The following is a 121896-nucleotide window of genomic DNA, read 5'->3' on the forward strand; positions in this document are numbered from 1 at the left end:
TGCTGTATTTAATAAACCAAAAACTAATTATTTAACCAAACCAAACCAAAAACCCCTTATTTATCACAAAGTGCCCAGAGTTGTTGAGCTTTTGGGGGGGAGCTGCTGACCAAAGTTTTGGAGGTTTTTTGGGGGGTGCAAAAGTTGCTTCGCTATTTTGGGGGGGGGGTGTCCCGAAGCTGCTGCGCTTTTTTTTTGGGGGGGGGGAAGAGAACAGAAATAAATGACGAATAATACCTTCGCTGGAACTAACATGCAGCACCAACATAGTCTGCCAAAGCGCAAAAAAACCCAGCACAGAACGGATTAAAAAACGAATGCTGTTACACCCAATCATAGTCTGCCAAAGTGCCAGAAAAAAACAGCACTGATGGGAGCTAGAATCTAAAACATCTGTCAGTCCCTATTAGAAATAGCTGCTAGTGGGCAATCGTACTACAGTACTGAGGCTGCCTGGCGACACTGCAGCGCACCTATGTTCCATGCTTTCTGCAAATGCATAGAAGTAGGTTAAAGAGTGGAAGCAAAGGGTAGGTAAGGTAACTTGGCACCCAGCCTTGGGCAGTTGTAATCAGCACCTGAAATTTCACCCAAGAAACATGAGCTTGTCAGGCAGCAGAGTCCACCTATGTGGTGATAACCATTCTCCCCAAAGCTGTATCCTGGGATGGCCTCAAGAAGCTTGTGCTTTTGGTAACATTTGGGAGAATGGCCTAGTGTCCCACAGTACCTGTCTGTATCCTGTTGGTTTCAGTGTTCTGTAGCAGCCCTGCAGGTTCCTAAAGGTAAAGGTAAAGGGACCCCTGACCATTAGGACAGTTGGACGAATGGACGAATGGACAGTTTAACAGATTGTAGTAACACGGGGCCATTACATTAGCTGGCTTTGCAGTGGGCTGATAAAAGGCCTCTCATAAAATACTTAGGGACCCAGGTGGCGCTGTGGTTAAACCACTGAGCCTAGGGCTTGCTGATCAGAAGGTCGGCGGTTCGAATCCCTGTGACGGGGTGAGCTCCCGTTGCTTGGTCCCAGCTCCTGCCAACCTAGCAGTTCAAAAGCACGTCAAAATGCAAGTAGATAAATAGGAACTGCTACAGCGGGAAGGTAAACAGCGTTTCCATGTGCTGCTCTGGTTTGCCAGAAGCGGCTTTGTCATGCTGGCCACATGACCTGGAAGCTGTACGCCGGCTCCCTCGGCCAATAATGCGAGATGAGCGCGCAACCCCAGAGTCGGTCACGACTGGACCTAATGGTCAGGGGTCCCTTTACCTTTACCTATATATAGGTTTACATCTGGCAGGGCCTGTGCCCAGCCTGGCTTCTAGCTGTCTGCTCTGAAGGGAAAGAGATGTATAGAACTAGCAACAGTGTAAGGTAGATTTTGTCAACCTAGTGCCCTCCAAATGCTTTGGATTGCAAATGGTCTGATGGGAGTTGTAGTCCAAAACATCTGGTGAAAGCTGACTTATGACAACTGGGCTTGCTGGCAGGTACCTGCTGCTACCCTACAGGGTCTTGCTGTCAAATCTGTTTTGTGGCTAAGACTAAGTGCAGAGATCTCTGCACGTCCACTTTCCTCAGCTCATTTATTTATTCCCAGCTGGGTTTAGGTTAAGAAACACAGTTTTAGAATCACGTAAACATTAAAACAGACTTAACAACACAATATCCCATTATCCATGCTGCCCAAACATCCAAAAAAACAAAAAATGTATTTCTGAGGCAAAAATGCGGACAAGTTTGGTGCCAGGCTGACTTCCCTAAAGAGGGTATATATAAATTGGGATCTATTGCATACAAAGCCTGTTATCAACACCACCCTCCGAATTTCCCTCCCAGGTGGTGTAGAGAGACAGGTCTCATGATCTCAGGATAATCTCTGTTCTTCCACTAAAGATATCCCTAAAACATCACAAAATGTATCCAAGAAAATAAAGGTCTTGGTCAGGTCTGCTCTGAAGTCTTATCTTTCGTACGTTACAGCATGTACTTCTGCTGGTTTTAACATTCAAACTGTAATTTTGTTTTCCTTGTCACACTTTCTGAATCTCTCTTTGGGACCACTTTGGTGGTGAAAAGCTGTTTGTAGGTTTTATAAATAAATACAGGTGAAGTCAAGCAGAGACGAATTAGAATCGCCAAGCCATTGACAGATGATGTTCCAAGTCGGCAGAGAAATAGTCAGATGAAATAAATGGGCATTAAGTGCTCTGGGCAAAGCAAGCAGCGATGGTGAAAGCAAAGGTGCCTCAAGAAGGCATTCCACAGTCTGGGTGCCATCACATAAAAGACTCCACTTCTCATGGCTGGCCAGCAATAAACACAAGGCAGAGAACAAGGAAAGGCAGGGAGAAGAATGGAGGCAAGATTGCTGCAGCTTTAGCTTCATTGCTGTTCTTTTATTATCAGTTGCTTGTTATTTGGAGGTCTCCGTGGAACTTACAACGCATGTAACACACAAATATAAGCACATTATACCATAAAAACAGACCAAAACCAACTCCAAACTAGCCACAGGAAGTTTAGCAGCATGCTAGTAAGTAGCAAAGTAGCATAATCTTAGTTAGGTAAAATATATAGGTCATCCTGGCACTGAAGAGATGCCAACAGCTATGGGGACATAGGCATAGCTGTCAAGTTCTCCCTTTTTAAAGGGAAATTCCCTTACGCTGAATAGGCTTCCTCACGAGAAAAGGTAAAACTTGACAGCTATGGACATGGGACTTGAGATGTTTGATCTGAATGCTCTGACAAGTTTATATGGGAGAGGCCCCCTAATATGTCCCATTTCCATCATAGCAGCTTAGAAGAGAAGCAGGCCTTATAGCAGGCATCCCCAAACTTTGGCCCTCCAGATGTTTTGGACTACAATTCCCATCTTCCCCGACCACTGGTCCTGTTAGCTAGGGATCATGGGAGTTGTAGGCCAAAACATCTGGAGGGCCGCAGTTTGGGGATGCCTGCCTTATAGAATGGGGAGAGTGTGTGAGTGCTGCTCCTTTAATGCTCATCCCTTGACATGTTTCATGGGTACATTTTGGCAAAGTGGGTACTGCGATACAGTTGGTTTGATCCACCCTGTATTTCAGGAGCCAGCGAGTGATCTTGCCTGGGGTGGGGTGGCTCTTTGCAGGCGGTGTGGCATGCGTGGTGACCGGGCAGCCTTTTGACACCATCAAAGTGAAGATGCAGACCTTCCCAACAATGTACCGGGGCTTCTTTGACTGCTCAGTCAAGACCTACCAGAAGGAGGGCATGCACGGGCTCTACCAAGGCACCACTCCAGCCTTGCTGGCCAACATTGCGGAGAACGCCGTGTTTTTTGCCTGCTACGGGTTCTGCCAGCAGCTGGTGAGGCAGCTCTTTGGGTTGGGCAATGTCCAGGAGCTCAGGTACAGTCTTTTTCTCTTCCCCTCTCTTCTTCCAGAGGCTCTGAGACATTGACATAAACAGTGGTGCATTGTTGCTTACAGCCAAGCACAGGGTGGGTGGGATGGGTGAGGTGTGGGGCTCGCCTGCCATCTTCCTCCTCGGTCTCAGTTTGGGCCTCGTGAGAAGGCAGGGAGGTGGATGGGGGGCAAAGCTGGAATTAGTTGGCTCTGCCTGTCCTCAGTTCTGGCTCACCCTACTGTTTGCCTCCACATGAGTTTGCCTCCACATGAGTACTGTTTGACTCCCTATGAGTCCCAATGGACACCAGCCACCACTGGGCGCCCAGGGTGAGTCATAGCTTCAGGAAAGGATGTCATATGGAGGAGGGAGAAAGGTTGTTTTCTGCTGCTCCAGAGAAGCGGACACGGAGCAATGGATTCAAACTTCAAGAAAGAAGATTCCACCTCAACATTAGGAAGAACTTCCTGACAGTAAGAGCTGTTCGGCAGTGGAATTTGCTACCGGGGAGTGTGGTGGAGTCTCCTTCTTTGGAGGTCTTTAATCAAGAATGTTTTGATGGTGTTTCCTGCTTGGCAGGGGGTTGGACTGGATGGCCCTTGTGGTCTCTTCCAACTCTAGGATTCTATGATTCTATGACTGTGGGCCCAACTCTATGGAAATCCCCTCTGGAGGAAGTTAGAAAGGAACGGTCCCTTCTGAGTTTCAGGCACCTGGTCAGAACTGTTTGATTTCAGGAGGTCTTGTGCCCTGAATGCCTCTCAGATGTTTTGCTTTTTCTTTTAGGTTTTAAATCCTTGAGGTTTTAAATCCTGCAGCTTTAGTTTGTCTTTTAAATATTTGACATAGCATAGCATAGCATAGCATAGCATAGCATAGAATAGAATATTCTGGAGGAGACCAGGTTTGAGTGGGCTGATTGACTTAATCAGCTCATTTCTTCTGCTGGCGAAAGGCAAATGAATACATAGAGTATGGGAGGATTGGAGGCTGCTCCCTAGCTGTGGGCTCCCCCCCCCCCACCCTCTGGTCTTCGCTTTCCTCTGAGGATTCTTCTCTCGGGTTCTTCAGTGATTTGCACAGCGCGATTGCCGGGTCCTTCTCATCAGTCTTCTCCTCCATGGTTCTGTGCCCCACAGAGCTGGTGAAGTGCCGGATGCAAGCTCTCCATGAGATGAAGGTCACAGGGCAGACAGCTTTGTCGAGGCACAGGTACTCGGAGGTAGACTGCCTCGCAGCATGGAGGCTCTATTTCGTTATCCAGGCTAATGGGTGCCGAGACGTCTCTCCCATGTGATTTTTTTTCTCTCTCTCTTTTTAATTTTATTGAAAAGCAATCAAATCATACAAATCATACATAAACAATAATGAAAATAAATTACAATCAAATAAACCCAAATAAACATAAATAATAATAATAGGAAAAAAAGAAAACCCTGATTACCCTTCACCCCCAGTATTTCCCCCCCTCCCCCCTCAGACTTCCCTCCGCTGTTTCCTCGACTTTTGTTTCCAATTTTACTTCAGTTCTGCAAGTATAATTAATTACTTATTCCTCTGTATGTTCTTTGCATGCATTCTGTTTTTATATATTTTCCTATCCCCCTATCTTCCTTATCTCCAATTTTTATCTTTTATCAAACTTCATACCTTTTTATTCTAAGCATGAGAGCATATCTTCTCTTACATAATAATTCTTTATGTATTCATCAAAACATTCCCACTCACTTCTTAATTTTTGTTTCGACTGATTTCTCAAAGCTGCTGTCAATTTGGCCATTAATAAATACTTGCTGAATTTACTAATCCACTCCTCCTTTGTAGGTATTTTAGATGTCTTCCAATATGTAGCGATTAAAATCCTGTCTGCTGTGCACGCATATAAGCACACTTTCTTGTGTTTTTTTGGGAATCTCTTCATTTAATAATCCTAATAGGTACACCTCTGGTTTTTTCTTTATTGATTTTTTCATGATTTTCTTTAATTCTTCTTTTATTTCTTGGCACGTCCACCACATATGTATAAATGTGCCAGGTTCCTCACTGCATCTCCAGCACAAATTGTTTTTTAATTTGTAAATTTTGGCCGTCTTAAATGGTGTTAGGTACCACCTGTGGTACATTTTAATAAAATTTTCTTTTATGTTATAGGATGCCGTGAATTTAATATCCTGACTCCATAATCTCTCCCATTGATCAATTTGAATTGTTTGGCCGAGATCTTTAGACCATTTAATCATTGATTCAGTTGTTTCTTCTTCAATTAAATCCCACCCCAATAGGAGATTATATGTTCTAGAAAGTAATTATTTATTGTTTTGAATCACTTCCTTTTCAAAATTTGAATTTTCTCTTGCAAACCCTATTTTTTTATCTGCTCTAAAAATGCTAATCAATTGTATATACTGCCAATTACTAATGCCGAAACATTTTAGTTCTTCATATGTCTTTAATTTATAATCCTCTTCATGCTCTTCTACTAATTGTTTATATGTGGGCCATTTTCTCTCAGAATTTAATTTTTTAATTGCATGAGCCTCAATGGGTGAAATCCACCATGGCGTTTTCAATTCGATGTATCTTTTATATTTAATCCATACTTTATATAACACCCCTCTTAATATATGGTTAGCAAATTCTTTATTTATTTTAGCTTTTTCATAATTTAGATATGCGTGCCAACCGAAACTACAGTTATAACTCTCAAGATCTAATGTGAATTTAATCCTTTGAGAGGGGAAGCCATCTAAGGCCCCCTCTGCCCTACACATTCAAAGCAGTATTGTACCACTTTAAACAATCATGCCTCGCCCCACCAAAAAATAATAATTCATGGGAATTGTCATATTAGAATTGTTGGCTGGAACATCTGGAAGGTCCCAGATTGGGGAAGGATACCAAATGTGAATTATGTATTGAGAAAGAGAGAGAGGCTTCCTTGATTTCTCTGTCTGGTCCCAGGAGTTCTGCATAGGCCACGCCTCCTTCCTATGCCACACCCCTCCCAGCTTTTCCGCCTGGCTGCAATGTGTCCTTGAAATCCAAGAATGCCTCCTGCTTGCCTGAGTGGAGAAATGTACTGTTGTATGCCACTCCAGCCTCCACAGTGGTGTGAAATTCCAGGGGATCCAAGCACTCACCCAGGATTTCCTTTAGAGACACAGCGAAGACTGGGTGTCTTTAAGATATATGGTTTATCACATATATGCAGCCTGAGCCTATGAAGGAGGGGCTCACAACATTAACACCCTAAGAGGTTCTCATGTCTCCCATAGCTGCAGCCAGTGCTTTTTTTCTAAAAAAATGTTTAGGGGTACTCTCATTTTGACTCAAGAAAATCACCATTTAATAGTTCAAATTGGGAAGAATAAATACAGTAAATGGACAAAAGAACAAAGATTCACAAAATGTTTAGGAGTATGTGTACCCCTGCATTCCCCCCCCCCCTAGAAAAAAAGCACTGTCTGCAGCCTTGGGTTAAAACAGAAATCAGCCATGGGTCTCTGGCCCTCTGGTTGCTGCTTTCCTCAGCTTCTAGCTCACATCATAGTCAACCAAAAACATGTGCCTTTTGGCTTTCTAACTAACAGTTGGACTAGATGAATCCCAAGCCGGAATTAAGATTGCCGGAAGAAATATCAACAACCTCAGATATGCAGATGACACAACCTTCATGGCAGAAAGCGAGGAGGAATTAAAGAACCTTTTAATGAGGGTGAAAGAGGAGAGCGCAAAATATGGTCTGAAGCTCAACATCCAAAAAACCAAGATCATGGCCACTGGTCCCATCACCTCCTGGCAAATAGAAGGGGAAGAAATGGAGGCAGTGAGAGATTTCACCCTCTTGGGCTCCTTGATCACTGCAGATGGTGACAGCAGTCACGAAATTAAAAGACGCCTGCTTCTTGGGAGAAAAGCAATGACAAACCTAGACAGCATCTTAAAAAGCAGAGACATCACCTTGCCGACAAAGGTCCGTATAGTTAAAGCTATGGTTTTCCCAGTAGTGATGTATGGAAGTGAGAGCTGGACCATAAAGAAGGCTGGTCGCCGAAGAATTGATGCTTTTGAATTATGGTGCTGGAGGAGACCCTTGAGAGTCCCATGGACTGCAAGAAGATCAAACCTATCCATTCTTAAGGAAATCAGCCCTGAGTGCTCACTGGAAGGACAGATCGTGAAGCTGAGGCTCCAATACTTTGGCCACCTCATGAGAAGAGAAGAATCCTTGGAAAAGACCCTGATGTTGGGAAAGATGGAGGGCACTAGGAGAAGGGGACGACAGAGGACGAGATGGTTGGACAGTGTTCTCGAAGCTACGAACATGAGTTTGACCAAACTGCGGGAGGCAGTACAAGACAGGAGTGCCTGGCGTGCTCTGGTCCATGGGGTCACGAAGAGTCGGACACGACTAAACGACTAAACAACAACAACAAACTAACAGTTGAGGGAGGAGCTCCTTCTAATTTCCCCTCTCCTTGGCTTTCCTAATGGCTCATAACCTTCCTTTTGTTTTCTTAGTGGCTCATCTCAACAGTGTGCCTGGAAGCCTCTGGCTTTTGCAAGACTAGCCTGTTGCCTCCTGTACAAAGATGAATGTCAAATATGTTGTCCCAGCTACCCAGGCATGCAGTCCCAGGGAGGCTGCCCATTGGGAAATGAGGCCCTCAACCTATCCCTAATATGGATTCTCTGTGCCCTCCATGTGTCATGGGACTTTCTTCTCTCCCCTCTTATAGTTCCACCTGGGCTGTGGTGAAAGCCATCTTCCATTCAGAGGGCCCCCTGGGTTTCTTCCAGGGTCTGACCAGCACATGGCTACGGGAGGTGCCTGGCTATTTCTTCTTCTTTGGGGGTTATGAAGTCAGCCGAAGCTTCTTCCTCCAGGCTGGACAGTCAAAAGAGGAGCTGGGTAAGCAAAGCCTGGGAGCAGGGGGATTTCCCCACGCGGTCCTCAGCTTGATGCAATGATAGTGCATTAGTGGTGAACTAACTACAGATTGGGGAATGTGGGTGGCGCTGTGGGTTAAACCACAGAGCCTAGGGCTTGCCAATCAGAAGGTTGGTGGTTCAAATCCCCGCGACGGGGTGAGCTCCCGTTGCTCGGTCCCAGCTCCTGCCAACCTAGCAGTTCGAAAGCATGTCAAAGTGCAAGTAGATAAATAGGGACCGCTACAGCGGGAAGGTAAATGACAATTCCGTGTGCTGCTCTGGTCCGTCAGAAGCAGTTTTGTCATGCTTTCCACATGACCTGGAATCTGTACGCCGGCTCCCTTGGCCAATAACACGAGATGAGCACTGCAACCCCAGAGTCGGTCACGACTGGACCTAATGGTCAGGGATCTGCATTATTGCTTTTTGGACATATACCTTTGCGCTGCTGGGCAAGAAAAAGTTTACAAAATTTCAGTAGAAAGTTACAAGATAAGCACTGATTTGGAAATGAAACAGTATATCCATCCCAACATCTTTTGCAGCTGCAAACAGTACAGTACAGTATATGGAAAGCAAGACAGCAGATAACTGCCTAAATACCATCATGAACACAATTCTTCCTGAATGGACAATACAAAGGACACCTGGAGGAGGGGTCCCCTCTTGGGGGAGATCCCACAGTCAATAGCAAGGGTTCAGTTTAGTCCTATTTGGGTAGTCAGCAGAGCTTGCTGTTGGGCGTTTAATGGGAGGTCTTGAGAAGCCCCAATGTAAATACTGTACTCTGGCAAAGAAAATATATATTTGCTTAGAATGATCTTCTTCTTGGATGCTTCTGTGTATGGTGGCATGCCTCAGTTTGCCTTTCAGAGGTGCCCTGAAGAGTGATTCCATTAGAATTGGCTTTCTTGCTCTCACACCTGTGCCAGCTGCTCTGCCTGCCTGCCAGGAATGCAGGAAGGGGATTCTGGAAGAGCGTAGACTCTGCCAGCAGGTGCCAGACCCAAGCAGAATCTTGCATGTCCTAGAATGTACTGATGATTCCCCTGGGGAATGCCAGCCCCTTCCTTCTGGGAAGCTCTGACACAGTGATTGTGGTGGAAGGGCTCTGATCCAAAGAGGAAAGCAGTTGCCTGCTTCTGTGCCAGCCTCCTCACCATTTATTTTTGTTTGCTTATTTCTGAAATGCATAAACAGCTTGCTCAAAGAAAGTATCCAAGCAGCGTGCAGTCTGACTTTATATATAAAGCATGATTAGGATGTGCAAAGCAATTAAAAATAGATAGGCATAAAACCGTTTATGAAGGATGAAATCAATGAAACATCTGAAATGGCTGTAACTTAATTTATGTGTCTGGATAGATTTGTTGAACACAGAAAAGTTTTCAGCAGGTGTTTAAAAGAATATAGTGGATGTACTTGTCTAATGTTGATAGGCAGGAAGCTTGCTGTTCCAAGTTCCTTTTCTTGGTCATCACTTGGCCACTACTGAGGCTACAAAGTTTGCCTGACCCATGAAACAACATCATCATCATTATCCATCATCATCACCATCATTATTAGGTGGCTTCCAGCACATATAAAACATAATAAAATGTCAAACATTAAAAACTTTCCAATACAGAGCTGCCTTCAGATTATTGCCCATCTAGCCCAGTGTTATTATCCTCTGGGCTAGGGAGCACCTGCAGCCCTCGTAAAATTGTTGGACTCCAACACCCATCAGCCCCAGCCAGCATGGCCAATGGTTAGGTTGATGGGAGCTGGAGTCCAGCTAGATTCACAAGTTCCCCATCTCTGCTTCAGCAATTCATGGCCCTTAGGGCAGCCTTTTCCAACCTGGTGCCCTGAAACCATATTGTACTCCCGACTCCCATCATTGCAAAGTCCCTTTTATTAGAGTTAACCAAAAATATCACAAAATAACGAGAAGGCTGATGAGTCAATCGTAACTCTGTATCAGGATGGGTGCTAAGCAAAGTGGTGTGTAATAGCCCCAAATCATTTTTACCATATAGTCTTAGAAGGCAATGCTAATAGGAGTGTCTGCATTTCAGAACTTACCACCATTCTGCTCTGTTAGAGAGCCTGCGATTATGTAAACCATGGGCGTAGGCAGGGGGGGCAGGAGGGGGCAGCTGCCCCCCCCCCTAGAAGCAAAAAAATTAATGTATTTTACAGACCATAACCAGCACTTTTCCCCTCCAAAAACTGAAGTGGAAAAGGCTTTGCTTTAGCAAGAGCAGCTAAGTCTCCGCTTGCTGGGGGGGGGGGGCACAGCAGTAACAAAAACACATCAAATAAATAAAGCAAAGTGGCTACCAGTAGTTAAGCAGTTAAGACAATGGAGCATATATCCCCAGGCAAGATTTGATAGCTGACCATTTCACCCTATTGTTCTTAAGTGGGACTTGTTAATGAGCATTCAGGAGCATTAAGAGTTCTATTGGCGATTTAATGAGGGTGCAGACTCAGAGGATTCAATTTGACTAAGGTGGCTCTGCAAGGCTAAAAGGAAGTGAATAAGAAAGGGGGGGGGCTGTAGCTTTGACAGACACAGTGATGTTTATAAAAAGCATTGGTGTTCCAGTCTGCCCCTCCTCCTGCATCTGTATACTGTAAATCAGGGGTGGCCACCTCCCAAGAGACTCTGATCTACTCAGAGTTTAAAACTGGGGGTGATCTACCCCCTTTTGGGGGGTTCAGGTCAAAGCTGTTGAGTTTTTTTTAAAGGAAGGGAAGCCCTGTTTTTTGGGGTTTAGGTCAAACTTGTTGAGCTTCTTTTAGGAGGGAGGGAGGCCCATTTTTGTTTAGGGCTTCAGGTCATAGTTCAATTTTTTTGAGGGAGGAGGAAAATTTTGGGTGAGCTTTTTTTAGGGGTGCCAGTGACCTACCAGTGATCTACCACAGACATCCAGTGATCTACTGGTAGATCACAATCTACCTGTTGGACGTGCCTGCTGTAAATCAAGCAGAGAGAAAGCTGCTTACAAGGCTCCTGTACATGCAGAGTTCCAGCATCACAGCGTCACCCAGAGGCACCCACAAATATGAGTTACCAGTAATTGGGGGGGGGGGGGAGAGGCACCTAGGCCTCTAGGAGTTGGCTGCTATGCCTAGGAGTAGGACAATTCAAGAAAGCAGAACGATGCATATGGTATGGTAATATATCAATAGAATCGTAGAATTGTAGTCGGAAGGGACCACAAGGGTCATCTAGTCCAACCCCCTGCAATGCAGGATTTTTTTCCTAAGGTGGAGCTTGAACCATGGTTGAAATATTATGCTGATATGCAGCAACGCCTCGGAGCCGTCGTGGCTGCGGCCGTGTCTTGCCTCGCCCTCGCCTGCCCTGCCACCCCCTCTCGCCTGCCCGACCCTCCCGTCCTCTCCAGCCAAGCAGGGTAGCCGCCAACGCTACCAGCCCCAGAAGCACAAGGTGGCCGCTGCTGCCACCGCCACGATGTCATCAGGCCACTTTGTGGCCCCTCCCCTTCTGTGCCTTGGCCCCGCCCCTGAACGACCATGGCTTGCCCCCCCCCTAGTTTTGATCCTGGCTACGCCCCTGATGTAAACCCATCTTAAGCTTTCTGAAATGTTCCAGAAGTGGGTCTTGCCTAGATGCACTTGCACAAAATCTGCTTGAGCAACAACGGTGACCTTTAAGCTACACCTACTTTTTGCAGGTGCTCTCCCTGTGACTGTGAGTGGTGGAATTGGTGGTGCTGCTTTCTGGCTGGCTGTCTATCCCATTGATTCTGTGAAATCACGGATACAGGTGTTGTCCATGGCTGGGCGGCAAGATGGTTTCCTGCTCTCCTTCTTACACATTCTACGTACAGAAGGCAAGTACTTCCTATACATTTATTTATTTAACATTGGGCATAACAATTTAACATTATTATTATTATTATTATTATTATTATTATTATTATTATTATTATTAAAAAACTTTGTCCTTAAGCAGCTGGCAAGGTTCCCAGAGTGGCTTACAAAGAAGAGCAGTCAGACAATCCCTGCCCTCAGGGCTACAATGGAAAAGGCACAAGGAAAAAGGAGAGGAGGAGGAGGAGGGCTTAGGGAAGAAGAAGAAAAAAGCAAACTCTGAGCAGCAGTTCTTAATGGTATAGTTTGTCAAGCAACCAGCTGCAATGGAAACAATTCAGGCAGGCTGATGGCATGGCTGCTGCTAGGGAACTCTTAAAAAGGTAAAGGTAAAGGACCCCTGACCATTAGGTCCAGTCGCAGACGACTCTGGAGTTGCGTGCTCATCTCGCTCTATAGGCCGAGGGAGCCGGCGTTTGTCTGCAGACAGCTTCCGGGTCATGTGGTCAGCATGACTAAGCTGCTTCTGGCGAACCAGAGCAGCGCACAGAAACGCCGTTTACCTTCCCGCCGGAGCGGTACCTATTTATCTACTTGCATTTTGACGTGCTTTCGAACTGCTAGGTTGGCAGGAGCAGGGACCAAGCAATGGGAGCTCACCCTGTCACAGGGATTTGAACCACCGACCTTCCAATCATCAAGCCCTAGCTAACTGTCAGTGCTTGCAGAGTCTGGTACACAGGGGCTATGTCTGAAAAACCCCTTTCAGCTAAGCCCAATTGTTATGTGCCTGACCTGAGAACATAGGTGTCTGTGGTTGGCCAAAATGGCCTCACTGGATAAACAAGGGTGTCCTAGAGGTGCCCAATTCAGACTGTGGGTCAGAGGTTCCCCACTAGGCATCAAAAGACTGCCTTGTTATTGCCTCTTTCTATGGGTATGGACGATCAGAGCAGGTGCTATTAATGCAGAAGGCCTCAGGTTCAATCCCAGTCCTCCCTCCTGAAATACAAGAGGACCCATGAGCATGGGCATTCTGCCAGTTCGTGAAGACAGAATTGTTTAGGCAAGCATTCTCCTGAACTTGAATTTCTGGTTTTATTGCTTTTAATGGTTTTTATCGCACGTTTCTTAATTGTTTTTCTTTTATATTTTAATTGAGGATGTTTTAATTCCCTAATGGATTTGTTCATATGCATTTAATTATGTATTGATTTTTACAGTTGTAAACTACTTAGAAACCATTTTGGCATATAAGAAGTAACTAATAACAACAACAATTTAATAATAATAAGTGCTGAGAAAGACCCCTCGCTGTCTCAGCCCATGACATCAGCTGCCCTCCAAAGCAGACAATATTGGGATAGATTGACAAATAGTGTGGCCTGGTTGTTGTTTAGTCGTTTAGTCGTGTCCGACTCTTCGTGACCCCATGGACCATAGCACGCCAGGCACTCCTGTCTTGCACTGCCTCCCGCAGTTTGGTCAAACTCATGTTCGTAGCTTCGAGAACACTGTCCAACCATCTCGTCCTCTGTCGTCCCCTTCTCCTAGTGCCCTCAATCTTTCCCAACATCAGGGTCTTTTCCAAGGATTCTTCTCTTCTCATGAGGTGGCCAAAGTATTGGAGCCTCAGCTTCACGATCTGTCCTTCCAGGGAGCACTCAGGGCTGATTTCCTTAAGAATAGATAGGTTTGATCTTCTAGCAGTCCATGGGACTCTCAAGAGTCTCCTCCAGCACCATAATTCAAAAGCATCAATTCTTCGACGATCAGCCTTCTTTATGGTCCAGCTCTCACTTCCATACATCACTACTGGGAAAACCATAGCTTTAACTATACGGACCTTTGTCGGCAAAGTGATGTCTCTGCTTTTTAAGATGCTGTCTAGGTTTGTCATTGCTTTTCTCCCAAGAAGCAGGCGTCTTTTAATTTCGTGACTGCTGTCACCATCTGCAGTGATCAAGGAGCCCAAGAAAGTAAAATCTCTCACTGCCTCCATTTCTTCCCCTTCTATTTGCCAGGAGGTGATGGGACCAGTGGCCATGATCTTGGTTTTTTTGATGTTGAGCTTCAGACCATATTTTGCGCTCTCCTCTTTCACCCTCATTAAAAGGTTCTTTAATTCCTCCTCGCTTTCTGCCATCAAGGTTGTGTCATCTGCATATCTGAGGTTGTTGATATTTCTTCCGGCAATCTTAATTCCGGCTTGGGATTCATCTAGTCCAGCCTTTCGCATGATGAATTCTGCATATAAGTTAAATAAGCAGGGAGACAATATACAACCTTGTCGTACTCCTTTCCCAATTTTGAACCAATCAGTTGTTCCATATCCAGTTCTAACTGTAGCTTCTTGTCCCACATAGAGATTTCTCAGGAGACAGATGAGGTGATCAGGCACTCCCATTTCTTTAAGAACTTGCCATAGTTTGCTGTGGTCGACACAGTCAAAGGCTTTTGCATAGTCAATGAAGCAGAAGTAGACGTTTTTCTGGAACTCTCTAGCTTTCTCCATAATCCAGCGTATGTTTGCTATTTGGTCTCTGGTTCCTCTGCCCTTTCGAAATCCAGCTTGCACTTCTGGGAGTTCTCGGTCCACATACTGCCTAAGCCTGCCTTGTAGAATTTTAAGCATAACCTTGCTAGCGTGTGAAATGAGCGCAATTGTGCGGTAGTTGGAGCATTCTTTGGCACTGCCCTTCTTTGGAATTGGGATGTAGACTGATCTTCTCCAATCCTCTGGCCATTGCTGAGTTTTCCAAACTTGCTGGCATATTGGGTGTAGCACCTTAACAGCATCATCTTTTAAAATTTTAAATAGTTCAGCTGGTATAAGATGGTTTTATATATTCCTTTTTCTTGTAGGGTTTATGCCTCTTTACTGCGGGCTGATGCACACGGTGATCCGTGCCCTACCATCCAATGGTGCCCTCTTCCTTGCCTATGAACTGACTCAGAAAAAGCTGACCAGCCTAGCAGAGAGGACAACTTGAAGTCTGGACTCAGTCCCAGAGAAACAGGGACTTTGTTGATGGATGGAGAGAGCTGGGGATTTTCTTGGTTGAACAGAACTGCAATGGTCAGCCTCTCTCAAGGGGATCTTGGAGGGGACACCCTTGGCTCAAGGCAGGAAATGGGGGGTAGGGTAGGGTAGGGCTTTCTGGATTTCAGGGTATCTATCAGTGGGGTGGGATCGGGAGACAGCCCAAGATTGCTTTTTTCTCAACAGATGCTGCAAAGACCAGCAGAGCAGCCAGACAGCAGAGACATATTGGGGGAACTGTGAGATGGGAATGATTTGAAATCAGCCATCCTGTGGGGTGTGGGGAATGTGACAAGGCAGTCCAATTTCTTAGCGATCTTTATTGCAAGCTTCCCCAATTTGACCATCCTCCAGATCTTTTGGACTATAATAGCATGCTGGATGGGGCTGGTGACGAAGATTGCAGGTAATTACGGCATTTCTCCACTTTCCAGTTCACCTGAAGATGCAGGGCAACCGGCTGAATGAGGCCCCATGGAAGCAAGACCAACCATTGCATTTTGTTCTCTCCTTTTTTAGCCCACAACAGGCTTTGCTTTTTGTACATATATTGTCCTGCAAATCTCGAGATTTGTGTGGGATCTCGGGAAACAGAGAAATAAACACTGTTTCCCAGACCGTCCATGGGCTGGATTTGGAAGGCGATTGGGCCGGATCCGGCCCCCGGCCCTTAGTTTGCCTACCCATGTATCTGTAGCATTCGTATCTCACATTTCTTCTCCAAGTACAGAGTGGCCTATGCAGCTCTCTCTCCTCTTCATTTAAACTCCAAAACAATCTTGTGAGCAATGGAGCAATGGACACAGAGCAATGGATTCAAACTTCAAGAAAGAAGATTCCACCTAAACATTAGGAAGAACTTCCTGACAGTAAGAGCTGTTCGGCAGTGGAATTTGCTACCAAGGAGTGTGGTGGAGTCTCCTTCTTTGGAGGTCTTTAAGCAGAGGCTTGACAGGCATATGCCAAGAATGCTTTGATGGTGTTTCCTGCTTGGCAGGGGGTTGGACTGGATGGCCCCTGTGGTCTCTTCCAACTCTAGGATTCTATGATTCTATGAGGTAGGGTAGGTTGAGAGACAGTGGCTGGCCCAAGGTCACTCAGTGAGCTTTGAGGCTTAGAGGAGATTCAAACACTAGTCGACCAGGTCTTGCACTTTAATTGCTATACCACACAAGCTATGTGAACACCCCTGTTCTTCATGCGTGTGCTGGGCATCACATCTTCTAGGGACCTGCTTCTGCAATGCCTTCTGGGGAAGGTGGAATCTTCTTTCTTGAAGTTTGAATCCATTGCTCCGTGTCCGCTTCTCTGGAGCAGCAGAATCTGGAAACAGGGAATCTGGAAACAGATGCTCACAGGGAGCAGGGATGGAGGTGGGTGGACCCGATTGGTCACTTTCCATCCAACTGACCACAACAGACTTGTGTTAGCATTCTTTTAGGGACAAAGCCTTTGGGTCTTTTCACATGTGATCCCCACTGAGCAGATTAGTGTGGATGTAGGGCAGGAAATAGAAGAAGATTATAGAATTGTAGAGTTGGAAGAGGGTCACAAGGGTCATCTAGTCCAACCCCCTGCAATACAGGAATATTTTGCCCAATGTGAGACTTGAACCCACGACCCGGAGAGTAAGAGTCTCATGGTTTACTGATTGAGCTATCCAAATGCATGCACACAAGAACACCAGATCAGGCAAAAAGGCTCATCTTGTCACCTCGTATCCTGTTATTAGAGTGGCCAGAAGCCTATTATTTTATTGCTGCGCTTATGTTTGGTTTTATTTTATTTTTCTTGGTTCCTATTTTTATCCCATAAGTTGCTCTGAGACACTTCAGTGTGAAAAATGATAAAGTGGTAATAACAGAAGGGGTCAGCATAGTGTAATGGTAAGGGTGCCAGATTAGGACATGGGAGACGAGGGTTTGACTCCCTGCTCAGCCACAAAGCTCACTGAGTGCAACCTTGGAGGCTGGCCCGTGCCTCTCGGCCTAAACAACCTCACAGGGTGGTTGTGGGAATTAAATGAGGGGCAGAAACTGTATGTACACCACCTTGAGCTCCTTGGAGAAAAAAGGTGATGTAAAAGCAAGGAATAGATTTTTTTAAAAAGTATTATGGGAAGCTCTCAAGCACTCTCCCCACTTGTGATTCTCTAGCAGCTCCAGCAGTGGAAGTGGAACATAGCTATTTTGGTTGGAAGTCCTTGTCAGCCACAAAGCTGCCTATTTTTTTAAAGCCACCTAAATTGAGAGCTACCACCACTACATCTTGAGGAAGTGGATCCCACAGCAGCGGCAGACCTTGGATTCCCAAATTTCAGCAGTGATTTTTGTGACCAACATTTGGTGCCCCCCCGTGCTGCCCCCAGACATTGCCCCCAGTGCAACCAAACTGGTCATACACCCTGTAAATCTGCCTCTGCCCACAGCCCCCCCCCCCCACTTCTGGTAAGGACATTCATCCTCCCAACCAGTGTGGGTTTGTGTTCAAAGTATGAAATGCACTGTCTCCTAGAAAAACCCTAAGATGTCAAGATTGTGGGGTTTGGGGATTTGAGCACCACAGAGTGGGGTGGAGAAGCCAGGTCAAAGATGCAAGAGAAACAAAAGCTGCACACACACAATACATTTAAGGCAACTCCACTCTCCCCGAAAAATAAAAATTATGGGAACTGTAATTTAGCCCTCATAGAAGGCTGGCCCATGCACAGGGCAGAGTGAGGCAACCACCTCAGGTGTCAGGGTCCAGTGGGACAGCACATCCCAACATTGATCTTCCTTTCCCACCCCACTTGGAATGATAGAACTGTAGAGCTGGAAGGGACCCCAAGAGTCATCTAGTCCAACCCTCTGCCTTGCAGGGATGTTATGCCCAATGTGGGCCTGAGATTGAGTCTCATGCTCTATGGACTCAGCTATTGTTCCTGATGTAGATCTTTCCTGACCCCTTATTCCCTGCCTCAGGTGCCAAAATGTTTTTGGCCGGCCTTGCTACACTTCCCAGTACCCTTAACAAACTAACGTTCCTGGGAATGGTTACGAGTGTTGGACTAGAACCAGGCTGGGAGACCAGGGTTCAAATCCCCGCTCAACCATGAAAGCCCCCTGGGTGACCTTGAGCCAGTCACCATCTCTTGGTCTGATCTACCTCACAGGGTTGTTGTGAGGATGAAATGGGGTGGAGGAGAACCACGTGCAACACCTTGACATGGGTGTAGACAGGGGGGGCAGGAGGGGGCAGCTGCCCCCCCCCTAGAAGCAAAAAATTATTGTATTTTACAGACCATAACCAATACTTTGCCCCTCCAAAAACTGAAGTGGAAAGGGCTTTGCTTTAGCAAGAGCAGCTCTCCACTTGCTGGGGGCGGGAACACAGCTGTAACAAAAACACATCAAATAAATAAAGCAAAGTGGCTACCAGTACTTAAGCAGTTAAGACAATGGAGCAGAATATCCCTTCAGGCAAGGTCCACCCTATTCACCCTATTGTTATTCAGTGGGAGTTGTTAATGGGCATTCAGGGATCGCATTAACAGTTCTATTGGCGATTTAATGAGGGTGCAGAGGATTCAATTTGACTAAGGTGGCCCTGCAAGGCTAAAAGGAAGTGAATAAGAAGGGGGGGGGGCTGTAGCTTTGATAGACACAGTGATGTTTATAAAAAGCATTGGTGTTCCAGTCTGCCCCTCCTCCTGCATCTGTATACTGTAAATCAGGGGTGGCCACCTCCCAAGAGACTCTGATCTACTCACAGAGTTAAAAACTGGGAGTGATCTACCCCCTTTTGGGGGGTTCAGGTCAAAGCTGTTGAGTTTTTTTAAGGAAGGGAAGCCCTGTTTTGGGGGGTTTAGGTCAAACTTGTTGAGCTTCTTTTAGGAGGGAGGGAGGCCCATTTTTGTTTAGGGCTTCAGGTCATAGTTCAGCTTTTTTTAGGGAGGAGGAAAAATTTGGGTGAGCTTTTTTTAGGGGTGCCAGTGATCTAGCAGTGATCTACCACAGACATCCAGTGATCTACTGGTAGATCACAATCTACCTGTTGGACGTGCCTGCTGTAAATCAAGCAGAGAGAAAGCTGCTTGCAAGGCTCCTGTACAGGCGTACCAGTATCTTCCTCTTGCTGCAGAGTTCCAGCATCACAGCGTCACCCAGAGGCACCCACAAATGTGAGTTATCCCTCTCTCTATTTCTTCCTTCCTTTCCTCCCTCTTCCATCCTCAATAAAATACTGGGGGGGGGGGCAGATAAGCCCCACATAGAAAGCCCATCAACATGGGGGGGGGAGGACTCTTTAAAATACAGTATTTACCAGTAATTTCTTTTGGGGGGGGGAGGCACCTAGGCCTCTAGGAGTTGGCTGCTATGCTTAGGACAATTCAAGAAAGCAGAATCATGCATATGCTATGGTAATATATCAATAGAATCATGGAATTGTAGTCGGAAGGGACCACAAGGGTCATCTAGTCCAACCCCCTGCAATGCAGGAATTTTTCCCCAATGTGGGGCTTGAACCCACAACATGGTTGAAATATTATGCTGATATGCAGCAACGCCTCGGAGCCGTCGTGACTGCGGCCGTGCCTTGCCTTGCCCTCGCCCACCCTGTCACCCCCTCTTGCCTGCCCGACCCTCCCGTCCTCTCCAGCCAAGCAGGGTAGCCGCCGCCGTTGCCAGCCCCAGAAGCACAAGGTGGCCGCTGCCGCCGCCGCCGCCACCACGATGTCGTCAGGCCAGCTGGCCCTGTAGCCCCGTCCACGTTCCCACTTTGTGGCCCCGCCCCTGAATGATCATGGCTTGCCCCCCCCCCCCCTAGTTTTGATCCTGGCTACGCCCTTGCACCTTGAGATCCTTGGAAGATAAAGGTGGTATAGAAATGTAATAAATAAAAACAAACAGATAAGGTATTTGCGGGGGCAGGGGTACTTAAATGCAATACAGCCCAAACAACAGCTGATCTGAGCATCTTAAATATGGAGAAGACCAGCCCTTTATGCCTCAGGAGCATCTGCCTTGCGCTCCAGCTGCTGCTGCTGCTGCCGCCGCCCCATTGCGCTGTGCCCTCCCCACCGGGGCAACCCACGCCTGCTTGTTCAATGCTGCTTCTGGTAGGCCGAGCATGTTGCATGCCCATCTTTGGGCCGGGCTCCGGTTGCAGGGCCCTCCCCCTTGCCGCCTGCTAAAGATAGCCAGGGCTCGTTTTGCGCCCAGCCCCGAAAGTTGCGTCTCTGACTGACAGGGATGCGTGCTGGACAGTGACAGAGCCGGCCCGGCTGGCTTGCCTGCCTGCCTGCCTGCCTTTGTGGGGGTCTGGATCCCCGACCCAGGAGATGGCTTTGCTCTGCTACAACAAGGGATGCGGGCAGAAGTTTGACCCGGAGAAGAACACGCAAGGTAAGCCAGAGGTCCGGGAGGCGCGATGGGCGGCCTCTGATGTCCACGTGACTCCGTGCGAGTTCCCACGCCACTCAGGAGAACCGCAGGAAGCTTGTTTTCAAGGAAGTGTGCGTGTAAGTTAGGAGAGTTGCTTTCACAGTTGACATGTATGCATGTACGCGCGTGTAGTATTACCGCTTTCTTTCTTTCCTGTGCCTTTCCGGCTAGTGCAACAGGTGATGTGATCACCCCAGAGCTATGATAAGAGGCTAAATTTCTGCCTGATGTTCACAAGACAGGAATCTCTGTAAGGGGGAAACCCGAAGACAACAATATATGTTGTTATTACAGTATTGTTACTAATCTTTAAAGGTAAAAGTAAAGGGACCCCTGACCATTAGGTCCTGTCGTGACCGACTCTGGGGTTGTAGCGCTCATCTCGCGTTATTGGCCGAGGGAGCCGGTGTACAGCTTCCAGGTCATGTGGCCAGCATGACAAAGCTGCTTCTGGCGAACCAGAGCAGCGCAGGAAAACACTGTTTACCTTCCCACTGCAGCGGTACCTATTTATCTACTTGCACTTGATGTGCTTTCAAACTGCTAGGTTGGCAGGAGCAGGGACCGAGCAACGGGAGCTCACCCTGTCGAGGGGATTCGAACTGCTGACCTGATTGGCAAGCCCTAGGCTCAGTGGTTTAACCCACAGCGCCACCAGCGTCCCATTACTAATCTTTACCGTTGATTAACTAAACCAAAGTCTCAAGGCAATTTACAGGTAAGATGAGTAAAAACACTTAAAAACACAAAAGTAACAAATGCATTTAAAACGTGACCTTGCAGATCTGTCTCTGGTTGTGTACTCACCATACATTTGAAGCATATGCTGTACACGCTGGAACCCTGAGAACCGTAGTTTAGCCCTCAGCCACAATTCCCAGAACTCTTAACAAACCACAGCTCCCAAGGTTCTGGGGTGGGGGTACGGTGAGCCCTAGAACCAGCACATTCAAAAGCACATGTCAAGCAAGGAGAATGTCTCAAGTCATCTGCAGAGTTTGTAGTATCATTGCTATGCTTCCAGAGGGGAAAAGGCGGAGTCTCCAAGGCAGAGAGAATTACTTCAAAAGCACATAACTTCAACCTGGGAACTGTAGCTTATTATGGGTGCTGGGAACTATAGTTCTCTGTGGGGCAAAGTACTTTTCCTATGATCCTTAGGGGGAAAGCATGTATGGTGTATACACAGCCTTGGTTTACCTGCTCACTGCCCATATGCTACCAGGGCAAGCTCTATGCTTTTGTAATTTACAAGGCCCTTAGCCACCTGGGTCCAAGTTACCTTAGGGAGCACCTGATCCATTATATCCCTACCTGATCACAGAGGTCTTTGAGGGACTCACTGTTCGTGCCCCCCCCCCATGGCTCAGATGCACAGCGTGTTTAGTGTTGTGGGCACAATTTTGTGGAATTCCCTTCCTGTTGAGGCCAGAGTGGCCCCCCTGAACCTCTGGCACCTACTGACCCCATGGACCATAGCACGCCAGGCACTCCTGTCTTCCACTGCCTCCCGCAGTTTGGTCAAACTCATGTTGGTAGCTTCGAGAACACTGTCCAACCATCTCGTCCTCTGTCGTCCCCTTCTCCTAGTGCCCTCAATCTTTCCCAACATCAGGGTCTTTCCCAGGGAGTCTTCTCTTCTCATGAGGTGGCCAAAGTATTGGAGCCTCAGCTTCACGATCTGTCCTTCCAGTGAGCACTCAGGGCTGATTTCCTTCAGAATGGATATGTTTGATCTTCTTGCAGTCCATGAGACTCTCAAGAGTCTCCTCCAGCACCATTTTAATATTGTTATTGTTGTTGTTGTTGTTTATTCCCAGCTCATCTGACTGGGTTGCCCCAGCCACTTTTGGCAGCTTCCAACATAAATAAAATATGCATTACACATTAAAAGCCTTCCCTATTCAGGGCTGCCTTTAGATGTCTTCTAAAGATTATATAGGAAGAACTTCCTGACAGTAAGAGCTGTTCAGCAGTGGAATTTGCTGCCAAGGAGTGTGGTGGAGTCTCCTTCTTTGGAGGTCTTTAAGCAGAGGCTTGACAGGCACATGTCAAGAATGCTTTGATGGTGTTTCCTACTTGGCAGGGGGGTTGGACTGGATGGCCCTTGTGGTCTCTTCCAACTCTATGATTCTATGATTCTATATAGTTAATCATTTTCTTGACACCGGATGGGAGGGCATTCCATAGTGCGGGTGCCACCACCAAGAAGACCCTCTGCCTGGTTCTCTGTAGCATCATTTCTTGCTGTGAGGGAATTCCCAGAAGGCCCTTAGAGCTGGATCTCAGTGTCTCGACTGAACGATGAGGGTGGAGACGCTCCTTCAATGGATGTTTGATTTTCTAGTTTTAACTGGATTTTTTGTAGTGTACAATAGAGACTGTTGTAGTCAAGGGATATGTAATTTATTTAAATTAACACAATAACTAACATAGCACAATGAAAGTCAAACAAAACCCTAGACTTTTTGTGTTTTGAAAAGCTGCAGGATTTCAGCAGGGGGCTATGGGACATGCACAGATTGGAAATGCAGCAACATGTTCACCCTGAAACCTTTGGAAGTGTGAACAGTATCAAAAGTGAGATCATGTACAACCACTCCCTAATACTGCCCCAAGCACAAATTGTCCTGAAGGCACAGTGAGGAGGCTATCTGAGGGGCCAGGGGTGAGAAAAGTAATATCGCTTGCAGATTTCACAAAGGGATCCAGTTGCCCACTGGGATAATGGGATGCAGGGCTACATGAGCCTTTGGCCTGATTCAGTAAGATGAGAGCTTGGATAGAGTGTGATGCTGATAATGCCAAGGTTGTAGGTTTGATCCCCATATGGGAAATCAGTGTATTCCTGCATTGCAGCGGGTTGGAATAGATGATCCTCAGGGTCCCTTCCAGCTCTATGATTCCTCTGGCTGAACTGTTGACTTCCACCATTTTTGTTTCCCGCTCTCAGACTCCTGCCTCTACCACCCGGGTTTACCCATCTTCCACGATGCCTTGAAGGTGAGTGGGTGGGGCAGAGCAGGGCAATGGGTTGAAGATCACCACTGCAGTGCCACATCCTTGCATAGGATTGCGCAGGGTCTGACTGGGCAGTGGGGTCTGGAGAGGCTGGCATAAGGCATGAGAATAGCAGGTTGTTGATCAGGTATTTGTGTGTATGGCGGGTGGCGGCGTCCTGTTGCTTTACATTTTGGCTGGGCTTAGTAGCCCTTGAAATTCCTATTATATCACTTTAAACTGTCATGGCTCCCCACAAAGAACCCTGGGCACTGTAGTTTGTTAAGGGGCTGACCGTGAGTTGTTAGGAGAAAGGGAGGATTTAGGGCTGTGCAAGGGAAGGAGAGAAGGCAGAGGCACTGGGCTTTGGAAAGAAGGCGTGAGACTGATAGTGTCCTAGAGGCCTCCCTTCTCCTTCCCAACACCTAGTTAATGCATTCCCAATGTTGGGATGATATGGGAGCTTGGGAGGGCTCCAGGCCCTGCCAGAACCTCATGCCTCCTCCCCAAAGCAGAACTGCCTCCTCACCTACTTTTGTGAAAGCAGCATGAGGGCTGGGTGTGTGTGCAAATTTTGGCGCCACCCAAGTCTGCCAATGATAGGAGACCCCCTCCCTCCATAGCTGCCAAGTTTTCCCTTTTCTCGCGAGGAAGCCTATTCAGCATTAGGGAAAATCCCTTAAAAAAAGGGATAACTTGGCAGCTATGCCTCCCTCACAGAGCTGCAGTTCTCAGGAACCTTAACAAACTGCAGTTCCTGCAGTTCTCCAGGGCAGGGGTTCCCAACAAAATTTTCTCAAGGACCCCTCATCGAGCCGCTATTGTGACAAGGACCCCCATTAATTCCTAATCCTAAAATTAAAAAGTGAGAGCCAAATTAAGAGTCTTTTTATATTTTATATTTATACTTTTTTTTACAGTTACAACAGAGTACTCCATCAGTATACAGTTAGTTTTAATTTTCAGTTCTTAATGAGATGAACCACTTTTTAACCAACGGTCCATTTTTAACTACGCGAACTGTAGCTTCCGCGAAAAGCAACGCTTTGTTTACAAACACTACTGTTTTGCAAAGAGGCAGCGCGCGCCAGGGAGGAGGGAGGGGAATGGAGAAGACAGGGTACCTGCGCAGTAGCGCACAAATGAAGCCGATGCGCGCAAAGCATCTTGGGGAGGTGAGCGTTAGTAGAATGCGCACGCTGCCTCTTTGCAAAACAGTAGTGTTTGTAAAGCGCCACCTAACGGCATACAGCAGAACTACTGCCTCTATCTAATTCTAGTTTTGCGCTAGACTCTGCTCATGCAGGAAGCGGCCAAAACAAAAAATCTGTTATCATACGAAATATATTTAATATATTTTTTATTCTAATAGCATCTTGCGGACCCCTCTGGCATACCTCGCGGACCCCTGGGGGTCCGCGGACCACCTGTTGGGAACCACTGCTCCAGGGAACTGTTAAATGTACTGTATGCTGAGGATGTGAACTTGGCTTTCTCACTTCATGCTCCATGGCTGTGAATTAAGAGCATCTGTCCTGTGCCCACCGTTTACTGTGAGGACTGGGGAGCTGGTGGTATGAGTTTGCAAAAAAAAAAAAAGCCCCTGTCCTCCCAGCACCAATGCTGCATTCTGGGACTTGTTGCTCCCCCCCCCCTTGCTGTTACTAGTGGTTAAAAAAGAAAATATGCCACTCCTCTGGCTGTAAAAGAGCTCACAGGTTTTCCCGCCAGACACCAGCATTTAATTTCTAGTTGCCTCTGGCAACCATTGTTTGTGGGTTGCTGTATTTGTGAAATGGAGGACTTACCCCTCTGTTATTCCTCCCAGGGCTGGTCTTGCTGCAAGAAATGAACCACAGACTTCTCAGAATTCCTCTCCATAAAGGTGTGTTCTGTGCCCATTGGAACTTCTCAATCACCCCATAGTGCTGACTCCTGTGAGCCAAATGAGTTTTGACCGATCTCTGGTGTGCCGCTTTTTGGGGTGAATTTCTTTGAACTGTATGAGGTTCAGGCAGATGTTCTGATGACCATTGCTTTTATGTAAATGCCCAACCTGCTGACCCTTAGAGTAATAGGAAGCTGCCTTATACTCAGCCAGGCCATTGGTCCATCTAGCTCAATATTGTCTACACGGACTGGCAGTGGCTCTCCAGGGTTTACGGATCTCTTTCAGCCCTACTTGGAGACACCAAGGATGGAATCTGGGAACTTCTGCATGCAAAGCACTGAGCTATGGGCCCCATCCTATCTCAAAGGCTTAGAACAGGTAATTAACTACTGGAAAGCAGCCAAACAAGCACTAGCCAAACAGCTAAATTAAAATGGCTATTTCAGCAAAGGTAGCAGATGGTGAAATGTTATATTGACGTGCACTGGATCAACCTGTCATGTCTTGAACATATAAAGCTGAGCTTTCCTAAATCAGGCCAACTGGACCACCTAGCCTAATATTTTCTTTCCGCTTGGTAGTTTTGCTACTGAGATCCTTTTAGGGGGGAGATGTTGGGAACTGAATTGGGATGTTCTGCATGTAGAACAGGTGGTCTACCACAGAGCTATGGCCCCCACCTCCATTTCTTATCGCAGAAACTCACATGAATGTGCATGCAGACGTAAGCAGCTGGTGCGTGGAATAGGAGAGTGCTCACTTTCAAGGGCAGGAGGGGTCTTCCTCACAATATCAATGAGTGCTACTAACGTGCTGTGGCAATATGGCATAGGGGCATGCTCCTTTGCTTACAACTACATGGACACATCATGTGCCTTCTGCAGAGGTATTTTGTGACATGTGAAGGGGCCCTTAGTGGGCCACTGGTTCCTACAGCTTTGGGCACTTCCAGACACCTGTTTATTGAGCATTCCTCCCGATTCGTTTGTGGAGAGGTTCAAACTAGGGCTGGACACGATGCATTTTTGTCCCCAAAGGGCTGCACCAAAGGGTATCACAGCAATGAGAAGCCTCCAGAGCCAGAGGAGGCCTTGAGCGAGCCAAAGGTCAAGACAAGCACTGAGGTCGTCATCCAGTCAGCAGAGATGATGCGGCGTGAGAGGCCCAGGTGAGGTGGGGAGAAAGGGCAGGCCGTTTTCCTGGGAGTTAAAAAATGGCCTTTTACCATACCCTCCAACATTTCCCCAACGAAAATAGAGATATCCTATTCAATAATAATGATAATGATACCCCACCATCTGATTTGGTTAGCCAACACATATAAAAACATAAGAAAACTTTAAACATTAAGAAAAACTTCCCTATACAGGGAAGACATCTGCCTTCAGATGTCCTTTAAACATTGTATAGTTATCTCTGTTTCAGGGGTGGGTGGGTCGCATAACCGAGCCAAAACCTTCAACATTTCTCTGATGGAAATAGGGGTGTCTTAAGGAAAGGCAGTACATTCCAGGAACAAATCCGAAACCAGGACGGCTTCTGTAAATCTGGAACTGTGGCTAATTCCTGTTTAAAGCCCTGGGGCCTTGTGGCAGGGAATTCCACAGGTGAACTGCAAATTTTGCGAAGGGGGTGGCACATGGCGAAAATGGCAGGGTCCCCACCTTCTTGGAAGCCTGTTTCAGATGAAGCTTGGCAGTAACTCTGAATCTTAATATATCATCAAATCTCTTTTGTTTTTTTTATTTTGTGAATGTTCTCCAGTTCTGATGAGCCTAAGCAGCTGCTGCCAGTGAAAGTGTCTGGATCTCTGGCGCAGGCCCTGAGCAAGCTGGATTTGTCCCCCAAGGACCAGCCGCCAGTTCATGGCTCAGCAGATACTTGTAAGAGCCTTGCTGGTTTGGGAGGGTGAGGTGGGAAATAACTACAAAGGGGTACAGGAGTGGAGGACAGGTATTGGACTTGGGAAGGATTCCCTCAAGTTTTGGTGCCTGCAGGCATATTTGGAAATCTAAGAAACTGTTGAGGGCACCACAAAATACCCCTTTCACAGAATAAAAACCAACAATGTTCAGAACCCCCTCTCAAAAAAAGACAAAACTCAACCCCCCCCCCCAAACAAATAAGATTGCATCTGCAGCAAATGTTTAAAGCACATGGCTCTCTCCAGAGAATCTTTGGAATGGTAGGTTACCCTCCCCTCAAAGCTATAATTCCCAGCACCCTTAACAAACTGCAGTTCCTGGGATTCTTTGGGGAAAGCTATGCGCTTTAAATTGGATGGCGCTGTGGGTTAAACCACAGAGCCTAGGGCTTGCCAATCAGAAGGTCAGCAGTTGAAATCCCTGCAATGGGGTGAGCTCCTGTTGCTCGGTCTCTGCTCCTGCCAACCTAGCAGTTCGAAAGCATGCAGTGCAAGTAGATAAATAGGTATTGCTACAGTGGGGAAGGTAAACGGCATTTCCATGCGCTGCTCTGGTTTGCCAGAAGCGGCTTTGTCATGCTGGCCACATGACCTGGAAGCTGTACGCCGGCTCCCTCGGCTAATAAAGCGAGATGAGCACCGCAACCCCAGAGTCGGTCACGACTGGACCCAATGGTCAGGGGCCCTTTACCTTTACCTTTATGCACTTTAAATATATGATGGAGATGCGGCAGGGCCCCCCGCCATCTTGTTTAAGGCCCAAAGTCAAGAAGTCCAAGCAGTTTGGGCAACCACATGTTTTCATTTTAGAAAATGTTTTTATTTTAGAAAATCTGAGCTGGGTTCCCTTTCTGCTACAAGCGGGAGCCTGCGGTGGCTACCAGTTGCTCTGCTGGATAAAAATGTAAACTCTTGGTATCCAATAAGGCACTGAGCGATAGAACATGAGCTTTATTATAGGGGTGTTTGGGGTCGCTGCCTCCTTTTTATGGGTCTGATAGCAGCGCACAGCAAATCAGTCACCCAGATCTACGAGCTCAGGGATGTTAGTTAGCATAGGATCTCCCTGGACTTTAATCAACCGCAGTGGATTGCACTTTGCAGAGTCAACAGGGCTAAGCTGCTAGAAGGGGGTGGGGTAGCCTGTCATTTGGGGGTTTGCAAAGTGCCCTCAAGATGTTTGCCTGACTTTGCATTTGTGCCTCGCCATAACAGCTTCCCTGGAGGTGAGCGCTGCCACCACCTGCAAGAACTCTGGCTGCAAGGCGGTGAGTCCTGTGTTTGGGTTTTTGCCCCCCCCCCCTAAACTCCCGGCATGTATCCTCAAGCCTGTGCTCTCTTTCCATGAGAGTTTGCTCAGATTTCCAATACTGCCCCCCCCCCCCGCTGTTCATTTACGCCTTCTGCTTTAAGATTTTGCATCTCCGACGTGAACTTCTGAGTAAGCCTTAAGGCAACCGCACATTTTGGACTACTGCCCCCATGGTTCCCAGCTGTCATCGTCAGCTCATATGTTGGGAGCTGTAGTTCAACATTTGGAAGGGCACCGGTTGGGGGAGATTGCTTTCCCCTGCCTGATTGTGAAAGGATGGGGTTTCTGGGATATTTCTCTAGCGTGGAATTTAGAGCTGAAGACAAGCCAGTTCACAAACATTTCACAGAGCCAGGGAAAGGTGTGGCTGGCGCTCATGGGAGTTGTCCAACCACATCTGGAGGGCGCCAAGTTTATCTATTTATTTGCTGCATTCACATTCCACCTCTTTCTCCAAGTTGCTCAAAGCAGCTTATGTGCCCCCCCCATTTAATCCCAACAAAAACCCTGTGAGGTATGTTAGGCTGAGAGGCAAGGAGTGGCCCAGAGCCACTCGGTGAGCTTCATGGCAAAATTGGCCTTTGAACCCTGGTCCCCACCTAGTCCGGTGCTATAATTGCTATACCACACAGTCTCTCATGGGAGTTGCAGTCCAATGTTTGGAGGGTACAACATTGAGGAAGGTTGCCTCAAGCCTAGAGCCCAATCTGTGGAGGCTGCTCAGTTTCCTCTTCCTAAGTCTCAAATGCAGAAGGCCAGCAGCAGGAAGGATGGGGACAGAGGTGGAATTTATTGCCTCTGTCATTGGCTCTGGCGCCACCTACTGTTGGGCTCCGTGCCATCTGCCAATCCCAAAGGACACCAGCCACCGCTGGCCTTGATCCATGGTTTCTCCACTCCAAACAAGATTCCTGCTGGGAAATGGAGCCCGCGACTGTGGCTGGTGCATCAGGAAGCCAAGGGTGGGCCTGGGGCTTCTCTGGCCAGCAGAGAGATGGTTTGGCCTCAGCCTTCCGCAAGGCTGCTTGGATGACCTTTCTGCCCCGGCTTATCTTGCAGGTTTACCAGGGGGAAGAAAGCAATAGGGAGACCTGCACATTCCACCCTGGGGTGCCTGTCTTCCATGAAGGGTAAGGTGCAATTCCTCCAGCCCCGCCTGTGGGATCATGGGGTGCTTTGTCTCCCATGCTCAACCCATGCTGGCCAGCTGGAGGACGGTTTCTCTTTGTCAGCAACTGTGACAGGCTTTCTTCCTGGTGCTATTCTGTTCCTGCATTGTGCTCTGCAGGATGCAGTACCCTTGGAGCTCTTTTATCATACTCGAGCAGGTCGTTCCAGGATACGGAATCAAGCACATTGTTGTTGTTTAGTCGTTTAGTCGTGTCCGACTCTTCTTGACCCCATGGACCATAGCACGCCAGGCACTCCTGTCTTGCACTGCCTCCCGCAGTTTGGTCAAACTCATGTTCGTAGCTTTGAGAACACTGTCCAACCATCTCGTCCTCTGTCGTCCCCTTCTCCTAGTGCCCTCCATCTTTCCCAACATCAAGGTCTTTTCCAAGGATTCTTCTCTTCTCATGAGGTGGCCAAAGTATTGGAGCCTCAGCTTCACGATCTGTCCTTCCAGTGAGCACTCAGGGCTGATTTCCTTAAGAATGGATAGGTTTGATCTTCTTGCAGTCCATAGGACTCTCAAGAGTCTCCTCCAGCACCATAATTCAAAAGCATCAATTCTTCGGCGATCAGCCTTCTTTATGGTCCAGCTCTCACTTCCATACATCACTACTGGGAAAACCATAGCTTTAACATCAATAGGAGTATAGCATCTAGATCAAGGGAAGTAATAGTACCACTGTATTCTGCTCTGGTCAGACCTCACCTGGAGTACTGTGTCCAGTTCTGGGCACCACAGTTCAAGAAGGATACTGATAAGTTGGAACGTGTCCAGAAGAGGGCAACCAAAATGGTCAAAGGCCTGGAAACGATGCCTTATGAGGAACGGCTTAGGGAGCTGGGTATGTTTAGCCTGGAGAAGAGAAGGTTAAGGGGTGATATGATAACCATGTTCAAATATATAAAAGGATGTCATATAGAGGAGGGAGAAAGGTTGTTTTCTGCTGCTCCAGAGAAGCGGACACGGAGCAACGGATTCAAACTACAAGAAAGAAAATTCCACCTAAACATTAGGAAGAACTTCCTGACAGTAAGAGCTGTTCGGCAGTGGAATTTGCTGCCAAGGAGTGTGGTGGAGTCTCCTTCTTTGGAGGTCTTTAAGCAGAGGCTTGACAGCCATCTGTCAGGAATGCTTTGATGGTGTTTCCTGCTTGGCAGGGGGTTGGACTGGATGGCCTTGTGGTCTCTTCCAACTCTATGATTCTATGATTCTATGATTTAACTATACGGACCATTGTAGGCAAGGTGATGTCTCTGCTTTTTAAGATGCTGTCTAGGTTTGTCATTGCTTTTCTCCCAAGAAGCAGGCGTCTTTTAATTTTGTGACTGCTGTCACCATCTGCAGTGATCAAGGAGCCCAAGAAAGTAAAATCTCTCACTGCCTCCATTTCTTCCCCTTCTATTTGCCAGGAGGTGATGGGACCAGTGGCCATGATCTTGGTTTTTTTGATGTTGAGCTTCAGACCATATTTTGCGCTCTCCTCTTTCACCCTCATTAAAAGGTTCTTTAATTCCTCCTCACTTTCTGCCATCAAGGTTGTGTCATCTGCATATCTGAGGTTGTTGATATTTCTTCCGGCAATCTTAATTCCTGCTTGGGATTCATCTAGTCCAGCCTTTCGCATGATGAATTCTGCATATAAGTTAAATAAGCAGGGAGACAATATACAACCTTGTCGTACTCCTTTCCCAATTTTGAACCAATCAGTTGTTCCATATCCAGTTATAACTGTAGCTTCTTGTCCCACATAGAGATTTCTCAGGAGACAGATGAGGTGATCAGGCACTCCCATTTCTTTAAGAACTTGCCATAGTTTGTTGTGGTCGACACAGTCAAAGGCTTTTGCATAGTCAATGAAGCAGAAGTAGACGTTTTTCTGGAACTCTCTAGCTTTCTCCATAATCCAGCGCATGTTTGCTATTTGGTCTCTGGTTCCTCTGCCCCTTCGAAATCCAGCTTGCACTTCTGGGAGTTCTCGGTCCACATACTGCCTAAGCCTGCCTTGTAGAAATGAGGGCAATTGTGCGGTAGTTGGAGCATTCTTTGGCACTGCCCTTCTTTGGAATTGGGATGTAGACTGATCTTCTCCAATCCTCTGGCCATTGCTGAGTTTTCCAAACTTGCTGGCATATCAAGCACATTACATATCTGGCAAAATCCAGGACTCCTCCCCCAAATACTTCTGCTTAATAGAGCTCACCTCATGCACATGCTTCCCTTTTGCTCACTCTGGTCAGTCAATCTTCTGCATCCCCCCATCCTGTAGATTCTAGTGTAGAAGGTGCACTCCAAGGCGGCTTGTGACAAAAAGAAGCCTAAATGCCTATTAGAGATCATTGTTCCCCATCAGTAATCTGAGACAGAAGTAGAGAAAGTGCTGGGGTCTGGGAAGGCATAAGATAGGGTTGCCATGTTTCTAAAAAGTGAGAATTTGGACAAAAGTGTTGTTGAGCATTTTGGGGGTTTTGCCCAAAGTTGTTGAGCTTTTTCTCGCAAAATAATTGGACCTTTTTGAGCTATTTTTTGAGGGACATGGGCAAGAATGACACTGCTGACATCAATTGCCATACATGCAAATTTCCGCAAACATTTGCCGATTTCCACTCAGATTCTGCTTTTGGCTGCAGTATTCCAAGTATGACATAAGGCAACCGTAGCATAAGCCAGCATTCTGTTCTCACAGTAGCCAAGCAGATGCCCCTTTGGGAAACCTCCAAACACTCTTCCTTCCTGAAGTATTGATATTCAGAAGCATCACTACCTCCAGCTGTGGAGGTAGAGTAGAGCCTCCATCATGGCTAGAAGCACTTGATAGCTCCTCTTCCATGAATTTTTCCAATCCCTGCCTCCTGTGGGAATGAGTTCCTTAGTTTAACTAAGTGCTGTGTGAAGAAGGACGTTCTTTTATCTGTCCTTCCAGTCTTCCAATCTTTTGTTGGCAACCAGACAGCTTAGGAACAATTTGCTACACTCAAATAGCCAAAGTAGGATCAAGGCAAACATTCAGGGGTGGCTTAATTCTCAGCCTCTTTCCTGTGCTTCTCTCTCCTATCGGTTCATTTGATCCCCAACCCTCCCAGCATGAAATACTGGAGCTGCTGTGGAATGAAAACCACCGACTTCACAGCATTCCTGGAACAAAAGGGTTGCAGCCGAGGGAAGCACACCTGGGTGAAGAAGCAGGTGAGGAACACACACTCCTCTGGTCCCCTGTTAGGGATGAGCAAATCTCTCCATTTCAATTTTCTCAGTCTCTCTCCCCTCCCCTCCCTCCGTTTCTTAAATTCAGCTCCTCACATGTCCGCAGAAATTTCTGGATTTAAAAAAAATCTTCATCAAAATTAATCAGCGGCTTGGTGTGAATTTCTCCTAACAAACCTATTTTTGCATGTGGTTTTGAGCAATGCACACATTTCTGCAAGGTGGAATTTCACGCATTGTTCTCATGTATATACATGCATTTTGACACATACTTGCCCCTCTGACACACATTGCTTGGCTGGAGAACTGCTTTGCAAAATGTGATGTTCGCATTTGGAGAATAGCTGTGTTCCCCAGTTCAGGAATTGGGTTGAGAAGTGTGAATTAGGTTAGTTTCTCATTAAAATGCAAGAAAGAAGGAAGGAAGGAAGGAAGGAAGGAAGGAAGGAAGGAAGGAAGGAAGGAAGGAAGGAAGGAAGGAAGGAAGGAAGGAAGGAAGGAAGGAAGGAAGGAAGGAAGGAAATTATCCCCCTCCTCTGCTCGTCAACCACCTTAGTGTGCTCCTGTGCTTACTGGGCTTCCTATGAAAAAGGGCTCCTTGCCTGTCCTCACCCTAGCTTTGCAGCTAAGATACTGTACCCTCCTCCCACCAACCTTTCAATGCCCACTTGCCTTGAGGGAAGTGGCTGCTCCATGAATCAGAAGTGGGCAGGTGGGAATGTTAACTGGCTCTTTTTGGCAGCAGGACAAGAAGCTGGTCTCTTGCTGGCATGACTGGCACCAAACTGGCAGCCAAGTGGTGGTGACCATCTATGCCAAGACCCCTCGGCCAAATCTCAGCTCTGTGAAGGCTAACCGCACGACGGTAAGGAAGGGCAGGCTGGGGTGGGCTGTCTGCCCCTTGGAGCAACCTTGTATTCTCCAAAATGAGATGGGTGTGGTCAGTACTATTTTTCTAGAAAAAGAGGTGCTGGAACTCACCATTAATGCCTTCCTTTTTCCTCTTATAATGGCAATGGTGCCCACCTGAGAGGTGCCAGCTGGGGAAAAAAAGCCCTGAGAGTGGCAGCGGGGGGTCCTACAGCAGGCCAGAATTGTACTGATGTTGCCTCCTCTTTTTATCCCCCTTCCTGCAGCTAGACATTCATATTACTTTTGAAGGAGATAAGGTTTTCCAGGCAAAGTTGGATCTCTGGGGGGTAAGTTTTGGTAAAAAAACTATAATTTTTTTAAAAATGAAAAAAAAGTGGGGTGGGCCTGTATTGAGGGTGCAACTACAGCTAAAGCTATTGAATTCCTACTCCGTGAGCAGCTGTTAAACACACAGGAAAAAATACAGTTACCTTGCAGTTCCACAGTTTGGCTACAATGGGGAAGCCTGAACATGCCCGCCCCTCGCATAGCAGACCATGCCTTGGCTACTCCCTTTGCAAAAGATGACTTAGTACTTGGTGGCAAAACCCTTGTTGGCAATTACAGAGGTCAGACATTTCTTAGAATCATAGAATCATAGAGTTGGAAGAGACCACGAGGGCCATCCAGTCCAACCATAGCTGTCAAGTTTTCCCTTTTCTCGCGAGGAAGCCTATTCAGCGTAAGGGAAAATCCCTTTAAAAAAGGGATAACTTGGCAGCTATGAGTCCAACCCCCTGCCAAGCAGGAAACACCATCAAAGCATTCTTGACATATGGCTGTCAAGCCTCTGCTTAAAGACCTCCAAAGAAGGAGACTCCACCACACTCCTTGGTAGCAAATTCCACTGCCGAACAGCTCTTACTGTCAGGAAGTTCTTCCTAATGTTTAGGTGGAATCTTCTTTCTTGAAGTTTTAATCCATTGCTCTGTGTCCGCTTCTCTGGAGCAACAGAAAACAATCCTTCTCCTTCCTCCATATGACATCCTTTCATATATTTGAACATGGCTATCATATCACCCCTTAACCTTCTCTTCTCCAGGCTAAACATACCCAGCTCCCTAAGCCGTTCCTCATAAGGCATCGTTTCCAGGCCTTTGACCATTTTGGTTGCCCTCTTCTTGTAGGTGGCCACCAGGCTTGCACACATCTCAGGAGGTATTTTGTCCCACTTCTCTTTGCAGATCCTCTCCAAGTCAGTAAGATTTCAAGGCTGATGTGCAGCTACTCAAACCTTCAGCTCCCTCCACAGATTTTCGATAGGATTAAGGTCTGGAGACTGGCTAGGCCACTCCAGGACCTTAATGAGCTTCTTCTTGAGCCACTTCTTTGTTGCCTTGGCCCTGTGTTTTGGGTCACTGTCATGCTGGAAGACCCATTCTCAACCCATTTTCAATGCCCTGGCTGAGGGAAGGAGGTGCTCACCCAAGATTTGCCGATACATGGTCCTGTCCATCGTCCCTTCGATGCGATGAAGGTGTCCTGTCCCCTTAGCAGAAAAACACCCCCAAAGCATAATATGTCCCCCTCCGTGTTTGACAGTGGGGATGGTGTTCTTGGGGTTGTAGGCAGCATTCCTCCTCCTCCTCCAAACACGGCGAGTTGAGTTGATGCCAAAAAGCTCGATTTTGGTCTCATCTGACCACAACACTTTCACCCAGTTCTCCTCTGGGTCATTCAGATGTGCAAACTGCAGACAGGCCTGTACATGTGCTGTCTTGAGCAAGGGGACCTTGCGGGCTCTGCAAGATCTCAGTCCTTCATGGCATAGTGTGTTACCAACTGTTTTCATGGTGACTATGGTCCCAGCTGCCCTGAGATCATTGACAAGTTCTCCCCATGTAGTTCTGGGCTGCTTCATCATTGTTCTCCTGACCATTGCAACTCCACGAGATGAGATCTTGCATGGAGCCCCAGACCGAGGGAGGTTGACAGTTATTTTGTGTTTCTTCCATTTGCGAATTATTGCACCAACTGTTGTCACCTTCTCACCAAGCTGCCCAGTCCAGCCTTGTGCAGGTCTACAATCTTGTGTCTGACATCCTTGGACAGCTCTTTGGTCTTGGTCATGGTGGCTACTTTGGAATCTGCTGGATTGATTGCTTCTGTCGACAGGTGTCTTTTGTACAGGTACTGTAATGAGCTGGGATTACAGGTAAAACCACCTCTCCCTTGCAGCAGGTGCTTCTAATCTCAGCTCATTACATACAGTGAAGATACCAAGTAGCCTGACACCTGGCTGGTTGATAGGGGATCAAATACTTATTTCACTTAATATAATGCACATCAATCTCTGACTTTTGTCTTCTGGGTTTCTGGGGGTTTTCCCTGTTGTTATTCTGTCTCTCACAGCTACAATAAACCTACCATTAAAATTATGGCCTGGTCATTTCGTCAGAGGGCAAATGGGCAAATTTAGCAGGGGATCAAATACGTTCCCCCCTCACTCTAAATATGCTGCCTAGTGTGTCCGGTCATTGGATCCCTCCCTTCTTTCCCTCAGAAGTTCTCCTCTGCCTGCAGCCAAAGGTTCCAGAAGCCATGATGCTGGCTCCTACAAGAGGCTTGTTGTTGTTGTTTAGTCGTTTAGTCGTGTCCGACTCTTCGTGACCCCATGGACCAGAGCACGCCAGGCACTCCTGTCTTGCACTGCCTCCCGCAGTTTGGTCAAACTCATGTTCGTAGCTTCGAGAACACTGTCCAACCATCTTGTCCTCTGTCGTCCCCTTCTCCTAGTGCCCTCAATCTTTCCCAACATCAGGGTCTTTTCCAAGGATTCTTCTCTTCTCATGAGGTGGCCAAAGTATTGGAGCCTCAGCTTCAGGATCTGTCCTTCCAGGGAGCACTCAGGGCTGATTTCCTTAAGAATGGATAGGTTTGATCTTCTAGCAGTCCATGGGACTCTCAAGAGTCTCCTCCAGCACCAGAATTCAAAAGCATCAATTCTTCGGCGATCAGCCTACAAGAGGCTACTAGCCATGATGACTGCCCTCCGATAATCTGCTGCCTGAAGCAGTTGCCTTACTTTGCCTAACGTTAGGGCCAGCTCTATACCATAGCATGCCTGAAGCAGTTGCCTTACTTTGCCTAACGTTAGGGCCAGCTCTATACCATAGCATGCCTTGGCTCTGTGACAGCAGAGAGGCAGAGCAGTGTTCATTAAATAGCACTCTTCTCCTCTCCAGGTCATCAATGTGGAGAAGAGCTTTTTGAACATGTTGCCCTCCAAAGTGGAAATTACCCTGAAGAAGGAAAACGCTGTCACCTGGGCTAGGCTGGAGCACCCCCAGAGCAAACCACAAACCCTGCAACAGCAGCTGGAGACAGACAGCTCGGAAAGCCAGGAAGCCAGAGGAGCTAATCCTGAAGAGGAGTCTGACGACAGCTTGAGCTGGTCAGAGGAGGAGGAGGGGGAGGAACGGGTGGAAGGAGAGAGGAGCCAAGCCCTCCCTGCTAGCCACGTCTCTGATGGGAAGTGAGTCGCAGCTGAGTGCTGCAGCCTGTGGAATTGGGCATGGGCTGGTTTGTTCCCAGCTCTGATCTGTGTTGCTGAAAACAGGGGCACCAACCGGGTGCTACAGGAAGAATGCCCACTGTTTGCCAGGGTCAGACTATGCCTGGTGCTCCTCCTCCTCCTCTGTCCAGGGCTGCAGAGCTGTCTGGACTGGGATGCAGGGGAAGGGAGGTGGGGGGCATATCCAGGGTGGTGGGAACCAGTGTCTGGAATTTCCCCATCCCCTCTTTTGTTTGTGTCTCTGTTGCATCTCATTCATGGAATAAGATAAACTTTCTTCAATAAAAAGGAAGATGAAAAATATACTCTGAAAGTACCACCATTTTGGACAGTGTTTTTGTGGTTGTGTTTGACTCTTGGGAGATTGTGCTTGGCTCAGGGTTGGGCATAAGGGGAACATAGGAAGCTGACTTCTAGCTCAGTCTTTGTCCATGCTGACGGTGATAAGAATTGCCGGTCTGTTAAGTGCCGTTAAGACTCTTTGACGCTTGAGTATGGCAGGCGTGTCCAACAGGTAGATCGTGATCTACTGGTAGATCACTGGATGTCTGTGGTAGATCACTGGTAGATCACTGGCTCCCCCAAAGAAGCTCAATAAGTTTTGTTTCCCCCCCCAAAAAAAGCTCTACAACTTTTATCCGGAACCCCCCAAAACAGGGCTTTCCTTCCTTAAAAAAGTTCAACAACTTTAACTAAAAAAGGGGGTACATCACTGCCAGATTTTAACTTTGTGAGTAGATCGCAGTCTCTTGGGAGTTGGCCACCACTGGAGTATGGCATCGAAAGACTGCCCTCTGCTGTTTTGGAAGAAACATTAATTCATTAAGAGACCAATATAAACTGCAGCCTCTGGGCGTTAGGAAAACAAGAAGCTGGCTTTATACAGAATCAGACCATTAGATTACCTTGCCCAGTATTGTTCAGCCTGACTGGCAACAGCTGTCCAGAGTCTGAGGCAGGGGATCTTTCCAACCCGACTTGGGAGAAATGAGGAACTGGAACTGGGAGCTTAGCTTCTGCATGCAAGCAGATGCTCCACCACTGAGTCATGGTCCTTCTAGGCTTTGTGTGGGTTTCCATTTCTGAGTTGGGGTTGCCTTCTCTGGACAAGGCACAGCATCATTCAGACAATTCAGAGCAGGCAAAGGGAAAGTAATTCTTCACATAGTGAGTTGAACTATGGGATTGGCTCTCACTAGATGCAATGGTGGCCACCACTTAGGTGACTTTCAAAGGAAATCAGAACTCCATGGAAAAGGAGGCTGTCAATAGCCATGATGTGTTGTCCCTCCACTGTAAGAGGCAGTATACCTATGACTTGCTGGGAGTCACAAGTGAGAAGAGTGCTGTTGTGCTCAGGTTGCACTTCCAGGCTTCTCCCTGGCATCCAGCTGGCCACAGTAACAGGAGGGTGCTGGGCTACATGGACTTTGGGACTGATGCAGCAGCCAGTGCTCCTACCATTTTCAGAAAGGTAAAGGGTATAGAAGGAGTAGAAGCAAGAGAAATGTATATTCGCCCCTAGCAGAATTTTGATCCACCTGAACAGCTTCAGGTGTTGGAGGGAATTTTTTTTGGGGGGGGGGGTTGAAGCTGTGCAAGGGTCAGTTTGCAGGCTTGGAGGAGTGGTGATAATAACTATCCATTGAAATGACTACTTCACAGAGTTGGAAAACAAGAGCAGCCTGATGCCAGGGTGGGGAACACCTTTCTCAAAGGCCTACCTTCTTGGCATATTCCAATGGTGGGCACGGCCAGAGGCAAAACTGGGCAGACCAATTAATGTAAATTTTACCTTCGTACAGTAGGCTTGCTTGTACACACTCTTCCTCCTCCATCCAGGCATGCAAGAAGCATTATCAAACTTCATTGTAGCAATCAGGCCAGGCAAAAATACTCTTATGAAGGTGCAAAGTAGGGCCAGCAGAGGATGTGTCTGTGTGTGATTGGGGGGGGGGAGGGAGGGAGGCGAGCTACACAAAGTCCCGAGTGGGCTGGAGAGCTGCATTCAGCTCCTGAACCTGAGTCCCCTTCCCTGACCTATATAGAAACTAGGAGAAGAATATGCTATGTCTGTTCTGGGCTGCAGGCCCAAAGTGGTTTGATGCAGGGATACCAAAGAGACAACTCCAGAATGGCCTGTTCTAGTGCTTTATTAAAAGAAAGGTATAAACTTACAACACAGCATGCACAGACATGGGATGGAAACAGCAACAGAGAGAGGTCATCCTGACCTGCCTGCAAAGTGCTAATATGCTAAGCATTACTTACACAAAAGACAGCATGCGTCAATTTGTCCAGAACCTCCCATCACACCTGGCTGATGAGACCATAGGTGGCAAGTGGCCAAAGCTTCTCCCCTCTCTGGGCCTAGAGCCCAGCATCCCAAAGTCCACAGATAAGTGCAGCATCAAAGCAAGCTCATTAGCATACATCAAAGCAAGGAAACAAACATATATGAGCTCATTCTTGCAACGACTACCAATTAATTGTAGGGTTATCCTGAATAGCAAGATGGCGTTCATGGAGCTTCTGGGACATTTCACCTTTGGTTCAATACAGTGTCCTTTAGGCACATGGTGACGTGTGAGAATTCTGGAGTTCCTGGAAGCAGGTTGCCAAGGAACAAAGCCTGCCTGCGTGGACATGGAGATATGGCACGTAAGGTAATACCTTTCAAGGTATTACCTTGAAAGTATTACCTTGAAAGTGTTATGTTCTGGAAGTGCTATGTAATAAGAGAGTATATCCATGTTAGCTGTTGCAAGAGCTGTTGTTTTCAGCAGGCTGGCCACAAATTTGTGTTCTTTTCCCTGTCACCATCTCAACTTTAGCTAGCTTTTCATTTTCCCTGATGGAAAATGATGTGTCACTCAGAAAGCACGCATAACTAGCCCAATAGCATGTATCTGGGCTGATGTGGGGCAGCAACTGCTTGACACAACATCTTGTGATCTCCCTACAAACAAAACAGAATGAATGCTTAAGAAATATCTGATGTCATCTAATCTCCCTGGAAAGAAAACAGGATGAATACTCAATAAACAGGTAACCTGGAAACTACCTCAGAGAGGAACCAGCTTGTGACCATTTATTCTTTTCCACAGAAGATAGCTGGCAGATGATGGCATACATGACATTGGAATATTAGGTGATTGAACCCCAGATGTTGTGAATGGATGAGGCTGTTCAGGCATATGCCCCTAGAGAGTAAGACAGCAACCCTAACCTTTATTTACCTGGGAAAAAATCCCACTGAATTCAATAGGACTTACTTCTGAGTATACATTATTTGGATTGTGTGGTCATCCTCTCTGAACTCAGTAGTCATTCCTTCTGAGTAAATAGGCAATGGAGCAGAGATGCCTGATGTTCATATTGCTGATTTCATGTATGGTCTCAAAAACTGCAGCCATCAGCTCAGTCGAAACTGGCCTACAGTCACACAGGCTTGTCGTATTCCTAGAGCTGTCATGTGAGTAGAGAAATTCCTTTTTAACTGATTCATCATATGTGTTTTTAGCTGATGAATCAATCAAATTAATGATTTGATCTTGATTATATTTAATAAACAGTATGTATTCTGCTTTTTCCAACAACAAATGTTGAGCTGAAGGCTGTTATTGTCAGCATCCATCTGACTTGCAAGACAACAGAAGAGTGTGCCTTTGAAGGTAAAGTCGAAGCATTGGAGAGTTACAGCATCTGCTATGGCTGCAGAGACTGACACGGGAGAGACATGTGTTGTTGCAGGTGGGGCAGATGAAGGTGCCTGGCTGTGTTGCTGCAGATGCAGCAAGGCATTTCTTCTCTCTGCTCTCCTCCCAGCAGCCATTCCTCCCCTAGTCACTGTTCTGGATACATGACCTGACTGTCTCCAGGCACTGTGGCCGTTGTTTGCAAGGGATCCCCACATGACAGTGTTAATGGCAGCTCACAATAATCGCAACAGCATTGCACACACACATTGTAAACACTGTTGTAAAAATTTACGGAGCTGCACGGTCCTAGGAATAAGTGGATCCTTGACCCAGGTAGAGTCCAGGTATCCTGGCAAGCAGACGAAGTTTAAGCGTCTCCTGCCCACCAAATAACAGAGACCAAACCAGGACGTACGAAGCAAGGCACTTTATTAATTAAATAATTAGCTATTGCAATAGTGGTTCGCCCCACGCAACAAGTTGAAGTGAATGAACCCCGAACAAAAGGAGCTTCACATTTTTATAGGTTTCATTCCCAATGGTACACAATTGCATGAAAGGTGGGAAATGGGTTTTGGGAGGAGGGTAATCGGGTGAGGACAAAGGGGTTGATAGAATTCCTGATGTGAGACATCCGTGGTGACAGTCCAGGTAATGCTTATGCATATCTCTTTATTGTTTGACAGGATGGCTCTGCGGAGGTGCGGAGATTGCTGATAACACCTGCTTTTCAAATAAACTTGTTGTTCTCACTGAAAGTGTGTATTTGAGTCCTTTTCTTCCAGACTGGCTAGGTGGCAGTGTGGTATCAAGAAACAGCGAAAGGCGGGAGGGTGTCTGAGAAAATAGTCCGTAAAATACGTTGTGCCAAGGAGATGCTTATTGAATTGTAACAAAACTAATACATATATATACAATATTTGCAGGAGAGAGAAAGGGCTGCTTTAAAGAGTCTTAAGCAGGAGATGATAATATACAGTAACTAATAACACAAGAGAGGCTACATTTTTAACACAAGAGGGGCTACATTTTAACAGCGGTAATACGTTCGCAGTTTGGAGCGGTGTTTGACAGGTTATAAGAATTTATCAAGGATAACGAACTAAAAGCTTAGAAGGGTGCATAGATGGAAACCTTTGTCAGCAGTAGAGTCAAACAATTAATTCTTCAGGATGACATGCTTTTATACAGGTACAATTAAAAAAAAGTCAAGGTATCAGGCAAGGTTACATTTTATGGCTTCATAAACAGTATACAACTTATACAGAGTAAAGAATAGGGACGTGCATCAGGTTACATGATAGGGGACACAATAACATTAATGAAAGAACGACAAAATAGTTTTTTTAGGGATATATACATATATATAAAAAGGTTCATGGGTCAGCTGAATCTGGATCATGAGAAACACAAGGGAGGGCACCTCGGGCGGGGATTTGGGAGGACGGAAATTCCGAAAATGGGTGATCGTTATCTTGTTAGGCTATCTGGCTGGAGGTGCGATTATGCATGTTTTCCAGGTGGGTGTGAGACAGGATTTAGCGATGGCTTATGCAAAAGGGTGCATGTGTGTCTGGGTCAGCAGGGGATTAATTTACTTTGATACGGGCGGAATATGCTTCTTTTGACTTTTGCACCTTGAATCAAGAAGATGGCTTCTCTCTGGCTAAAACTGTCCCCTCTCTGTACATTGGTAGTCTCGTAATGCATGGGGTGCAAATTCCTCTTACCCTGCCCTCTACAACAACACTATAGCATTGAATACAGTAACTTATAACTAACTCGATGATAAATTCATCAGAACAATTAAAGCAATTCAGGAGAATCACAAGAATTCAAAATACAGTAGGCTATCAGAAAGAGCTGCTGAGCCAACCTATGCCAGGCGACTTCCTTTCTTTGGGAAGAGGCTTATTTCCCCCCTCAGTGGGCAGGCACAACTCTCTCATCCTTTCCAAACCAGTCTTAATGCCTGCAACCGTTTTTTGTTTTCTAAATCTCCACAACCTCCCTGCGAGGTAGGCTAGCTAATGCTCTCTTTCAGCCTGGGAAGCCGCGGGAACTACACCTCCCATCATCCCCAGCCGCTGGCCACGGAGGCCTCCCCTCCGCTCTCCCTCCCCGTAATACGCAAGAAAAATCATAGAGCGAGAGGGGAAAAAGAGAGAGGACGGAAGTCAGCCTTGAGCAGACGCCGCACTACATTTCCCAGAATCCCCTGGCGGGCCGTTCCGAAAAGGAGGGCGGGGGCGCGCGCGTGCGCAGAGCCAAGGCCGGGCTGCGGCGGCGCTGTGGGGGCGGTTTCCCTCAGCCGGATACAGCTTCTCTTCGGCCGGCGGCGGTTGCAGCTGACGGGAGAGAGCGAGAGCGAGCGAGCAGGGGGGACCCCAAGGTAAGACCCGGAGCCCCAGGCCGGCCTCCCCTCACGAAGCAGGGGGTTCAGAGGGTGGGAGGGGAGCGCTGCTTCCCGCTGTGTGGCCGCCGCCCTCAGGCCTGACAGGATGGGGGTACTTTAAAAAGGACCACCCCGTCGAGCCACAATCACCCGTGGGTGGGTGGGGGAATCTCTTACGGGCTCAGAGAAGCCTCCGGGGGCTCCGGTGGGTGGGCATGATGAGGAAGCCCCCCCCCCCCCCGTCCAGTGGCTGAGCACCTTCCTTGCAAGCAGAAGAAGGCTGGGAATCTCCTCTCTGGAGGCAGGGCTGCTGCCAGTCAGTGCAAGGCAATGCTGGAGGAGAAGGGCCCAGTGGTCAGAGTGCGGGGTGGGGGGCGCGAGGCGGCTTGGTGTAATCTGTGGCCGCTGTTTCATCCCCTGGTGGCAATCGCCAAGAGGAAGCGGGAAGGGGGTGGGAATCGGATTGATTGCTGCCGGTCCGTGCGGGCCGTGCTGAGCTATATGGGGTGAATGGTCGGGTTAAGGCCAAAGGGGGCTTGCTGTTGTCTGTATGGGGAGGCTGGTGGGGTAGCTCGGCTGGGAGAGCGTTAAGACCTTTAATCTCAGTCCGCCGGACTGTAAATGAGAAATGATGCGGCAACGAGAGGAAAAGGATGGCGATCGTGTGTTCGGGACAGAAGCGAGAAACGTAATTTTAAGAAACTGTATTGCATTAATTTAATTTGGTTTGGTTTGTAATCGTTTGGAAAATTAATAAAAAATAATATGGGGCGTGGGGGGGGGGGGCGGCGGAAGACTCTTCATCTCAGAGCTGTGGGTTCCAGCTCCACGTCGGGCAAAGGATTCCTGCATTGTAGGGGCTTGCACTCAGTACATGGGTTAGTTGGTCTCTTCCAACTGTACAGTTATGTGAAAAAACCCAGCAAAGAGCAAGGGCAGGGGCTTGGAGAAGGGCTTTGGCATCTGCTTTGCATGCAGCTTCAATCCTCCACGCTTCCAGGGAGGGCTAGGAATGTACCAGGCCTGAAATCCTGTAGATCTGCCGCCAGCCAGTACCAGTACCTTCTTGCTGCTGCCAGCCTTAGGCCTGTAACAGAGTGGGCAGAGTAAGAATTGGCCTGACTTTGTATTAGGCAGTTTCCTCTGTTCATTAGCAATATCAGTAGAGGGGAAAGAGTTTGCTTTTGATCCCTGACATCTCCAAGTGGGGCTAGGAAAAAACCCTGCCTTAAATCCTAGAGAGTTGTTGCCTGCCAGTGCAGACAAAACAGCAAGCAACTGAACTGGTTCACCACCGAGGCTTAACTTTGGAAATAAATCATGAGCTTGCAGGCTGCTATGAAATTTCATATTAATTAGCAGGTAAAAAAAGATGTAGCTCAGTGGTAGGGCATCTGCTTTGCATGCAGAAGGTCCCTTGTTCAATCCCTGCTTCTCCACAGAGTCTTGAGAATGATCCTTTCCTGAAACTCTGGAAGCTGCTGTAAGTCAGAGTGGACAGTGCTGGGCTAGGTTCTTAATGGTCTGACTGTATAAAGGCACAGGTAGGTTGCCGTGTTGGTCTGCCGTAGTCGAAACAAAATTAAAAAAAATTCCTTCCAGTAGCACCTTAGAGACCAACTAAGTTTGTCATTGGTATGAGCTTTCGTGTACATGTTTGTTTTCCTAACGCCCAGAGGCTGCAGTTTTTATTGGTCTTTTAACCAATGAAAGTTTCTCCCAAAACTGTAGAATGTTGTCTTTGGATATCATTCCCAAATAACAGAGTCTTGTGGCAACTTGACTGACAAATCTTAAAAAGGTAAAGGTACCCCTGACCATTGGGTCCAGTCGCGAATGATTGGGATTGCGGCTCTCATCTCGCTCTATAGGCCGAGGGAGCCAGCGTACTACAATCTGCTTCATCAGATGCATGAAACGTAATCCTGAGTTCCAGGTATATTATGTTTGTCCTTCATCTCTGTTGGTTTCCGCTCACCCACCCACCTTGTCTTGCATAAGGTCCAGCTTGAAGAAGTTGAGAAAAATAACAAGGGAGGAGCTGGGGAGAAGAGAGAGCAATATTGTTAAAGCCCCAGAATTTGCTATTTGTAATAGACGTGAACACTTTCTGCTGTTGTAAGCTGCAGAATTTGTGCCTTCAACATTACGCACATCTACATCTCTCTCTCTCTTCTCCCCCCCACAAACATTTCAACATTTTCCTGACAGTTCTGGAGAATGTGGAAACTTGTTCTCTACGTGGGTTCCTTTTTATTGATCCTAATAAAGGTGTTGCCCACGTGAGGTCTTTTGTTGCATTTCTAATAGACTTTAAAAATGTTCTAATAAAGGGGACCAAAAGATAGTATTGGTGATGGTGGAGAAGAGGGGAGGTCTTCATCTTTATTCTCTGTGGGTGGGGGGGGACCATTGATCAAATGCATTGACTAGAGTTGCCAGCTGACCAACTTGGTCTGCTCCTGTGTTTGTACAGCAGCCAGAGGTGTAGAAATTAACAGGTAAAACTTTTCCCAGAGAAATTAAATTGCTGCAATTTGTGCATCAAACTGTTAGTAAAAATGCCAGAGTAGGTTTAGAGAAAAGTTGGCCATCTGCAATGCATTCTGGGTGCTGCAGAGATGCTTAGCAAGGCATCTGTCAGGGTTAGAAACAGATATGAAAGCTAGGAGCTAAATGGCACCTTAAACCTAAGTTACGGGCACAACAATTAAATGTCTAGGCACACTTTTTAAATAAAATAAAATAAAAATAAAAAGAATAAAAAGCTGAAAATGAATAAACTGCAGCCAAAATATTATGTTCATTTTTCACATGATCTAGTCCTTCTGCCCACCTCTCTAATCTTCTTCAGAGGGTCTCTTCTCCAGTCTTCAAAGAGTAGCTGGAAGTGAGGAGGCAGAAAAAGTTCCTCCTTTCCTTACATTCTGCAGTTTTAATCTGAAATCTTAGGTGTAGTACTGCGTCCACAGCTCAGAAACTGCTCACACTAATGAAATTCCCTGTCGCAAAATGCGCCTAGAACAATGGGCGTTTCAAACACTGGCATCTGTTCAGGGCTTCTTTTTTCTGAGGTGGGATTGTTCTTTGGCAACTCTTGCATTCCTTGTTACCCAGCTGCATGATCCGGTTCGGATCCTCGCAATGGGGTGAGCTCCCATTGCTCGGTCCCTGCTCCTGCCAACCTAGCAGGTCGAAAGCACTTCAAAGCAAGTAGATAAATAGGTACCGCTACAGCGGGGAAGGTAAACAGCGTTTTTGTGTGCTGCTCTGGTTCGCCAGAAGCGGCTTTGTCATGCTGGCCACATGACCTGGAAGCTGTACGCTGGCTCCCTTGGCCAATAACGCGAGATGAGCACCGCAACCCCAAAATCGGTCACGACTGGACCTAATGGTCAGGGGTCCCTTTACCTTAACCCCACCATGATATGTGTGTTAAAGGTGATAAATAAATACGGTACAATAAGTGGGTATAGGATTTCAGTGTTAATGAAGATAACTAGCAAACCAATTCCTTTTATTGCGGGGGGAGGGGGATATTCTGGCCACCTCTGCTTGTTATGATAAGGTAAAGGTAAAGGGACCCCTGACCATTAGGTCCAGTCGTGACCGACTCTGGGGTTGCGCGCTCATCTCGCATTATTGGCCGAGGGAGCCGGCGTATAGCTTCCAGGTCATGTGGCCAGCATGACAAAGCTGCTTCTGGAGAACCAGAGCAGCACATGGAAACGCCGTTTACCTTCCCGCTGTAGCGGTTCCTATTTATCTACTTGCATTTTGACGTGCTTTCGAACTGCTAGGTTGGCAGGAGCTGGGACCAAGCAACGGGAGCTCACCCCGTCACAGGGATTCGAACCGCCGACCTTCTGATCAGCAAGCCCTAGGCTCAGTGGTTTAACCACAGCGCCACCTGGGTCCCTGGCTTGTTATGATACTAGCATAAATTTACATGCAGATGTTTAGACGTTGTGCAGACCAAGGTTCCCTTATCATGGTTAAATTTCTAGCCACTTTTTTGTAACTGGCGGCTGTCCTTGCTGAGCCTGTGGTATATGATAGTTGAGATAGTATGTGACATTTTACACACTTCTGTATATGAAGCTGAGCTGGTTGACTCCATCTTGTCCAGGCTTGACGAGATAGCTCTTTAGTGTCCGAGGCAGAGATCTTTGCTAGCCTGAGATCAGTTATTGGCTTGAGTGGTGGGATTGAATCTGGAAAGATACAGGGCTGGGCAGAAGTCCAGTTTCCCAGATTTTGTAGGCTGCCTTCTATACCACACCAGTGCTCCCCTTTCATTTGTTCACAGCTTCCTAGTTTCTCCTTGAAAGTGACTGCATTCCCTTAATGGTAAACATTCCTCCCATAAGGAATCCAGGCTTCCCCAAATTGGTGCTCTCTAGGCATTGTGGGTCTCCAGTTCCCATCCAGCCCAGCTAGCATAGCCACTGGTCAGGAATGATGGGAGATGTAGTTTTGAACATATGCAAGGCTCCAGGTTGAGGAAGATTCAAGTTAAGTTAGCTACTTATCTGCAGTCCATAAAACTTAAAATATATGGGGAGGAATTCAGCATAGTGCCAAGTTAAATGTCACATGAGAAGGTGCAGAATATTGGTTTGGATCTTGTGGCTGGTTGCACAACAGAAGTCCCATTACTTCCTGTTCCACACAAAAAATTCCACTAGTGCAACAGTTGTGCTGGATTTCATATTGTGCAACTGTGATTCTTGCCCTTACACTAACGCAACAGTCTTTGCACTGGCAGTTACAAAATTTTGGGTCCCAGACTCTAGCTACTTGTTTGCTGTTAGTATGAACTATTCCAGCAAGATGATGGTGGAAGGACATTTTGGGAGTTCAGATTGGATAGAGCTTCAGTGTGGATGATTGCTGCTTTGTGAACAGGGAACTCTAAGTGTCAGTGTTCTCTCCCCCGCACCCCGAAAAAGGAGATTGGTGATTTGTTGAGGAACTGGAGCAATTGCTTTAAGTGAAGGGATTTGAGCCAAAGGTTGCAGAGAGTGGTTGACCGAGTTGCTCTCTGGAGAGCTGCCCTGCTAATACATGTTCAGCTGTTAGTCTCTTGGAATGAGCTGCGTTATTTTCTAAGAGGGTTTTTCGCTCTGCAGGAAATTGCATCCTGGGAGCTAAGTAGCACCTCCAAAGAAAGAGGCTAACAAGTTGTTTCTTGTTTGGGCTAGTTTGGCAGTTCCAACTTGAAAGCGTGCAGGCTTTTGGTTTATATTTGGGAGTGATATGCGGCTCCACCAAGTCCATTGGGAAAGTGCTGGGAAGTGTCCTGTCAGACTCCCTGCCCCATCCCCAAATTGTCTCTGGTGAATTTGAATTTTTCATGTTAAAAGTCATTCTGAAACTTTCCAGAGTAATGAGGCCTGCACTGAGCTTTGCACATTGCTTTCATCCTGAACTCTTCATATATATTTGGTATTAATGAGTTTGCAGCTCAAGCCCCTTAATTCCTGCTGGACCGTCATTGTTAAGAATAATCTGCTATTGGCTTCCTTCTCAACAGTTCTTTGTGTATTCACAGAAGGCCTCCGTGCCTCTGGTGCTGGCTGAGAGAGGAAGCGTTCTGAGCGCCCATCACAGCTGCTGTGTTCTAAGCTCTTGTGGGTCTTGGACTGCTGAATTGGGCCCTAGATTGCACCAGAGCAGCTGACAGATAGTTCAGATTTTAAAAAGCAGAAGATGTTTCTCTTGCAGTCATTTGCAATGTAGAGAATTTCTGCTGGTAGAGAACAAAAGTTAAGGCTGCTCAAGATTGCTAGAAGCTTATTACAGAGTGTCCGGTTTGTTCCTTTGCTGTTAATTCAAAAACTTTGGTTCATCAACCAGGAAAACTTTTCTAACAATCAGGGGCCAATGCTATCTCTTGGCCGGGGAGCAGTAGGGGTGATTCCACTGCAATATCTGAAAACCAGCCATGTACTGACCAGGGCAGAAGTCTTTTTTTGTGGGGGGGAGGGGGGCATTATTTGTCTTAATATTTGCTGAGCCAGCTCCGAAATGGACCCCTCTCCAGTTGATGGAGCAGTTTAGGATCCAGCAGATCTTTGTCTAGACCAGCTCTTCCTGTATCCTGCCCCATTCCGAGGCTTTACGCTGGCTGCCCAAATACCACAAGTGGTATCCTGTCAATACAGTAGTCTGCACTGTTGAACGATCACGCCGATCCAAGTGGTGATTCCAGGACCATCCGTGGGCCGGATCCAGAGGGCAATTGGGCCTGATCCAGCCCGCGGACCTTAGTTTACTGACCCATGACATAGATCAAGGGTTAGGATTGCTCTGTTACTGACAAAACAAAAAGTGTGTGTGTGAGTTGAGGGTGAATGTATGTTGAGAAAATGAATCATGGCATTTTACAATCTCTGGAGTTTTACAAAACACATCAGGCAGACCTGGTCTTGTTCAGATGCATGGTTTGCTTAGCTCTCCGGAACATGGTTTTAAAAAGTGTTTGTTAAACTAGGTCAAGAAAAAGCTCCTGTGCTGTGTAAAACAGCTTCCTGGGTTTCTTGGGAGTGGTGATGATAGTGGTGGGTTGTTCTCTGATTGCTTCTGGCTCATTCCTGGCTGGTTTCTCTTTTCTCCTTGCATAATGTCTAAAAAATGAGCTCCTTACTGTGGTTGTGGTTCTTTTAAATGCTTACATATTTAATATGTTCATATTCTGCTTTCTCCTAGTGCAGTTTACTGTTAAAAGGCACTGTACTAAAACAAAAGGTACAATAGACAAAACAGAATCCTCTCATGCTGTTTGTGGTTTCTTTAGGAATTGTTACACGTCATTCATAATTTAGAATATTTATATTTTGCCTTTCTATTGAATGATCTTCCAAGGCAGCTTAACCAGCCCAGCAGCCCTTCAGTCTCCTGGCCGAGGGATGTAGCTAGAAAGTGCCTCTTTTCAGCTCTGCAGTCTCAGGGCATCTTGCAATTGGAGACTAAAGAACATGGGAATTCTTACTGACACCAAATCAGACGATTGGTCTACCTAGCTCAATACTGTCTATGGTGACTAGCAGAGGCTCTCCAGGGTTCCAGACAGGGAGCCTCTCTTAGCCCTACCTGGAGTTGCTGCAGACTTGGGACTTTCTTCCTGATACTCCACCACTGAGATGTGGCCCATCCCCATAAACCTTATGTTTTGAGGCAGGAAGGTGGGAAACCCGCTCCTTTCGGTTACTCTTCCCTTGTTTCCTGCTTGGCAGGGGGTTGGACTGGATGGCCCTTGTGGCCTCTTCCAACTCTATGATTCTATGATTCCCTTGGCTGATGGGGTGGGGCCAGGTTTTATCTCCATCTTGCCATGATTTTCTCCTGGCGGCAAAGGGCAAAGCCTCCCAGTGGCCATTGGCTGATGGTAGAGGCCTGAGTTTGCCTCTCTTTGGCTTTGCGGTCCCCTGGGCAAGTGGGAAGTGAGTCGCTGCTGGAGAAGGGTGGGCGCAGAATGCATGTCCATAGCTCGGTTTCTGAGTTATTGCATAACTCTCCTAGCAATACTGGAGGCTTGGTCAAGTATTTTTCTCCCAACTAAGTTTGGCTTCCTCTGACTTCTTCCTTTCTTTGTGCAGGACTCTTCCCTTCAGAGCAGAAGAATGCAGACGATAAAGTGTGTGGTTGTTGGCGACGGCGCTGTGGGGAAGACCTGCCTGCTCATCAGCTACATTACCAATGCATTCCCCGAGGAATACATTCCCACGGTGTTCGACAACTACAGTGCTCAGATGACTGTTGATGGCAGGATGGTTAGTCTGAATCTCTGGGACACGGCAGGCCAGGAGGAATATGACCGCCTGCGCACCCTCTCCTATCCTCAGACCAATGTCTTCGTCATCTGCTTCTCCATTGGGAGCCCCTCCTCCTATGCAAACGTGAGGCACAAATGGCACCCCGAGGTGACTCATCACTGCCCAAATGTGCCGATTCTTCTTGTTGGCACCAAGAAGGACTTGAGAAGTAACATGGAGACAGTGAAGAAGCTGAAGGAGCAGAGCCTGGGCCCCACCACCCCCCAGCAGGGGACGTCGCTGGCCAAGCAGATTGGAGCAGTCAAATACTTGGAATGTTCAGCACTGAACCAGGAGAGGGTGAGAGAAGTCTTTGCTGAAGCTGTGCGTGCCGTTTTATACCCTGTGACAAAGAAGAACTCCAAGAAGTGCCTTCTGTTGTAGTTGCCAAGGAACGTCGAGCAAGGATTGAGGGCTTTGGGTTGTTTTGAAGGTCGCCTCCTTAATCTAATTGCATCTTGCACTAATGAGATATATTTCAAAAGAGATATATTTGTAAGGAGATAGATTTCTTTCCGCAAGTACTCCTGCAGTTCAGGTGCCAGTTCCAGCAGACTGGAACAAAAGACATCAATTCCAAGTTTTAAGATCAGCCTATCTGCCATATTCTCAGTGTCTATGCTTACATAGTTCTCCATCTCTTCAGTGGAGGAGAGCTGCAGCCAAGAGAGACTAGACTGTCCAAGCCAAGTGCTTTCTTTGCTATACAAACCTAAGATGCAGTCCTTTCTGAAGGGGGACAGTCATCTGTTTTGATTCATGCGCCACTGTTGCTTTTCCTAGCAATTTCTTCATCAGTTAGCTGTCTTTTGTATAGATAGGGCTGTGCCTTTCCAATAACTGTGTCAATTTGTCAAGAGTGTTTGAGAATTTTAGAATGTCTCAACTGTGGGATTCAAGCACCACATGTGGTAACAGAGATTTAGAAACTGAGAGGGCTTTCAATAAGATCAAAACTACTCTGTGCTCCCCTTCTTGGAATTGAATGCAGGTTCCACAAACTTGTTCTGGGATTGGGAGCTAGTCCCTTTTTGCTTTCAGGGTTGGAAAACTGGGCTTTATAATGCAGCTCCTTATTGTTTCTGGAGGGTGTCCCTCAGCTGTGTGATTAAGCCAAGGCATCATTTCAAAAGCTGACTTTGCCACAAGCTGGGCTTGCAGTCCACAGGCTGAGATTTCCTTTCTCAGCCTGCCATAGCAGTCCACCACTCCAAGATTATACTCTTGCTGTGCCTGCTGTAGGAGGATGCCCTGATGGCATCACTGCCAGGCCAGCTAAACCCCACAATGAAGAGAGTGTGCCCGCTCACTTGATTTTAGGTATGTTTTATACTGTTAGAGGCTTACTGAACCCAGCTACGCAACAGGTACCCTTAAATAAACTCTGGACTGGCTGGCCTTTATGTCCATGGGCACCGTGGCAGTGCCCATCATTTCCTCAGCATATGCCTCCTTCCCCAAATGTTGTGGTTGAACGTAAATCTTATGAATGTGGTATAGATGGCAGAGATCTGCCTGCTCTAGAGCAGAAGGTCTCATTTGCTCACTAGACGCCCGCCTGCCTTTTTAATATAATTGTCAATGCTACAAAGCAGTACTGTATTTCTGTGCCTTTTCATTAGTACTATGTTTTCTCCTACAGGTGAAAATATCAGTAATTTCTTGCCTTCTAAACTTTCAGGTGTAAATGCTATTAAAATGTTGCACTGGTTTGTTGACCTCTTTAGGACATAGGTACCCAATATAGGTGCATATAGGCAGGGTTTTAACTTTGACTGAAATATTAACTTCCCTTTCTTGGGAAAAAAACTTGTGCAAGTGCTTTTTAAAAAGAAAACATGCATTTCTAGCACCACAGCTGATTTAATCTAGTGGCATTAGGGAACTTTTTTTTACTTATGATGATTTGTGGCCATATTCAAGATCTTTAGTTTATTGGGAGCCTGATGCTTCATAGCATCTCTCTGGCCAAGGATAGCTTATTTATTTGATCAACAAGTTTGTTAATTGCAGTTCTTGAGAAATGAGTGTTTTCTCCACAGGTATGCTGCGTTGCTGCCAAGGAACAAAACAATTCTGAGCAAAATTCTGTTTTGGTTTTTTTTTTTAAGCTCAGCCCCATTTTGAAATGATTTGTTTATGTTTTTATATGATGATCGTTCTGATTACAAATCTGGTGTGTGTAAATGGAGAGCAAACTTTGCCTTACTTTAGAATCACAGTACTTGTGAGCTGTCCTCAGTATTGATGCCAGTATAAAATGCAGGCGTAATGGAGCTAGAGAGATAATGGAGACCAGGTGCAAAGCCAGTATAGTTCACATCATGGTTGAACAAAATCTGCTCCTAGAAATCCTGAGAGTGGAGGCTAAGCTGACTAGATCACTGCAGTTGAAATTGGGTATTCTCTTGCTCTCCCCCCCCCCCCCAATAGCCTGGGTCCTTTGGCTGTGATCTGACCATTCTCAGGATTTAAAGTGGAGGCAAACACATTCTTGGTGACTATGGAACACAGTTAAATATGGTTTGGTTTAATCTCCGTATCCAAATGCTTTTTTGAACATCAAACAAAATCATAACTGTGTTAGGCTCTGGTGACTTTAGGCCCAGAAATATTGTGGACTAGGCTCTGCAGTCCAATAGTTGTTTTTTTAACTTGGATGTTTGTGTAGAATGTGCAGGCCCTAAAACCTTGCAAAGCTTTCTTCATCTGCCTTGCAGAAATTTGGGTGCTGCAGGGGCCAAGGTGAAAGAGCTTTCTGATCTGCCCGTTGGAAGGAATTTCTCTAGGTTGAGGTCTTAAGTGGTTGATGGGTGTGCCACATGTGCCTTAATGTGCAAGGGGAATCTGAGACTGTGTGGTACTGAAACATACACTGGCAACTGATTTTATAGTTAAAAAATAAATTTGTATGGCGACTAATGGAGTTATTTTTAAATTATGCAGAATTAAATTGTAATAAATCATTTTCTTGGTTTTTCCCTTTGTCTGGTTTTTCATTCTCTCTCTCTCTCTCTCTCTCTCTCTCTCTCTCTCTCTCTCTCTCTCTCTCTCTCTCTGTAAGGGGTGTTTAAAAAAGTGTTCCCTTTCTCCCTGAGCCTTTGTTATAAGGAATTTGAAGTTCCTTGGAACCAAGTTTGTTTAGAGAAACTTTGATCTTTTATGAAATGCCCTTGTTCCCTTTAAGAATGTTCCTCTGTTTTTATAGCTTTTATCATACATTTAGTTCTGAGGGAAATATTTCTCCAGTCATGCCTAGAATTGCATTTTGACTTCCGGTCGTCCTGCGCGGCCATTTCAGTCGGGGTTTAGCGAAGCGGAGCTAAACCCGACGCGTCGAAGTTTGGGCGCACCGTTCCGGCGCAACGGGCGCCCTCAGAAATCTCAGGAAGGGCTTCCTGAGAACGTGGACTGTCCGGCAGCGCAATTTTGCGAGCTCCCCCCTCCCCGGAAAGGCTCAAATTTGAGCCCCCGAGAGCGAGGGGGTAGGAGCTGCAGCGCATACGGACGCAGCACTCCCTTTGACAGCGTGAAGCCGCAGGACTGAATGGCTAAATTAAGGATTAATTAGATATGGTATAGGGGTGAAAAAAAACGGAAGCCAGCCCCTAACCACTGATTTACATGGGAAACAGCAAAGATTACCGAAGCCGGAGAAACATTTTAAAGTGTCAGTTTCCCTAGAAAGTTGGTCCATCCCCCCCCTGAAAGAGAAAGGGGTGAGGGAGGCTGCCTAATTGGAGTTAAAGAAGATCATTTTTTGTATATGAAAGTGTGCTTTGAAATTCGCTCGTCTGCTGGAGTGGAGGACCTGTCAAAATGTCAGAACGCAAGGAGCTGTAACAAAGCCTCAGTATAAGAGAGACATTTGTTGCTGTTTGTGCATTTGGTTATAAAAGTAACAGTCAGAACTGCCACTTGTTAACAAGGGTCTGGAGAACTTATTGCTACATAAGGGAAGAAAGGGGAATGGGGGTTTAAAGGCTGTCTGAAAGACTGTACTAATGGAAAATTTTATGGCCAGCGGAAACTGAAAGTGGCGCCTATCTCTTCCCCTGCTGTCTGGACTTGAGCTTGTTTTTTGACCTTGAATGCTTGCTTGTGAGAAGAGAAAGTTTTCAGCACACCAGCTGTGGAGTGGATTATACATTGTTTACAGAATGGAATGGCAGAGGTGAGAAACATGCCCAGCTGCTGTTTGGATTATAAAAGCCTTGGATTTTGAAACTGGTATGAGAAAGTGCTGTTTAATGTGCCAATTGCTGTGAGGATTAAATTACATTAAGGGATTTAAAAGGCAGAATATTATCAGCTGCTGACTGGTTTATAATCTATATGAGAATTTAATAGATTGAACTCTGGCACATTAGCTGCTGAGTGGATTACAATTTATCTTTGGATTATAATTAAGTCGTGGACTAAGAGCACATTAGCTGCTGTGTGGATTACAATTTATTTGAGCTGGCACATTAGCTGCTGAGCGGATTACAATTTATTTCAGGATTATACAGTTTATTTTGGGTCTGATTGGTGGACTATGAGTATACCAGCAGCGGTGAGGATTACAGTTTATTTGAGAATTTAATGGACTGAAGTCTGGCACACTAGCTGCTGAGTGGAGCTCAATTTCTCTTTGGATTACAATTAATTCTTGGACTAAGAGCACATTAGCTGCTGTGAGGATTACAGTTTATTTGAGAACTGAATGGATAGATTTCCGGTACACTAGCGGCTGAGTGGATTACAATTCTTCTTGGGAATACAATTAACTTTGGGACTAAGAGCACATTAGCTGCTGTGCGGATTACAATCTATTTGAGAATTTAATGGTATGATTTCCGGCACATTAGCTGCTGAGCGGATTACAATTTATTTCGGGATTATAAAGGCTGAATCCTAAACAAGGAAATGTCTGGCACGGAGAAAAAAATGCAATTGCGGTGGGAATCTAAGGATCAGGCTTTTCAAGGGCAGATTTTGGAATTTATGAAGGAAAATAGGCAGAGTTTGCAAAGCCTGACCACAGAGGTGAAAGCCACCACAAAATGCCTCCAGGAATTTAAAGAAGAATTTGGAGTATTGAAAAAAGATCTTCAGGAAGTTAAAACAGAGGTCTCAGGACTTCAAGCAAGAGTGACCGATATTGAAACAACTAAATTAACAGATCTGGAAAAATTACAGGAAGAGACACAAATAAGGCTTGCCTTCTTAGAATTGAAGGAGAAAGAGAATCATTTAAGAATACGGGGTTTGCCAGAATTGGAGAAAGAGAAAGGTAACCTAAAAGATCTAATTGCACAAGAGTTTGTCAGCTGGTGGGATCTGGACCAGGAGGAGACGAAAGCTACAATTTTGAGGGCCTATATAATAGGACCAAGAAATAAAAAAGATCCCAAATTTCTGAATGACTATATTGTGGTTTTCCAAACAAAGGAACAAAGAGATAAGATATTAGGGTACCATTATAAAAAGAAATTTGAAGTTCTTCAACATTCAATAATCTTGTTCAAAGAGACTCCCAAATTCTTTTTGGCCAAGAGAAATAATTACACAGATCTGACAACGATTTGACAAGGAAGAATATTTTTTTTAAGTGGAAATTTCCAGAGGGCCTGGTATTTAAATACAAACAAAAGGAGCATAAGATCAGATTGGTGGAGGATAAAAGAAGATTTCTGGAAAGGTACGCAGAGGATTTTAAGATACCAATTGGAGGAGGCCAAGGTTTGGGAGCTGGTGCTGGACCAGGAGCATTTGATTTGGATCTCTTCGCAGAAGGTGAAAGAGCTTTCTGATCTGCCCGTTGGAAGGAATTTCTCTAGGTTGAGGTCTTAAGTGGTTGATGGGTGTGCCACATGTGCCTTAATGTGCAAGGGGAATCTGAGACTGTGTGGTACTGAAACATACACTGGCAACTGATTTTATAGTTAAAAAATAAATTTGTATGGCGACTAACGGAGTTATTTTTAAATTATGCAGAATTAAATTGTAATAAATCATTTTCTTGGTTTTTCCCTTTGTCTGGTTTTTCATTCTCTCTCTCTCTCTCTCTCTCTCTCTCTCTCTCTCTCTCTCTCTCTCTCTCTCTCTCTCTCTCTCTCTCTCTGTAAGGGGTGTTTAAAAAAGTGTTCCCTTTCTCCCTGAGCCTTTGTTATAAGGAATTTGAAGTTCCTTGGAACCAAGTTTGTTTAGAGCAACTTTGATCTTTTATGAAATGCCCTTGTTCCCTTTAAGAATGTTCCTCTGTTTTTATAGCTTTTATCATACATTTAGTTCTGAGGGAAATATTTCTCCAGTCATGCCTAGAATTGCATTTTGAGCTGGAGAGGAGGATGTGAGTTATGACAGTAATAGTGCCTCTTAAAAGGTTGAAGTAGGGATGGTGCAGCAGCTACCATCATTCTACGCCTGTTTAAATGTAGCCTTTATGTCTTTGTTCCATTTCAGAAGTGTCTCCTACTCCATTGTTCTAGGTAGACCAAATTTATAATGTCCAAGAACTACAGTTGGACATACTGTATGCTCTTTCTGTTACCTCTAGTCCACCTCACCCGTGCCTGATTTCTGCTGGGTGGTGGTTGTGCAGAAAACACAATAAAAACTTACCCATTTCCTAAAACAAGCAATTGTGCGAATATATTTGGGACGCAAATCTATTCTGTCTTCCCTTAAGAGCATGAGAGTTCTGCTGGGTCAGGCCAAATGTCCATCCAGTCTAGCATCCCGCAGTAGCCTGTTGTATTTTTTTACCCCCTCACACACAACCTGCCCTTCAAGACAAATTAGCATAGTGGCTTACAATGAATATAAATATACCAGCAGGCATCTGTGGCCCTGTAAGTTACAGTGGTGTGCAGTGCTTCTGTTTACTGTTTCAGCTCCCTAATTCCATCTTTCCAGGCAAACCACTGTGTCACAGTGGCCGGAGTGGACTACTTCAGAGTAACGACGTTACGCAGCTCTGCATTTTATTCTTTTATTGGTGCTGCGTATTTACAGTGCTCAAGTCATTGCTATTTACACGGAGCGATGTTGTCAGTCGGTTTCAGAACCTCCTAATGGCTTTTGGCGCGTCTTTCTCCAACACAAAAGCTTTGGCAGACCCATCCTCTTGCCCCTCCTCTTCCTGCGTAATTCTGGAGTTGGGGGGATGGGTCTTCCCCCCTTGCTTGCCCCTTCCTGTCCCACCTGGGACCTTGGCTCCTCTACCTTGCCTGAGCCTCGGACACGACTTCCTGCTTCCCCACTGGAATCGGAACTCTCCCTGCTTTCCCCTTTGCTCGGGGACGGGCTTGAACTCAGGAGGGGAGGGACTTCGCGATATCCCCTGTCCCTCACACACTGGTATTTCGTTAAGCTAGTTAAGCTTTGATTTCGTCCCAAGCCTGCTACTACCCCATTTCTTCCTGCCACCTCTTGGAACATGTTTCAGCAGTGCAAGCCTAAGCATGGTGTTTCCTGCTCGGCAGGGGGTTGGACTGGATGGCCCTTGTGGTCTCTTCCAACTCTATGATTCTACGATTCTATGCCTACTTGGGGGTAAGTGCTTTTGAATTAAATGGGGCTTACTCCCAGGTATGGAAGTTTAGGATTGCAGCGTTACCCCCCCCCCCTTTTAAAGCTGTCTTGAGTAAGAATTCGTTGCCACATCATAGTGTCAGAGTTCCACAGATTAACTGCATGCAGGGCGGGGGGGGGGTCCTTGGTTTTCCAACATACAATCCCCATGTGGGTCCAGGCGTAGCCTACTTTGTGGGGTTGCTAGAGGACAGAATAGGAGCACCTTCTGCAGCAACTTCTCGCCACTTGAGAGCTCCTCGTGGGAGATGGTGTGATGTAATAAAAGATTCACTTATAGAACCAAAAGAGCTGTAAGGGACTACAAGGGTCCCGGAAGAAATCTATTCTCCCAGTGTAGGGGCTGGAGCCCGCAACCCTGATTTTAACATCCTCGTGCTCTGCCGACTTGAGCTATTCCACCGCTCAGGAGGAACAGGAGCTCCATGGTTAGGGGGCTTGCTCCGCATGGGGAAGAGCTCTTTCTCAGTCGCAAGGGAGGACAGGGACAGCTCCTGCCGAAAAGCGTAGCAAATATCTAGGGTTGCCGTGTGCCCTCCTTTTCTAGGGGGGAAATCCTTCTTTTTCAGGGGGAAAATTTCTGTTCTAAATTTACCAGTGCGTGGGAGCCTTTTCTAACAAGCATAGCTGATTGAAGCTACAGCATTGAACAAAGAGTTAATTAGAAGCCCCTTTCCCTGGTATTGAAGCACGCACACACACACACACACACACACACACACACACACACACACACATTCTTCATGCTGTTGTGCATCTGCTGTAACTGGTAGTACATCTGCAAGATTCCAGGCAGAGAAGGATTTTTTCCCACTTGTCCTTCAGCCTGAGATGGCAAAGATTGAATGGCACTGAGGTCTTGTCACTGAACCCATAGTGTTCCCCACCTTCCATATGAAGCAGTCTTATACCAAACTTGCTGGCCCGGCCACGCGTTGCTGTGGGTCATCCCTGTTCCCCCCCACCATGTCCCGATCCATGACGTATCCCACCCATAGCTGCCAAGTCCGGGCCGTAAAGATCCGGGATCGGCAGTGCGCGCATGACCGGAAGTTGCGTGACGCAACTTCCGGTGGCGCTTCGCCCTTCTATGGGCATCAGAAAATGGCGGCGCCAGCGTCGGAAGTCGCTTCCGCGCATGACCGGAAACACGTAAAAGCGACTTCCGGCACCGGCGCCGCCATTTTCTGATGCCCATAGAAGGGCGAAGCGCCACCGGAAGTCGCGTCACGCAACTTCCGGTCATGCGCAGAAGCGACTTCCGGCGCCGGCGGCGCCATTTTCTGGTGCCCATAGAAGGGCAAAGCGGCACCAGAAAAATGGCCGCCGGGAAGAAGCGAATTTAAGGGAGAATGCCGGGATTTATCACCAAACGGGAGACCGCCGGGAAACAGTAAGAAAAAAGGGGTTTTCCCGGCGGATACGGGATACTTGGCAGCTATGATCCCACCCCTCCTCCCTCCAACACCCTGGCTCATCCCTGTGTTTCGGTAGGACACCCTTCTGTTTTCCCTGGGGAGTGTTGTCCCCTCCCCCCTGTATCTCCATACATTGGCCCCTGTGCATTCATTGTGAACATTTATATATATATATTTAGATTAAATTTTTTTTGAAATAAACATGAGAAGCAGAAGTTTTTTTTATTTAATTTTATTTTTGGGGTTGTCATTTATTTTGGTGGGTATTGTATGATTTGGGCATTGTTGTGTGTTTTGGTTTTGTGTGTGTGTGTGTGTGTGTTTTGTTATTTGGATTTTCTAATTTTGGAGTAGGTGACCCAGAGAACCTAGATAACTACTTTAATAATTCCGACCGGGTGGGGAGCGGAATCAAATAGTGAAGACCCACAGCCCTGTAGCAACAGAAGGCGAGTTCCAAAGCACCCGAGCTGTTTGGTTCCATAAAAAACCCAGGAAGTGGCAAGGGGAAGGTAGGAGATTGTAAATGGGGGGGGGGGGTTGGCCACTGCAAATATCCGAGGACTTAAACTGGGGAGAGAAAGTGCATGGTTGTTGTTTTTTAAAGACGCAGAGGCTTGCAATCAGTCATAGTATAAAGCGTAGGTTAAAAGGGGCATGAGTGCCCTTACTTAAAATGGCCGCCGGAGCCTCGCATGTGACACAAAGCCCACTAAATTCTAAAGTAAAAACCCCTTGCCGTGCCCCCAAATGTGTTGCTGTGGGTTATTTCCCACCCCCCGGCCTAGTGGGGGCCTGGCAGGGGCCTATATAAAACAAAGGCCGTGCTGTGGCCTGCGATCCATGCACTTGCCCCCCCTGGGCCTAGTGGGGGCCTGGCGGGCTGGCAGGGGCCTACATAAAACAAAGGCCGTGCTGCGGTCTGCGACACGGGCGCTCCCCCTCCCCCCGGGCCTAGTGGGGGCCTGGCAGCCTGGCAGGGGGCTACATAAAACAAAGGCCGTGCTGCGGCCTGCGATCCGGGCGCTCCCCCTCCCCCCGGGCCTAGTGGGGGCCTGGCAGCCTGGCAGGGGGCTACATAAAACAAAGGCCGTGCTGCGGCCTGCGATCCGGGCGCTCGCCCTCCCCCCCGGGCCTAGTGGGGGCCTAGCAGCCTGGCAGGACCTAGGGGTCTGGTAATGGCCGCCTTGGTGGTTTCAGTTGCTTGGTTGATGATGTCATTATTTGGTTTGTGGGTGTGGTGTAGATTTTGCAGGAAGGGAGGGGGTGTACTGTGGGAGGAATTCCACTTGAGGGCGCTGTTTTACTTGGTGGAAAAGCAGGTTTCTACCTGCACAGGTGTAAGATTTGAGGGTGTTTTTTTTCCTGCAAACACTCGGGGAGTGGCATGGATCGTTGTGTCCAAATTTCAGGACGATCGGTCAAGAGGTTACGGAGAAAAGTGGAGCCCACACTTTCACGATTTTTACATTTATATATATATATATATATATATCTATATAAAGATAGATGAGACCTCTGGTTCATCTGACCCAGTACTATCTGCTTTGACTGGCAGTGGTTCTCCAGAGATTCAGCATTGCATCTTTTTAACTGGAGATACTGAAGACTGGATCTGGGGCCTCCTGCATACAAAATGTGCTCAGCCATCAAAACTGCTGTCACATCTTGTATAGTTTCCAGGTATGCATTTCTATTAATAGTACAGTGTGGCTATGTTATCTGCAGTGCAATGTACTGCTTTGTCCTCCTAATAACTTTGCAGTTATGCCTTCCCAACTCTACTCCATAATACTGTCTTTCCTTCCACTTCTGACCAACTTCTGTTTTCTTTCTTTCTCCCAGAAAACAAAAAAATGTTTGGCTGATCTAGGGGCATTGGTTCTGGGGAGCTACATAACCGAAGCCACAGCTGGTGAATATGATGCTTCTGGGGTAGATGGAGCCCAGTTGGATGAGGAAGGTGAGATAACCTTTTTGCCTTGGGGGTCTGGGGTAGAACAGCCTTCTCCAACCTGGTGTCTCCCACATGTTGTTGGAATCCAGTTCACATCAGCTCTAGCCTGCACAGCCAATGGCCAAGGAAGATGGTACTTTTAGTGCAACAGAATCTAGAGGGCACCAGGTTGGGGAAGTCTAGGGTAGAAGAAGGGCTTTGGTCTCAGGGATCTGGGATGACTCCTGTTTGTGTATTAAAAAGAGGTCCAGCTGGTTGATGCTTTAGTGATGCTCAGCATCTGCAAGCAATGGCTAGACTTAGTAGCAAAGTGGCAGCTTCTGCTAGACAGCTATAAAGTCCAGCCCCCAATACAATAGCACAACATTATATACAATTAACACAGATGCTGCAGGAAGAAATGGATGAAGTTATATACCTCAGGTTGCAATCTTGTAAACTCTTACCTGAGAGTAAGTAGCCACATGTAATAGGACTTTCTTTTTGTTTGTGGCTCCAACTCTCCCCTTCCCCAGAGATGTATTTGGTTCCCTCCCAGATTTCTTTTAGAAGAGCTCAAAACCTTTTTTCTTTGTCAATCAGTTTTGTTAAGATCATGCTCTCAAAGATTAGCCATGTGGGAATGTGGGCCCCAGGTTTCCCCACCTCTTCTCTAGGTAGTAGTAAATCTTTATTACGGTCACCGACCAGCACAGTAATTTGCATTACATCATTAATGTTTAAAATGTTGTACTTTTTTAAAAAATAAACTAAAATAACTTATCTAAAAGGGATCAATTAACCGTTGATCCTTATTTTTATATTAATTATCTACTTTGCACCATAAATTATAATGGAATCTGTTTGGCTCTATTCAGGAGTTAATTTAAGTACTACCTGTGTAGGCGCATCAAATTCATCTTTAGCCCATCCTATCATTACCGATTTCACTTGTTCATCCTTCGTATGCCACTCCAACAACAAGTTATACATCTTGGATAGATTTTTACTCTTTGTCTCTAACAATTCCAATTCCAATCTGGATATTTCCTTTTGAAAACCTGTGTTTTTATTATCCACCTTAAACATTTCATTAATCTGGTGGTATTGCAGCCAGTCAGCAGATCACTATATTTCAACCACTTAGTTTCCATATTTAATCTTTTGTGGGCCTTGGCCTCTAATGGTGAAATCCACCTAGGTGTTTTCTTTTCTAATAAATCTTTACACCTAATCCATACATTGAACAATGATTTTCTAATTATATGATTTTTAAATTCGCTGTGGGCCTTTATCTTGTTATACCATAGATATGGATGCCAACCAAATGCATTGTCAAATCCTTCCAAATCTAATACAGTGGTACCTCGGTTTATGAACACAATTTGTTCCGGAAGTCTGTTCATAAACTGAAGCGTTCATAAATTGAAGCGAACTTTCCCATTGAAAGTAATGGAAAGTGGATTAATCTGTTCCAGGCAGTCCGCAGAGTACTTAAACTGAAGCGTTCATAAACTGAAGCGAACTTTCCTATTGAAAGTAATGGAAAGTGGATTAATCTGTTCCAGACGGGTCCGCGGAGTACTCAACCTGAAGCGTACTTAACCCGAAGCATGGGTGTAATTGGTTCCGGAAGTCTGTTCATAAGCTGAAGTGTTCATAAACTGAAGCGAACTTTCCCATTGAAGGTAATGGAAAGTGAATTAATCCGTTCCAAATGAGTCTGCTGCGTTCGTAAACCGAAAATTCGTAAACCGAGGTGTTCATAAACCGAGGTTCCACTGTAAATCATGTTTTCCAACACAAACCATTATTTAAGCCAACAAAACACCGCAGCTTCATAATACATTTTTAAATCTGGCAGAGAGAAGCCACCTCGTTCTTTCACAGCTGTTAGTAATTTATACTTAATTCTTGGTCCCCCCCCCCCCGCCAGATAAATTTAGATAATATTTTTTGTCATTCTTTGAAGCATTTCATATTTTCTATGATGGGTAGCACTTGAAATAAAAAACATTTTTGGCAATACAGTCATTTTCACAGCAGATATTCGACCCAAAAACGATAACTTCGAGATGAGACCATATATCCAAATCTTTCTTAATTTCATTCCACAACTTAACATAATTATCTTTATATAGATTCAAATTTTTTACAGTCAGATTCACACCAAGGTACTTCACCTTTTAAACAAAATTCAAACCAATATTTTTCTCTACCTGGCTATCTCCTCACTTAAAAGATTTTTGGTTAACACTTTGGTTTTACTCCTATTCAATTTGAAACCTGAAAGTTGTCCAAATTCTTGTATCAACTCCAGTGCTTTACTTGCACTGGATTCTGGATCCTGTAATGTCAGCACTAAATCATCAGCAAAGGCTTTCAACTTATATAATATTTTGACCCTACCACAATACCTTTTACTTCATCATTTTTTCTTAATGTATTCAGCAGTACCTCCAGAACTGAGATAAATAAAAGAGGGGAAAGTGGGCATCCTTGCCTGGTTCCTTTTTCTATTCTTAATTCCTCTGATACCACATTATTTACAATAAGCTTAGCTTTTTGCTCCAAATAAATTGCATTAATACCATTTAAATTTTTTTGGCCAACCTCAATATTTTGCAAAATCATCTTCATAAAACTCCAAGACACGTTATCGAAGGCTTTTTCTGCATCAATAAACATCATAATGGCTTTACAATCCTTTTTTAACTCTAACATTTCCAAAATATCAATAATATTTCTAACATTTTCTTTCATATGTCTTCCAGGCAGGAATCTCGCCTGGTCTTTATTGATGTACTCATTTAAAACCATCTTCAGCCTTCTTGCCATAATATTGGCAAAAAAATTGTAATCCACAATCAACAAAGAGATTGGTATGTACTTTTTAATTTGAGCTTGGTCTGTATCAGGTTTAGGGATCAGAGTAATGAATGCATCCTTCTAGGTCTCAGGTGCAATATTTTGTTGGAAACATCCATCAAAGGTTGGATTAGCCAATCCTTCAGCCTTTTATAATACTTGTCAGTTAAACCATCCGGGCCTGGGGCTTTGCCAGTTTCCATTTGGCCAATAGCCATTTCAACTTCTTGTCTCGAAATCAGGTCATTGAGTAGAGCCTTTTTCTCCATGGGAATTTTCTGCAGTCCTTTTAATTCCAAAAATTGTTTTATCTTATCATTGTCCTCTTTTTCTCTTTTATACAAATGTTTATAATATTTCTGAAAGTTTCTTCTAATCTCTGCTGGGTTCTCAATAGATTTTCCTTTGACCACTATTTGAGTTATGGTATTTTGCTTCTGTCTCTTTTTCAATTGCCAAGCCAACAGTTTTCCACATTTGTTAGCAAATTCAAACAATCTTTGTTTCATCATATTCACTTTCCATTCTTTCTCCTGGTTAATAATCTGTGAAAACAGTTTTCATTTGAGCCCCATTGGTGCTTTTTATCAGGCTCCTAATCTCCATTAGCTTTGTTGTTGTCACGGGGGGCTGCCTGAAACCCCAAATGTCTCCCTGAAAGTTTTGTATGCCCTCCCAAGGCTTGCTGATGATTACAATTTCTTACTTCCCCTTCACCCCAGGGTCCCAGGGCAGGTTACAGCAATTAAAACCCAATGTTAAAACCAGTTTGAAACAAAATTTCAGAAATAAGGTGAGTCCTAAAAACATACAAGTGTCAAAGAGAGGTGAATTGAGCGTTCACCAAACTGTGCCAGATGCCCCTCTGTGGAGAACTTAGGGGCTAACACAGAGAAGGCCCTATCCTGAAAACGCCCCCACCCAGAGCTTCTGAAGGCAGTGGAACAACCAAGAGGCCTTCTGTGGGAAGGAGGTGGTCTTTCAGATATTTGAGGCCTGAATCATTTAGATCCCTCCTTAGAGGACTGAATGGCCCCCGTTAAGAGGTCATTTGGGCTTGGCTATGCACAGGTTCTCTTCTTGTCACACAATCGTAGCCCACTGGCATCTCAAGCTGTTCCTTTGGCTTTCTTGTTAGGTCTTCATATATCGCCTGTTCAGTAAGGGAGACCAACCCTGGAGGATCTGCATGGAGGATATCAGGAACGCATTTATTTTAGTCTTGGAGACCAGAGTCCGGAAGCAGCTGAAGCCCTGTGCAGTCTTTGAGCGCACACATAGGTTTGTGCACCCTTGCAATACCATGCACCAGCCTTCCTGGGAAGCCCCACTTTGCTGAGGTGGTCACTGAGCATAGCCTTGTTTTCCTGGGGAGGGCCACTGTTTCTGCCTCCAGAAGCTCCCACGTTTTGCCTTTGCTATCTCTGGTTAAAAGGATCAGGCAGCAAGTAACGGGAATGTCTCTGTTGTGGTTGAGACCTTGGGGAGCCGCTACCAGTCTGGCATCTCCTCCTTCAGGTTCCTAGGATCCTCAGAGCTCCAGGTGGGCTTCTGGCCTCACAGACTGACCGGTTGGGACCCTTAGGACTCAGAAATGCCTTTTTCATCACAGGAACTCTTCTCTGCTTTTATTCCCAAGGCTTGCCTCCCTGTATCCATGCCTAATTGTCTATAGCATAGTGGTTCTCCACACCTGCACACATTCTTCTCTGATACCCCCTTACTGGCTTTACAAGCATGAGGGGGGTGCTCTGTGTATCTGTTTCCATGGTCAAAGCAACATTTTTAAAAATGGCTGATCAGCAAGGGAGAAAAGCTTTTGGAAGTTGTTGAAAACTGTACTCCCCCTTTTAAAAAAGTATTAGAAGACAGATTTGGAAAAAATGTTAAGATCAGATAAAATATAAAATGCAGTGAAGGATCTCAAACCTTGATGGAGAAAAATCTTTCACCACCCTGTGATTGCAAAAGTCTGGGTAAAATGTGTTTTGGGGTACTGAATCTGCATTTATTGATATTTTATGTGTCCCCCATATGTATATATTTGGTTTTCCACCTTGGGTGTGGGTTCTGGGATGTTGTCTACCTGCTTCTCCTGTTGCTCAGACTATAAGGGGAAAGGATAGTAGGCTAGAGACAGATTAAAACTCACATCAACTTTCTAAGCACCTGGGTAAAAGGAAAAGGTAAAGGGACCCCTGACCATTAGGTCCAGTCGTGACCGACTCTGGGGTTGCGCGCTCATCTCGCATTATTGGCCGAGGGAGCCGGCGTACAGCTTCCAGGTCATGTGGCCAGCATGACAAAGCCGCTTCTGGCAAACCAGAGCAGCACATGGAAACACCGTTTACCTTCCCGCTGTAGCGGTTCCTATTTATCTACTTGCATTTTGACGTGCTTTCGAACTGCTAGGTTGGCAGGAGCTGGGACCAAGCAACGGGAGCTCACCCCGTCACAGGGATTCGAACCGCCGACCTTCTGATCAGCAAGCCCTAGGCTCAGTGGTTTAACCACAGCGCCACCTGGGTAGACTTATCTAAACAAAAACGGTTTTCGCAGTGCAGTGAAGGCGCCTGCTTGGTGCCTGCCTGGTGTCAAGAAACAGGGAGTTCCAAAGTATAGGACCTGCCACACTAAAAGAGCCAAGTTCTTACAAATGCAGATCAGGTATCATTCCTGGTATGACTCAGTGGGGACCTCTGCTTCTTTCAGAGAGGTACTCAAACTGCTGGGTTCTAAAGCCAGATTTCAGACTGCCCACCAAAGAGGAGATAAGAGCAATGGTACCTATTACAGCATGATCTCTGCCGAACAGCACTTGAAGGTGAGCCTTTGTCTTTTGTGAATAGCCTCAAACCTTGTTGGTTGCCTTCACACTCTATAAGATACTTGAGAACTACAAGGACATCTTGCTTCTGCCAACCTCCACCAGCGGGAGAATGATAAAGGCAGAGTGTAGGTTGCAAAACATGACAGCCACTGTGGCATAGTGGTTAGAATGGTTAGACCAGGACCTGGGAGGCCAGGGTTCAAATCCGCACTCAGCCATGAAGCTCACTGGGTGACCTTGAGGCTGAAATATTTTGGCTGGCCCATCTATCTCACAGGGTTGTTGGGAGAATTAAATGAGGAAAGGGAGAACCTTGAGCTCCTGTTTTGGGAGGGGGGAGAAAGTGTGATATGAGCACAATAAGTTTAAATGCAAATAAATGTACAGTCATACCTCGTGCTATGTTTGCTTCACGTTGTGGCTTTTCAGGTTACGAACGCGGCAAACCCAGAAGGGTTTACTCCAGTTTCACTGCATGCGCAGAAGCGCTCTATTCTGCATGCGCAGAAGCGCATTCTCCATGCTAAACATGCCCGGCTCCCTAAGCCGTTCCTCATATGAATGGTGACTGAAATGACTATGTGTGCATGGGGAGAATGAGTATGCAAGGGGCCATAGGGATGTGTGGACGGATGGAAGCAGGTAAGAGCAGGCAGATGGAGACTCTTCCAATTTCAGCTTTGGCTCCTCCCCATTGTCAGTAGACACTTCCACACCAGTTTCTCTCAGGGAAATCAAACCTTTGACTTAAAAGTTTACTGCCTCTGCAGTAGAGCAAATGATGCCTAGCTGTTAAATGTTGAGAAAGGAAAGCTGAGGATGGCGGAAACATAGTACACATGAATGGAAGATTCCATGTGAGAATGGGGGGGGGGGGGGCAGACTGAAAAAGCTTCCTCTAGTTTATCATATGGCACTCACTTTTCCAGTGGCCGACTTTGTTCAAATGCAAAATGCTTTTGAGGTCCTTATTTGAACTGCAGCTTAGCCACCTTCTGAAGGATGACAAACCTACTCAAAGGAGAGCAATATTCTTGGAGCCATCTGCAGGTGACCTGGGGGATAAAACAGGCTCCGGTAACTCTATTGTGGCAACCTCTTTTCTGTCCTGTTGTGCAGCAATCCAGCAAAGTGAAAGTAGCAGAGATTCAGGTGCGGGATCCTGTGCAGTGAGACCCAGAGGCCTTGTGTTCTTCAAGAGAATATGCCAAATAGACATAGACAACAAAGACAGCACGATGTCGCATGAGGCAGCAGGGGAGATTTCACATGCCATGGAATATAGCAGTGCCAGGTAACCATAGACAAGTGTGCTGTTGGAGCCATTAAGGAGTGTTTGGTTGGCTCAAAAGCAGGTTGGCTGTGCCCAGTTCAGGTGACTCTTATGAGCTGCCTTTGAGTTGTGGGCCTCCCTGTTGTTTACTGCTCTTCTGTTTACTGGTTACACTTTCATACCGCCCACCCAACCAACTTCTCTGGGCAGTCTGCTCATAAAAGAAAATACGAAATGCAGTACACCATTAAACTCTAAAACCAAAGTGGGGGTTGGGGAGGGAAGTCACACAACAAGAAACAGCCCAGCAAAAAACAACAACAAACATCTAAAATTAAAGTAAAGCACAGCAACTAAAACAATTTAAACAATTCATTTCTCAATTGCTGCAATATCAGAACTTTAGTAGTAACCCGCATGAGCCAATCCTGGCTTTTTTGTAGATGTGATTTATAAGCCTAGTCATGAGCAGGACTAGTCTTCCCTTTTCTTTAAACATTTATGTGGATTAGTTCTTGAACATACATAAAAATAGAAAGTGCGGCAGCACACGTTCATCTCATGAGGGGAGTAATAATCTCATTCCTGCATTGCAGAGGTTTGGACTAGATGAGCCTTGGGGTCCCTTCCAACTCTGCAATTCCGTGATTCTATGATGTTGCCATGCAGGATTAAACCTATGCATTGTTATTTCAGTTGCCTTAGAGCACTGCTCATGAAAGGTTCATTCTGATGCTAAAATGTTCTGTCTCTTAACACCATTTTCATCTGATTCTGCCTGCAATGCTTGCATAACCACCTTCCACACAGGAATTTTGCCTCTGATGGGTGCAGTCTTGAGTGGTAGGGTTGCGGTGGTATTGCTGCACCAGAGTAGAACTCATATATCATATATCCTCACCGGAGTAGAAATGATATATCGAACAGATGGAAAGCTCTTCAATCTGAGCAGGCTGAAAGCAAAAAGTAAGGTTACCGTAACTTCTGTCATAGAGCTTCAGTATGCTGATGACAACGTAGTGTGTGCACGCTCAGAGGATGACCTCTGAACCATCCTAAATATCTTTGCAGAAGCTTACGAAAAGCTTGGCCTATCACTCAACATCCAAAAAACCAAAGTGCCGCACCAACAAGTACAAAACAACCCCTCTGCAGCGCCACAAATCCAACTCAGTGGTGTAACGTTGGAAAATGTTGATCACTTCTCCTACCTTTCCACAGGGACCAACATTGATGCCGAAATACAGCATCGCCTGAGCTCTGTGAGTGCGGCTTTCTCCCGATTGAAGGGCAGAGTATTTGAGGACCGGGACATTCGCAGGGAAACATTCGCAGGGAAAGCTATTGTACTACCAACCTTACTATATGCTTGTGAAACATGGACCACTTATAAACGCCATCTCCAACTCCTTGAAAGATTCCATCAGTGGGGTGTCTGAAATTTTTTACACATCACTTGGGAAGACAGGGGAACTAATATCAGTATACTGCAAGAAGCAAAGATCACCAGTGTTGAAGCAATGATTCTTCAACCTCAACTTTGTTGGACTGGCCATGTTGTGCGTATGCCTGATGATCATCTTCCAAAGCAACTGCTCTATTCTGAACTTAAAAATGGAAGGTGTAATGCTGCATAGCTGCCAAGTTATCCCTTTTTTTAAAGGGATTTTCCCTTATGCTGAATAGGCTTCCTCGCGAGAAAAGGGAAAACTTGGCAGCTATGATGCTGGTGGTCAACAAAAGAGGTTTAAAGACTGTCTCAAGGCAAATCTTTAAAAATGTAGTATAAACACTGACAACTGGGAAACACTGGCCTGCGAGCGCTCCAGTTGGAGAACAGCCTTTACCAAGGTGTCATGGGCTTTGAAGAAACTCGATCTCAGGACGCAAGGGAGAAACGTGCTAAGAGGAAGGCACGCTTGGCAAATCCACACCGTGATCAACTCCTGCCTGGAAACCAATGTCCCCACTGTGGAAGGATGTGTGGATCCAGAATTGGCCTCCACAGTCACTTACGGACCCATTGTTAAAATCATGTTTATGGAAGACAATCTTACTCGGCTACGAGTGATTGCTAAAGAAGAAGAAGAAGAAGAAGCTGCACCAGATGCACACCTTGAGGTATGACTGCACAAATGAGATGGCTTGGATGGCTTTCAAAGATCAGACAGGTTCTTGGAGGAAAATGTCTATCCATGGCCTCTTGCCACAAGGCATTATGCCTCCGAATGCCAGTTGCTGGGAATTGGAGTTGGGGAGAGCATTGCTGTTGTGCTCATGTTCTGCTTGCGGGCTTCCCATGGGCATCTGTTTGGCCACTGTGGGAACAGGATGCTGGACAAATCAGAAACCATGCACTTGTGATAAAAATGTTCAGAGAAGCACCAAGTGAATGCTTCTCTGCATTTGCAGTGTATCACACTTTCGTGTTTTCCTTCACTATATCGTTTCTCTTCTGTACAGTGCTCATGAACTTATTTTCTTTTTTGAGGTCAAAGACCAGGCAGCAGAATTAGCAACAGGAACAATTTTGTCTACTGCGTCCGCCCCTTGAAAATTCCCTATAAGCTTATTTGCATTAAAAATAGCACTCCTTCAGCTAAAACCTATGTTCCAGAGTTTAAAATCAGTACTCATTTCGCGACAGGCCTGGTGATATTCAGATCTTTTGTCAGCAAGAAGATATTTAACATAGGTTTCCTCTGAGCAGTCAGGTAATTTCCTTAGTAACCATTGAATTAGCTCTCTTCAGGTATCATGATACAGTGGGCAATATAGAAGAATGGGCCCAATGGATTCAATCTCTTCAGAATTACATGGGCATACTCTCTGTTGGACTGGGATGTCATGATGTCTGCCTACTAATAATGCTGAAGGGAGAACATTAAAGTGGGCTCTGGAAAATGCCCAATGGTGTTTAGAGTAGTCCAATGCACTTAAATAATTTGCTGGATAGGATCTTTGAAGTTCATGTAAAAATTTATAAATTTTGGAGGATTAAGATCATTTTGGAATTCTCTATCCCAGATTCGTTCTTTAATTATACTTCTAGCCCTTCCTATTTCCAAACCTAAAATATATTCAGGAGAAAGGCCATATAAAGCCAGTTTTCTTGTGATGCCCTTCCACCATTTTGTTCAATAATTATCAATCAATGTCAAAGAGAGCAGCCCAGTTGAGGTCTTATTAAGTCTTAGCCATGTGTACAGAGTAACTAGTCACACTTTGGCTTCAATCCTATTTAGGCCTGTCTCCAGTCACAGGGCTGCGTTGGGGACACATTTAGGGATTTGGAGAATTGACCTTGGGAATCCTGATTGTAGTTTTTCATAGGGGTCCAGATTAGAGAGGGGGACTAGTTGTGCACCATATACTAATTGTGCTATGGCTTTTGCAGCAAATAGTTTGATAGCAGCTGAGATAAAAATTTCCTCCCTTTGCTCAATGGAATCTTAAGATTGATAGAGGAAGTGTGATTAATATGGGCTGTTTTCTTTCTTGACGCTTAAAAGACAATCCCTAGATATTTGAAACAGGTGACTTGTTCAATGTCTTGGTTATCTATGCACCATCTGTAGGTTTTTCTTCTATTGGAGAAAACCATGACTTTGGTTTTTTGGTAGTTTACTACTAATTGATCCTCCTTACAGTGTTGGGCTAGTTTCTGAAGAGTTCTTTTAAGGCCAATCTGTGTCAGAGAGGATGACAGCATTATCTGCATGAAGCAGGATAGGCAACATTTTATCTGCCTTTTGGGCCATGTGTATCTGTCCCTTGAAGATGTTTAATAAGGGAATAAATGTTAAACAAAAAGGGGGCCAATATGCAACCTTGTTTGACTCCCTTAGCTATTATTATTGGATTAGAAAGTTGACCTGCCCAGCTGCATCTCACACTTGCGTTGCTGTAAAGTTTGTATATCAACAACAGCTAGCATCGGTCTATCATCTTTCTAAGTTTGTCCCACGCTCAGTACACATGATAAATAACAACAGCATCATGAGAGTTATTTCTTTTCCATTAGCCACAAGGACTAGGAAGAAAGAGACGACCTCCCATCCGTTGCAGGAGACTGATCTGGATTCAGATGAATAACACTTTACTGGGGATCATGATAAGATTGCATCCTGGTCTCAGTGTAATCTATACACTGTTCATTGTTACCCAATGAAACGCTGCTACTAAAGTGAGACACCCGTTTTGATTCATTATTTTATGAATCAATATTGTGTTTAGGATGTATATAAAGGAATATTAAAAATTACCCATAACTGAATGAGAGTTGTTTTTGTTCATACAAGCACTCCTTCTAAAAGTCCAATTTTGCCAACAAATGCAATGGCTGTATGTATGTATATTTGTGATACAGTTTGTGTTAATTTGTCCATCCCTGGCGTTTTTGAAAAGCATTGCCAACTTAGGAGCTTAAATGGATGACTTGCATCCACATCCCTCGGTCACATATACATGGCTCTAAATACAGTCGTACCTCGGGTTACGTAAGCTTCGGGTTACATACTTTTGGGTTGCGTACTCCGCAAACCTGGAGGTATTTTTTGCTGCTTTTCGCCCCGCGTGCGGTCTGCGCATGCGCAGAAGCGTGATATTGCACTTTCATGCATGCACAAAATGGACGCTCGGGTTGCGTACTTTTGGGGTGCAAACGGCACCCCGGAACAAATTGAGTATGTAACCCGAGGTACCACTGTACCCTTTTGCTTCCAAGCAAGCAAGTTATCACTCACAGGTTTTGATTATAGCTGAGGAACACTCAACCAAACACCGAATAACCCTGTATCTATAAAGTCTGGTTTGTGGTTTCAGTTTGAATAAAAGGCAAAGTTTAGCAGTTGTGGAGACGTCCCCGTGCACAATTTTATGAAGGGGCGCAAACAGGCTCCCCCAAAGCAGACTCCTTTATTGGAGTAGTCGCATTGCAGTAGTCCAAGCGAGAGATAACTAGAGCATGCACCACTCTGGCGAGACAGTCTGCGGGCAAGTAGGGTCTCACGCCTGCATACCAGATGGAGCTGATAAACAGCCGCCCTGGATACAGAATTAACCTGCGCCTCCATGGATAGCTGTGAGTCCAGAATGACTCCCAGGCTGCACACCTGGTCCTTCAGGGGCACAATTACCCCATTCAGGACCAGGGAGTCCTCCACACCTGCCCGTCTCCTGTCCCCCACAAACAGTACATGTGTCTTGTCAGGATTCAACCTCAATCTGTTAGCCGCTATCCATCCTCCAACCGCCTCCAGACACTCACACAGGACCTTCACCGCCTTCACTGGTTCTGATTTGAAAGAGAGGTAGAGCTGGGTATCATCCGCATACTGATGAACACCCAGCCCAAACCCCCTGATGATCTCTCCCAGCGGCTGCATGTGGATGTTAAAAAGCATGGGGGAGAGGACAGAACCCTGAGGCACCCCACAAGTGAGAGCCCAGGGGTCTGAACACTCATCCCCCACCACCACTTTCTGGACACTGCCCAGGAGGAAGGAGTGGAACCACAATATAACTGCTCCCAGCTCCTCTAGACAGTCCAGAAGGATGAGGCTTCCAGTTTCCCGCGGATCGTGGCCGGACGCTCGCTGTGGAGCTCTGTAGCGAGCACTCACCGGCAGGGAAAAAAGGGGGGTTTGTAGGGCTTCACAACCCCCACAACGAGTGCAGGAGGGCTTCCTGCACCCTAGAGGACCGGCTGAGGCGCTGGAAGGGTCTCCGGAGCGGCGAAAAGCTGGAAAGGAGACCGTGAGCGCCCTATCAGTGGCCCCTCCCTGCGGCGAGAAAGCCTGGCTCCGGGAACGATCTGGCGGTAAATTATTTAAGAATTTAGAAACGTCCGAGCTAAAAATCTTGGGAAAATAGCTAACCTCCTTGCTCTTTTGGGAAGAAAGCATGGCTAAGCCTCAAAGTTTCAAAACGGGCTGAGAGAGCTGAGGCAGCTAAGAGAATAGAGAACATGCCTAATTAATCGGACATTGTATACGCTAAGAAAAGAGGGGGTTACCTCCGCGGCTTTTTGAATCCTAATTCCTAATTCCAAAAATGAAACATTAAGATGAAACGAGTAATCTATTGGCTTAAAACGCTCTCATAAGCTGATAATTAGTAACTACCAGAAGGAGAAAAGGAAAGGAGGTTAAGAAATTGTTGTAACTATCCCTTTAAATTCTTCAAAGTGGACTCAGCTGGCAGACCGCAATTCAGCAAGGAAGAATAGGGGAAGGAGAAGGACGGGCTGATGGCATAATACTTCTCCTCTTCACCCAACCCCCCCCCAACGGCTAATTTTGTGAGATATCTGCTCCAGCCAGCTAATTAAGCAGGACTTAAGAATTGTTAAAGACTTATAAACCATCTATCCTTTGGGGAAAATAAAAATTGCGGAGGGACATTTCTTAGTGGCATTGAAGAGCCCAAAAACTTTTAAGAGCTTTAAAAGGAGTGCTCCCTTTAAAAACACTGTCATTGAATGACCGCGCGGCTTAAAGAGAAGGAGAGGGAAAAGAAAAAGACATAGCAGAATGCCTTCTTCTTCTTCGGATACAATTTCCCCTAAAGAGGCTTAAAGAGGCTGAATATTGGATACAGGTAGGTAGCCGTGTTGGTCTGGGTCGAAGTAAAATAAAAAAATTCCTTCAGCAGCACCTTAAAGACCAACTAAGTTTTTATTTTGGTATGAGCTTTCGTGTGCATGCACACTTCTTCAGATACCTGAAGTTACTTCAGAATATTGGAAGTAACTTTGTATCCGCCCGGGAAAAGATACATCGCTGGGAAAAGATACATCGTTAAGAAAAGATACAACGTTCTGTACCTGCCCGGGAAAAGACATATTGCTGCCGGAAACAGATCGAACTGCTACACCTGGCAGAGTCCTCAGAGGAAAGAAAGAACAATATATAGAGGCAAGAATAAATAATACCAATATTAACAATAACATTAACAATATTTGGGACAGAATTCTGACTGGGGGGATCTTTTTAAATCTATAACCCAGCTTCATCCTTTTCTATTTGTATGTCCACTGGAGGCTCAATAGTGTAACTTTGATAGCTTCATTTTTTCTTTAATTGTCCAGCTCTTTATTCTTATCAATACAGTTGTAACTTTGACATTGGCTAGTCCCTTCTGCTCTATTTAATTTTTTCTGTTATTTCCTTTGCCTGTTTCCTTTTTTCCTTTTTCTTTATTTCTTTTGTTTATTCTTTCTTAACTTCTTTTCTGCCTTTCTCTTTTTCCTTCTTCCCTTATTTTTTCTTTTTCTTTCCCTTTTTTTTCTTTCTCATCTTCCTTTTTCTTTCTTTCTTGCTTTTTTTTCTTATTTTTTGTTCTCTTCATAATAATTATTATAAACTATTGGCTGTTACCATTAAGAATTAAGGTAGGACTGGTATGTCTAATGGTAATAAGAGACGTACAAGTTTAGCGACTACATCTACATATTCCAACCCTTCAAGGAAGCGCAACCAGGATATTCCAACCCTTCAAGGAAGCGCAACTACATATTCCAACCAGGAAGCGCAAAGAAGAAACTCTTTACAGGAGTTAAATATGGGTTCCGAAATGAAAGATCTTCTCTTGGGACTGAGAAAAGACTTGTCTGAGATGAAAAAAGAAATGAAAGAAATGAATGACAATGCAAAAAAGACAGACCATAAAATAGACTCAATGGGACTAAAAATAGATGAAAACTCTAAAATGATCTCTGATTTGACATGTAAAATGAATGATGTTGTGGTAAAGAATTTAGAACTGTCAAATACGGTACAAGAGTTGAAAGGGAAAATGGTTACTATGGAGGAAGGATTGAGAAAGATGCAGAAGGAGAATAGAGAGAAAAAAGTAGAACTAGAGAAATTAAAAAAAGAAATATCAGACATGAAGGGAACACATGAGGCGGTATTAGACGCAATTTCTATGATTGAAATGCATAGAAAAGAGAATATGTTGAGATTCAGATCTATTCCGGAGGAAACAGGAGAGCATATTGAGCAGAAAATAACAACAGAATTGGCTAAATGGTTGGGAATAGAGGAGGAAGAGATGAAAAAGAGCATAGAAAGATAATTTAGGGTGAAATCTACCTTCACTAGACTAAATAATTTACCGGGAGACTGTCTGGTTACCTTCGGGAATTTAGAAATGAGGGACAGAATATTACAAACTAGCAGCAAGAAAAAATTAAAAATTCAGGAAGCAGATATTATCATTCACAAGATTATTCCACCAAGAATCTTGAAAAAAAGGGACAAGTTTAAACCGTACGTAGAAGCACTACAAAAAAAATCTATTGGACATAGGTGGAAATTTCCGGAGGGAATGTCCTTTTTTTACAAAGGGAAAAGAAGAAAAGAAGAAAGTATAGAACAGTGGACGATTTAGAGAAATTCTGGAGGAAATATAAGGAGGAACTGGGCTTGGTGGGTCCAATGGGGGGAGGGGGGCCAGAAGAGGAGGAAACTCAACAATTGGAGGAGGAAGTAAAAAGCTAAAATCGCATAAGGATCGCGTATAAAAATTCTCATTCCCAATACGTTAATTTTTTTTAAAAGAAAAAATAATAATAAACATAAATAAATAAATAAATAAAGGAAATAAAAGTAATAAAGTTGCAATAAAGTTTATAAGCTAACAAAAGTTTCAAAATGGATTTAAGTGTACTGACTTGGAATGTCAATGGACTAAACGAGAAAAGTAAAAGAAACAAGGTTGAACATATCCTTAAAAAGCAGAAACTTGACTTGATCTGTCTGCAAGAAACACATATCACCGAACAACATGTCCGAATTCTCTCAAACAAAAGGTTAGGAACTGAATTTGTGTCATCAGGGGAAAAAAATGGAGTGGTAATCTATGCGAACCCTATAAAAGGTAAAGGGACCCCTGACCATTAGGTCCAGTCGTGACCGACTCTGGGGTTGCGCGCTCATCTTGCATTATTGGCCGAGGGAGCCGGCGTATAGCTTCCAGGTCATGTGGCCAGCATGACAAAGCCGCTTCTGGCAAACCAGAGCAGCACATGGAAACACCGTTTACCTTCCCGCTGTAGCGGTTCCTATTTATCTACTTGCATTTTGACGTGCTTTCGAACTGCTAGGTTGGCAGGAGCTGGGACCAAGCAAAGGGAGCTCACCCCTTCACAGGGATTCGAACCGCCAACCTTCTGATCAGCAAGCCCTAGGCTCAGTACTTGAACCAAAATTAGTATATAAGGATACACAAGGAAGGGTGGTCGCTATCCAAATCACCGTTTATGGAGAAAAGATAATTGTAATAGGTATCTATGCGCCCAATAAAAAGAAAAGCGAATTCTTCCAAAGCTTAGTACAAAATTTAGGGGAGGCAATTGGGGAAAAAATTATATTACTAGGTGACCAAAATGGGGTAGTTGCATGAGAACTGGATAGATCTAAAAAAGCAGCCAAAAAAACAAACAATTAAAGCTCCCAAAAACCTTTTTCCAATTAATAGATCTGCTAAATCTGGAAGACGCATGGAGAGTTAGGAACCCATTTGAAAGAGATTATACTTACTATTCTTATCCAAATAATTCAGCGGGAAGAATGGATGCTATATGGACAACAAAAGACCTGACATTTAAAGTAGCTGTGGCGGAAATTCAACCTAAGACCATTTCCGATCATAATGCAGTATATGTAAGAATAAAAGGAGGAATGAAAAAAAATAAAAGGTGGAGATTAAATGAAGGATTGTTAAAAAATGGAAAAATTTTGGAAAAGGCAAAAAGGATGTTAAAATAATATTTTGAATTAAATTTAAACAAGGGAACGGATCAAAAAATAGTATGGGATACTAGCAAAGCAGTACTCCGTGGGTTCTTTATCCAACAAAATGTAATCCAGAGGAAACAAAAGGAAAAGAAAAAACAAGACCTATTGGAAGAAATTAGGAAAAAGAAAGGGAAGTATATCAACAACCAGAAAAGGAAGACCTAAAAAGAGATTTGAAAATTCTTCAATCTCAATTCTCAGTGCTAATAAACAAGGAAATTGAAAACAAAATAAAATCAATGAGACAAAACTTTTTCGAATTCGCCAATAAGCCGGGGAAATTATTAGCCTGGCAACTTAAAAAAAGGGAAGCTGAAAGAATTATCAATAGAATAAAATTAGATGAAAAGATAATAACTGATCCAAAAGAAATTGAGGAGAAATTCCTAGAATTTTTAAAAAAATTATACATAAAAGAGGGAGAATCCATACAAGAAATTAAAAAAAAATGGAAAAACATAGTCTGCCCAAAATCCTTAAAAAACAGAAAGAAATGCTGGAAGCGCCAATAACAACTTTTGAAGTCCAATATGCAATTAAAGAAGCCAAAATCGGGAAAACTCCGGGCCCTGATGGGTTCCCTGCTAGTTATTATAAAAATTTTGAGGATATTCTAACAGAACCATTGAAAGATATTATGAACAATATTATGACGGAGGGAGTTATGCCAGATACGTGGAAGGAAAGTTACATATCGGTAATACCAAAACAGGGAACGGACCATCAGGTAATAGCAAATTATAGACCTATTGCACTTCTTAATAATGATTATAAGCTATATGCATACATTTTAGCACAACGAACAAAAAAAGTCCTCTTGAATGTCATTCACGACAATCAGGCGGGCTTTCTCCCAGGTAGGCGCATTTCCAATAACACTAGAAACATCATAAATCTGTTAGAATACCTGGATATAAGGATAGATATTTATCTTGACATTAGAAACTCTTTGCGAACAAATAAGGGAGGAAAAAGAAATTAAGGGCATAACTTTAGGAAAGAGAAGTTATAAACTAAGAGCTTTCGCGGATGATCTTATCATTACTGTGGAGAACCCCAAACAAAGTCTCATCAAAGTTTTGGATATCATAAAAGAATACAGTGCAGTTTCCGGATTCAGATTAAATTACAATAAAACTAAATTATTGGCAAAAAACATGACATTAGCGGAGAAGGAAGAAGTACAAAAAGCTACTCAATTAAACATCTACCCCAGACTAAAATATCTTGGAACAATGCTAACCCCGAAAAACATCAACTTATTTGAAGACAATTATGTAAAGACGTGGGAAGAGATCAAAAGGAATCTTGAAATATGGAGCAGGCTTAGATTATCTTTTTGCGGCAGGATTGCGGTAATTAAAATGAAGGTTTTGCCTAAATTATTGTATTTATTTCAAACCCTGCCGATTATTGGAAAGACTACGATGATCGATAAGTGGCAGAAAGAGGTGTCCAAATTCTTATGGCAAAATAAGAGGCCGAGGGTTAAACACAAGATACTTATTGATCTTCCAGAGAGAGGAGGATTTGGCCTCCCAGACCTTAGGCTTTATTATGAGGCTTCCTGCCTAATATGGATAAAGGACTGGTGCCTGCTAAAAAACGTGGACGTACTAGACCTGGAAGGACACGAAACGAGGTTTGGGTGGCACGCTTATTTAAATTACGGAAAAGGAAAGACACACAAAAAATTCACAAGCCACATAATTAGAAATGCTTTATTTAGAACATGGGACAAATACAAAAGATATCTTGAACCAAAAATCCCAAGATGGATATCTCCAATGGAGGCAATAACACCAAAAAGAGTAAATATGGATAATAATTGGATAACATATAATATGATGATATCAGAAGCGGAAGGACAAATTAAAATTAAAAAATATGAAGACATAAGGGAACATCTCAATACATGGTTGGATTATCATCAACTGAATGAATTATTTAAAAAAGATAAACAGGGTTCCAGATTGAATGTACAAAATTTGAAAAAGAATTATTGAAAAGCAATACAAAACTTATTTCCAAAATGTATAAATTGCTTCTAGATTACGAAGTCATGGTTGAAATGGTCACATCTGCTATGATTAAGTGGGCGCAGGATTGCGGTTATCCAATTACATGTTTAGAATGGGAGAACCTTTGGAAAATCAATATGAAGTTCACGTCGAGCTGCAATATAAGGGAGAACATGTTAAAGATGAATAACAGATGGTACCTCACACCTTCCAGATTATCAAAGATGTACAAAAATATAGCAAACGTTTGCTGGAGGTGTGGTGGTAATGATGGAAACTTATTTCACATGTGGTGGACTTGTGAAATCATTAAGAAATTTTGGAATAAAATCCATGACGAGATACAAAAAATTCTGGGGAGAAACATCCCAAAAAGACCAGAGATTTTCCTATTAAGTATAACATTTCAAAAAGAGATACCATCACAATCAAAAGAAATCTTACTATATGCTCTAGCAGCGGCTCGTTTGGTTATTGTCAAAAACTGGAAAGAAAGAGAGGCCCCAAAAATTATAGACTGGCAGAAAAAATTGCAGGAAATGGCCGAAATGGCACAGCTAACAAATAGTTTGAGAGGAAAAGTCAAGGAAGAATTTGTTAAAAGATGGGATAGATACAAGAAATACGTTAAAAAATACACTGAAGATAAAATTACCATGATAGCGTTTGAGTGAATTGGTAAGGACATAGGTTGATTTATTAGATTTGTGGAAGCTTAAAGAAATAGAATGTGAAAACATACTGAAAGTAGAAACAGTATTGATTGTATATACATTCGATAATGGACGAACAAAAACTAAGCTGCTGATGGTAACAGGAAGTCCAGAGTGTTTTTCTTTTTCGTTTTCTTTTTTTCTTTTTTTTGTTTTTGTTTTTCCCCTTTCAGTCAATTATTTATACAATATGTTTTGTGCCAATATAAGTATCTTTTTTTTTTGAATGAATAATTTTTATTTGGAGCTTATTTTTTTATGTCAAGCTCCCATATACCGGGGTTTGTTTTCTCTTTATTCCTTATTCTTATTTGTTATATGAAAAATGTATATAATATTGTTGTTTGAATGGAAAATAAATAAACATTATTAAAAAAAAAATAGACAGTCCAGAAGGATGTTATGGTTGATGGTGTCAAAAGCCACTGAGAGATCCAGCAGAACTAGGAAACAGCTCTCACCTTTGTCCTTAGCCCGCTGGAGATCATCAACCAGTGCGACCAAGGCAGTTTCAGTCCCATTGTTGTTGTTTAGTCGTTTAGTCGTGTCCGACTCTTCGTGACCCCATGGACCATAGCACGCCAGGCACTCCTGTCCTCCACCGCCTCCCAGAGTTTGGTCAAACTCATGCTCGTAGCTTCGAGAACACTGTCCAACCATCTCGTCCTCTGTCGTCCCCTTCTCCTAGTGCCCTCCATCTTTCCCAACATCAAGGTCTTTTCCAAGGATTCTTCTCTTCTCATGAGGTGGCCAAAGTATTGGAGCCTCAGCTTCACGATCTGTCCTTCCAGTGAGCACTCAGGGCTGTTTTCCTTAAGAATGGATAGGTTTGATCTTCTTGCAGTCCATGGGACTCTCAAGAGTCTCCTCCAGCACCATAATTCAAAAGCATCAATTCTTCGGCGATCAGCCTTCTTTATGGTCCAGCTCTCACTTCCATACATCACTACTGGGAAAACCATAGCTTTAACTATACGGACCTTTGTAGGCAAGGTGATGTCTCTGCTTTTTAAGATGTTGTCTAGGTTTGTCATTGCTTTTCTCCCAAGAAGCAGGCGTCTTTTAATTTCGTGACTGCTGTCACCATCTGCAGTGATCAAGGAGCCCAAGAAAGTAAAATCTCTCACTGCCTCCATTTCTTCCCCTTCTATTTGCCAGGAGGTGATGGGACCAGTGGCCATGATCTTGGTTTTTTTGATGTTGAGCTTCAGACCATATTTTGCACTCTCCTCTTTCACCCTCATTAAAAGGTTCTTTAATTCCTCCTCACTTTCTGCCATCAAGGTTGTGTCATCTGCATATCTGAGGTTGTTGATATTTCTTCCGGCAATCTTAATTCCTGCTTGGGATTCATCTAGTCCAGCCTTTTGCATGATGAATTCTGCATATAAGTTAAATAAGCAGGGAGACAATATACAACCTTGTCGTACTCCTTTCCCAATTTTGAACCAATCAGTTGTTCCATATCCAGTTCTAACTGTAGCTTCTTGTCCCACATAGAGATTTCTCAGGAGACAGATGAGGTGATCAGGCACTCCCATGATGAGGCCTAAATCCCGACTGGAAGGGATACAAATGGTCTGATTCTTCCAGGCGTGCCTGGAGTTGTTCAGCAACAACTCGCTCAATTACTTCGCCCAAGAATGGAAGATTTGAGACTGGGCGATAGTTGGCCATAATGGCCGCATCTAAAGATTTTTTTTAAAAGAAGCGGTTTAATAACCGCTTCTTTCAGCAGGTGTGGGAAGGCTCCCTCACAGAGAGAAGCATTCACCACCCCGCAAAGCCCATCGCCCAGCCCTTCCCGGCTAGCTTTTATAAGCCAGGATGGGCAAGGATCAAGGAGACAGGTGGTTGGTTTTGCTCGTCCAAGCAGCCTGTCCATGTCCTCGGAGGTAACAGAATGGAATTGATCCTACGCAATTTGACTAGACAGGACTCTAGCACTCCCTCACCCCGGCCCTGCTCCCATGGTGGAGTCTACCTCTTCCCAAATCTGAGCGACTATCTGCAAAAAACTTTGCAAAATAATTGCAGATCTGGGCCCGATGGAGCAGATGGTTCCGCTAAATTGGGAATCAGCGTGCGGGAATCAGCGTGTTTTTACATGAGTAGAATGTGTCCTTTTAAATAAAATGCATCTCTGGGTTATTTATGGGACATAGGAATTCGTTCTCCCCCCCCCCCCTTCAAAATATAGTCCGGTGCCCCACAAGGTGTGAGGGATAGTGGACCGCCCCCCTGCTGAAAAAGTTTGCTGACCCTTGGTCTAGAACTCGATTTCTGGCTGAGGGGAGCCCAAGTCCACCATACCTCCCACTGAAATTCATCAAGTGGTGTCTTGGGATACTTTGGGAGGCACAGCAAAAATGCTGCTTTGTCCCAAGAGAACTAAAAATCGGTTCGCGGCATGAGCCCGTGGACGTTGCCTTGGAAACAACCACCCGTGAGTTCAGTGGGGCTTGGGGGAATCAAGATGATCAGGAGCTCGGAGCCAACCATCAGCCAATGGTTTGGAAAAAGAGCTTCAACGAAGAGATCCCGTAAAGGGATTATCGGGTACCAGAGCACGGGCGCCTCGCTCTCTCATGACAAGAGGTCCGCTTTGTGGGTGTGTTAGCCTTAAATAGAAGGGTGGCTTGTGAGCATGCGCACCTGCTTTCTCCTCATCTCTCCCTCATTCCTCCCATATTTCGTATGATAACAGGTTTTTTGTTTTGGCCGCTTCCTGCATGAGCAGAGTCTAGCGCAAAACTAGAATTAGATAGAGGCAGTAGTTCTGCTGTATGCCGCAAGGACTACAAGAAACTTGGAGATAAGGCAATGAAAAAGATCCTTCCATTTGCAACCACATATCGGTGTGAGCAAGCATTTTCTTCCATGTGTTTCATGAAAAAACAAATATAGGAATCGACTCGACATGCGGTCGGATTTCAGAGTGAAAGTTTCAAGTTTGGAACCTAATATTTCAGAAATAATGGGCTCAAAGGACAGATTTATCTCATCTCATTAAGAACTGAAAATTAAAACTAACTGTATACTGATGGAGTACTCTGTTGTAACTGTAAAAAACGTATAAATATAAAATATAAAAAGACTCTTAATTTGGCTCTCACTTTTTAATTTTAGGATTAGGAATTAATGGGGGTCCTTGTCACAATAGCGGCTCGATGAGGGGTCCTCGAGAAAATTTTGTTGGGAACCCCTGGTCTAGATGAGAGCTAACAAACTGAAACTCAATCCAGATAAGAGTGAGGCACTGTTAGTGGGTGATTCCCTGGACCAGATGGCTAGGAGGTCGCCTGCTCTTGATGGGGGTACACTTCCTCTGAAGGAGCAGGTTCGCGGCTTGGGGGTACTCTTGCATCCTTTGCTGTCGCTCGAGGCTCAGGTGGCCTCAGTGGCCCGGAGTGCATTCCATCAGCTTCAGGTGGTCTGTGCTCTGGTAACTTCAAGGTTAGATTACTGCAATGTGTTGTACGTAGGGCTGCCTCAGAAACTTCAGCTAGTGCAGAATTCAGCAGCCACCAGAGCAAGACTGTTTGAGCATATTACACCAATCCTGGTCGGACTGCACTGGCTACCAATTAGTTTCCAGGCCCAATTCAAAGTGCTGGTTTTGACTTAGAATGCCTTAAACTGTTGAGGACCTCAATACCTCAAGGACCGCCTCTTTCCATATGAACCTACCCAGACTCTGAGATCATCTTCTGAGGCCCTCCTTTATGTGCCGCCTCCTTGAGAGGTCCAGAGAGTGGCAACACGAGAACGGGACCTTCTCTGCAGTGGCTCCCCGTCTGTGGAATGCTTTCCCCAGGGACATTCGCCTGGCGCCTTCATTATACACCTTTAGGTGCCAGGCAAAAGTGTTCCTTTTTAACCTTTGGTTGAGCAGATTGACATCTAATATCCTGTACCCTTTTAAAATGTGGCTCTTTTTTGGGGGTGTGTGTTATTGGGTCATTGTTCTTATTTTGTTTTTATATATTGTAATCTATTCTGTGAACTGCCCTGAGACCTCTGGGTATAGGGCGGTATATAAATTCAATAAATAAATAAATAAATAAATAAATAAGCCCAGCAATGCAGTGGTACCTCGGGTTACAAACTCTTCAGGTTACAGACGCTTCAGGTTACAAACTCCGCTAACCCAGAAATAGTACCTCAGGTTAAGAACTTTGCTTCAGGATGAGAACAGAAATCGTGCTCCAGCAGTGCAGCGGTAGCAGGAGGCCCCATTAGCTAAAGTGGTGCTTTAGGTTAAGAACAGTTTCAGGTTAAGAATGGACCTCCGGAACAAATTAAGTTTTTAACCAGAGGTACCACTGTATCTGCAGAGCCAAAGCACACCCCCCGCAGGCCCAGGTCTACTTAGAGCTAGGGTACAGTTAAGGAATTATAATCATAATACAAATAAGTGGTGTTAATGTTAGCCAAGCTTTTTGCTTTGGGGCTGTTCTTAATATTCTCTGAACTGGACTGGTAGTTTTTGCTCTGGTGTGGTTTGCAGTGCAGCAGTTCCTCCCTCCCAGGAAACAATGTATTTTTTGCTCCATAGGATGCACTTTTAAAGGGGAAATCTCTGTGCGTCTTATGGAGCAAATGCCATGGCTCTGGCAGCGGGATCCCTCGGCTGCCGCTGCAGTCCGATCGGAGGGATGCCTCTGCTGCCGAGCCAGTGCCTCTCCAAAACACAGGCTCTGATCCCTGCTCTTGCTAGCAGCAGAGGCAGGCAGCTGCAGAGGCAGGGGCACTCCTTTCGGCCACTCGCCTGCCCCCCCCCCCCGTCGCTGCAGCTGCCCACATATGCCGCTCACAAGAGCAGGGATCGGAGCCTGCTGTCGGGAGAGACACAGCTTGATGCTGTGTCTCTCCCGAATGCAGGCTCCAATCTCTTGAGAGCGTCAGAGGCGGGCAGCATCAGAGGCGGTGGGTGGCGGAGAAAGAGTACCTGAAAGGGCTCCTTTTGGCTGCTGCTCCTTCCCCTGTCCACCTCTGCAGCTGTCCGCCTCTTCCTCTCGCAATAGCAGGGATGAGAGCCTGCAGTCGGGAGAGACACAGCACTATGCTGTGTCTCTACCAAATGCAGGCTCTGATCTCTTGCGAGCTGCAGAGGTGAGCAGCGGCAGAGGTGGACAGACAGAGGGAGAAGCGGCCAAAAGGAGCCCCTTTTTTTGCGTCTGGGGCAGGGAGAGAGGAAGAGCAGCCCGGGGTGGAGGAGATGTTTGACAGGGAGCAGGGACGGAGAGGCGGGCGGCAGCCGCCCGCTGCCCGCCCCTCTTTCCCTGCTCCGTGAAGCATCTCCGCTATCCCGCACCTCCCGCCACATTCAGCGAGAAGCGGGGGACAGCGGAGGGATGCTGCTGGTTGCTCTCCACCACCCCCGTTGCAAAAACAAGCCTGCTTTCGAGGACGGGGTTGGCGGGGAGCAACCAAAAGCATCTCCTCCGCCTCCCCCCACATTCAGCAAGAAAGCCAGTGTCGGAAGGGGGCGGGGGAGGCAGGGGAAGCCGGATTGGTCCCTGCACTGCCGCTCCCTCCTTCGCTCCCTCTCCAGTGCCCCCTCCCAGCTTCCCCCCCCCTGGTTTTCCTCCACTAAAATCGAGGTGTGTCCTGTGGTCCGGTGCGTCCTATGGAGCGAAAAATACGGTACAAATTGGACATCTACTTTTATTTCATGTGGGAAAATTCCATGTAGGCCTGGTCCCCACATTGGCAGAGTTAATTAATGTTTATGTCCAAATTTACTTTGGAGTGGCCTTTGTCCGTTTTGTTTTTTAGTATGTAGATTATAAAACTTACTTTGAAGAAGAAAAACACTACTGTATTTCAAAAAGGTCTTGATTTGCAGTCTATTGACAGCAGTACAGTAATTTCTCTCACAGCTCAGTTGCCACGGCAGCCACTGTGGAGAATTATATTAATGTTTTAGATTGACATGTGCCCTGTGGATGCGAGCTGAATCAGTGATGTGAAATATTTTCAAAGTTTGTTTTGATGCCGTGTAGCTAATGATAATAATTTTATTATTTGTATCCCACCCATCTGACTGTACATGTATTTGTCTTTGAAGAGAACACTTGGTGTTTCATAATTGACTTCAGAATTTTCAGTGAAGTTTGTAAAGAAGAAAGTAATAATAATAATACCGTATATTCCGGCGTATAAAACGACTGGGCGTATAAGACGACCCCCAACTTTTCCAGTCAAAATATAGAGTTTGGGATATACTCGCCGTATAAGAAATACGACCCGGTGTATAAGACGATAAGACGACCCCCAGCATCCTGTTTCCACAGTGCCCAACCTGATGCCCCAGTGAGAAACCCTCAAGCCAGGGCCCCAGCACAGCAGCCCTCTCACCTCCTACGGTGGTTTCCAGCCACTGGGTATTGAGAAGCCTTGCTGCCTCCCAACTGTGGTGGCAGAGTATATCCATTGTAGCTAGTGGCCATAATGATAGCATTACTGTCCACGAATCCTCTTTTAAAGCCTGTAGGAGTGTGAGTTCCATAGTTTTAAGGAAGGGCTGTGTGAAGACTTTATCTGTCCTGAATCTTCCAAGAGGAAGGCGGGTGAGTGAAGCTCTTGGGACTCTCCTACTATGTGTATTAATATGAGTACAATAGTGTCACTCCAAAGCAAATGGAAATAAATAGGGGAAATACTTTTTAATGTTCATTTGATAAAGTAACCTATAAGGCAGGGGTCCCCAGACTACGGCCCGGGGGCCGGATGCGGCCCAATTGGCCTGCCAATCCGGCCCGCGACGACCCCCACCGCCCGCCGCCCGCTCTTACGGCGCGCAGCGCTCTTCCGGGTCGGGAAAAAAGCGCCGAAAATCCGTTGTGCGCATGCGTATGGGCCTCTCCCGACCCGGAAGAGGTCATTTCTGGTGCACTTCCGGGTCGGGGGAGGCCCATACGCATGCGCACAACGGATTTTCGGCGCTTTTTCACCCTGGAAGCGCGCCGCCGCGCCAGTAAGCGCCCGTGCGCATGCGCACGGGTGCGCATGCGCACGGGTGCGCACTCGCCCGCCCGCCGGCCCGCACAGGCACGCGCTCCCCCGTCCTCCGGCCCGCCGCGTGATCGGCGCGGTGGGAACCGGCCCAAACGCCGGTAAGTCGGGGGACCCCTGCTATAAGGAAACACTATTGCGTTATGCTAGGGGTGGCTAATCTGTGGCCTTCCAGATGGTAACTGAATTTTAATTCCCATCAACCCCAAGTAGCATGGCCAGTGCTCAGGGATGAGGAGAGCAGGAGTCCAGCAGCATCTGAAAGGCAACAAGTTAGCCACCTCTGTACAGTATTAAACAATACCATACCCTTTTGAATTTTGTAAGGGGTTGCCCTAATAAGTTTTATAAATAGATAAAATTATAATGAAAAAAAATGCTACAAAGAACAATTTAGAAGGAATAAAAAGATGGCATTGTGTCAGTGTCATATTGTGTTTCAGATATGGTGAAGTACCTGCAAAGAATTGGACAGGTCAGACATAATTTCTCTTCCACCTCCCTTCCCCATTTCCAGTTTCTTGGGAGAGAAACTGTTCTTCACTTTATACATGTGGTTCTGTGCACATAATAACAAAAAGGTAAAGAGCTCTTTCCCCTTTTTAACACCAAGCAGTAGTCTAGGTGAAGAGATTTTTTATTTATCTAGACTTTCTAGCTGTTTTTTGAAATCCTGGCTGTACATTATTTTATGCTGCCTCTGTGCAAGGAAGTTGCTTGCTTTTTAAAAAAATGTTATTGTTCAGGGTGAGTCCTTTAAAAGAGGCCCTGTGGATACAGAGTATACATGTTCCACAGGGCCTCTTTTCAAAGACTCACCCTGTATAAAGCACATTCTATATTTTTCTGTTTGCTGCCTCGGGAATGCTTATTAATATGTGGTCAAAAGTTGTTCATTCAGGATAAATATAAATCATTAGGGACTTAATCTCTTAGATATGCACAGCTGCTGTGGTTCACGAAATGACTTGTACTGATGTACCTATAGCAGCATCCTTATACTTTGTATACCAGCTGGCTGGGACTGATGGCAACTGTAGTGTGAAACAGCTGGAGAGCACCATGTTGGAGAAGGCTGTTATAAAAGATGCATGTTTGTCCTTCTATACCAGGGGTCGGCAAGGTTTACTTCCCCTGGGCCGGTTCACTCAAATGGAGATCCCTCCGTGGGCCGTATCACGTGCGCACCCGCCATTTCCAGCATCTGCATCTATGCAGACACGATTTCCGGCATCTGCACAGGCGTGATTTCCGGCATCTGCACATGTGCAGACACAATTTTCGGCACCACAGAAGCGAGTGCCCACGCTGTGCTAGTTTAGCGCAGCACGCGGGGACTCACAATGCGGGTGGCTTATGGGCCAGTTAAATGACCCCCGTGGGCTGCTTGTGGCCCATGGGCCTTAGGTTGCCTACTCCTGTCCCATACTGCCATTTGCAGTTCCATTATGAAAGGCCTCTGCACCATAATTTAAAAAATAGAACATGGTCATCATGATTTGTTTCAGTGTTTAGATTGGTACATTTATCACATGTAGTAGCTCTGGGGAGCAAGTGGCGCTGTGATCTAAACCACTGAGCCTCTTGGGCTTGCCAATTGCAAGGTCGACAGTTCAAATCTGCATGACAAGGTGAGCTGCCGTTGCTCTGTCCCAGCTCCTGCCAACCTAGCAGTTCGAAAGCATCCCAGTGCAAGTAGATAAATAGGTACTGCTGTGGCAAGAAGGGAAATGGGATTTCCGTGTGCTCTGGCACTCATCACAGTGTCTCGTTGCACCAGAAGCAGTTTAATCATGCTGGCCACATGACCTGGAAAAACTGTTTGCAGACAATCACCAGCTCCCTCAACCTGAAAGCGGAGATGAGTGCCGCACCCCATAGTCAAATTCAACAGGACTTAACCATCCAGGGGTCCTTTACTTTTGCCTTTACCTTTAGCTACCGTAGTAGCTCAGACGGAAACCCTTACCTGTCTCTACTCTGAATTCTCTTTTAGGTTACTGAAGATTTCCTGGCAACGTATCATGCTAACTACGGCTTTCCCACTGAAAGTTCAGATAATTCATCTGCATCTCTTACAAAGACTGAATCTAAAACTCCTAAAGATTCAAAGAATACCAAGATCCAGCAGCCAACAGATCCAAAAGCATCTCAGGCAACAGATCTTAAACAAAGAGGAGAGAAAAGAAAACCTGATGCAGGCAAGGGGCCCCGTTGTGCATGACTTAGAAGTAGTCTGCTGCTCAAGAAGAAATCTCTATTTCTGTGGAGTTGAGCATTAAACATCTTCAGTGGCAATGTTGCATGCATCTTCATACTGAAAGATCTCATTACCATTCAGAAAGACTACTTAATCTCTTCTGAAAGTGTAAATTTTAAAGAATCAAATGACAGGCAACTTTTAATGATTTGTGATCTTTGTTAAAGCTGCATAAATGTGAATATAGGAAGCTGCCCTAGGCCATGTCAGACTGTTTGTCTGTCTAGCCCAATAGTGTCAGCTCTGATTGGCAGCAGTTCTCTATGTTCTCATGTGAATTTCTGTGGTCTCATGTGCTGGTTTAGAACTGCAACATAACTAATCTAATCATGATCTGCTCCTTAGGATGGTTTCATGTTGAAGAACAGAGAAACACAAATGTATATGTGACAGGTAAGAAAAAAACTTTTGGCATTTGCAGATTGCTGAAGATGCAAGATGCATTGGGAAGCATATATGAAAGTCAAACCTTATGGTTAGGAAGACAGATGTATCTGAATATACTTTTAAAATATATTATTTTACTTTGGATTGCATAAAAGCTTTGCAATGGAACAAAATATTTCTGAAAGTTGAAGAAGAGAAAAATGATGGAATTTTATTCAGGATTTTAATACAGTTTAGCTGGCTGGCATATAGGCAAAAAGAGAAAGGCACTAAAACGATACCACCAGGGAAATCTTAGGTGGATAACGCTAACAACAAAATAACCTATTAGAAACTGGGTTCTGTGTGTATATTATATTTTTCGCTCCATAGGACGCACCTAGTTTTTAGAGGAGGAAAACAAGAAAAATATATATTTTGCTTTCTTAAATTGTCCTAGGCATACCAGCCAACACCTAGAGGCCTAGGTGCCTCCCCCCCCATTAAATATTCGAGGAAGCTGCTTTTGCAAAGGGAGAAAGCTCCATTTTTTAAAGAATCAGCTCAAAGTTATGCAGCTTTTTTTGCAAATGGGAAAAGCCCCATTTTTTGGGGGGGAGGGGTCAGCTCACAGTTGTGCATCTTTTTTGCAAAGGGGGAAAGCTCATTTTTTAAGGATCAGCTCAAAGTTGTTGAGTTTCCTTGCAAGGGGGGGAAATCCTGTTTTTATGGGGTTCAACTCACAGTTCTGCAGCTTCTCTAGGAGGAGGCAGTCAAGGAGGAGGCAGTACATTCTTGAGATAACCTTATTGTTGTTGTTCAGCAGGTCTTTTTCTAGTCTAGAAGGTTCTTGATTAAACCCTTTTTTTTGTCCTGATTAAATGTTTCATGTAGTTGATGGTAGTCTAGCCAACTTGTTAAGTAGTTTTTAATTTCTTCATACCCTTTTAATTTGACTTGGTTGCCTTCAAATATTAGTAACGATTTGTATGTTATCCAATTATCTTTCATATTCTTTTTCTTTACCGCCTTGGCCTCTACCGGGGAGATCCAAAGCGGTGTTTTTGGCTCCAACAGGTCTCTGTATTTTGCCCACACCTTAAACAGTGAGCCTCTTATTATATGGTTAGTAAATCCCTTATGGGCTTTAGTCTTATCATAGTTCAGGTAGGCATGCCACCCGAATCTTAGGTCATGTCCCTCTATATCCAGGAATTCTGTTTTTTTGGAGTTGAAACCATTCTTTTAACCATGAAAGGCATGCAGCCTCATAATATAACTTTAGGTCCTGGAGGCCAAATCCCCCCTTTCATTTATATCGATTAGTAGGGTATGATTTATCCTTGGCCTTGACCCTTGCCATATAAATTTTGAAATTTCTTTCTGCCATGTTGTTATGCAGCCTGTGCCTCTTAAAATTGGTATATTTTGAAACACAAACATAATTTTTGGCAAAACATTCATTTTTATCGCCGAAATGCGTCCCCAGAAAGATAACTTTAATTTACTCCAAATCTCCATGTTCCTTTTTATTTCTAACCACGTTTTTATGTAGTTGTCCTGGTAAAGATTAATATTTTTCGGAACAAAAAAACAACAACCCATTCCAGTAGCACCTTAGAGACCAACTAAGTTTGTCATAGGTATGAGCTTTCATGTGCATGCACACTTCTTCAGATACACTGAAACAGAAGTCACCAGACCCTATGTATAGTCAGAGGGTGGGGAGGGGTATTACTCAGAAGGGTGGTGGGAATGGGTGATTGGCTGATAGGAGTGGTAAACCTGTTGATGATTGTTAACGACTGTTAATGACTACAATTGGTCTTGCAGGAAAAAGCAAGGGGCGAGGTGCTAAAAATAGCTTTATCATGTATAATGAGAATAATAAGAATCCAGTGTCCTTATTCAGACCAGGTCTCTCCATGGTTTTAAGCTTGGTAATGAGTTGAAGAAGTGTGCATGCACACGAAAGCATATACCTATGACAAACTTAGTTGGTCTCTAAGGTGCTACTGGAAGAATTTTTTTTATTTTGTTTTGACTATGTCAGACCAACACGGCTACCTATCTGTAACTAATATTTTTCGGAGTTAGCCATATCCCAAGGTATTTCATTTTTTTACAAAACTGTGTTCTTCTTTTTCTCCTGTTGACAAGTTCTTAGCCATAAGTTTAGTCTTTTAGTTGTTCAATTTGAAGCCCGCCACCTTCCCATAATTATTTATTATTTCTAGTATTTTAATTATACTCTATTTTGGGTTCTCCATAGCAATTATCAAGTCATCAGCAAACGCCCATAGTTTATATATCCTATTTCCGAGTCTTATCCCTTTGATCTGCTCTTCCTCTCCTCTCCTCAGAGAGGAGACATTTCTTCTTACTTTTTAGGAGGAAAAAAGTGTGTCTTATGGAGTGAAAAATACAGTATTTGAGATACACGTAACAGAAATTATTACGAAGTTATTTATGCTGAAATGTGTGAATTTTTTTTGTCAGCCTTCTGCCTTCTCCATTGCCTTTTTGCTTAACTATAATTGAGAGCCATACTTTGTCCATTTAGTGGTGATGTGGATACTACTGACTCTTAGGCAAGTGGGACCTGCAACCATACCTGCCAAGTCCGGGTCATAAATATCCGGGATCGGCAGCGCGCGCATGACCGGAAGTTGCGTGACGCAACTTCCGGTGGCGCTTCGCCCTTCTATGGGCACCAGAAAATGGCGGCGCCAGCGCCGGAAGTCGCTTCCGTGCATGACTGGAAACACGTAAAAGCGACTTCCGGCGCCGGCACCGCCATTTTCTGATGCCCATAGAAGGGCAAAGTGCCACCGGAAGTCGCGTCACACAACTTCCGGTCGTGCGCGGAAGCGACTTCCGGCGCCGCCGGCGCCATTTTCTGGTGCCCATAGAAGGGCAAGCGGCACCAGAAAAATGGCCGGGTAATTAGGGTTGCTAACAATTGCATTCTCCTCCACTCATAGCTGCCAAGTATCCCGAATTAAGGGACAATACCGGGATTTTTCGCTAAACGGGAGACCGCCGAGAAACGGTAAGAAAAAAGGGGTTTTCCCGGCGGATACGGGATACTTGGCAGCTATGCCTGCAACTGCCAACAAATCCCTTTTTAACCCAAGTTAAAAAGCTACCTTATAGCAAGTCAGGCCATTGGTCCATCCAACAGAAAAATGCCTACGCTGCCAGTGGCCCTCTAGGTTTCTGAATAGCCTTTCCCAGCCCTACGGTATCTGGGGATGCCAGGGGTTGAATCTGGGACCTTCTGCATACAAAGCATGTGAATAATGGCCCCTTTCTGTAGTTCAACACGTGCAAACTGCTTACAATTTTCTAAGCACTAAGGATATTAAAAGCTAAGATAGTTGCTGCCTGCAGGCTTACAATCTTACATATTTCTGTTGAAATACAAAAAAGTATAAAAAAATTCCTTCAGTAGCACCTTAAAGACCAACTAAGTTTTTATTTTGGTATGAGCTTTCGTGTGCATGCACACTTCTTCTGAAGAAGTGTGCATGCACACGAAAGCTCATACCAAAATAAAAACTTAGTTGGTCTTTAAGGTGCTACTGAAGGAATTTTTTTATTTTACTTCGATCCAGACCAACACGGCTACCTACCTGTATACAAAAAAGTATATACATTAATGAACTGGGGAAATAAAAGGAAAGCAGGCGTGGAAGAGCTATGCTTTAGCAGCCGTTGCATGGGACCAGATTGATCTCTCTCTTGCTCCAGATCTCTCGGTCAGTAGCAGAGGCCTGACTGTGTCTCTCTTTAGCTCTGCATCCCTGATGCAGTTCTCCAGCTTACGTCAGTTGTCCACAAAACCTTTTTTGTGGCACTGAAACAAGAGGACTGTGACTCCTTTTCTTCCTAGTACCCCGCTCCTGCAACTTCTGCTCCTGTCTGTTCCTGAATGTGCCCAAGCAGAGTTGATGTTTGAAGTTCCAGGTGGTTTCCATGGATTCATTCTGGAAGGCTCCTCTGGGTCAGGATCGTCAGATTTCAACTCTGGAAAAGGCAGAGTAAGGGAGAGTGAGCTCTGCTTTAATTAAAACAATTCACTGCATGGCACATACTTTGGAATCTTCCACTGTGTTCTTAGGTCCAAAAGCCAGGAGATAATGCCAGAAAGTGTGTGAGTAGGGAAGACTAAAGGTACATTAAAGAACACCAGGAACCTTGTGATGAGTTAGAATCCTCTATTCGATTCTTCTGTTAAAATCGATTTTGTGAAGTTAGCAGGAAAATTTCTTGCATTTGTTTAAATTTATTTCCACAGGTTTACCACCAGACATTACAAAAGATGAGTTTGCGCAGGTTATGTCAAAATGTGGTATTGTTATGCGTGATCCGCAAACAGAGGAGCCTAAAATTAAACTTTACAAAGACAAAGAAGGAACTCTTAAAGGAGATGGGCTCTGCTGCTACTTAAAGGTTAGTTGTATGCTTCAGTTATACTTTCACGATGATGATTTCAATCTTTCACTTGTCTCTTTGTTCCTTTGAACTTTATTTTTATTTTGAGCAGTCACTGGGACTTCAAGGTAGCTTATTATGGTAATATTTTTTTTTTGGTAAGTTTTACCTCTTTACAAGCCAGACTTTGTTGTTTAGGTGAAAGGTAAGAGTCCTGAAATCTGAATTACCTCTTCTATTTTTATTTTTAATAATAGAGAGAATCTGTTGAACTAGCATTAAAACTATTGGATGAAAATGAAATTAGAGGCTACAAATTGCATGTGAAAGTTGCACAGTTTCAACCGAAGGGGGAGTACGATGCCAGCAAGAAGAAGAAGAAATGCAAAGACTACAAGAAGAAGCTGTCTCAACAACAAAAGTGTGTAGTTATTTCTGTAAATAACATTGGCTTTTCTAGTACTAGGAGGAAAGATGCAGGCTAAAACCTGAGATCTAAAAATATGTCATTCATTTTAACCAGTGAAACAAAGTTTCTAAACTGCCTGGCACACCTTGCAGTTGGCTGTTACACCTTTTATGATTTGTAAACTTCAGAATATTTTGTTGATACTGAGTGTGCTGTTGTTTAAAGCTATGTCCAGGCTTATCTTTGTATTAAGTACAGTAAGCCTGCAGCTATACATGCTTGGCAAAGAAAGAAAGAAGAAGAATTGCAAAAATGAAAAGTGAGGTGGATGTCCGGGGGGAAATGCTTTGACAGTTGCACCCGGCCTTGCATCCAGTGCATGACTATACGTGATACTGGCTTTAGGTGCGATCTCCGGAATGTAGCCTCCACGTAAATTGAGGGCTTACTCTAGTGGTGTGACATTTTTACCACAGTTTTTTTTTTTTACAGCAGCTGCCTGATACCTTTATCTCAAAAGCTGCTCCAAATTTCACAAGGGACTAGTTTCAAACTAAATATATACTGCTGGTGCAATCCTTTGCATGTCTACCCAGAAGTAAGTACTACTGAGTTCAAGTGGGGCTTAGCCCGAGGTGAGTGAGTATGGGATTGCAGCCTTCCATAAATTACCAGAGACTTAAATCAGGTGGTTTACCAATAATTTTTCAGATTCAGGTTGCTAGCTTCATTATGTGGTATGAAATAATTGCCAGTGCTGAAACCTTGAGTTAAGAAATATCAAATTTAATGGGGGTTTTTTCAACAAACTCTTATAGAAACTGAAGAGATCAGCCCCAACCCCTTACTATTGCTTCATTTCATTAGACTGCTTGATTGGAGACCGGAGAAGAAAGATGGCAGTGTTCGAATGCGGCACGAGCGTGTTATCATTATCAGGAACATGTTCCACCCAAGTGATTTTGAGGTAGGGAAGCACATTCTCCCACCCCTTGCTGTTTTAATGTAAGGCACAAGAGCTGGGAATGGCAAGTGCAGGTGGTCATGCTAGGAAAAGAATATAAAGTGAAACTGCAGCATGCCTTTTAGGACCAACTAAAAAGCAGTGAGCAATCTTTAGTTTACCAGAACTTCGCTTCAGCCTAGATATTGATCAGGAAGGAAAAAAGAAGGGACAAGTAATGAATAACTGCTGGCATCTATATTTTTAAAGTGGGAATGACTATTATTGCTTCACCTCAGCCTGATGTGCTGCAACCTGTTTGCACAGGGCATGGCCTAGCCTGCACAGCCCCTTCTCGATTCCATCTTTAGACTATAGTAGATTGCATTTTTGAGTTATGCCTCATTTTTCCTCCTCTGTTTTAATGGGTGAGATTGGATAACATTCTAGACCAGTGTTTCCCAAATTTGGATCTCCAGCTGTGTGTGGACTACAACACCCATCATCTGCAGCCAGCAGGACCAGTGGTCAGGGATGATGAGAACTGTAGTTCAAAAATGGCTGCAGACCCAAGTTTGGGAAATACTGTTTTAGACCAAGAAAAAGAGTTCAGGTGAGAGCTTGCTTATTGCTTTGCAACCATTTAGTTGGTGTAATAAAGGGATTGTACAACTGTTGCTATATACAAACCTTTATAAAACTATCTTAAGAGAAATTACTATTCCCACTAAAGCTTTACTATGTCTACATTAAATGGGATTCTTAAAAAACAAATGCATGAGTTCAAAATTTCACAACCTGATTTTATGTCCGTGGTATTGCAATGTAACTGACTGCGATTTCACTCTGACTCTTGTAATTTGACTATGGCTTTAAAGATGTAGTCGAAATAAAAAAATAATAAATAGTCCAGTAGCACCTTAGAGACCAACTAAGTTTGTTCTAGGTATAAGCTTTTGTGTGCATGCACACTTCTTCAGATACGTGATAGATATCTGAAGAAGTGAAAGTTTATACCTAGAACAAACTTAGTTGGTCTCTAAGGTGCTACTGGACAATTTTTTAATTTTTAATTTTGACTGCGTCAGACCAGCACACCTACCTACCTGAATTTAAAGATGTAGTTCTTTTAATTCTAAGAAAAAATTGTAAAAGGATATTTTATTTCATGTATACTTTGTTCATTTATACTACCTGTTCTTTTTCACATGGGAAACGCAGTAGTTTTCTGGGGGTTTTCCTGTTGTTATTCTGTCCCTCACAGCTACAATAAACCTACCATTAAAATTATGGACTGGTCATTTCTTCGTCAGAGGGCAAACGGGTAAATTTAGCAGGGGATTAAATACACAGTAGCATTCTGCCCTGTAAGGAAGAGGTTTTCCTTTTGGAGTTATGCTTTGAGCATCAGATGAATATGGAACCCAATTTCAATTATACACATTAAACAGTTTGGCCAGGATTGGCTTAGTGTCTCAGGATGGTATAGCCAGCATGTGGAAATTCTCGTTTCTGAAGCAATGTTGGAAAACGCTTTTAAGACGTAATCTTATAACTGGATTTTTTTGCAGGAAGATCCTTTAGTGCTAAATGAGATAAGAGAAGATCTTCGGACAGAATGTGAAAAGTTTCGACAAGTAAAGAAAGTCATTCTATTTGATGTAGGTAATTTTACACGATCGTAGTTGTTAGCCGAATGTAGCTTAAATTGTATTCAGTGTTAAATATTTTTCTTTTTTCTTTTGAGAAACTGTTTTAGAAGCAGTTTAGATTAACTGCCAGATACATTTAAGTTTCTTGGATTTAAAATGCTTCACTTTATTAATAAATGGCCCCCATCCTCCCGAGGAGCTCAGGGTGGTAATCCTCTGTCGCCTTCCTCTCCTCTTGATTCTCATAGCACCCCTGCAAGGTAGGTTAGATTGAGAGATGTGGAACAAGGTCACCAAGAGACCATTGTGTCTGAACAGGGAATGGATTCTAGGTCTTCCAGGTAGAAAATCTATTATTCCGTCTAGTACACCATACTAGACAGTCAGATAGTCAGTGAAGATGGTTCCTTGCAAGAATGTGTTTAAGCAGCTATAGAATTCTGATGTTGATACTGCCATTGTAAGTATATAGGCTGACAAATATTTAAGATATTTAGGAATATGGTGTGATGATAGCTATCTCGTAATGACTTCAGAGTTTATTTCTGGAAGTGATTCTCTGGTACCATGGTATTTTTATAGTTTTCTTGAAGTCCCAGAAGTCTTCTAAAATCTGTAATTCTGTTTAAGCGTATAAAGGCCTAGATTGGATTTGATAGACTCTGGTTCTCTTTTGTTTTTATAGAGGCACCCAGATGGTGTTGCTTCTGTGTCATTTAAAGAAGCAGAAGAAGGAGATGTCTGCAAACAGGCACTCGACGGGCGATGGTTTGGTGGACGTCAGCTCTCTGTGGAGACATGGGATGGTGTAACAGATTATCAGGTGTGTCTCTTTCAGCTGTTTGAGAGATATTTGAAGCTATGTGTGTACATGAAGCATGACATAGAGGCTGCTTTCAGGAACCTTACTGCAGGTTAGAAACCAACACATCCCCTCTGGCAGGCTAGCCCAGGATGAAAGCTCTGGATCTCAGGCATTCATAATCACAACGGAGAATTGGAGATTTGAGTACTTTATATTTTCAAAGTGCTTTCTCACTTTACGTTTTGCTCTGCAGTCATGATTCCAATAAGAATTTTGGTTCACGGGAAAAGAGCACTGAGGGTACCTAGGAGTGACCCCTTTTTGAAGTGGTGCAGCAAAGCATGTCCCTTTTAACCCATAACAAAAAAATATATGTCACCTTAAATTTAGCCTGTGGCATAACATGCTGTTACATTCTCCCCTCATCCCCTGGGCTGGTCCAGCTTATTACTATTAATGCAGAGCTTTCCATATACAGTGTGGGGGGAAAGTATTTAATCCCCTGCTAAATTTGCCCGTTTGCCCTCTGACGAAGAAATGATTGGTCCATAATTTTAATGGTAGGTTTATTGTAGCTGTGAGAGACAGAATAACAACAGGAAAAACCCCAGAAACCCAGAAGACAAAAGTCAGAGATTGATGTGCATTATATTGAGTGAAATAAGTATTTGATCCCCTATCAACCAGCCAGGTGTCAGGCTACCTGGTATCTTGTCAACAGAAGCAATCAATCCAGCAGATTCCAAAGTAGCCACCATGACCAAGACCAAAGAGCTGTCCAAGGATGTCAGACACAAGATTGTAGACCTGCACAAGGCTGGACTGGGCAGCTTGGTGAGAAGGTGACAACAGTTGGTGCAATAATTCGCAAATGGAAGAAACACAAAATAACTGTCAACCTCCCTCGGTCTGGGGCTCCATGCAAGATCTCATCTCGTGGAGTTGCAATGGTCAGGAGAACAATGATGAAGCAGCCCAGAACTACATGGGGAGAACTTGTCAATGATCTCAGGGCAGCTGGGACCATAGTCACCATGAAAACAGTTGGTAACACACTATGCCATGAAGGACTGAGATCTTGCAGAGCCCGCAAGGTCCCCTTGCTCAAGACAGCACATGTACAGGCCTGTCTGCAGTTTGCACATCTGAATGACCCAGAGGAGAACTGGGTGAAAGTGTTGTGGTCAGATGAGACCAAAATCGAGCTTTTTGGCATCAACTCAACTCGCCGTGTTTGGAGGAGGAGGAATGCTGCCTACAACCCCAAGAACACCATCCCCACTGTCAAACACGGAGGGGGACATATTATGCTTTGGGGGTGTTTTTCTGCTAAGGGGACAGGACACCTTCATCGCATCAAAGGGACGATGGACGGGACCATGTATCGTCAAATCTTGGGTGAGCACCTCCTTCCCTCAGCCAGGGCATTGAAAATGGGTTGAGAATGGGTATTCCAGCATGACAGTGACCCAAAACACAGGGCCAAGGCAACAAAGAAGTGGCTCAAGAAGAAGCTCATTAAGGTCCTGGAGTGGCCTAGCCAGTCTCCAGACCTTAATCCTATCGAAAATCTGTGGAGGGAGCTGAAGGTTTGAGTAGCTACACATCAGCCTTGAAATCTTACTGACTTGGAGAGGATCTGCAAAGAGGAGTGGGACAAAATACCTCCCGAGATGTGTGCAAACCTGGTGGCCACCTACAAGAAATGTCTGACCTCTGTAATTGCCAACAAGGGTTTTGCCACCAAGTACTAAGTCATCTTTTGCAAAGGGATCAAATACTTATTTCACTCATTATAATGCACATCAATCTCTGACTTTTGTCTTCTGGGTTTCTGGGGTTTTCCCTGTTGTTATTCTGTCTCTCACAGCTACAATAAACCTACCATTAAAATTATGGACTGATCATTTCTTCGTCAGAGGGCAAATGGGTAAATTTAGCAGGGGATCTAGGATTGCAATCTAAATTGAGTTGGATCCCAATTCGTCATTTTTAATTTTTATTAATTTGTTTTTGCTTGTTTAGTTTACTGTTTTTAATACCATCATATAGAAGATTATTAGACATCTTAAACTGAGATTAGGATGGGTACAAATATTTATTCTGTGAACTTGAGATGAAGTGCGGTATATAAATGTAATAAATAAGAGTTTTAAAAATCTGGTCTTTCTTATGGGTCATACATTTTATGTGATACTCACCTGAATTTAGATCTGATATTTAAAGCTTTGTATACAGAAGACATTGAAACCTAGGTCTGCCTCACACTTAAATCCACTTAGGCTTTCAGCAGCCTTAAGTCTTCTTGTACTGTTTGTTCATAAGAGTTTTCTCTCTGTGTGTTTTTAGTGCAGTTTCTTTACTTTAGGTTTGGGGGGCATTCCCACAATATAAATGTAATACTTAACATAGGTTTTGGTTAGGTTTCTGAAGCTTTGATTATTAAGTCACAAGCAAAAAGCTCCCCCGCCCCCTTTTTGGCACAAAACATTTACATATACTTTCATATGTGAACGCAGGTCGAGGAGACTTCAAGAGAAAGGGAAGAGAGACTGAAGGGTTGGCAGAAGTTTTTAGGTGATCCAAATACAGAAATGCCGAAAACAGCATCTGACGCAGATTCTTCGGAAGCTGGTGTCCAGCTCCCAGAAGGAGTTCAGCCATCTAAAGATAATAGTGCATCTGAGGGTGGCCCAAAGGGTGAAGCATCTGAGAGAGGAGATAATGACGAGGGTACCAACGAAGATGTCACAGCATCCACAGACAGCAGCGTTGCAGGCAGTGACGAGGAAGCAGAGACATAATGTCTTTAACTCATTTGTAAAAGCATGTATGTAGGGTAACCTTTAGACCTCTCTTATCCTGTGCTTCGAAGCAACTGCAGGCAGCATTCAAATGAATATATATGCATTACCCTGTTAAGATATCATCAGTGTGTTTTTGAGGTGTTTCATTAAAAGCAGCATTTAATGATCATATGCTGCTGCTGTCCAAGCTGTGTGTATGTGTCCATAAGTTGCCAAGAACCTGCTGAACTGACCAGCTGTCTTACATTATACCTTTGCTTTTGTCAGTGTTCAAAGTCCATCATTGTAAGCAGGTACAAACTTGCAGTTCCTATTAACTATACAATGACCTTTAGAATTACAGAGGTATGAATGTTTTTAATTTTTTTGCTCACAGTTTCCTAAATGCCCCAATCTTTGGGTGATACAGTACTTTTTGGATGAGCTGGCTTTCCTGATACTATGCACTTTTAAAATAACAGATCACTCAGAATACATTACAGTATTGGCACCCTGTACATGTAGCTGGGGAGTGCAAAAAATAATGTATCACCTGCAATTAATAAAGATAAATCTTCTGAAAGTACTCTCCTGGGATGCAATGTTTTAGATGACTGAAGTTCCCCATTCATTTTAAATCCTGATTAGATTAGATGGCAAATAGGAAAGATGTGTAAAAAAGACTAACATCTCTGTTTAAAATTTTTTGATGATAAATTCATATTGGAAACAAAGCGAGAGCTTCTGTGGTGGAAGTGTGATTCTTTGCTTCATATTAATGTGTTCAAATGTAGTTTGGTTTCAGGCATTTGTCAAGGGCGATGAACATATAGTGCCTGTTCTCTTTGTATACTTGGTTTTACTACAGGAGACTACAAACAAAGTTGTTTTGCGATTCCCTCTCAAAATTGTGGCTCAGATTTTTAAAGACAGATGTTTGTTTACAGATGCAAACCATTCAGAACTAGCAAACATTTGTGTTTTGGTTTTAAATGTACCTGATTTCCAAATGTTGTATATAAAATTATTTTCCAATATCATTTTTAACAAGATCTATCAAATCAACTGCACTAAAAACCACCAAACTGTTACTATTTTTAAGCTCAATTCATACATAATGAGGAACCATGAACTTCTGTGATGAGAATGAGAAGCAGTGGGCTTCTTCCTCTTAATGTTTATCATACCTGTTTTGTATTTGGGAATAGGGGATTATGTTTTTAAAATTAAAGAGAGATTAAATTTGCATCACATTTGGACTGTTTGCTTGCTTGAACTTGCTGCCAACAGATGAAAAAGCATTTCCATATGAAAACTAGGAATTTGAGTGAACAATGAGTGTTCTAGTGTTGAGGTTGTTCTAGTGTTGTTGGGGTTATTTTTAGATACTATCTGTATAACCAGGAATAACAACAACAATTTATTTATAGACTGCCCGTCTGGCTGGGTTTCCCTAGCCACTCTGGGCAACTCCCAATAGAATATTAAAAACACAATGAATACATCAAACATTAAAAGCATCCCTAAACAGGACTGCCTTCTAAAAAGTCTAGTACTGTATATTCCTGCGTATAAGACTACTTTTTAACCCAGGAAAATCTTCTCAAAAGTCAGGGGTCGTCTTATACGCCGGGTCGTATTTCTTATATGGCGAATATATCCCAAACTCTATATTTTAACTGGAAAAGTTGGGGGTCGTCTTATACGCCCAGTCGTCTTATACGCCGGAATATACGGTAGTTGTTTTTCTCTTTGACATCTGGTGGGAGGGCATTCCACAGGGCGGGTGCCACTACCGAGAAGACCCTCTGTCTGGTTCCCTGGAATTTCGCTTCTTGCAGTGAGGGAACCGCCAGAAAACCCTTGGAGCTGGGCCTCAGTGTCTGGGCTGAGCGATGGGGGTGGAGACGCTCCTTCAGGTATCCTGGGCCGAGGCCTTTTAGGGCTTTAAAGGTCAGCACCAACACTTTGAATTGTGCTCGGAAACGTACTGGGAGCCAATGTAGATCTTTTACGACCAGTGTTCTGTGGTCTCGGCGGCCATTCCCAGTCACCAGTCTAGCTGCCGCATTCTGGATTATTTGTAGTTTCCGGGTCACCTTCAAAGGCAGCCCCACTTAGAGCGCATTGCAGTGGTCCAAGCGGGAGATAACTAGAGCATGCACAACTCTGGTGAGACAGTCTGTGGGCAGGTCGGGTCCCAGCCTGCATACCAGATGGAGCTGGTAGACAGCTGCCCTGGACACAGAATTGACCTGCGCCTCCATGGACAGCTGTGAGTCCAAAATGCCTTCAGAGGCACAATTACCCCATTCATGATCAGGGAGTCCTCTCTTATTATAATTATGACTGGAATACCCAAAGGTTGGGGCATTTAGGAAATTGGGAGCATCTTGGTAATAAAAGTGAATGTATTGCCTAGAATGTTATTTTTATTCCAATCTATACCGATAGTGGAGCAGGGCACTTTAAACAATGGCAAAAGGACATATCTAAATTTATCTGGCAGGGGGAAAGCCAAGGATTAAATATAAGTTACTAATGGATGCCAAGGAAAGAGGTGGATTCTCTCGCCAGATTTAAAGTTATATTATGAGGTGTCCTGCCTCTGCTGGCTTTGTTAATGGATAACGTTAAAGAATTCAGATATATTAGATCTGGAAGGTTATGATAACAGATTTGGATGGCATGCATATGTTTGGTATGAAAAATAAAAGTACATAAGGGATTCCTGAACCATGTAAGAAAATTCATTTATGCTGTATGGGAAAAATATAAAAATATTTTAGAAGGTAAAACTCCATGGTGGTTATCACCATTGGAAGCAATATTAGTTAAAAACACAAACAAACATGAAAGATGAATGGGCAACCTACAAAGAACTGTTAACCGAAGTAGGAAACCAATGAAAGGTGGGGGAAAAATTGAGGATATAAGACATTTATTAACAGATTGGTTACAATACCACCAACTAAACGATCTGTTTAGGTTGGACAAAGGATTGGGTTTCAGTAAAGAGTTGTCAAGGTTTGAAAAGGATTTGTTGGGAAATAATGAGAAACTATTATAAAAAATGCATAAACTATTGTTGGAATGGGAAACTAAAGATGAAAAGGTAAAAGCAGTAATGATTCATTGGGCAAAAGATGTAGGGTATAATATACAACTTGCTGATTGGGAAAGATTATGGAGGGAGGATTTGAAGTTCACAGCATGCTGTACATTGAAAGAAAATTATATGAAAATGATGTACCAATGGTATTTGACTCCCACAAGATTAGCGAATTGTGTACAAAAACACAACCAACATATGTTGGAAGTGTAAAGAGAATGAAGGCACGTTCTACCACATGGGGTGGATGTGCAGAAAGGCTAGAGCATTCTGGGAAATTATATATAATGAACTGGAAAAAAATGTTTAAGATAACATTTGTTTTAAAAAAAAACCGGAAGCTTTTTTAATAGGCATAACAGGAGAAGAAATACAAAAGGACTTAAAAAGACTCGTTATGTATGCAACGACAGCTGCAAGAATGCTTTTTGCCCAGAGATGTGACAAAGAGGAAATGCCAACCAAGAAAGAGTGGATAGTGAAAATGATGGACTATGCAGAAATGGCGAAAATGACTGGGAAGATCAGACACGCAGATGATTGTAAATTTTAAAAAGAATGGTATAAAATTATAGAGTACATTAAGGAACAATTAAAGATTAAAAGACGTTAGCAGGATTGATTTAGCACTTGTAATTTTTAATAGGTAAAGGATTAAATAAGGATTTAATTAAAGTTGGATATATGTAATTAAATGCGGTTAAAATTAAAAAATGTATCTGCAGAAAACCAGAAGGGGGAGGAGGGAAGTCTGGGGGTTCAGGGATTCCCGCAATTGTATAAATATTGTTAAATTTAAGTTTGAATGATGTTAATGATGAAAAACTGAAAATATATTTTTTAAGGGAAATGTCATTCAGATTGAAATATTTTTTGTGTAAGTTTAGCTGTACTAGACTTTATTAACTGACTAGTGTGATAGTTAATTTTAAATAAAATATTTCTGGAATTGAAATGGCTACACTGTCATGAGAATATAAGTTATGTGAGTCAAGTTTGTGTGTTTTTGGTATAGCACAAATTTACCTTACAATGTTCATTGTTTCAGGTTTGGTCAACGGGCAGAATAAAATCATTGCAATTCTGATGCAGTATTTCCACCCAAAACCTCCTGTGGCTAACCATGGCCTTCTCTGAGGGTGGTCAGCCCCAGAACCTAGCAGAGGGGCTTCTGGGCAGGATCGGCCAAATACTCAGTCTGCTTACTCCACCTAGAGCAGTCTGAAAGGTACTATCTCTACATGCCCAAGAAGGTGGTGGTATTATTTACTGATATCATGTGCTAGGTATACATAATGCCTTATAGCAGGAGAGGGGAACTTTTGTCCTACAGGCCAGTCTTACCCCACCAATGGTCCAATTTGACCCATGAGGTCATTTCCCTCAAATCACACCCACTTGCAAATCAGATGGCATAACTTTAGGGTTTAATCCTGCATTAATACAGGGAACAGGATTAAACAGCCAAGGCATCATCAGCTGATGAGTATAGATAAAAGCCCTTGGCAAAAGCTCTGGTTGAAGCAGCCTGCCCATTGTTAAGCCAATGTTAGTGGCAGCAGGGCAGGTTAAGGCTTACATAAGGGTTACATAGGCCAGAAGTGCCTGGAAAGTAGAGCAGGATCTATGAGGATCTCTCACAGCAGAGATCCTGCAGTAGATGGCAAGGCTTTCTGTCTCTCACTTGTCTTAACAAAATTAGCAACAACGTGACTTACCTAATTAGGCTGTAAAAATGAAAAACGATAATCAGGAATGCATTTTCCTGTGAGCTCAGCTCAGCTGAAAACACATGGCCAGGCTTCAGAATGTGCTCAGAAGCAACCTGTCCTTTCATTCTAACTTCATGTCTCTTGAACTTAGCTTTGGGTGGATGTTCTTGTAGTGAAAAATAAAGTTGATCCAAACAAGCCTGAAGTCTACCTTCCCCTGACACAGGCAGCATTGAGAGGCTCTAATTAGACAGTTGGGAGAGAAAGGAGGGGAATGGGCAAGCTGGTGGAGAACCTCAGGGCTTGGAGTGGGAGACAAATGCCGGCCTCCAGCTCTTTTCACCTGGCCTCCAGGGCTCTTGCCAAGCTATACTTCACACCGGTCCTCCTTTGCAAACTCCCTTGAGCATTTGTACCTGGTTGGAACATATTGTTGAGATAGTGCTTGCTGGCCTGGATAGATAGAGGATATTGAAACCAGTCCTCTGCACAAAGGTAGAATTCAACATTTGTTGGACGGCCCACTTTTGCCTATGCCGCTGCCCACCACCGATACGTAGCGCCCCCCACCCCCAGTCATTTGCCTTGAAGGGAATGTGTCCCGTGAGCTAGAAAAGGTTTCCCACCCATTGCCTGAAATTCGGTTACATCTGGAATGGGGTGAAGTAGGAAGGGATGGATTTAAAGGTTGCACCATGCACATGTTCAGGGAGGCAGTCGCTGTGCAGGGAGAGTGGGAGGGTGAAACAAGGGGTTGCCTTTGCGACTCAGTATCTGCACAGTAAGGGGTGGGAGAGAGCTGCATTTTTTCCCCTGTCCAGGCACACTGGACGATACCAGAGTCTAGTCTTCTAATATATGCATCCGTTCCTCAGGTTGCCTGTGTGCCTCGTTGCCAAAAGCTGCCTTGTAGAAACCCACACCAAACAACCCTTTTTATTTTCCTCATTCCTGAAACCTCCAAACCTGGTTGACTTCTCAGGGTGCATTTTGCACATTCCTGCTAGCAAGCCTGAAGGATACGCCTAGTTCAGTCATTGCTGGAAGGACAGAGAACAAGTAGTGAGATCTGACGCAGGCCTCACTTCACCCTGGGATTGCTGCCGAGCTCCAGCATCAGCATGGAGATGGACACCTGGACTGCTGCAGCATGAGCTGTATGGAGGGACAGGAACTCTGCAGGGTGGCTGATAAGAAAGCAGTACGTTGGGGTAAGCAAACCTGGGTAGCTGGAGAAGAAATGCCTTCCCTTAGCCTCCAAATAGGTCTTGTTTTGTAAGAGGGATCCCACTGGAGAGGATGGGGGCAATCCCAATGCATTTGAAGGGCTCAAGTAACAAGATGGAAGGACGTGAGGCCTGTCAATAGCCAAATGGGACTTGCAATGACAAAACGTAATGTTAATCTGTTTAGAGTTCCAGCAGTTCTGTTCAAAAACCTCTATGCCCTGGTTTTCCACCCCCATCTCTAACAGTCAGTAGTCCACAGTTGATGTGCTTGCTCATACATGACTATTTGGAGGGGGGGTAAGAGGTGAGTTTTCCACACACACACACACACACACACACACACACACACACACTTTTTGCAAATGTGGGCTCCCCCAGAGACCTGCCGAAGCATCCTCCTTGTCCACTGGTGCTGCCATTCCTCCCTTTCTCATGACACCAGAACTTGTGGACATCCAATGAAGCTGATGTGGTGTGGGGATTCAGGACAAAAAGAAAGTGCTTCTTCAGGCAGTGCGTAGTTAAACTACAGAGGTTGGACTGGATGGCCCTTGTGGTCTCTTCCAACTCTATGATTCTATGATTCTACAGAAGTCACTCCCACAGGAGGCAAGGAGGGCCACCAACTTGGATGGCTTTAAGACAGAATTAGACTAAGTTGTGGAGGAGAAGGCTATGCTCCACCTTCACCATTGGAGATTTTATGCTTCTGAATACCAGTTCAACATTACTAGGAATTACAAGGAGGCTGTTTCACTCAGGTCCTGCATACAGGCTTCTCACGGGCATCTCCATGAGAGCAGGATGCTAGACTAGATGGATCATTGGATCATTAGCCCATTCCAACAGGCTCTTCATATGTTCTTATTTGGGCTATCAGCCTATAACAGCTTGAACACTGGAAGGGGCAATATGCCCCTTGAATACCTGTTGTTGGTGAGTCTGAGCAGAGGAAAGCTGGTGTTGTTTGCGTGTTTTTCATGGACTGCCAGGAGGCATCTGCTTTGCAATGGTGGAGGACTAGATAAATTTAACATGACGGTCCTTTAAATCATATCCTTTGCAGTTTGCAACCCTCCATACTGAATGGCACATACAAGTCACGTACTGAGCGCATGTCATTCAAATAAAATAATAAAAAAATACATACAAAGTTTAATGAAGTTCTGGTGGACAGAAGCTAACTATAATTTCAAGCCTATATGTGTAGGTGCCAACTCCCTGGGGCCCTGGGCGCCCACAAAATTACCCATGAAGGAGCTGGGCACCCACAAATTTCAGTGCCAGGGCCATGCACACTGCATGGCACCCACGGCCCCAGGCACCCTCGGTCGCGGGGCCAAGCTGGCACTCCTGACTGCATGCACAGTAATAATTAGTAAATATTATTAATTTTAAAAAATTAAAAGCACTCTTACCTACCTGGAGAGTCAAACCCTCCACCTACCGGGAGGGGGGGAGCAGGTGAACCTGGAGACCTCACCTTTGCCCTGGGATCCAGCAACCTTATATTGTATCCATCTCCTTTAACAAGAAAGGCAATTCTATCTCCCTCATCATCATAGCCAATTTGAAGCAAACAGCCCCCTGCCCCACTCTGTTGAGTAATCTGCTCTTGACTGCACAGGCAGTGTTAGCTTAGAACATAAATAGTGCCAAGTGATACAGCAAAGTTTGGTGATGTGCTCTTTTAGGGTAACACAAAAACTAAGGAAAACGAGATTAAGACCCATCTGAGAAATATGGAAAGCCTTTATTGACTACTGTATATAGGGGTAAAGATCACTGCCTGCCTGCTCCCTACCCTTGATATACTCTAGACCAGTGTTTCTCAACCAGTGTGCCTCCACATGTTTTGGGACTACAACTCCCATCATTCCTGACCACTGGTCGTGCTAGCTAGGGATGATGGGAATTGTAGTCCCAAAACATCTGGAGGCACACTGGTTGAGAAACACTGCTCTAGACTACTCTTCACTTCAAAACTCCTGTAAAGAAAATATAAAGCATAAATAAATTATTGAGATTACCAGTATGTATAATTATTGGACCTATTGATTACCCACCCCTTAGCATCTGTTTTGTTTCTAATTTGCAACTTAAAAATAGTTTAATGAAGCACATTTTTTGAGCCAGAACCTATTCTTCCATTACTTTGTTTCTCTTCGTTTTTAGGCACAGACAAAAGTCCCTAGAAATGGAAGAGAGGAAGGACTCCACAAAGCTGTGCAAATGCAAGCAGCCTGTGAAAACAGAGTGGGGAGCCCAGTGTGTGGTGTTTACCTACTTCCAAGGAGACATTAACAGTGTGGCGGATGAGCACTTCTCTAGAGCATTGAGCGCATCCAAAACTCCACAGGATTTGAGCAGAAAGAACAGTGGTGAGGATGCAATTGTACAACATGATGAGCTTCTCCTCCACATTTTCTGGCTGCTGGTTACTTAACTTACTGCACAGTGACTTATGTAATAATGTCGACTCACTGTGGACAAGAAACTTGTACAGCCCCAGCTGCACTGTGGTTTTCTCCCTCAAAGAATTCTGTGCACTGTAGTTTAGCCATTGCAGACACAATTTCCATCAAACTTTAACAAACTACCATGCTACAATGTCCAGAATTCTTTGATAGAGAGAATGTGCTTTGAATGTGCAGTGTGCACACAGCCACCATGATATGGTAGTTTCCAGACAGGGCCGTCTTAAGCGGGTCGGGCGCCCGGGCGCCGTGGTGCGTGGATCGCTCCGGCGCCCCCGCCCTGCCCCGTTTCTTCCTGCGGCTGGTGGGCGGGCGCTGCGCGGTTTCCGCGCGGCTTTGCCGTGCAGCACCCCCCTGCTGACCCGGCGCCCCGCGCCACCCAGCCTACCCCTAGAGCCGGCCCTGTTTCCAGACAACCTGCTTACTAAGCAGTCATTCTGACTGCTTTACAGGCAGGTTATACACTGTGGCATCAAAGAAGTGCTACCCTACATTTTCCTGTGTCTTTTCCTGCCCCTTTTTGTGATGGGAGAGGGGGAACAGCTGTCCTCTTTCTCCTCCATTTCATTTATGAATCAATTTGCATGAAGTGATGAGCAATATTATAACTCAAATACAAATACATGAAACAGCCTAAAACAGCCACGGCACATACAAAAGACCAATTCAAATCCATGACAGATACAAACTCAGGAGTGATTGGTAACAACTAGACTTGGTTGGGTGGCCCAGGGTGTATGGGGTCACTGGAGATGGAGTGCTTTGTTTTAGCTTTCTCCTTACCTTCCACTCTTGCGAAGATACTTTGAGGACTTAAGCAATGCAGGTGCTAAAACAGAGGTAGGTTTTTGGTGACCAGACTCCTGTGGTTCTTGGTAGACGTTGCTGGAGGGCATGATTCTGTCTTTCAATAGCTGGGCTTCCTGGAAGCCTTTACACAGGGTAAGGAAAAAGATTTCATGGTTGTGCCCACTGAGTGATGCTTTCCTAGCACATCCTTTAGTCATGAGTATCCTTATGTTTGGGGTGACGTGTGGTCTCTCTGTGTTTTTGGCGGTTGTATTTATTATAAAACAATTTCAAAATGCAATAAAAATGCATTCATTACATCCTCCCTCCCTTTTAATAAACAGAAAGCCACACATCTCCCCAGCAGTGGAACTTCTCGCCACAATGGGCTAAGCCGTACCATGCACAGCCTCCTTTAAACCTATCCAGCTCCGACGATAATGCAGCTGCTGCGGGCTTCCGGGTTCAGCGCCAGCGCCGATCGGCGGGGTTTCGTCTCGTCTCCGAGACGGCCCGTCTCTGCTAGGAGTGGGGAGGGCAGCGAGAGCGACGCTGCGCCCCTTAGAACCTCGGGAAGGGCGTCCCGGGGGCAATTTGCTCGGCACAGACCCAATCCGGACTCCCCAACTCTTCGGTTAGCTCTAATAAGAGCTCCGGAGCGAGGAGGGTAGAAGTCGCGGGGGCCATTTTGAGCGGCAACGTTATTCTAGCAGGGAGAAGCTTCAAGCCGAAGGCGGAGAGCGCTGGATTCTTCCGAAAATAAAACGATTGGAAAAGACTGTAAGTAACCTCACGATTTGGATTATAAAACAATTTGGATCTGGGAGAGAGGGGAGAAAAGAGGAAGCCACCCCCCCCCCACGGCAACAAAGAGACAGTAAATAGAAACCCGAAGCCATAAACAGAAGATTTGTAATTCAAAAGGATCCCTCAAAGGCATCAAAGAGAATCTCCCCTTTGATGCAGGGTGAAAAGGGGAGAGAGACTGTGGTTTATGACTGCCCTGCAGCAAGAGGTAAAGGCTAAGAAAAACCTTTCTTTCCCTCGGGAGCCGGCAGCCCAGACAACCCAGTGAGTTGATCAGGATTTATAAGTCAATTTTTATTTCACTTTGTATTTCTGGACTTTGTGGAATTTCTTTTTTGGTTTAAGTGCTTGTGAAATGTGAGTTCGAACTTTATTGTTAACAAGACTTGAAGAATGCAGCCAGCTTGTTAAAATGGAGTCGAGAAAATAAACTGTGATCATATTCCACCCCACGTGACAAGTTTTGACCTTGGCAGGATTGAATTATGTCAACAAAAAAGTGTTCCCCTGAGTTCCAGCGGTCTGTTTTGACCTTAATGTGGGAAACAAGAATAGAGCTATGTCAAGAGGAGACACGACGGCAAGAGTTACAGCAAAAATTTCAGATGGTGATGGCGGAATATGATTTTTTAGGAGATGAAGCTTTTGACACTGAAAAAGATGAATGTGAGAATGACAATGATGGTGACTGTGATTTGGAAGGAAAAGATGAAGATGAGGACTGTGATGATTCAACACAAAATGAAGCACACCACAAAAAAAATGATGACTCTACTCTACAAAAAGTTGGATGGAGTGCCCTGCTTTTGAGGGGGGCACGATTGGTATTATTGGAACTCCAGAACGCCCACAGGGAAGAAGGAAAAAATATGCAGAGAAGAGAAGAAATCCAGGGGTCCTGTATGGTGGCCTGGATGGCAAAAGACTGTAAATAGGGGGTGGGGTGAAGGGAAAGTGATGTTGTGATTATAAGGATGGATTAACAGGTTTATAACTGGTCTGCTGATTTTGGAATTTGCTGGATTGGGGGGGTGGAGCCGGTAATCGGGGATGTAAGGTTAAATTGAGAATAGTTATAGTTTTAAAAGTGAATGGATTTTGGAAAATGTGAAAATATGGAGGCTTATAGAGGGAGAAAAAATTAGGCACGGGAAGAGAAAATGGGAGTTTGATTTTTCAGTGATTTGAATATTAGATGAAAATGTTAACAATTGATTTATAAGTTGTATAAGATACAAAGGTGTATTTTTATAAAGTAAGAAACTGTTGCAGATGATAAAAAAGGGATGAAAACCGGGGAAGGGGGGGGAGGGGAAGCCCACAAAATATGGTTTTACAACTATGAATGTAAGAAAAATTTTTCTGTTTTGTATTGTTTTTTTCTTTTTCTTTTGCCCTTTCTTTTTTCCCTTTTTTCCTATTTCTCTTTTTCTCTTTTTTTGGTATGACAATAGATGGTTGGATGGATGTCCTCCTGCGTACTGCCCTGGTTTGCTGGAGCTCCCTGGTGGCAGGGGGGGGCTTTGGGGTCAGGGGAGGGGGAGGAGGACAGAAATCCAAGCATAAAATGGACCATCTCTGACTGTTCACATACATGGGATACTTCTGTGGCAGGGGAGGACCCATGTGGGTGGGTAGGAAGGAGGTGGAAAAGGGGTTTAAGTATGTACCGTTTTTTTTGTTTTTTTGTATTTTGTAAAATTAATAAAAAGTATGTTTAAAAAAAAAAAAAGATAATGCAGCTGCTGCAGCGACAAGCCCCTATCCTCCTTCTCTTCTCCAGGGCATCACACCACCAGCTACAGAGCTATGGCAGTTGCCTTCAGGGGGCAACCCAAATTTGACTGCAGCTTCAGTGTACCCTCCCTCTATGCCCGACATGCATATGACGCAGGGGTCTGTGTCAGATGGGAAATACGGGTCCCTGCTGGGTCTCTTGCAACAGGAAAGGTGTCCTTCGTCTGTCCAGGAGCCTCTAAGTTCTGGATCTGCTTGTCCTACCAGCTCTGCTAGGTTACAAAATATGAGCCAGAGTTTAACTTCTGGGGGAGGTAAGTAAATATTGGCTTACTTTGATTGTTATAGCTTTTATAAATAGAAAGTGACCAGGAGGGAAGAAGCACTTAAATGAAAAATGCTGGAGGGATATGTTACAACAGCCTATTGATGCTGTTGAATGAATCAGAAACAGATACTTGTTGAATGATTGTGCAATATTGTGATTGTGCAATATGATATCACCACTGAATGACATGATTGTATGATATTATGATTGTATATGATTATATGATATGATTGTATGATTTAATGATATGATTGTATGATAACATGGTTGGATATTATGATTGTATGATATTATGATAAAACATGTAAACAGGATCATTTGTGAGGGCATCTAGTGGGGGAGTTTGAGGGGGAGGCCCGGAGTGCCATCTCACAGTGTACATAGGACCATGGGACATGGTTGGCGAGGGAGCTGCTGCGGTGACCTGCAACACCTGTGCCATGTTTCACTTCCTGCCTGAGAATGTGTGAAACTACACCTGCCCCGAGTGAAAGCTGGTTGCCTGGCTGGAAGAGAGGGTGCATCAAATTGAGGCCCGCTTGTTCACACTTTGAGCTGTTGGTATAGATGAGGAAATTCTCAATAGAGCAACACAGACAGGGTGCTCCTAGGGAGGAGGAAGATTGCCCACTGCAGGAGACAAACGCCTGGAGGAATGTGACACTGACACACAGAACCATAGCTGCCAAGTTCTCCCTTTTTTTAAGGGAAATTCCATTATGCTGAATAGGCTTCCTCGCGAGAAAAGGGAAAACTTGGCAGCTATGCACAGAACCAGAAGTGCCAGTAGCCATGCTGTGTCACTGGAGTTGCAAAATTGATTCCATGCCCTCATCTCAGATTCCGATTCTGGGCCAGAGGAGCAAGCAGGGCCGGCTCTAGGTAGCCCCCCGGTGGCGCGGTGCACTGCCGCGTGGAAACCATGCTGCACCCTGCGAGGGCAGGGGCGCCGGAGCGATCTCCGCCCCTCAGTACCAGGGCGTGCGACCTGCTCGAGACTGTCCTGGGAGCAAGGACAGCAGTTGTACACTTCAGAAAACACAGAGGTGGCTATGGAAGATGCAGTGTACCAATTCCTCCAAAACAACTCCCCAGAAGAGGAAGAGATGTGTGGTGGCAGTAGGGAACTCACTGCTGAGGAGAACAACAGAGGCTGTGGGGTGGTAACAGGATGTCCTGGAAGGTTCATGATGCGACAGAGAAGTTGCCAAGCCTTATAAAGTTCACTGACCACAACCCCTTCCTTTTGATTCATGTGGGTACAAATGACCAGACACAGCCTTCCATGTATAGCAAGGGGCTATGAGACTCTGGTTGGGAAGCAGAAGGGCCTTGGGCCACAGGTGGTTTTTTTCATCACTGCTTCCTGTTGAAGGTCATGGCCCAGGAAGAGAGGAAAATACTGGAAGTAAACCATTGGCTACACAAGTGGTGTCATTAGGAAGAGTTTGGCTTCTTGGACCATTCTTTCTTGGACCATTTCATTTTCCAGAAAGTAGGAGAAGCAACAAGAGGATCAGCCAATTTAGATCTGGTCCTAACCAATTGTGATGACCTGGTTAGTGGGGTAGAAGTGGCAGGATCATTAGGTGGGAGTGATAATGCTCTTCTGGAATTTATGATACAGCGGAAAGGAGCAACCAAGCATACAAAGACTCAAATTCTAGACTTTAAGGAAGCCGACTTCAGAAAACTTAGGGAAACGCTGGGTGAAATCCCATGGACAGAAATACTAAAAGGGAAGGGAGTTCATGATGGTTGGGAGTTTGTTAAAAGAGAGATATTAAAAGCACAACTTCAGGCAATACCAATGAGACGGAAAAATGGAAGGTGCCTAAAGAAGCCAGGGTGGCTAGCTAAAGAACTTTTAACTGAGTTAATATATAAAAGGGATATTTACAAAAAATAGAAAAAGGGGGAAACCACCAGAGAGGAATTCAAACAAATAGCCAGCACGTGTAGAGACAAAGTCAGAAAAGCTAAAGCACAGAAAGAACTCAGGCTTGCTAGAGAAGTTAAAAACAACAAAAAGGGCTTTTATGGGTATGTCCGTAGCAAAAGGAAAAACAAGGAAACAGTGGGGTCACTTAGAGGAGAAGATGGTGAAATGCGAACAGGGGACAGAGAAAGGGCAGAACTCCTCAATGCCTTCTTTACCTCAGTCTTCTCCAAAAAAGAAAACAATGCCCGACCTGAAGAATATGGAGCAGATGATTCAGCAGGGGAAACACAGCCCAGAACAAGTAAGGAGGTAGTACAAGAATACTTGGCTAGTTTAGATGTATTCAAGTCTCCAGGGCCAGATGAACTACATCCAAGAGTATTAAAAGAACTGGCAGAGGTGATTTCCAGTGGTTTGGCCACACATCTTTGAGAATTCCTGGAGAACAGGGGAAGTCTCAGCAGACTGGAGGAGGGCAAATGTTGTCCCTATTTTCAAAAAGGGGGAAAGAGAGGACCCAAACAATTACTGCCCAGTCAGCCTGACACCAATACCAGGAAAGATTCTAGAGCAAATCATTAAGCAAATGGTCTGTGAGCACCTAGAAAGGAACTCTGTGATCCCTAAAAGTCAGCATGGGTTTCTGAAAAATAGGTCATGTCAGACTACTCTGATCTCATTTTTTGACAGAGTCACAAGCCTGGTAGATGAAGGGAACCCTGTGGATGTAGCATATCTTGATTTCCGCAAGGCCTTTGACAAGATGCCACATGGTATTATTGTAAAGAAGTTAGTAGAATGAGGGCTAGACAATGCTACCATTCAGTGGATTTGTAACTGTCTGGCTGACCGAACCCAAAGGGTGCTCATCAGTGGCTCCTCCTCATCCTGGAGAGTAGTGACTAGTGGGGTGCCACAGGGTTCTGTCTTGGGCCCAGTCTTATTCAACATCTTCATCAATGACTTGGATGATGGGCTTGAGGGCATCCTGAGCAAGTTTGCAGATGACACCAAATTGGGAGGGGTGGCTAATACCCCAGAGGACAGGATCACACTTCAAAATGTCCGTGTATACTCTTCCTTCATAATTTCCCCTTTCTTCCATTTCTTAGACATACCCTTCTTAAATCTCAGCTCACCTGTAAGCTCCTTATGCAGCAACACTGCTTTCTTTAGATGCCTCCCACTTCTTTTTTGTAGGAATTGTCTACTTTTGTGCCTTCAATATTTCACCTTTAAGAAACTCCCATCCATTTTGGACTGCCTTTTCTTTGAGTATTTCTGACCATGGAATCTCACCCAGTATTTCCTGAAGCTTTTCAAAATCAACCTTCTTAAAGTCCAGGGTGCATGCCCAAGTACACTCAGCTTTCCCTTGCCTCTGTGAAACCCAAGAGGACATGATCATTTCCTCCAAAGTTTCTGAGGACTTCCACTTTGTCCATCAGTTCCTTCCTGTTGGTGAAGACCAAGTCCAAGATAGATGATCTGCTTGTTGCTTCTTCCACCTTCTGGGAAATGAAATGGTCAGTGAGGCACATAGCTGTCAAGTTCTCCCTTTTTTAATGGGAAATTCCCTTATGCTGAATAGGCTTCCTCGCGAGAAAAGGGAAAACTTGACAGCTATGGTGAGGCAATTGAGGAATTTGTTGGACCTTACATTCTTGGCAGAGTTTGAGTTCCACATATATTGGGGTAGTTGAAGTCTCCCTTGACTACTATATCCCGTACTGTTTGCGTGGTACATTTATGAACATTTATTATATATGTGTGACCTCAAAATTCTTATAACAATAGCATTAAATGTTTTCTCTTTTGCTCTGGGGCTGGTGTGGGGAACCTGGTGGAACGGCAACATTGGCTCGTGTGAGTTGTCCTTCAGTAGCATCTGGAAGGCCAAAAGTTTTCCTACACATAATCGAACCGATTAGTTTATTGAACAGCATGGGCCTAATTATTATTACTTAATTAATTTTTAAAATCATCGAAACTTTATCAGACAAGAAGCACATTAACAACAAACTTGACATACACAACAAAACCCAACCGTGAACTTAGTTCTCACACTGTAAGTTGCTACAGAGAGAGAAAAAACTGGAGCAAACAGAGGACATAAGTAACTTACTTAGTTACTTACTTAGTCATAAGTACTGTAAATGAAATGCAGAGGTTCCATCAGCCCTCCCTTGTCTCCTGCCCCTAATATCCTCCTCTTTAAGATATTTCCGCACTAATATCCTCCCTATTTTTCAGGTATCCCTGAAAATGACAGGAGAAGAGATCTCTACTTTTAGAAAATGGACACTTTTGTTTATTGTTTCTGGCACAGAGGAATCTCCTGTGTGGACATTTTTTAAAACAACAACAACAACAGCAGCAACCTGCCACTATGATGAAGAGGACCTTTCTGTGCTCCTTTGAAAATATATATACTGGGTGTGGGGAATCTTCAGCTTTCCAGATGTTGCTGGACTACAGCTCATATAATCAGTGGCCTTTGTCCAGGCTTGCTGGACTGATGGGAGTTGTAGTTCGGCAACACCTGGAAAGCCAAAGGTTCCCTCCCCCACTACACCTGGTCTATATACAAGGACATGCTACCATTTACACCATGTTTGTCCGTCCCCCCCCCCTTCTGCTTGCCTTTTCAACAACCCTAATTCTGCATGCTTGGCACATGAGGACTCTTTCCATCTGGAAGACCCCCAGATCCTACTTTTCACACCAGCTGAAGCTTGCTATCAACTTCCAGAGTGAGAAGAGAAGCACCAGCTGTGGTGGAGGTGCATGGCTGCAGGTGTAAAAACTCTACGGGTCCTTAGGGATCCGTAGGGATCATTGTGCGAGTCTAGATTCTCTAATATCTGATATGTGGGTATTCATGTGAAAATTATTTGTTTTCCTGAAGAACATTCTCAGTTCTCCCGGCTATAGATCCCTCAGCTCCCACTCTTCTCTAAAGGAGGAAAATTTAATAATAATAAAAAAGATTATGTGACTGGAAGAAGTAAAAGGAGGGGGAAACACAGCAGTTTTCTTGTTAAATGCTTAGAAGCAATGCATCTGCAGGCCCTTATTGAAAGGCAGAACTTGCACACTGATGCAACACTGCCTAAGAACCTGGGTTTCCTCGCTTTCAGAACCAAGAGTTGTTTTTGCAACAGAAATCACAACTGCCTGTTTCCATCTCTGCTTTACTAGAAGGGAGAGTGTTATGTACTGAGCTGAATCCTAGAACAATAGGATTCAGAATCAGCGGGAGCTACCCAATCCAACTCCAGGTGGAAGTGAATCCGCAACCTGATTGGCCTGCTGGAGCAGCCAATCAGGCGGCTGGCAGAAGTGAATCTGCTACCTGATTGGCCTGTAGGAGCAGCCAATCAGGCTGCAGGCAGAAGTCAATCCACAATATAATTGGCCCACAGGTGTAGCCCTGAAGTAGCCAATCACGCAAGGCCCATTGTGTAAATAATGTATATAAGTAGATGGTTTTGGGAAAAGAGCCATTCTTCTTCTTCTTCTCCTTGATGACTATGAGCTGAATAAAGAGCATGAAATTCACTCTCGACTCCAAGTACATTTCACTGGCGACGAAGGTGGGATCCTGCTGAGCTGACCGCCACCACGCACTGCACCGCAGCACCGCCACCTGCTGCACCGCTGCATCGCACCGTTCATCCAGGCTTCAGCTCCAGGACCCAAGGAACCCAGAATGGCAACCGACAGCAGCTTCTCGCCATTCAAACCAGCATCAGGAGACTGGGAAGGGTACGCCGCCCGTTTCAACTTCCTCCTGCAAGCGAAAGAAGTCACCAACGATGCCATGAAGAGGGCGACATTCTTCAGTGTCTGTGGAGAGGAGACGTTTGAAATCGCCCGGGCTCTCCTTGCACCTAGAGATGTCGCTACCGTCTCTTACAAAACAATAATGGAACGGCTGAAGGAGCACTTCTCACCACAGCCCTCGGTGGTAGCTTGCCGAAATGCCTTCTACGCAAAGCGGCAAGCCCCGGGGGAAACCATAACTGGGTTTGTGACCTCCCTCCGCCAAGCCGCCCGGCTATGCAACTTCTCAGAGTTGGAGAACATGCTTCGTGACCGCCTCGTTGGTGGCCTGAGGGACGAGATGTTGCAACGATGCCTCTACGCCAAAAAAGACCTCACGTTCCAGATTGCTCTGGAGGAAGCCCTGGCAACCGAAGCCGCTGAGAGGTCAACGCAAGAGGCACGACCGGCCCAGCCATCCCAACCGAGGGTCTACCACGAAGACCTCACCGACGAATCCGAATCTGACAGGGAGGAAGTACACCGAGTACAGCGGCGCACTCAAGCAGCACACACACCACAGCAGCCTCGACGAGAAGGAGGGAACTGTGCAAGCTGCGGGGAGAACCACGAGAGGAGGACCTGTCGTTTCCGCAACGCAGAGTGCAGGCAGTGCAGAAAATTGGGACACATCGCCCGGGTGTGTCGGGCTCGACTCACCCGTCGACAAGCATCAGATGACCGACCCAGGAGCCCCAGGTCACACGGCACCATGCACCAAGGCAACTCGACGGAGATCACGGACTACCAGGTATTTCAGTTGCCCCATCCCAGCACAGAGAAAATTTATATAGAGGTACAGATAGAGGGAGCCCCATGCCGCATGGAGCTGGACACGGGTTCAACTCTATCCATAATCTCGGCCCGAACATTAAGGGAACTGTGCCCTAATGGGGGTCCCAAACTAAGGCCGGCCCCATTCACCCTCCGGGACTTCCAGAAACGTAAGGTCCCTACAATGGGGGTGGGGACCTTCAGGGTGCAATATCGAGGGCGAAAGCAACAATTGGACTTGCTGGTAGTTAAGGGCCCCTACGTTAGCTTACTGGGACTGGCATGGTTTGGACCTCTGGGGCTAGCCGTTACCGGGGTGAACCGCACTAGCTTACAAGTGGACGTGGACGCCATATGCAAAGAGTTTCCAGGGGTTTTCGATGGGGCATTGGGACGATATACAGGACCCCCCATTGCCCTACAGCTAGACCCCGCTGTACGACCCATCAGGCACAAGGCCCGCCGGGTCCCGTTCGCCCTGAAACCCCGCATAGACGAGGAATTGGACCGGCTCGTGGAGCAAGGAGTGCTGGAGCCGGTGCCCAACGCCCCCTGGGAAACTCCAATTGTCACACCCGTCAAGCC

The 121896-nt window shown here is 44.9% G+C and overlaps 4 protein-coding genes across 14 annotated transcripts; all 4 read left to right on the forward strand.

The window, feature by feature from the left end:
- Nucleotides 1-15163: 15163 nt before the first annotated feature.
- Nucleotides 15164-37867, forward strand: LOC118084402 (integrin beta-1-binding protein 2-like). Of its 6 annotated transcripts, none has more exons than XM_060270072.1 (12): nt 15164-15230; nt 23574-23623; nt 25449-25505; nt 25739-25889; nt 26549-26679; nt 27276-27394; nt 28651-28703; nt 29807-29877; nt 33002-33104; nt 33865-33987; nt 34259-34321; nt 37220-37866. In XM_060270072.1, exons 4-12 carry the CDS (start codon nt 25818-25820, stop codon nt 37511-37513), a joined length of 1029 nt encoding a protein of 342 aa, XP_060126055.1. In that variant the 5' UTR covers nt 15164-15230; nt 23574-23623; nt 25449-25505; nt 25739-25817; the 3' UTR covers nt 37514-37866. The 6 variants fall into 6 exon arrangements, with proteins under 6 accessions (XP_060126055.1, XP_060126054.1, XP_060126057.1 ...); XM_060270071.1 differs by lacking the exon at nt 15164-15230 and adding an exon at nt 20025-20581; XM_060270074.1 differs by lacking the exons at nt 15164-15230; nt 25739-25889 and adding an exon at nt 20029-20581.
- Nucleotides 37868-43524: 5657 nt separating this feature from the next.
- LOC118083974 (rho-related GTP-binding protein RhoG) lies at nt 43525-57471 on the forward strand. Its single transcript, XM_035113174.2, has 2 exons — nt 43525-43641; nt 51246-57471. Exon 2 carries the CDS (start codon nt 51270-51272, stop codon nt 51843-51845), a length of 576 nt encoding a protein of 191 aa, XP_034969065.1. The 5' UTR covers nt 43525-43641; nt 51246-51269; the 3' UTR covers nt 51846-57471.
- Nucleotides 57472-60312: 2841 nt separating this feature from the next.
- LOC118083814 (HIV Tat-specific factor 1 homolog) lies at nt 60313-103830 on the forward strand. 6 transcript variants are annotated; one of them, XM_060270067.1, is made up of 13 exons: nt 60313-62420; nt 65168-65275; nt 66400-66542; nt 67974-69385; nt 70586-71485; nt 90918-91122; nt 91527-91574; nt 95848-96002; nt 96242-96405; nt 97261-97360; nt 98908-98997; nt 99674-99811; nt 102313-103830. In XM_060270067.1, the coding sequence occupies exons 5-13, from the start codon at nt 71399-71401 to the stop codon at nt 102595-102597; spliced, it is 1272 nt and encodes a 423-aa protein (XP_060126050.1). In that variant the 5' UTR covers nt 60313-62420; nt 65168-65275; nt 66400-66542; nt 67974-69385; nt 70586-71398; the 3' UTR covers nt 102598-103830. The 6 variants fall into 6 exon arrangements, with proteins under 6 accessions (XP_060126050.1, XP_060126048.1, XP_060126046.1 ...); XM_060270065.1 differs by having other exon boundaries at nt 67974-68085; nt 69211-71485; XM_060270063.1 differs by having other exon boundaries at nt 67974-71485.
- Nucleotides 103831-103945: 115 nt separating this feature from the next.
- Nucleotides 103946-119094, forward strand: VGLL1 (vestigial like family member 1). Its single transcript, XM_060270096.1, has 4 exons — nt 103946-108614; nt 110808-111076; nt 114439-114756; nt 118966-119094. Exons 2-4 carry the CDS (start codon nt 110830-110832, stop codon nt 119004-119006), a joined length of 606 nt encoding a protein of 201 aa, XP_060126079.1. The 5' UTR covers nt 103946-108614; nt 110808-110829; the 3' UTR covers nt 119007-119094.
- Nucleotides 119095-121896: the final 2802 nt, after the last annotated feature.

The sequence above is a fragment of the Zootoca vivipara genome, chromosome W (genome assembly GCF_963506605.1).
Source record: "Zootoca vivipara chromosome W, rZooViv1.1, whole genome shotgun sequence".
NCBI lineage: Eukaryota > Metazoa > Chordata > Lepidosauria > Squamata > Lacertidae > Zootoca > Zootoca vivipara.

Excerpts from the sequence above, each read along its gene's own strand:
- LOC118084402 (XM_060270069.1), top strand. The coding sequence starts at position 25,668 with ATGCCCAACCTGCTGACCCTTAGAGTAATAGGAAGCTGCCTTATACTC. Across the intron at positions 25,890-26,548 it reads ATCTCAAAGGCTTAGAACAG|GGCTGCACCAAAGGGTATCA; the intron begins GTAATTAACTAC and ends TTGTCCCCAAAG. Across the intron at positions 33,988-34,258 it reads TGAAGGCTAACCGCACGACG|CTAGACATTCATATTACTTT; the intron begins GTAAGGAAGGGC and ends CCCTTCCTGCAG.
- LOC118083974 (XM_035113174.2), top strand. The coding sequence starts at position 51,270 with ATGCAGACGATAAAGTGTGTGGTTGTTGGCGACGGCGCTGTGGGGAAG.
- LOC118083814 (XM_060270064.1), top strand. The coding sequence starts at position 71,399 with ATGTTTATGGAAGACAATCTTACTCGGCTACGAGTGATTGCTAAAGAA. Across the intron at positions 98,998-99,673 it reads AGAAAGTCATTCTATTTGAT|AGGCACCCAGATGGTGTTGC; the intron begins GTAGGTAATTTT and ends TTGTTTTTATAG. Across the intron at positions 99,812-102,312 it reads ATGGTGTAACAGATTATCAG|GTCGAGGAGACTTCAAGAGA; the intron begins GTGTGTCTCTTT and ends ATGTGAACGCAG.
- VGLL1 (XM_060270096.1), top strand. The coding sequence starts at position 110,830 with ATGGAAGAGAGGAAGGACTCCACAAAGCTGTGCAAATGCAAGCAGCCT. Across the intron at positions 111,077-114,438 it reads TTTCTGGCTGCTGGTTACTT|ATAATGCAGCTGCTGCAGCG; the intron begins AACTTACTGCAC and ends AAAAAAAAAAAG. Across the intron at positions 114,757-118,965 it reads GAGTTTAACTTCTGGGGGAG|GTATCCCTGAAAATGACAGG; the intron begins GTAAGTAAATAT and ends CCTATTTTTCAG.